The 144,179-nt window shown below is 41.6% G+C and overlaps 1 protein-coding gene and 1 long non-coding RNA gene across 2 annotated transcripts; both read right to left on the reverse strand.

Annotated features, from left to right (window-relative positions):
* Positions 1 to 2,006: 2,006 nt before the first annotated feature.
* Positions 2,007 to 108,332, reverse strand: ZPLD1 (zona pellucida like domain containing 1). The gene is made up of 12 exons (XM_032098370.1): positions 107,801 to 108,332; positions 32,988 to 33,101; positions 23,763 to 23,876; positions 18,350 to 18,570; positions 15,879 to 16,060; positions 15,167 to 15,239; positions 12,012 to 12,109; positions 11,331 to 11,411; positions 10,334 to 10,505; positions 8,887 to 8,995; positions 5,864 to 5,893; positions 2,007 to 3,605 (listed from the first exon to the last, which is right to left on the reverse strand). Exons 3-12 carry the CDS (start codon positions 23,866 to 23,868, stop codon positions 3,430 to 3,432), a joined length of 1,248 nt encoding a protein of 415 aa, XP_031954261.1. The 5' UTR covers positions 23,869 to 23,876; positions 32,988 to 33,101; positions 107,801 to 108,332; the 3' UTR covers positions 2,007 to 3,429.
* Positions 108,333 to 116,175: 7,843 nt separating this feature from the next.
* On the reverse strand, positions 116,176 to 124,876 carry LOC116439178. Its single transcript, XR_004238093.1, has 3 exons — positions 124,545 to 124,876; positions 120,120 to 120,227; positions 116,176 to 118,804 (listed from the first exon to the last, which is right to left on the reverse strand). It is a non-coding gene; the product is annotated as an uncharacterized LOC116439178 (long non-coding RNA).
* Positions 124,877 to 144,179: the final 19,303 nt, after the last annotated feature.

Below are 144,179 nucleotides of genomic sequence, written 5' to 3' on the forward strand. Positions count from 1 at the left end.
ATGGCATTGAAATAAAACCTGGGAGTAAACTGAGGAAGGAAAAGTCTGCAACACTTGGAGCATTTCCTAGTTTTCCACAATACTCCTACCTATGTCTCCTTCAGATGAAGAAACCAGTAGCTTAACCAGGGTAAGTCTGCTTCTTCTGGGACATTTGTGGAGCCTAAGAGATATCAAGAGTAAGAAATACTGTCTGCTGAATAAAGCAGGAAATAGATTTACTTCCACATACCTGGGCCAAGGCCTGTTTCTCAAATATCAACTGAATTTATCCCAAGCACTGGTATACACAGCTCCAGTTGGATATGCCATTTATCGCTTCCAAGGATGCACCCAGGAAGTGTTTTCAGCCTTTTATAGGTTTATTAAATTCTACTGGATTTAGAACTGAACTTAAAACTTCACTTTCTTTTCAGTCTGATCCCCAATATGGGTCACGGACCTGTACACTGTGCTTGTCTGCAGAAACCTGACCTCTGTGCAAAAAAAAGCATTAAAGCACACATAACAGTCACCCCTAACAGAAGTGCTTGCATTATCAGAGCCACTATTCTTTTAGCAATTCTGTTCCACTTCACCTACAAGACCCCCATTTTGTATCTGGCCAGAGCTCCTTCATACAAAGTGTCTTCTTATTTTCAGTGCTTCATTTAAAACTTGATCTTTTGAGTGCCCACTACATGTAATTTACATTTTCAATCCATTCCCCATTCCCTCTCACTTGACATTCTGCTCTTCAAAAAGTAGGGTATAACCATCATGCACATGTTACTTGAAATTTGTGAGGTCACAAGTTATGGGTTCCACGTGTTCCTTAATACCTGTATGTTTCTTTCAAACAAACCAGGATGGGGATGTTTTTATAAATTCAGTCAGTCCTCACCTTCCTAAAAATATTTTGCCAGCCTAGCTCAAGTTTTCAGCTCTCCTACAATTCATAAATCATTCCCATGTCAGATCTGTAAATGGATAAGCCTTGGTGTAGGCATCATCTTCCACCTGCAACTCTCCATGTTTCTTTACCAATGAGGAACACATATTTATCTCTTTTAATGAAGGATGGAGACAAACACATTCACAGTCCATAGCAAGCGCAGCAATGACTCCTACAGATGACTGTTGGAACTCTGTCCACTAATTTAGCTAGAGGGAGATCGCCCTTTGGTACCTACGAATTTCCACATGAGGAAAAGTTACACAAATATCTTACCTGGTTCTTCACAAAAACAAACCACTCCAGAAATTTTAACAAACTTAAGAATCACATTTTGCATATAACATTATTGAGTAGCAACTCCATTCTTGTAATAGGTTTCCCAAGCCCCAAAAAATTTGGTCAACAAGACTTTGTTAATTACTATGAAATACATTTCTTTACAGAAAAACAACAAACTGTCTTCCAGAAACACTGAGAAATCAAATAGGACAAGTATGATATTATATAAGCAACTTTTTTATTTCCAACACCATTCACTTTCTTTTTCTGTGGTCTTAGTCAAACCATATGGGACTTGTGTCAAAAAAAGGGTCTCCCTCTCTCTCTAGCAGATATTAGCCTGACAGTTTTTAATGGCTGGTAAGTTAAAATGGCATATTCACATTAGTAAGTCTTTTAAAAAGTACTGAAGATAGCAATTAACTGCTGAAACAACTTTCTAAGCATGGTAATGGCTATCTCCATCACTGGAAACTTTCAGATAAAGCTGCTCCTTACTAAGTAGTAATTACATTAATGGAATTTTTGTGGTTGTCTTTATTAGTAAATTAAAATAGATTATCTGAATTTATTTATCCCCAGGCTGGAATATAAATCTCCAGAGTTTACCACACTCCTTTAAAGGTCAGTAAATCTATAATTATATTAATTTATCCTGTATATTGAAAGCTTTTGCCAAACCAACTTAAAAAAGCAGGTCCAGTTTTCATCTTTGTAGAATGAAGTCCCTGGAAGCACGTACAAAACTAGCAATTGGACAGGGGGAGGAAAACAGTTCAGACAAAGCATCCATTCTGAAATGTTTAAAATAATTTTATTAAACAATCGTGTTTTACATGTCATCAGACCTAACCCCTGAAGTGCAAAAATGTTTCTGAGGTATTAAGACTGGAGGAAAACAGGCACAGTATTGGTTGTTAGGGATACCGCCCTACAGCACAGTGGAATTTGCAAACAACAGGCCTTTATACAGCATTTACAGGATCAGAGAAAACTGAGAACAAGATTGTATTTGTCTTTAGCCTTGAGAGCCAAAAAGCCCTGATCACTAGCCAGTTCTGTCACATCAGTGAAGACACAGACACAGTTAACACAGGATGATGATAAATATCAATGAGGTGTTTCTAGGCCAATATGTACAGTACTTGAAAAATGAAATTTAACTGCTGTACGCGTGACCAAAATCCCAACTGTCTATCCAGTCCAGCTTAATATGTTGTGCTTATGGTGGCCTCTCTAGTACCAGCATTTTTGTCTACTCTACACAGCTAAGCCACTGCCTCGTGCTCCTGTTTGAGGGCACCTGCCACTCACACTCACTTCAGGTAAGTCTGATGTTTATCAGATTAACTACAGTCAACAGTACAGTATGCTTGTAGCCTGGTATCCTTCTAGCTGCCCTCTTCCCCTCATCCATGCAGTGAACAAGTCTAACTCATGCAGAAAATCTGCTAAAGAAACAAGAACTGATTTTGATGACTCTTCATGTGGAAATGAAAGCTTTATCACAGAACTGAAAAACTCATGGGGCAAAACTTGCCCTTACCAATTAGTATATTGGTGAGAGTTTTACTCAGTTGAAAAATTGTGCTCCAAAAATAATTTTCTGTGAGGAAAGTTTGGGCAATACTCAATACATGATATCTCCACAAGTCAATGGAAAATAAATTTAAGAAAATGTTTCCAAATTATTAATAAGTAAAAGTCACTTGTTCTAAGTTTCTCTTGGGTTATTTTTAGCCAATACAGCTGAAAACAAATTCCTCCTGAGACACATTTGTTTTCGTGAAAAATGTAATGACAAAAAAGAAGTTATCCTTATCTTACCAGGTGTTTATGAACTTATGAATTTTTCTGAATGTGTCAGGCTTTGTGTAAAAATGGCATGCTTGGAAAGGTTCTCATCTGCAGCATCTTCAGCTTTTAGACCTTACTGAGAAGATGAAGACATGAGCTCTATCGTCAGCACATTCATGGGCAAATGTCATGCAGTCTGATCGCAAACACAATTGAGATTCTCAACATTTTCTAGGCTTGTTACCAACATCACTGCTGCTTACCTACACAACAACATCTAGCAAATCTACAAATACAGAATAGCTGGGATAGAAGCTGGATACCACTGGAGTGTTGCCTTAATATTACTTTTTAATGGAATCATATTTCACAGACGAGAAAGGCAACCCCAAACAAAAAGTGCAAACATATCACTTTCAGTTGAAAACTGGGTTCCGGATGCCACTCAGGGCTGAACTGTTGGGCCAGTTTCTGTGCAGAAGGGTTAGAAAACATACAAAAAAGAAAATGCTTGAAATTCCTAGGATGACAATGCCTGAAATCAGCGCACTGGTGACTGTGTTCATCTGGAAAGGAGGTCCGTTTGGGTGAGCTGTAAGGAGAAGAAAAATGCTCAGGCAAGATCTGGTTATAATCTCTCAGGAGTGCCAAACACTTCTGCCTACCCCTTCCAACACCCAATACACAGTATAATTGCAGTGAAGGAACTAAAACTGTACCTCAGACTGAGCACCCATCTACTTGGATAAAGCTTATCCAAGTACATTTTGATAAGTTATTGATTCTTTCAATACCAGTCATGCTGGGGGATAAAGACATATGCCATCTAAGGCATTATCCCTCATCTGCTAGTGACCAACCTTGACCTGTGCTATTCAAGGCAAGAATATCATTATCCAAGGGCTAACAAGGTAGACATATAAGGATTTGTGGCCTAATCAAGTTAATGAAAGAATTTCTCCCCCAGTATCATTATCTACATCTCAATTCAAAGTTTATATAAATGGGCAGACATATCTGGCACCAGATACCAGACATTCTTGAAGCTTGTTGTACACCTTCAGAGAGGGCTTCTTCATATGCTTATCAATTGTCAGATAAAAAGGTGACATATTTAATGCTTATTGCAGTTCAACAAGCTGTTCATGGACCTGTTCTGAGATAATAGGCCACGTACATCCACAGGCAGTACTGTCTTTTCCAGCAGGAGAGGAAAAAACCATTTGAGTACCAACAAGCATTTGCCATTACCAGTGGTGGAGAGTGAGGTGAAATGACAGTACAGTCTCTATGTGAGAAACCAGACTTCTCCTCCCAGAAGCAGCCACCTGCCCTCAACACCATTAATCCTACCCTCCTCATCCAAGCTGAAAGGAAATCATCACTGTTGATCTGGTTACCCTCCCCTTCTCAACACTGTGCTGCTTTCTGACCACTACAGCAGTAATCTCACCTCACTCTACCTCTGTGCTCTCCACTGGGACAGCAACAGGCAAAGGAAGGGCTGTTGCTCTGGGATGGAGAGACTGCTACTTTTGTTGGATGGGAAGGAAAGGTAGCAGCCATTAACACAGCAAACTGTACACAGCAAATAAAGAATTTGCTTTTTATTATTTTAATTATATCCATGGGTAGTAACACACCAGGGAGCAATTAATTACAGGAAGAACTTTGTTTCCATGACAGGCAAGAAGAGTAGCTGCTTTTATATGTTCTAAGTTGAGAAAAGAAAGGAACAAATAGTGTTAGAGTTCAGAGGACAGGATAGATTCCTTGTCCCACTCAGTCCTCTTATGAAGAAATTCAAGGTGGAATGACCCAATGATAACCTTGATCACCCTTTGTGGATACAAAAATGCTGTTAGCAAGGAATTTTCCTGCTGCTTTCTAAGCCCATGGGATACTTTTCTCTCACAAAGAGATTAGCAAAAGTTCTATAAACTATGAACACCTGCAACCTTGTAGGACTTTGTTTATGGTACAGTAGAAAAATATTTTGACAATGGATGTTTAGGATTTCTAGCCAATCAACTGAGGAGGTGGCTGATCCTTTGTCCGATTAGACTACGAAGAAAAAAATCTATAAAAGAGTTTATAAAATAATTAAATAAATCAATCTTGCTGCACAATTCCTGCCTGCTGGATCTTCTCTCCTCTCCTCCCTACGGCTGCAGGATAATGTAATATTTACTGAGCTAATAATCCTTTCTTATCCATCAGCCACTCCTTGTTACCAGGAGAGAACAGTAAGAGATAGGCTGAAACAAGTGTTCCAAGTGCCCAAAGGAGCAGCAGCCTAAAACTTAAGGAGCTGATCTCCACCACAGCCTATTTCCTTCACTGCCCTAGCAGGGCACAAGTTCTATCCAAGTTTCTCCACAGCCTCTTTGTGTGGTTAAATGCCAGGAGAACAAGAGGTGAAGCTCTGACCTTCTGGCTTTGAAATGTGAACTGAGCTGGACTGCTCCATAATAACCATTTTCCTGCGCTGCTCCTGTGTGGCATGAGCAAATTTTACTGCTTAAGTCTGGTTTTGTATCTGGTGGCTATAACGTACCCTTCACCCTCGTATGCTGTAGCATCAGATCTTCATTTCTATTTCATCATAGGAATTAAAAGATGCAATGTAGATGGTGCTGGGTACACAAATTAAAGTGAGAATTCCAATTGCTCACCAATTGCTTTTTTTTCAGCATGTTGGTATCGACTCATTTAAGCAAAAAAAAAAAAAGAAGGCAAAAAAATAAAAAAAAACCCAGTGCATAGATATTAATCAAAATGGTTCATCTCCTCAGTTCTGCTTCCCTCATAAACCCTCTTTTATGTTTCTTGGAATTCTGATTAACTTACCAAGCTGTGAATTGTTGGTTGGCGTCTCATCTATATAAAAAAAAATGGCATGTGTTATATTTTTAAAATACCTCTGCCTACCGCCTCCCCTCTTGCAACACAAAAGCCAATAGTCATAGTTTTATTTTAAAAATACATCAGCTTTACTTGCCACATTAACTAGCAGCTTTTAGCATCTCTGTTAGAATATGGACAATAACATTAATTGCATGTTATTGCTTCATTTTTAATATTAAATGGATATTAAAATATTAACTAATATTTTTAATGTCTCGTGGAAAAACAAACCAACACCATTATTAAATCAGGAACCAGTTCTGTTGTCTCTCTCAGTAAAAATACAACCATAAGCACCATGTTATATGCAAGTCCCTTCACTGTTAATCATATTATAAAAACAGCTCTATAGGAAAAAACTTGAGTTTTACAAGAAAAAACATGTCAGCGACTATAAATTATTACCAAAAAGCTCTTTTCGCCATGCTCATTTTCCTCTTGGCAGTTCCATAGTGGCTTTATATTCAGGGTAACACTTGTATTTTGTCTTCAGTTTTTGCTTACTTACCAGTGTCCATTTCAGAATTACATTTCTTGTCACTATTTTGGAGTTTTTTGTGCAATTTGTAAGCACAGCTCACATATACATTTGTTTTGAGCTGCTGTCTCCTAAGCTTAAGTGAGACATCCATCAAAAGCTACATAACTTCAACTTCCCAAGTAGGTAGCTGCTTTGTTTCCATACAGAGACTAAAACATTTTCTTTTGTGTACGGCTCCCGTAATGACTCATTTTAGATTAACAAAAAACGTATAACATTTCTCTGGAAAGAGCCAAACGTTGGAAATATGAGTCCAGAACTACACAGGAGAAGGACCACCGCTCTTTTGCAGCAGCACTATTCAGTTCCTACCAAGGCAGCTGCATCAGCAGCTCCATTGCCAGGACAGCTGGTGACAGGATTTGTGGGGAGGCCTGGCTACCTTGAGGAGCCTCTGCAGGCACTGATGTGCACAGGCCAGCCCCAGGACAGCTGCAGCTCCACCCTAAATGAGGGAAGTGAGGGGCTGCACATCTGTGCATCTGCAGTCCTGCTACTGGCATATGGACTGTAGCGAGCCAGCTGCAACAGGTTTGATGGGCTCAGGACAAATGTATGTCTGCTAAAGCAAGACCTGAGCTGGCTTTGAAAATAGTGTAAGCACTTCCATGCATCACCACTACAAACCAGGGCTACACCCTGGCATTCCTCATTGAAAATTTAACTAAATTTTTAAAAAAATTATCCAAAATTATCCAAATTTATCCTAATTTATTCATCATCTAGATAGTTTTAGTCAAGTTCTCTCACGATCTTCCCCCTTTTATTTTGTTAATTATAGTATTCATAAGCCTCCTGGGTTTTATGAGCTTATTTTCACAATGGGAAGTGACAGCAGGACTAATTCCCTCTTTCTGCTCCCAAAGAAAAAGAGAAATGCAAATCATATTGCAGGACTTGCCCAATGTCACTCATGAAATTCGTGGCAGAGTTTAGAATTGAATTCCATTTTTGTTCAAGTACTTCTCATTAAACCATCCTTCTGTCATCATGAGTGGAATGCTCCAAAAGCATACTATGAAGATAGAGAAATCAAAAAACCTTTACCCACCCACTTTTAGAATACACCTAAAAAAATAGTTTCCTTTTTCAGTCTTATTCATGATTTCATTTAAACAACCTCAACTGTTGCCATGAAATTACAAAATTGTTTATCCTTTCTTTGGGACCATTAAACATCCATGGGCAGATTTCTTTGCTTGAAGCTATGCAGTATTTAAAGGTAATTGATAAGTATCCTTTTTGTTTTGAATTGTAAAAATAGCATTCACAGCATTTGAATCATGAGCTATATTACCTACCAGGGGTTGCTCATATAACAAGCTGTATCTAGTTTCCATTCCTTGCCTAAGGCAGCACTACTGCAGCATGTGTGTTTGGCTGAGCCAATCCGTCACTCATTTCCCATATGTACTCATGTGTGCAACTTTGAAGTTAGTTCTACTTTTTCTTGACTAATCTGATAGCAGCAGCTCAAATGGACCATGTATAATGCAAAAAAATTACGCATTTTCATTGCAGAAATGCTGCTCTTAATGGAACCTATTTGTTCTAAAAGGTGGTTCCCCATTCTGGAGGGTCAGTTGCTCTCTTTGTGGATGGAGACAACTACTCGTCATTTAAAGAAGAATTTTATTCTCAAGTGTTTAAATTCGTTTTCCTAGACCAGCTTCAGTCCTACTCTCAGTATCCTAAATCTAAGAGGGCTGAAATCAGTTGCTTAACTGCAACTACTTATAAATACCTGCAATTTCTAAAATTTAAACTGCAGTCACATAAATTATTTTCAGAGACTGCAGGTTGCATTTAGAGCTGCCTCTTTCTTTTTCCTAAAAGCTTCAGCAATAAAAATGAAAATCATAGAATTTTACCCTCAATTTAAAGCAGTGGATTTTAGCCCACTGTTTAAAATTTACAATGGTTTTGTCCCATTCCTTTCTTATAGCTGAAGGCTAAGAATATTGTGCATTAATTTTAGACCACATGTAGATAAAAACCCAGAGGGAAGCTGGAAGAAATGGTGAATAGAAAGTGACAGTGAATATTCATTATCCATCCAAATTAAATTGCAACATTGAACACAGTACCTTAAATTCTATTATCTTCAGTGAAATCTGACAAAAAAAGAAGTCAATCCATTGAATTTAGGCTTTTATAATGGCCTTATATGTATAACAGTATCCCACCATGATTTTATTGGAGGAGGAAGCATGTGAGAGCCAAGCATAAATACTAGCTCAAAATTCCTACCAAACAAAGTAGTAAAAAATATAGTAAAAAAATACTCAACACTTGTAAAAAAATACACAGCAAACTAACAGAGAATTCACCCTTTAAGTCACTGCAAATTTACATTAAACTACAAAACATTTCCTCAGGTTTCTGAAATTCCTGCATTCCATAGAGAAAGATTGTTTATTCCTACCACTCCTTGTAATGATGGGGCCAGCAGAGATTACAGCATTGCCAGATGTGCTCTGAGGGCTCCAAGTTGTCCTTCCACCAGTGTCTCTTCTTTCTCTGTTACTGCAGATCTGAGTGGTCAATCAAAACAACCACAGATTCAGAATGGAACATAATTGTGGCCTTTTGTGCTTCCTTCTTTAATATAAACTCTTTGATAAGTAATACTACGACTTTGATTTTATTTCTTAGTATGCATTAAATTACTTTGCAATAAAAACATCTACAATATTGCCTAGAAGTGTATTTTATAAATGCCTGGCTTCCCATTGTATTTTGCCTCACTTTGTTTACCAAACTACATTGCTCTTGCATACAAGATCCATCTTATAGTATATTAAATTTTCAGTAGTTAATTTCCCAAAGCTATGTTTACAGACAGTTTTCCCCAACAAATCTGTTTTGCTTGACAATCCCTATTCTAGCAAGCTTCTCGAGCGAGGGTTTGCACATCTTCCATGGAGTTCTAAATAGCAATGACTCACACTAAATCCCCAGCACTCTCATCTGGAATCCGCCTTTGACATCTGTAACCTATCATCTACCTTAATCTAGGGTACTCAAGCACGCTTCAAATAAGAGCATTTATTTAGTTTCAGCTTCTTGTGAAAGAACTTCAAAAACCTCAGAACACAAATTGAATACAAAACGAAATGTGTTACGTAAATGGGTAACATCATATGAAATAATGTACAAAATTTCAGAAGTATACTGGACTGACAGCACTTTAAAATTCTAAATGGGGAGTCATTCGATAGGAAACAATGCTGTGTTCTGAAGACATCACAGAAGTTTGTGTTTACATGTTTATTTAAATGTTTCAATTTTCAAAATATATTTGTTGTCCCTGATACTCCTAAAACTAGTTCATTTTGGAGACATAACCTCATGAACTTCAACAAAAGAATAGTTTCCAAATGGTAAGGGAGATGATAATAAACTATAAGGGGCATAGTATCTTTTTCATTATGAGAAACTTTCACAGATTTTTCTTGTCAGTATAACAGCATTTCCTATAGCTTTAAGTTTTCCATAAATTCTATTTTAAGATATTTGTCCTCATCCACTGTGATGCTGGATACCTTACTACTAAGAATATCAACCTGAAAGCCATCTCAGAATTCTTACTTTTAAAAACTAAAGACCACAAGGCAAAGCAGTCATTTCTCATATATTCAGTAACCTGTGTTTTGCAGGTCTAGTATTATTTTATCTCCAGATAAATGTTCACTCCAGACAGTGTTCATTTCCATATTCTTCGTTAGTTGTTCCACATTACTTCAGACACAAAAAACATTCTTACTTCAGTCCCTACCAGTCGCTTTCATTCTGTGCCATCCAAACTTCCATAAAACTTGTACGCAGAACCCCAGTGTGCCTATTTTATATCCAGATAACTAAGAACTTACTGGCACAAGAAAGGGACAGTCATCTGCTCTGCACAGCTTTGTCACGCAGTGAAGGAAGACTGTCGACATCTTCTGGTTCTTGTGCTTCACAAAGCGAAACACCTCAAAGGAAAACCGGCCCATTTGACTCTTGCCGTTTTCAATTATGGTTGTCTGCGGATCCTTGTCACAGCTAGTTTTTGCAGAGAAGAGTAAAACTGGGATGAGCAGCTCTGTTAGTATTTTGAAGCTGTTAGCTGAGAATAAGATGACTTAAGCAGCAAGTTCAATGCTTTAGTTCCTTGGAAAAGAACACAGTGCAAATATCTGCAGACACAATCTGCCTGTTAGGCTGCAGCTCCCTGTGCTGAAGCGCATTCCTAAGAAAACACTATGCTTTGTTTTGCAGCACTGCAGCTGTAACCAAGGTACCATTTAATTCCAGTGCCCAAAGAAACTTGAGACCTGAAGCAAAAAGCAATCAGGTATGCTAACCAGTATAGACAGGTAACTCCAAATGAAGACAGTATCGCTCCAGTAGGTGCCACAGATAAAATTTAATCTGAGATACTGCCAAGATGTTTTTCAACGCTCCAATTCAAATAAATGTTATAACAGGAAGTAGAAGCAGGAGCATCTATTTATATTTAATCATTTGCTTAACTACTTTCCTGGATTGGAGTCTCTGATGTTTTATATCACTGTCATTCACCACATTTACCTTTGGTAAAATAAAGGCCAGTTTAGCCATTCACTTTGAGAATTTATTTTATCTCTATCAGAACTATTTTGGTCATATACTTTTCTACCTTCATAATTCTTATGACTTTGCACTTGCTTCTATGTTTACGTTCACACACAAATAAGTTCTGACATGTTAGCTATAAACCTAGCCCTTGGCCTGCCTGCTAAAAATGTTTAAACTTTCCAGGCAGCTTAAGACACCACTATTGAAGAGACTTATAATTATTCTTTTTAAAGAAGGACCAACAAAATATTGGATTTGCACAGGGCCTACCTGAAGAAAAGATCATATCGAAGATCATCACTAGGATTGCCAGATGGTGTGGTGTAACAGTAGTCCATCAAAACATTCCACCTGCACAGGGAGTAAAGTGATAGATCAGGGAGGCAGCAATGCACGACTGGGGGTGTGAGTGAGGTGAGATGAAAGGACAGTACAGGAAAGCATACAAACAGTAATGCAGGCTGTTATAGAGAAACTGTATTAAACACATCACATACAAGTCATCCTGTTTCTCCAATTACTTAGAAAATTAAAGAGCACAACACAGCAGCAGAATTGTATAAACCAAATCATTTGGTTTCATGCAAGTCAACCACCATACCAACACACATTGTACACCTCCTCTCAGAAATCATGGCCACATAGGACTAGAAATCAAAACCAACCCACTAAATTAAAAGCCCTGGATTTTCTCATACAGAGGCCTTTTCTAAAATAAAAAAACAATATAGGATTTAAAGTATCATTCAGGAAAACTTTCATGTGAGAACTGAAGCAAAATATGCATTCACTGTCAAGGACCTGACACCCTCCATCTGAGAGCAGTGGTTATTGAACACCCACCATTACTTTGAAACACAAAAGCTATGAGGAAAGACAGATGCTTCTAAATCAGATAAGTAACAAGAGCTGAAAAGCTGACAAGACAAGAAATAACACCCTTTATGGTACCTGCCATCAAGGTTGGTTGCTCTTACAGCTGCATATATTTTGGTTTTCAAAGGCAAGCCGGTACTTGGAATAATGAGTTGCTGGCTGTAGGTTGAATCCTGTAAAACAAACATTGCCTCAATTGTAACAGAATTTCCACTGTAACAACCCATCTGCATCCACAGACTGAGCTCTCATCAATTTTTCTGACCCTTCTGTGTAGAAAGATCATTTACTATGTCCTCTGTAAGGGAACAAGCAAAAAAGCAGTGCTGGAGCACTTGCCTACAAGTTTGTCTGTAAAGACTGGCTTTGCCCCATGTAATAATTTGGGAGAGTCTATGATTTAACAAGGTAGTTGGATCAGTGAGTAAAGAAAATGTATCATTCATTGACGCTGACAATGACATTCATAGACACAAGTCTAGCAGAACTTACAGTCAAAAATAGGAGCTACTCTGGTTTTCTAAAGAAGGAGCTTTACTGGGTTGTCACACTGTACTCTTTCCCAGGAATGTTTGCTAAGTTTATTTGAATTAGGGGAGACAGCAGTGCCGTGAGGTGTTATATATTTTAAGATACAGTATGGGAGAACAGAGACATTCTGTTATGCAAAAATGTAGTTTCTATGGAAGCTGGCTTCTTGACAACTATCACTAACAAACATTTCCATTTAAATTCTAGTATTTCAAAAGAGCTGTTTCAAGAAAGTTGTATTCAATGTAAAATTTGGGAATTCCACATATACTACTATTTCAATATAGCTGTTTTACTGGGGGGTTTTTGTTCGAAGTCTGAGCCATTAATATCACTTTAGCAACAAAGACATGAAACAGATCTGTGTGAGAGATATTAATTCAGAATATCAAAATGCACTATCTGGCAAAATCACTTATGTCAAACACGTTGCTAATGCAGATAGCACAGCAACTCTGTTGAGACCTCTTGTGAAAGGTCAAAACACTTAATACATATGAAAAAAATCTGGTAAATAGGATTTCGACCGGGTTCATTGTGGCAGTCAAGACCATGGCAAGCAGCAGCTGACAGCCACAAGAAGTTTTACACCAGAGATCAAGTGATTTTTTTAAATTAACAGCATGCCCAATATCCAATCGGTGCAGTATCAGAGGCCTTCCGGTAGGTTTGCCTTCTTTCAAATTAATTATACATTTCTATAACACATAGCTCTGCCACATTTTGTAAATGATCAAGAAGTGCAAAATCTTCACTACTACATTCCATAGTTGCTCTTTTATTCTTTAATAGTAGTTTTTATTCATTTAGACAGACGTTTGCAAAAAGGCATGAAAGCACAGGGACACTTAGGCTTTGTGAAAGCCTATTAAAGCCCATTTTGCTACTAAACTCTGAGTCTACCAGAACAGCTCTTCTTATCTTTCCAAACAATGACATGTACCAGCATCACAAAGTAAATGTAAACACTTTGTGAGGGAGCACAGAGGTGAGCTGAGAAGATGACGAGTCAATGTTAAGAAATAACACTACAGCTAAATTTGGAAAAGACAGCTGCTTGCAGTCAAGAGACACATCTGTACACACCCCCTCATCACTAGGAAGGCTGGACATGAGCCTTGAGGCCTCTCCCAAAACCAGGACTGCTAACAGGGATGAAGGGAGCCCATAAGACAACAGGTGCCCGAAGAAGCACTCCCCACAGGAAACAATGCAGGCAATGCACAATCCCCCCAAGCATTTATCCAGCCCTAGGAAGTGAAGCACGAGGGCATATCCACCACTGCAATCTGCCAGCCTTGGCAGTATTATTCATGACAGTGCTACTCACTAGGGCGAGTAATATGACTGCTATCAGAACAAAAACCAGCACTGTTCATGGTCAGTTTGCAACCTTACAGGAGCAGGGAGGATGACAGCATATTTTGGCATGGGATACTTAAGGAAAAGAGGTGTTCACTATGAGCATCAACAGCGTTTATTCCTGACTCTTTTGCTGAATTGGGCCCTGAAGGGCAGTCAACATTTGGCAGTCAATGCTTGGCTTGACTGAGAAATTTGCCCACCCTCATTCTACCCCATCTTTTTGATCCAGGTTTATTTAAAAATGAGAGAACCATAATCATCATTTTAACAGATTATAGGTTGTTATTTGGAGCTGTGCTCTTTCAAACAAACATGATTTTTTAGAGCATGCCATTGAAAAATGCCCTGTTGCAATATTTATAGCTCATTATGTTCAAAGCATAAAGCATTGACTTTTAAATCAGTTGCATGAATTATAACTCAGCAGCATGATGGCATGAATAATAATGCAAAAAAAAATCGGATTCATAATTTACAAAAATGATGCTTGATAGATTGAAAAATTGATATTTAAATCAGGTATTTAAAATGTATGAGTAAAAATTTTAATCAACACAAAAATACAATTTTAGGGATTAATGTTAAGTAGAGGTCCTTGCATTTTTCATGTTTTAGTGTCACCAACCCATTTTACATGGTAAAAGCTTTTACAATAACGCATATTTGAGTTAAATTATCTAAAACATAAGGAAGAAGCATTGGATGAAAACTGTAATAATTATTAACCCTTAAAATCTTTAAAGTCCACACTGTAAGGCAACATATGCATCAGGCTATAGATTTGAAACAGATACATCCTTCACTACAATCACAGATGATTGAAACACTCTGATGAGGCTTGAACATAAAAATACCCCAGCCAAAGGGCTACAGTTTATTGCTAAGGGAATAGGCCTGGAATAATTTTACAGAATACTACAGAGTACTCTCTGTTTAGGCACAAAGCACCTATACACACTCAGAAACATAATAAATGCAAACAAAAGTATGCACTCTGGAGTATGATTGCTATTGTTACAATTGATTAGTCACATGGCACTACAAACTGAAAGCCAGAGCAGTAAATTGAGGAACTGTATAAATACGGGCCAAAAAGAATGTATCTGTCCTCAAAGACCAGCCATATAAATACAAGACAGCAGGTACATGCAAATAGAAAGGGAAAAGGGATTCAGAGATGAAAGACGCCTCGAAGAAGGGCTTGGTTCATGGGAGGAGCGGGAAGGAAATAGCAAATTATGCAGAGGAATCTATACTTTAGTCTGCTAAACCAGTTTGAACCCACATCGTGCAGAGATTAATTTAGTCCAGGTCATACTGTGTTTTATACTCACATTGTAAAGCAACAAATTCAAAGTGCTAATAAATGTACCATTGTTCTCTCTTACAGAAATAGCAGCTGATGACCTACAACAAAACCAGAAACCAAAAACCATCATGAAGAAAGATATCTTATTTTTGGTTTTGCATACTGCGCTGGGTTTCATTATTAAAAAACTCAATGAGTCATATCGCAAGGAGTTAATTTATGCATTTGGGTTATAAACTTCAGAAACAGGAATTTATAGTGGAAATACTGACAGTCTTAACTATGCAGAAAATAATGGAAACACGAATCAGAAAAATAATTAGCAGAGAGGCAAAGTGACAAAAAGGAACCCACCTTACATGATGTACAAGGTTTACTCACAGAAATATTTTCTCTTGCATTCTATATTTACAAGCTTATGAACTATTTCTTGAAGAACTATCTCCTTTTTTTGCTGCTATAATTTTTCAGAAGAACATCTGAATTTTAAAGGAAGTTTTACATTATCTAAGGGTCTCTTCATAATAGCAGCTCTTCATAAACTACGTTATCTCATATAATGATGCTACAGAACTTTCTTTTTCATTGCAACCCCTCTTCTTTTGGTGTTTTTTTCCTTTCCCCTTACTCTTACACAGCTAAAAATTGCTACATGGTCAATGCTGTTATGGTATGCACATATACATGCTTACACAAACATGGGGAGGAAGCACACAGAAGTGAAAAATCACACTTACGAAGCGAGCTGGGTGTTGTTAACCAAGTACTCCAGTGGGTAGCTACAGCTAAATTTGTACAGAAGCCCAGGCAAATAGCTGATAATCGTTGGTGGGTCTGGTGTGTCAATGTAGCCTGAAACATTACCTATCTGTACCACTGAGGTATTTCCATAAGCATTGATACCTCGAGCTGAGGATACCTATTGAGGAAGACAGAAAATTAATATTAGCTGGAATTTAACTGTGGAACAAAAGATCTTAAGGACACTGATGGTTTAGCCCATAATTTATCCTGAAATATCGTCACTAAAACCTTCAAAAATTAATTTCGTTTAATAACAGCTTCCCTGTGTTCTATTTGCACCTCCCTGGAATCATGCATATACAATTCACAAGCTGTATCCTTGTTCTTAGAACAGACTTGAGCAACATTTGAAAAAAATTATGGATCTTGGAAGCATATATTTGGTAGATAATTTTTTTTTTCTACATTCCCAATGAATTCATGCGACTTATTGGGAAAAACTAAAGGAACTTTTCTATTACAGTTAAAAAGTATTATCTTACAATGAGCTTCCATATGCAAGAAAAAGGTAAATACACAATCAATTTCATTCACAGAAGCAATATTCTCTCACTGTTGAGCTTTGGTTTGGACTCATCAAAAACAAGGTGCTTTATAAGCAGACACAAGCGGAATAGCTGAACTTTGAGTCTGTGTTTTGTTTATATTATTCATTTCTAAATCTTAATTTTAAACTATAAACTGCCAGAAATTACACAGCTGAAAAGTAATACAAGCTTAACCACAATGCAACCTAAATTCCATCCATGGGCATGTGCTATTCTGTGTTGCTCAGCTCACAGAGTGTGCAGAGCCTGCAAGAACACACAGCTCTCAAGAAAACTGAGGGACACTTTCCTCCTGGTAGCAGCCCAGCTCCACTCCATCTGTAGCTACTGATCTGGGTAAGGGGGTGGTCTGAAAGTAGCTGAGAAGCATCACAAATTCCTTTGTCAGTAGGCATATACACAATGAGGTAAATTAACATGGCACTGGACTTCTACGGTAGCATTTCTGCTGTATAACTGTATTAGCAAAACAGATGTTCTCAGTAGCATTAGAACACATGGTTTCTTAAAAAAAAATTTCATTATTGAAGAATCATCCTGAGGTGCACATGAGTTGCAACATTTTGCAGTAAGTAGCACAGGACACACAGCAGGAACTTGTCCACAGAAAACACACCTAAAAGACAGAAACAGGCGAGCATTTTGCCAATAGCATACTTCGTAATTTGCTGAATGGCGCAAAAATGTTGAAAATAGAATTTTCCAGGATCTGAGTTTTGCCTAAGTGCTATAGGCTAAGGTAGTACAGTCAACTACAACTCTTAACTTCCTCGCCACCCTACTCCCATAAAGTAAAAAGTTGAGTCTGTTGTATTACAGAAAGACCTGGGTTTTACACAAGTTCTGCCTGAACTGTTGTCTTCCCTTTACTTTTGTTGAAAATTAGCTTGAAGGTCTTCACTGTGAAACACTGCCAAGAAATGCAGGGGAACATACTACTCCACTGTGGGAGCAGTGCTCCCTGCTCCTGTTTTGTCTTCATTTTGGGGCACAGCATGAATAAACAGAAAGGATGGGGGGAATATTTTTGGTTATATTTTTCGCAGCTGCTACTTTGTCTGTATTCAGTGCAGCCTGTTGGGGGACTTCATGAGGAGCTACAATTATTTGGACTTGTCAGACTGGGGGCTCTTGCTTTGTTTTTTAGACATCAAGCTCTCATGATCATAACCAAGAGCAAGTCCAGGGAGTTTACAAGGTGACCAGCTACACAAGAACAGGAAGAAGTGGCTTCCTGGAATGGTCTTCTACTGCAAGTCATGGAGTTGCTACAGTTGGAAAAGAGAGCCTTGAATTGGCTGAACTGGTTTTTTGTTGAAATTTTAAAAGAAAACTCAGTCTAAGGCAAAGAGGTCACAGAGCATATCAAACATTTCAGCCCAGTTTCAGCAAAATTATTAACAACAAAACAGGGGGCTTGTTATAAAAGCTGACAGGGATCAAGTACAAGAATTCCAGAGAGAATAAAAGCCTTCAAAATAATACATTTTTCCACTTGTTTTCTTAAGTTATTCATAGGTACTTTGATACAAGTCATCACTGCTTACTCAATGTGATACACACAAACTGTGAAAATCTCCACTTCTGCAAGATCCAAGGCATGGTCAGCAACAGTTTTAGAAATGCCTTGAGAAAAAAATTTAAATTATACTTTCTAATCAGAGGACAAATGTGTGTCCCACCATATTTTCTCAGTAGTAATCAAGATTATAAGTTACCAGCTTTCTCTGGTTTTCTTTGATATATGCAATATGTTTCTAGCTGGGTAAGACAAAGTAAATATCTATAAAAGATACAATGCTGTGAAGAACATTCACTTGATCCTAAATAGCTATGCTACTTTGATTTAGTCTTACCACTAAAGTGTTTCCACAAGATTCCAAAGTACTTAGATTGATGATGAAAATGACCACTGCTGGAAAGGTGTTGTTATTGATGAAGCCCCTGCAGTGGGCATCCCCATGTTTCCCATTCAGTGCCAGATCTGTCTCAGAATAACCAGAGAAAAGAACGGTGCAAAAATTTATCTTCATAGTAATTGTCTGTACTCCACAGAAAACATTGATGTCTCGCTCAGCTGCAAGAAGAATACAGGGGAAGACACTGTAAAAAGATTTGAAGTAATCATCATATAACCATTGTAGCAGTTAGTCTAGCATTGTGACTTCCAATCAAATAAATTTTTACACTTCAGTCACAGCAAAATATTAGAATATAAGGGTAGGAATTGCAAATCTGAAGAACAGATTTGACTCTACCACCTCACTAAAGAAAAAACCAAGAATTAATATAGTAACATAGTGTAACCAAGCAAGAAACACATTAATCTAAAATCCCCCAGCAAACCTTCTAGTGGCACATTAATGAAATGAAACACTGCAACAGAGTAGAAAACAGCAACTGGTTAAATACTTGGAGTCTGATTAAGCAGCCTCCTCCGGAACAGAAATTTCTGGCAATTTTGAGGAATTGAGGAGGCCAAGCTCTGCCTCCCAGCCCACTCTGGCATGGAACCTGGCATGAAAACATTTTTCTGATTTATCTGGCGTCCACTTTGCATGAGATCACAGCCTCAGGCTGTGCAGACTTTGAAGTACAATCAACAGCATATCAGAGCAATTTATTATGATGTCTCTAAAGCTGGTTTTTCCTGGGCTTTGAGGGTTTTTGTTAAGAACCATCAGCTTGAGCTTTAATTAAAAAATCAGTTGGCTCTTGAAAGACAATGATCAATACTACAAAGCATCTTGCAATCTTTCATTCTGTGCGTTATGACAACACAAAAGACCTAGAAAGCAGCAGCTGTTAAAACTGATCAATTTTTGAACAGCAAAAGCCATCTTTGGACAATTTGACCTTCTATTCAAAAGTTCTGAAGATTTTTATGTACTGAATGGAAAGCATCAGGTTCAGATACAGGCACAAGCAACAGACTGTTTTGCTTTACAGCTCTGATATTGCTCTTCTTCAAGGTCTTCTTTGCCTGTAGATGACTGGGGTGTTGTTCTGGTGTTTCCCCCTAGTGCTTTACAAAAATACATACTGCATTGTGTTAAACACAGACATTACTCCTTTACATAACAACTAATTTATTACATCTGCTTAAAGATTAAGTGCTATTTAAAATTGTAGAACAACTTCAGTCAATACTATACCATTAAGCCTGCTGAAATGAATTGTTTCACTGCGTTGTCACAGCAGAGAGGAAATGAAATCTCCATTCTAATGAACTAGTTCTTCCCCCATGGTACAGGAGCACAAGCAGTTTAATTTAGACAGCTTTAATGGTGGCTTTCAAGCCAAAACAATCAAGTGCAGGAAATAACAGGCCAAACTCAGTCCTGCGCTAATGCCGTGATAAATGTTACTCACTGGGTGTAAATTTGGGCAGAAAGGTACTGGAGGAAAGACAGGAGTTGAAGTGATTTGGCATGAAATTCTCCTGGTTTGTACACAATCATAATCCCACTAATGTAATGCACAAAGATGAGGAAGCAGCATGCCTTGGTTTTCACTACAGGAAGACTATTATGATCCATTTAACGAGTGTACTAAGGTAGAGGGACCAGTACAGAAAGGCAAATGGTAAAGTGAATTCACGCTTCCTTGGACTGATGCACAAAACAAATTGTAACAAATTGCAGGATGTAACACAAAGCAGTTCAGTTAATTTTATAACTCACTTCAAGCCTTTTCAACAAGCAGGATATTAACTTCACCAATTAAGTTACCATTACTGCTTGCAAAATTATCATTTGACACTATGGGAAATGAGACCATACCATACAAAAGCAACTTTTGTGTGATACAGGAGGATAAACAATCTTTCCAAACTGAACCTTTTCTGCCCACTACTTCATGAGGAAGTATTGCTGCCAAATTAATCCATTCTGGAAATAAAACATTTTTTGTTCAGAGATTAATCTTAAGCCAGTCCCAAACAGATCTAATGCCCCCTTAGATGTTAAATATCTAGCTCATTTCTTGACAAATCAAGAAGTTAAATATTATTCCTATATAAGTTAAAGGAAACAAATTAACAAAAAAAGTATTTGCATTCCTGCATTAAAAGCTTCTGGTTTTCTCAGTAAGAGGAGCGATGATTTGGAAGTTACTGTACCCAACTGATGAAGCCTTAAATGTAATGACCTCTCTGTCACAGAGTTTCCATACAGGCAAACCACTTGGTTTCTTTCTGACTCAAATCACACAAGCTATCTCTGCAGCCAGCAGTGCTCATTAATGTGTCTCAAGCAAGAGAGTAAAGCTCAAGAGGTACACAGATCCTACAGTAACAGAGACCATCTTGAACTATGGGCAGACTCATGGTGACAAATGCTGGGAGCTCCACTGACCACTTCTAGGCTGCACACATTGCCAACTCACCCCAGGACAGGCAGCAAAAAACCTTCAGATAACAAGAGTTTTCCACAGAACACCATTGATAAAAGTCGTTCCACCAGAACAGGCGTGAAAAGACTTGTGTCGTTCAAAACCATTTTCTCTGCATGAACCTCCTCTTTGATCAAATCACTCCCTTGATATTGAATTAAAATGCATAGTGTAAGTGAAAAAGATGCCACATTTCCTCAGTCCCTACTAAGTTCTCAACACGTACTTAAAACAAGAACCCCCTGAATCAGAACTGCACTTCCCAACCGGAGACAGACTGCTATGGCTCTATGCCCCAAAAGCCTTCTAAAAGCTATGCTTTACTGCAATGCAGAACTAAAGTTCTTTCCCTAGGTAAGCTCTCTGAAGGACAGCAAGATCTAACTTAATTATATATTCTGTAGAACACATCTAGCTTTTAGTATAAAAAAATCACTGCATTTTCAGTCTACCAAAAACTGGGCTATTTTTCCTTCCTTCCTGATGACTGCTGCATATCTGCACTCTAAAATAAACCTGCAAACTGCAGAAACAAAAGTTCTGTCTGATTGTCATCCTATTTATGCAGAACCATTCCTATTCAAGAAGTCACCTAAGCAATGAATGATAAAAGCACAAACAAATGAAAAATGGATGAGCTCCATGGTTCCTCTAGGAAGGCTTCATTTCTCCTCTTTGTTGAAGACAACTTCTGTTTCTTAACAACATTTAAAGAAAAAGAGAAGACAACTTCAAGACCCAATGGCTTCTTCAGTATCTGCACACCCTGCCTGGAACTCCAGCTGACAGCAAGAAAGACTCCTTGTGTGGAACAAATGAGGAACAGGAAGAAATCCATAACCAAGACTGCGAGTAGTATCTCAGTCTGGGAGATACAGGTTTTAAAATGTTCTCCTTTTTGACGTCTCTCTCACCTCTCCCCTCACAGTTGAGCCCCAAGGGCCCTGATGCAGCACCCCCAAAACCACAGCCTCAGCCAAGTGCTGGGGAAGCCAGCACATGAAGAGTGAGCCCCTTCTCCCTGCAGAGGCTCTCTCACCCATCCTCAACAGCCTCTCAGCTGCACGAGCCCCAAACCCTTAGCAGACCCTTCTGCATACTGAAAATAGCACCTGTCAAATTTGGGGACAAAAGGGGTTTCTGGCTTTTACCTCCATTTCAGATGCACAACTAACAAACAATTGTTTTTCTTTCCTAGGTCTCAAAACCAACAGTAAGACTGTTGATTAAATTCCAGCCTTTGAATTTTTGCTGTCTTAGATGTAAAACAAGAAAAAGCAGGACTCTGCTCTCAGCTCCTATGGCCAGTGAGGGGTGATTAGAATTTACTTCAAAAAAGTCTGTTTACTTGTAACCTAAACAGATTTTCTCCCAAGTAATGAGATTTGGCAGACATGGAATCTGACATGACTCATTTTTATGAGGCAGAACTGCAAGAGGCCCCTAAATACCCGCAAAAAGAGATGAATTGAATTCACAGGTATCACATTGCAAATAAACATTGGCACAGAGCAGGTGCAAAAAATGACCGCAGAATAATTTTAAAATACAGAAAGAGGAATATAAACTTCCCTCTATCTATTGCAAATCTCTCAAGAGGGCTGACAGGGGCCAAAAAAGCCACAATTACATAAAAACTCGAAAGGTAGATCTGAAGCAGGTGGGCAAAATTCACTCACACTTCGGAGGCAAGCCTGTAAAATTTGGTGCTAAGAAGAGGAATATATAAGTAGTTTGTGAAATACTCAGCTAAACTGTGATTTTTCTCAGGAATGGAGACAAAATATTTGATCATCTTTGCTTGTCTTATTTCTCTGTTCTTCACGTTCATATCGATTAAGTAAAAAAGAGTCAAACCCACTGTTGGTCTTTATGTCAACAAAGCACCTAGCAGTGTGACAGTAACACAAGAATCAATAAACAGACTTTCTGACGACTTAAATTTAATAAAAGAACTGATCCTTCCTGGAAAAAAAAAAAAATCAAAACTTTTATCATTCAGAAAGCAACAACAGGAAAGGTATTACAGTGTAATTCTACACTGAGTGTTCACCACTAAACTATTCAATTCAATTGCTGTCTCAGAAAAACAAGATATGAGAGAGACAGTATTCACAGCCTTCTTTTTATTATTATTATTCTGCCCAAGATACAGCTGAAGCAGGAAGGATAAGCAATGTAATAGAAACTAAAAGGATCCTTTGCCTGAGTAAACCCTGATACCTGCCACTAAGACTGACATTTCATTTCTATTTGTCATTGCATTAACAGTTCTGAACATCCAATGTCCCCAAAATTATTTCATTCCCATTTTCTTATAGGAGGGACAATACATCATAAATAGACACATCCTATTGCTTCACCTGTCCCTAACCAAGGACTTAGTGTGAAGTGAGGCACTAAATTTTTCCATCAAGTCAATTTTGCTTAAAATAGACACACATTTCTTTATTTTAGTAAAAGGATATAATTATATTCTCTGACCCAGAGAAAGAAAATTATAAAACCCAAACATGAAAGAAAACCCAGTTAGAAGTGTGAGGGTGTTAAATCCAGAGGGAACATTTACCACAATATCAGCTCTGGTGAATGTCTTGGACAGTTTAGAGCTCTGGCAAAAGCAGGTCAAGCCCCACTGATGTGAGGGGGATTGTGTGCATTGCTACCAGGCTGAATTTGACTCATTGTGCAATTAAGAAGAAAGTAAAGTGCAACATTAGACAAGTTCATTGTCACAAAGATAGTTAACACTCACTTAATGTGGACTCCTACCCCCAGGCTTTAGACAGATTTAAAGCTCTGTATTTAAAAATAAGCACGGCCTTGCACCAAGACAATAAAGAAGCCATTAGAAAAAAAAGTCTATTAAATACTTACCAGGAAACCTGCTATGGAGGTTAGCATCACAGTTGTATCCATTGAACTGAGCAGTCACTGGAAGCACTTTAATCGTCAGCAGGAGCAGCAACCATACCTGTTCCATTGCAAAGCCTAGCAAAACATTAAGTGGTTATTACACACATCTGTTCAGTGCACTAAAGATGCTTACTGCAAACATTCTATCACTCGGGAGGAGATGGTCTCCAGCAAAGGAACTGGGGATAAAGCTCACAAGCTTGTGGGAAACAGGTCACAGACAGCAGGGCCCATTTCTCTGTTCCTGAATAATGTGTAATTTCTCTTAACTTCTACAACTTTTAATCATAAATTTTATTTCAAAATAAAAGTTACTCAAGGCAATAGAAAATGTAAAAAAAAAAAATCAAAACTAAAATATATTAATAGATTAGAATTGCTTGAATATTTAAATTCCAACAGTTTTTTGACATTCCAGTGTAAAAATTCCTTGAGAAAGACATCTTGGCTAAAATAAAACTATTGTTCCAAGTTGTGGAAAACCACAGAGATAAATGGCTAGCTCAGCAATTCTCAGGGTCAAGATCCCAGAATAAAAGTCAGTTCATATCTATTTGCCAAACATTTGTTCTTTGCAGCACACATGCAATTAAATTGTGCTCACACAAAGAGCTGGTACAGACACTTGCATGTGCTTGAATTGTATCTGATAACTAGAACACGTGAATTCTAGTGTTCTCAGTAATTATTCCTTTTGCTAGGAAAGCTGCAAGGTGTAATACTTGTGGTATTTATTACAACCAAAAAAAAAAAAAAACTTCTTATACATGTCTGTCAAAAGCATCCCAAAAAATTGAGATTTTTGTCCGTGAATCCAAGTGCACTGATTTGTTTAATACATATATATAAATAAGATTTTGTCATTCTAGAGAATATAGCTGCTGATGTAGACCCAAATGTGGCAATGCTCTCCATTTACCTAGACAGGAACTCAGCAATTCTAAGATTTAGGAAATTGCTTTCTCTGAGACTACAGATCACCTTTCTCCAAGTGGATAAGGAAACTTCAGTGCAAACTTCAGTGATGTAGCACACCTAAAAGCAGCCGTACCTGGCATGGCAAGGGGCAGTCATGCATTGGTGAGAAGAGATGGCCACAGCACATGGAGAGAACATTTGAGACAAATCCTCACTCTTAACTGTATCTTTCATGGCTACCCAGCAGTCTGAGCTACTTCTCCTCAATAATGCAAAGACTTCCACTAATTTTCAAACCATGCTCATCTAATGCTCTGCACTGAAAGAAAGACCCTTAGAGGACACTCCCAAGTGCTTTGTCAATAAACAGATCAACTCCAACACAACACTGACCCAAATTCTTCTAAAAAGTCAAATGCATGTCCAAGTGTACATGGAATAAAATGCAGAATTGGAAACACCAGCTTCCAGCTAAGCATGAATGTTTGGGAAGTCAGATATCACTTTTGCTGTTATCACATCCAAAAGCAGCTCTGCCACCTAGTTCACAACTTCCTGAACGTGTGAGTTACAGCAAAAATGCAACCTTCTTTTTGTTTCAGGTGGATACTAAATTCTAAACAAAAGCACTCTTTGTCCCTTTACTCTTTTTCCATTAGGTTCCTTGGGAGGTTGACAGCACTTGCAGCTAATGTTGATGAAGAATTGTGGAAACAAAAGAAAGAAAATAAAATTTCCTACTGGTTGCTATGAAACCTCTGTATTCTCATGATCTCTTCACCCTGTCCATTACTCTCAGATGGAGAAGTAAGGCAGTGTTTTGTTTGTTTACTATGAAAATTCACACTTTATTTTGAAATAAACACTTTTACCTTCAGAAAATTGACATTTCTCCGGTGTCCTGGAGCCTTAACTCTGCTTGTACAGCAGTTACATCAATAAAGTGGCTCCTACTGTTCTCTTGTATATGGGCAGGTTTCTGATGTCCATTACAATGGGATATATCAAGGGCAATTTACCAAGATCTAAACCCAAGTTTAATTTTCTAACATCTGCAGTGGTTTTTTGCTACCGAAAAAAAAAACCTGTTTGAAAAGAATTTAATGAAAGATGCCACTGACAAAGCTGTAACTATTATTTTAGATGAAAAGCAGAACTTCACAAATTCTAAAATTTTAATTATTAAACATAATTTATACTGCTGCATTTTGGAGGAAGGATAGATGATTGCTAAGGAACAAATGTGAATTAAGACATTAAGTATTTATAGCTTTATTTCTCTAGCTGTATTCAGAACAATTCAGATTTTAACATAACCAATAACATCCTACTTGGTTTTTGGCTATTAAATTATTTGCATATGGATCAACATGCAGATCCACATCACCAGTTGAGCTGACTCCTGCTGCTTTTGGTTAAATAAGTTAGGAACATGCATTATTTTTCATTTCTCAACAGAACTGCAGGGCTAGAAAGCACCCTGAAAGGCCAGCATCGCTGATCTGCCCACCCCAGACACAATTAAGGCAGCCATTCCTACTTTTCCAGCCTGGCCTAAAAGGCCCCTGGCAAGTTATTTCTCAACAGAAATTTCTAAACATCAGTCCCCCAAGTGCATAAGGCATCCTAACTAAAAGCTTTGTACCGTACTGATATGGCTGATCATTTAATGCAATTATAGAAGCACAAAATTCTTCCCAAAATAACAGGAATATAATATTATTGCTGGCATATGAATATGAAATTAAATTCATATGAATATGAAATTAAAAATCCATGTACAAAAATGTAAAATAGAATGCAAGTGTCAGGAATGGGATGATTTATAATCCAGGCGTGAAAATCATGAGGAAGATATTTGCCTTTTTTTCTTTATTTAGTAAGCAATTCCAGTATGCCTTTTTTGAGGAATGTAACCCTTGCTGGTTTCAAAAAAAAAGTGATTCTTTGATCTAGCAGCAAATATATTTGGTTGTTAGGAAGACTTCCAGGATTAAAAATAGGCCAACACATACTGCAAGGGAAATCTGACCCTTTCTATTCATTAAACTCTTAAACGACAAACCCATATCGTGTTTCACTGATGAACCGAGACTCAGGTCCTTCTGTTCTGTGCTGCATATCACTGAAGAGCAGAGAGGTCAGAATTGCAACATGCAGTCCTCACTTTAATTGTTATCACTTTACAAAGCCCTCATCCCTGCTTTGATAAACTTCACCATGTCAGAAAACCTGCAGAGAATTCCCAAGTAAAGATGTTTGTGATTTAAACAAGACAAGCTTTTGCAGTCAATTTAGGAATTTAATTCCACTGAGAAGCTGTAGTTTGATTTAAATTCCCTCTTCTTTCCTCTGTCATACCTGGTATCCATTTCTCTTCTTTCTCATCCTCTCTAAAAAGATCTTCAAAAATTTTCCATTGTCAACAGCATTCACTGATTCAGCCCTACATTTTTATTGAAATGCATTTGAGAGCCAGTTGTGACTTCTGAGCACATTATTATTTCAAATATTCTTCCTGTATTTTACAAGAACTTCCTATAATCCACTCCTTATTCTCTATTTTTAATTCACAGGGTGTGGCAGTTCAGCAGAATAATATGGTGATCTTTATGCCTTCTGACTGGATAAGTCTTTCAAAAAGAACAGTTAATAGCAATAATGAAACCTTCTGAAACAAAATTATAGATGTGATGAGCACATAATAAGCTGGTGGCACATTTATAAGTGTTTTCATATATATCTAGTAACTGCCTAAAGGTTGTCTAGCAGTGTACATCAGGTGTCTACAAGTAATGGAATAGGAACACTACTTCTGCTCATTAAAATACTTTCAAATTATCATTACATAGTTCAACAAGTCCATCTCAGTCATCTCATGACAAAATAGTTCCTCGTCCTTCTGGCTGGCATTCATTTTGCTGCCACACTTTCTTCTGCATGTGCACCCAAGCTGTGAATAGTTGTGAAGTGCATTAACTGTGCCATTGTCAGGTCCTCCAGAACCACTTTGCTTCTAAACACACACGGGATCATTTGCAGTCACTTAAAAGCAACCCGGTGAACAAAAACAGAAGAATGCCTCTCTACGTCAATGTCTCTCTTCAGTGGAACTTTCTCTTTTAACTTGTACATCCTATTGAGATTAATTATCCTGATCGTTTTCATTGTCACCTTCCACCTTATATGCTTGGGTCTTATGATGAAGATAAAACAGGACTTGGATCTCTACAACAACTGTTTTAAAGATAAGCCTATCAAAAGGTGATAATTGCCTTTTTTCAAATGGTTTGTTACAGAAACAGGGCGCCTGAAATGCAAAGAACTTTAAGAGACATTTCTGCTATAAAATTTCTCTATATTTGTGGATAATCTTTGGTTCTGAGACTTTGAAACAGGCATATCTTTTTTTAGAGCATTCTGTGATTTTATATTCCATAGTAGCATCACATTTCTGACATCTAGCAAAACCTGCAAAGCAGAAAAAATAAATATATGCAGGCACGCACCTGTATGATAAATGCATACACACAGAGGGACACACATGGACCTTGAATTTCAACAGTTTTCTAGACAGAGGACTAAAGCTGATGATGGAGCTAAATCTGTGAACAGCCTGCATGTTCCCAAAATCACAGTATTTGAGGGCTCACAGCAAATGCAATAATTTCTCGTATATGAGGAAATAACAAAACCGAGATCAGAAATCAGTGCACCTTGAAATGTACAAAACCAGATGGTTTTTCCCACACAGACAAAATGTGAAAATATTTTTGTTTTAAATAAGTAAACTAATCTCTCTTGGAGCTATTCAGAACACAGCAGTTGTGGACTGAATGAGAAAGACCATGCTTTAAAAACACACATTAGTCAGGCAGCAACTTGCCTTCAGCATCAATTATTTGGCCCCAGAATCACCTGTACTTATTTTCTAGTCCTATTTTTTCCCTCAATTCTTGAGATTTATAAACCAGAATCCTGGATTAGCTCCATAACATATCAGATTTGTAATTAAATAATGGGTCTAAGGTTGGAGCACCTCCTTAATCAAAATCCTGCCAGAACCAAACAGGAGCTTTCTCATACCAAGTCTAAATCATAGCTAAAGGCTCAAATGCCAAGTTGCTTTGTGAATCAAGCAAATGCCCATACTGTCCAAGGAAAATGAGACTGAGGAAGAAATTTTTGCAGTTTTTGCAAAACAAAGCTTTTGCTTTGGTTCAAATTTTAAAAAATTCTAGAGTAAGTTAAAAGAATTTTGCATTATTTTCAAGTCTTTTTACAATAATCTCTTTCACAGAATATAAAAGCAAAACAGTCTGAGAAAGACAAGTTAAGTTTCCACAAAAGGAAGCCACATCAAAATCATTAGACTTTAATCTGAAAGACTTCAAATTTTGACCAGCACGCTAAAACGGGCAGCTGATGTTCAAGATCATAAAATATTTATATGGAAGCAATCTATAATGTGCTTATGAATTGAGATTAAATAATAGTTCTAAACCCTGCTGAACTCCAAAAGGCTGAAAACCTACATCTGCTTCCAAAATTCACAGCTCAGTATTTTTTGCAAACCTTATTACTGTAGTGAGAAATAAATGTATATGCTGGGTAAATAATAGAAGCCTTATAGCCATGCAGAGCTCTTGAATCAATAAAACCAGGTGTGTTTAGAGAGAGAGGCACTAGCACAGGTCCATCTGGAGCTTCATCTCAGAGCCTCAGATAGGCAAAACTCCAGCTGAGATGGTTTTTCCCCCTGCCTAATGACTAGGGAAATTTAATTGGTGTACCATACTGCCACTAAGCTGTTAAAAAAAAAAAAAATCTACATTTTAACACTTCAAAACATTCCTAATAAACTTTTAAACTTTGTACCTTAGTATACATATATGCCTTCATTTTTACAACCAATCCTTGGATGCACTGAGGTATTTTTTAATCTAGTCTGAAATGAAACTAAGTTAACTGCATATTTTCAGTGTGAGAAGGGAACGAGTGATCAAGTGAAGACTACACCTTTATGAAATATTTCCAAGAGATTTATACAAGGATGCACAATATCTTCTTCCAAGGAGACAGACTACTGGAAAAATACAATTATTAAAGTATAAATAAATCTAAACAACTATCTGTTGAACAAGCCAGAGATCTTGACTTACTAGGTCTATTTAAATTTATTCACTTGTGAGTGTTGAGGTCATGGAGTGGATTGTTTAGCTGCTATTCTGTGCTAAATAACAGATTTATTCTAGTGTTTCCTAGCTCCACTAGGGAAATAATATTCTTCAAACGTGGTATCTTCCCCCTACACTGTTCCATATTATTTTCATTATAGCTCTGCTTAGTGATGGAAAAGTTGAATTTTAGTCTAAGTATTGCCAGAACACTTGCTTTGCAGTCCCACAAAAGCAGCTTCAACACTATATTTATCTCTCTTCCAGACATTTATTTTAACAACCTAAGAAAATGCTAGCATTTTTCAAATCATGCTAATCATATCATACAATAAAACTACATAACTATGTATCTGAGAGATAAGCTAAAAAATTTAAGTCTCTGTTTGAAATTATGTTTCCAAATGCATGGTTCACAGATACCTCAATAAAATGTGAAACCACAAATCAGCTTTAAGTTCCACATATAGAAATGCACAAAATGACATCTCCTGAGCCTCACAGAAAAGACTCATTTCTATTCTATTCTTCCAACCTGCATGAACTAACCAGTGTTTCCCACAGGACAGTCGTGCAGATACAAAGCACAGAGTTCTGCCAGTGAAAGCAGATTTGCCAGAAAAACGGGTCTTAAGGAAGTGATTTATGGTCAAGGCCTTGGACCTGAATTAAACAACTTTGAACACATTATCCTCTCACTTTCACACTCTTCATATTGTCTACTGCATCAGAAAAACTTTGACATCAGCAAGATACCTGAGAAAAAAAGAAAAGAAATTCAGTATAAAATTTGGAGACTATTGCAGTGAGTGACCTGAAAAGATCCTTTTAGCTCAAATGTGGATGTTCTTGACAAATCAAGATCTCCTTTTAAACACTAAAATTCACATCATTTGACTTGTTGCACTCTGCTTTGCTTTAATCTTGTGGTTTAGAGTTAAATTCTTTAGTGCAATTTCAGTGGATTCAACTGAAATGCCAAGAATATAAACTAGCTGAAAACATTGATAAATTCTCTATTGAGGTCCCTGCATTTCTGACTCACATCATAAAACTAAAAAAAAAGTCACGTTGGCTTTTCTACTTCTTACTTCAGCTACAAAATGTTATAAACAAACTGATTAGAAAGCAAGAGCCGTCAGATAACCACCAGCTGTGCTACATTCACTTACAGACTGGCAAATACGTCTAGAAGTATCTATAATGAACACAACTACAGTGTTTAAGATACTGTCTAATTAATCCAACAGTGAGGAAAAAATGGCACGATTTAGCTCTATTGCAGCTGGTTTGCATCGTGTTTCTCTTTCGCTTTTAGTGGAGACACTGCAATTTGACAATCACTGAGACTAAAGCAAGTCCGGGATCATCTTGGACTGAAACACAAAAGTAACAGCTGTGCCATGTCCCCTGCACAGGGAGTGTACAAAGACTGTCCCTAAAACCTGGAACTAAGGGACCGTTCCCAAGCTTAAATACATGCTCCACACATGCACATTCAGTCTACAGATTTCCTTCTCAGACCACTGATCATTATGGGTGTTCCATCAGCTTGCAAATTTACAGAAACTATCAAATCATCTGCTATAGGCCCCTGAAGTGTTATCATATTCTACTGGCCTTCAGTCGCCTCTAACCATGGTCTGGATTCAAACACGCTGATCTAGTGATGAGGTGCTCTTAATCCTATTGCCTGACCCCAGAGCCCTGCAATCACATGGGCAGATAAAGATCTAAATGAGTATCATTCTACTTAATTACTCTTTTTATGCTTTTGAAGAGAGCAATATAAATATAAATCTTCAGTAAAATAATGCTTGATGTCACTAACAAGTAGATTATACAGCAGCCATCTGTTTGCAGCTTGAAAAGGTACCAGTAAAATACGACTTCCCTGACAAAAAGCAGCAAGAGTTTATGCCATCGTGATTGTTTCAATTTCCTCACTTTCAGAAACAACAATTAAGCAGTAAGGTTGTAGAATAATGCTGCAGTGGAGTACAACCTTATCCAACCCTTGAAAGTTAAACAAATTTGCAGTAAATAATGCTGCTAATATCTTGGTCAAATAAAGTGTGCAATACCAGAGATTTCATAAACTGTGAAATCAAAGAGATTCTGTTCTCACACCTATATTTAAAAAGAAAAACTAATTCTATTGTGAAATAGAAGAGACTCACTTATGGCTATTTCTTTCATCATATTTCAAGTCTGTGTTGTAGCCATTTGGGAGTTGAAAAAAGGTTTGAAGTAATATTTGAGCCAGCCTGTAAAACAAGCCTGAGGGGTACTGCTTAAGATCTAGGCGAAAGAAAACAAAGCATCGTGCACTGGTAAAACCATTCTTTGAGAATATGCAAGCAGGGCCAGCATTACTATCTTCTGCATCTCTTAAGGTTTTCCCCCACAGTCCACAAGGCAATTACAGTAACTGTGTCAATTTGGACAGTATCAGTTCATCGGCTTAACCAGAAACTCGATTTCAAATCCCCACGATCTTCATTGAGGAATATATTGCCGTTATTATTACTTTAAAAATCAACAAAGGTGGTGCAATTTCCATGTTCAGTCAGCTTTGTGACTGGAAACAATGTAATTTCCAATCAACAAACTCCTGTCATTCAGTGGCAGTGGAGCCAGATAAGAAGTCCTGCTTATCAAAATTTTCCTCCATCAATGCAACGATTGTGGGAACAGGCTGACTGACAACACAAGTTGGATAACATTGTCTCCTTCAAGCAATTGATTGTTTCCCTCCTTAAAGCAACATGAGTGGGTTTGACATGCATTGATAGCCTCCACATTGCACAGGGTTTATAACCTTCCTCCCCTAGCATTAATAGTGCAAGTCTGGCCTTTAGGTAAAGGCTAAGTTGCAAAAGTCAATCACAGCTGGATGCTAGCACCTTCATGTTTTCATCAGCCATTCCCTGCATACTCCTTCCCCAACAAACTACCATTGAGATTTCCTCGTGAGGTTACATTTGTCTGACAGGTGATAAAGTAAGAATTTTCTTTTAAAAGTAATGAATACTGTGATATTAACCAATATTTTAGTAAGTTCTAGTTGGCTGACATGGTGGGCACTTACCCAAATCCCCTGTAGCTGTTGAGTCAGCTGTACTCCATCTATCCCGTGCTCCTGCATGTGATCAACTGTTCAACTCCTCTGCCCTGCAGAACTTTTTCACAAAATACTCTGAGCCTGTGGATGGAGGAAAAGAGATACTCATTACGAAAATTCTTTTTAAAATGGGCCTGGATTTCAGATGGGAAAATTTGACGGGTCTCAGAATACTTTACAAGCCTGTTCATCATCAGAATGAAACCTGAGTAGGTTCTTTATGGTTCTTTCAATCCTCTGCCTGTTTTTTTCTTGCAGGCTTTTGATCTGCTTCTCTTCACTTGTATGAAGATCTCCAGAGGACCATGTGGGGCAAACAATCAACCTGGAGAAATTATTCTGTCATCAGCTTGTTGAGGGAAAACCTTGTCTGCTTAAAAAGAGGGGTGGGAGGAAGGAGAGAGATGGAAGCATTGACATAGGATCAGTAACTAAACTGCAAGGTTATCAATGTACCGTTGTGTGTTGTAAGAAGTGTCTATTTTTTTTTTTTTTCAACTCTGGGCTAAACTCATAGTACTAAACAAAACAAAAGCAAAAAGAGTGACATCTCACACTGTGATGAAAATGTGATATAGGGGTGTCATCATGAATACAGGTGTCAACAGAATGATAATTACCAAGAGGACATGAATGCACACAAAGCCAAGTGCACACAAAAGCAAAGATCAAACTGCTAGAAACTAAGCCTGCTTCATAATATCTACTCCTCTATTTCTGGGATTTGGAAGGGGGTGTTTAACTCCTGTTTCTGGCATTAGACTTTTTTCCGCCTTCTGCCCCCTCCCTTCAGTTTATATTGTAGCCATCTACGGCTGGAAGCTTTTGTTACACCTTTGGCAGGGAAAACAGTAGTTTGTAGGCTTTTGCATCATAGAGATAGCTTTGAGGTGCCTGGATTTGTTGGAATGTAGGACAGTTTTTAGAAGAGAAGAGCCCTGCCTCTGCTGTGCCTTCACTTTGGGCAGCTCCTCTTAAACATCAAACTGCTGCAGAGCACACTATTGTACATTGATGGCAACCCAGGCAGGCCCCACAGAGCAGACACGGCAGAAACAGCACTGACATGATGCACTGACTCTCCCCATCCTCCTGTGTCAGGGCAATGTCTGAGGAAAGCAGATTTTCCTTTTAACACTGAAGCCTCTCACAAGTCCAAACTGAAATTTCTCAATGTAATATCAGTTTCACAGACAAGTGCATTTAAAGAACAGTCTAACCTTGAGTAGGTTTCCAAAATTAGAATCTCTGTTTATGTTGGTTTATTATTTAAGACATGTCTAATACCAAAAGTCATCCCTTGCTGTTTGGTCTTCAGATGAGATTACTGAAAACATCAAATCATCATAAGTCACGGTGCAATTTCTGTTTCCACTGACAGCAACCACAGCTTCTGCAACATCTGGGTTTCCTCCCTCTGCAGGAGTATGTACACAATGAAATCCTGACAGCTGTCATCCCACCTTTCCATTGCTGCAGACTGTTTTTCAACAAATAAAGGAGACAAAGCACAGTACTGTAGGACAGGTCCTTATAATGTGAGACTTACTCAAGAAGCTGGTCACCAGCAGCTGTGCATGAAGGAGTGGTGGCTGTGCACTTCTGGGACACACAGCTCTCCCCAAAAGCTGCAGAAGCAGCTTGGCTGAGAAGAGCACACTTCTACCTGCCCACAAGTGTGAGCAGAAGTGGGTTAAAAGCTGGCTGGGCAGCACAGCCCCCAGCAGCTGCATTATCTTCATCCCGGGAGGTCACAACACGCACCCCCATGAAAATCATTGCGGACAAGCACCTCTCACCTTATCCTTCTCAGGGAAACAGTGATTACTCTACATGTTCCCAACCCCAAGCAACTTTCACCATCCGGAAGGGCAGCAGTTTTCCCCTCAATCTATTAAAACCCCATAGACAAGGTGAAAAACAGTCCAACATGTTCCATCAGTAATTAACTGCTCTTATTTATAGGAAGCAATCAATCGACATATCTCTGTTCTTAGTAAAAGCAGGCCCTTCACTGCTATAACACTGTACCTATAAGTGACCTGAAGGATATAGCACAGGCCCTCAAAAATCCAAGCTTCTTTTTCAAGTCCTTTGTCGAGAATTCAGTAATTCCACTGTTATATAATGAGTTATCTCTCTATTCTTTGCATTTAAAATAAAAAGAAATTCCTGAATTCTTTGACAGGAAAAACAAAAACAAACCTGACTATTTCACCACTAACCCTTGAGAGAATGTGCCACCAAATATTTGATTCTCTAATCTAAGAGTATATTCATCAGGAAAACTATTTTCACCCTGTATAACATTCAATAGTTTTGTAAGTTTTTGGTATGATTTCAAACAGCTATTCTGGCCAGAACAAATGTAAGACCACAGTTCTGTGAATAGATCACAATAAGCCTTCTAAATGTACCCATTATGAGTAAGAGACATCTTGCACATTTCTGAATTAAAAATCTGTCTCCATCCCACAAATCCCTCTGCCCATCTCAATCATAATTTATGTATAATTTGAAATCAGACAAGCTGATTCTTCTAAACCATAATTTTAGAGGAGAATTGGATGCAGTTTGATTACTAATTTTATCAATTAACTTCTAAGGAAATTTCTCTTTTCATATAAAAAGATATAACACATAAGCAAAAACATTTGGTTTTTCCCTCTTCTCCAGGACTTAGAAAGCCCCCACACCTTGCTACCCATATCTAAATACCTGTGAGGAAACAGAGAAACTGCAAGAGAATAGAAAAACTCAATAGAAGAGAACAAATTTCAAATAAAAGGTCATGTCCAAAGATTATTAACCAGTCCACATGCAAGCCAAATTCTACTGCCGATTGGCCCACAATATAACTACATATTTTGCCAGATTTGCATTTCTCTTCATAAAAATAAGATAGATAATATAATCCTTTATTATTAACCAGAAAAAAAAAAATCCTGGGTTTTATCACAAGTATCTTCCTACAGAGAGCTCTGGAATGATCTTAAACTTATTTCTACCAGAGACCACATCAGAACTTCACTGTTAATGTGAAATTCTACAAACCTCAGCTAGATTGCCAGCTTTAAGCACAGAGGCTATTTCAAAACAAAATATTCATCAATTTCTTAAGTCATATGAAATGCTCATGCTCATTTTAAAAGTGAAATGCTTTACTCTATGAAGAAGGATTTGGGTTTTTTAGAAATGAACTCTGAAGGAACACAGTGATTGCCAGAGTGTTCATGAAATGAGTTCTGAAGCCTAAATGACTTCTAATGGAACAATTCAGCCAAAGCACATCTCCATTGTTTAGGAACAATGGAGGAAGTTTTTCACACAATTAGATAAGTAATTTTTCAAGTCATATGCTTTTTGTAGAATATCAAATGTTTAAAATATGTCATTAAAAAAAAAAAAAAAAGGATAGTTAAAAGAACAAACTCAGCTGTCAAAACACAAACAAGCAAATCTTTCTTACAAAAAAACCTGTCAAAATTTGGCATATTTTTGGGACATATATCAGTCTATATAGGCTTATATTTGAGAGTATTCTCATGGATTTCTTCCCTAGACATCATCATCATCCACATACAGCTATTATGTCCCCTGTTACATACCTCTTTTGCAATCAGGCCTACATTAGTACATTCAGTTCTTCTGACAATTAAATTTTGGAAGCCTCCAAACAGCCCCCCACTCGTTCTCCAGTTGCTTTGTGTTTCTCATAGCTATATTCATGTACATTTAAACCCCACAGACCCTTGCTTTTCTAGGCATATCTCAGTATTAAGTCCACATTAAGCCCCTTGATATAAGCAATTCACATTACTACCCAGGTTTCTTTTCTAAAAGATCAGATTTAATTCAGAACCCAGCTAAACTAGATTAACAACTTGTTTAATTCTTACTATACCTAATCAATGTGTGCTGTAGCCACAAGGAAAAAAAAAATTTAAATCAATACTGCATGAGAGATTCCTCCCTTGCTGTAATCAAATATACTCACACAAACACATGGCTTAAACATTGTCATGGCTGTTTACATTATCGGCATCTAGAGAAAGTGCACACCAGTTTTAACTGAACGGTATTCAACCTCAAAATCATCTAGTTCACTATCTTGCCAAAGCAATTGTAATTTAAATCTCTCTAATGCAAACTATTAGCAGAACAGGGAGTACAAGTGAGAAAAATGATCATGAAATTATACTTGCACTGAAACATCACAGAACCCAAATCCAGTTTAGGCAAAGTTTTACCGACGGCAAAAACGTGGCCTTAACAGATTGTAAATAACCCTGGCACCAGTTTCATTTGGGTACAGACTACAGAACTGGGATAGACAAATCTCTGTTAGTTTTACTAGCACACAACAACATACATCAAAAGACCAACATGGTTCAGTATTAGCAGAGGTAAATGTGAATTAGAAATGGCTGTGGTTACAAATTGGGGATTGGAATAAAAAAAATATACTCTTCTCTGGATTTATGAAAACCTGCCTGCTCAGTGGTAACAAATACATATTCCCTATGCTCTAGAACAGCATTAAAACCAGCTCATTTCTTTATTGAGAATTCCTCTTTATTTCACAACTCTGCTTTTTAATTTTAGATTTTTAAGCCCCTACTGGCAGAATCTACATCTGATGTACATCAACACCACAGATGACCTCAGTTCACCTGTGGGTCTTTTGAAAATGAGTTTTCATGTTGACAATTACAGACTTGACAGCCCGGTGTGAAAATAAATCTGGAATTCAACTTCCTCTTGGATTATACAGAAAATGTTTATTTTGACCCAAATCTAAAAAACAAACAAAAAAATCACCATGTTACCACTTGCTCTCTTATCTCCAGTCATAGAGAGTTACACCTTTCACACACAAGATGCAAGTTTGTTTTTAAGGCTACAATTTCCAAATATGCACACTCCTTGGTAGCATTAAATGAATCCTACATACTGCACAATTGTATGTAATAATTGCACCCTCCTTTATGAACACATTTCCACCTCCCAGCCAAACCCACAGTCTCTATTCCTGTCCTAGATTATACTTAATTTCTCAGTAGTTAAAGCATTTTTCTCTTCTGCAGAGGCCCTCTCATCCCTCAGATGAGAAAGAGAGGGTGTTTTTGACCTGAAAGGAACATTCACCTTGTTCTCTTGCTTTACAGCATAGCCTTTTTCCTTGTCTCACTCTGCCATTAGCTTCTTCAACTAAATGCAGATGTCACCAGCCTTTCTTTAGCAACGGGAAATAAGTGTCCCATTAAGTACTTAGAGGAGTGGACAGATTCTCCCATTCAGCTGGTTCCCTACACACTTGCTGGTGCTGAACAGCAAATCTTCTATTTCTGAGAAAGGGCTATCACAGAGAGGTCATTTTCCTCTAAGTGGTTTCCTTATTTCATCTGTTCTCAAGTTTAGTGTTAAGTTGCTGAAAGATCGCCTCATTCATATGATTGGGAGCCTGTTTGCCTCCAGAGTGTAGGGTGAATGAGGCAATAATTATTTGTCAGAAAAATACAGGTAGTTTAGAGCTTGCATTGCAAAGAAATATGCCTGAATTTGTCATTATTCCAGGGACGAATCCTGAGACCTTTATTTCCTTTTCAGAGAGTCAGGCTCTGCTCACAATGGTGAAAAATTACATGAGGATAGTCCTAGCTGCTGCTCCTGCTCAGGGAGAGCCCAAAGTGAGCTGGGGCAAAGGGGCTGCCTGACTAAGCACTGCTGCAGACCATGTGTGCACCCACAGCCCGGGGCTTCTCCAAGCAGGAAAGCAATCACCAAGTAAGGTAGGATGAGAGTTTAATGTACTTTATTACACCAGTGAAGTTCCCCAAGCCAAATGGTTTCCCCCACCTCCTTTGGTGTAAGTGGGGCTTTCAGCTTTAGAGCCTGGTTTACATTACACAAGAAGCTTCTTTGGGGAGTCTCGTACTTTTGGGGGCAGGGGGGGTTAGGCTACTTTTTTTTCAAGAAAAAAAAAAGCAAGTGCAGCATTAGTGGAATAATTGCAGTTTCCCATGTTTAGTCAATTCATGGACAGATTTCTAAGACCACTTTCCATGAGATTTTTCCCAGTCAAATACAATCACTGTTACAGTTGTTAGGACAATTTTCTATAATTTAATGCAAGATTAAAACTTCAAAACAATAAGACCATTAAATGTCAGGAAACACTAATAAAGAACTGAAAAGAGCGACAGAGATCAGAAAGACTTTTTCCACAGAAGAGTCTTGACCCATTCCTCCTAGGCTGCACCTGCTCTCAGAATACAAAAGCAGTAAACTGCCCCTAGGAAGAAAAAAAAGCTTACTACACAGCCCCTATGAACTGCATTTAAGGTGCACGTTCATTATTTTGCAGAAGGAATGTTGAGCAGGATCAATATGCCATCAAGATAAAAGAAGAGCATAAATTGTCCTGAGAGCTGGTCAGAATTTTCTTTACTGTCAGACAGGGAATTAAAAACAGGGCAGGAGGCACATTAAAACTGTGCTTTTATAAGCTTAATCAGTAGGCTGGAAAATTAGTTTCACAAAGAGATAATGAGCTCCCAAATCATAAATTTGCCAAGGGTGCATCGATTTTCACTCATCTTCAGATCATTTACGAGCACCCAGCACAAGAACACCTTTCTGCCCCAGGCTCCCACCAAGCAGAGGCATGTGCAAGAACAGCTATCCCAGTGCAAGGAGGAGTTACCAGTTTAGTGGTCCTAAAAAGGACAGGAATTTGGATCGACTCAAGACGCATATTTCACGGTCATTATCAAAGCTGAGAATGAAAGCATTGCTGTGCCCTGTTGAATACATATTTACTTCCCCTCTTGGGCATCCTCACAGATATAGCAAAGAGCTAATCCTAACAAGTTGATGACAAAATCAGTTGTGCTGTCATCACTGTGGCTTTACCAACCCCACAATCTGTGTTCTCATCCCACTCCATCCCCAGAACTATTAGGGCATTTACCCAGTACACAGGAGAATAGACTGAATGTCCCTCAGCTCCACCTTGGGGAACACTCCATTAGGTCAAAGGATAAATTTACACCTGGGTTAGTGGCAACAGGTTTTGTCCCCACTAAGTCATACTGAACTGCTTATTTGAAGACTCTAATGTCAATTACAGCAAATGAGAGAATAATCCACTTTAGCATATGCTCTAGATCAGTGCCTAAAGCACTGTCCTGAGAAACAAAGTTGAAATAAAGCACTCAGACTAGAGAGACATTAAACCTAGGTCTTGTACATCTTAGTCAAGCAGCCAGAAGACTTGATTAACTGAGAGAACTTACTGCAGAGGCAGCTTTCTACCATGGCAACCAAAATTTTTTACAAATAACATCACAAGAGTGATAACATGGTGTTTTCATTCAAGTTGACATTTAATTTCTTCTTTTAAGGCAACACACAAGAGCCATATACATATCTACATTCTTGCTACCATGAGTCAGGCTTGTTTTCCTCTCCCACCCACCCACATCCTCTCCACCAATCCACAATTATCCTATGCTAAAAGAGCTCACTGGATTTTTTCAGGAGAAAGGTTGGAATCTGAGGGAAAAGTCTTGTCATCTGACTCCTCAATGCATTATGTTCTTTTAATTCCTCTATAATTTGTATTTAGAGTTAACACTTATCTGTACAAAATTCAATGTTAACTCCTCACTTTTTTCACCCTCTAGTGCTTCCATTTTATTTGGTTGCACCCTGCTCTTGTCAGGGATTTAGACTGACTGGGTATTAACTGTCTGTTACATCACTTCTTTGCTGTGTAGCAGGCAAAATTTTCTCTTGTAAAGAGTTATCTTCATCCCTTGGTTGGATTCCAAGGGAGCTATTTGTTTGTCAGGGGAAAGATCAATAAAAAAATGTTTATCTTCAGGAGCTATTTATCTTCTGCTAGAGAGTAGAGTAATTAAAAAATGGTATAGTTTGGGGGAAGAGAATAGGTTGCTGAGTTGTTTTTTTCTGTTTAAATCTGGTGTTGCACTCCAAAGTTCACTAGCACTTCAAAATCCATTTTGCTCTAGCAAAAGGCACAGAACTACAAGGGGGAGGAGCACTCCAATCGTCTGACATATCCTTTCTCTTTTCCATTCTGTCACATCTCTGAACAAGTTAGACGTTCCCTAAGTTGTCATTTCAGTGGATAATGAGGATTAAGGTCCCTTACCTTAGCAGTCAGGCAAATTAGATCGGGGTGCGGGGGTGCAGGGAAGGAACCTCTTACTCTCTCTCTTTGATTGTTGGAACACGCGTCTTTAATAGCACAGTTTAATCTCACACTGCAGAAACAACCTACCCCACATTCTTCATTGAGAGAACACAAAGCTGATGCTTCCTTCCCTTGTTCATTAGCTGAACATGCCCCATCACCAGACCTTAGCAGATGTGTCTGAACTGGTAAGACTAATCCCCACTTTGAACTGCCCTTCTCTGCAATACTCTGAACTTCTTTACTGTGCAGTGGCCGAGCACTGAGCAGGTTACCCAGTGAGGCTGTGGAGTCTCCCTCACTGGAGATATTCCAGACCTCTCTGGATACAATCCTGTGCCCTGTGCTCTGGGATGACCCTGCCTGAGCAGGGAGGTTGGACCAGGTAACCCATTGCAGTCCCTTCCAACCTTGCCCAGTCTGATTTTTTCCTATCTTTGCTGTTACATTACAAGGCTCTGCAAGGCAACATCTCAGAACTGAAAATGAAAACATACTGGTAGTTCAGCATTACACACCTTAATTTTTTTCTTCCTCCATGCAAAACCCGTGCAAAGAGCTACAAAGTTTAAGCTCTAAACTTCATACTCATTTTCTAGGGAAAACATAGAAGAAATCAATGCTTGCAGATCTTCATTAGTTTGTACACTATGGAAAGATACTGTAGGCTAAATATCAGAATTGCCTATTAAGTTCCATAGCAACAGATCAAAGTATATGTTAGCACACCAAATGAAAACACTGCAAAAAAATCCAAAAAACATCATGATTAAATATATGTTAAAATAATCCATAAAATCAAAAAGTGAGGAAAATATATCCTCAAGAATTACAGCTCCACTTGATCTATTTCTTTCCTTACTATTAAGTCCACTGCATTATTTATTCATTCAAGTGCTTTAATCAAGATAACCACTCACAAGTCATTTGATTTAAAAGTACTGTTACTGCTAAACACAGCAGTTACAGATCACAGCAATTTGCAGCCCACGGTTATGTGTGGCAGCACAAAAAGCTTGCTCTACTGAGGGCACACTGCATGGCTACAGCCAAGAAAGACATTCTGGAGTGTAAAAGGAGATTTTTATTTTTCTTTGATAGAGAAATACTGTTGTGAGAGACAGCCCTCCCCCATTTGCTCAGCCCACAGACCCACACTTACCACACCAAGCATGATTTGAAGGTTTTTCCCACAAGATGAGAGAGTGTCTAACTTCAGCACGTTTCAAGCATAGAGCTCTACCCATGGGAGGCAGGCTACAGCAGCAGGGGACCTCAAGCATTTTTAAAAATCTATCCAAGAATCAGGTAAATACCCAGCACATTTACATGGACAAAACACACTCTGTTGTGCCTACACAACTTGCACAAGTGCTGTCAGGCTTTTGAGTGCAGAGCAGCAGTGGCTGAAACAATGCAGGGATAGCCACAGACTCTCATATTTGTTACCAGCTACACAAGGACAATAATTCTTCCCAAAACATGGTCTTTTAGATAAAGCCATGTTCAACAGGTGTTTTATTTCTTTTTCTATGTATTCTCACACTGTGGCTGGAGAGTCTCCTGTACTTTATTGTATATAAAGCTACTTACTCTTTTCTCTACACTTTTTTGAGCAGTGAAAAAAAAATCGGATTAAAAGGACCAAAACATTAGCATGTTGGTCGTTGAAAACATCTCAAGTAAAATGTTAAATAAATCATTAAAAGAGCATCAGAGTTTGGGGTTTTTTTAGCTTGATACATCTGAAAGATTTTTTTCAGAAGCTGAATTTCATAGAACATTTGGAACTGCATTTCCATTTCAAATCAGGGTGCTGGAGAAATAAAGAGATCGTTTTCCTAAAATAAGGGTTGGGAAGTTCTCCTGTGAAATGGAGAAATCCATTTCTCAGCCAGCTGGCTCCATCAGATCTCCTTCTGAAATCAAACCACTAGGAGATACAAAAACTTTTAAGTAACATAAAAAGGAATACATTGAACGCTCCAGCTAAATTGGAACGCAGACTGTTTTAAAATTAGAACAGAGAAAAGAACACATGAATAACAATGGGTCACAAAACAGAGAAGAAACAAGAACTTTAGCAAAACTATTCCTGAATAAAATACAAATCACAGCTTCAAGAGCATCCTTGGAGCAATGGAGAGTTGCAGATCTACAATTAACTTAAAAGAAATACTGGAGAAAACTAGCAAGCTCATATCAGGTTGCAGACCTGCAGAAAATGAAGATCATGTTTTAAAAGTCTGCCTAACACACACACCCCACGTATGTAATAAATCTTTTTACACATAAAAAAACTATTCTTCCCTCAATAGGACCCATGTACCACCTCAGAGACAATCACATCTGAGGGAGAGAATCAATTTTTTGATGTCAAAGTAAATGTAAGATTGTGACAACAATACCAATAGTAAAAAAATGGAACCTGAGTAAAGTAGATGAAAACTCTTACAAAAATAATCTGCAACTGTAACCACTAACAATTATAATAATCTTTAAAAAGATGCATCAGGATGTTATCTTGTATCTGTTTTAAAGCAGTATATCCACAGACCACAACTGTACTTGTAGCTTATAGCTTAAGCTAGCACATAGGAAGGGAGATCATAAACAAAGCCTACTGTTTTCACACTTTTTCTACAGAGCCCACATCGTTTTCAGCTTTACTTCCAAACAAAAGTAACTACTATTGCTTTTTGTAACTACTATTGCTTTTTATTATTCTGTGCAAGAAGCTGCTCTCTTGAGATGAAGGCATGCTACTTGCAAGACAAATACATTTGGGAAAACAATTGTGCTTTGGAGAGTTTACTGTCTAGTTTAATGCCAAACACTATAAGTGGGAATAAAAATAATATATGGAAAGAATATACAACATAATGCACAAGTTAAAAAAAGCCCACACTTAAATTCATTTTTCTTAAATAAATAACATTTTCAATTCTCTTTCAGCTTTGTATTTCTATTTTCTTTCGGCTAAAGCGCTGCTTAAACAACTTTAACTAGATAAAGCACTCTCTATAAAATCCATTGATTATTATATATTGTTTCTATTGTAATAATCCTACATTTGTGCCAGAGACTGCATAAACACCAAGATGATAGCATCTGTCCCAAAAGCTTAGTAATTATATTTGCAGTAGACAAGAACACATGGATACAGACAGGACAGCCAGTAAAGCAATGAGACCCCACCCAGCAGCATGAGGAGTTGAGGGCCTTGGGCCCTTCTCTTGGAGCAGCAGGGGAAATAAACCAGATAAATTCCTTCCCAGCCATAACCCCAGCCCCTCCCTCCCAGCCTTTCCATGCTCTTTCCTGTCACGTTGAAGCATCTCTTCTGGGAATGGAAGAGAAATTACTTAGACCATGAGGATTCCAGCCAAGATGTGTTCAGGCCTTAACAGGGAGTGGAACAGGTAGATTTAGAGAAATCTGCTAGGATTTCTTACCTGGCAGGAGAGGAAGCAAAATGATGAAGATACTCTTTTAAGTTTTAAGCAGGACATATCACTGATTACAGGGAGAAGGCAACATTACCAGTACTGGATGAGGAAGGAGCTGTAACATCTGAGGCCACTAAGCACCTTACAGAGAGCACAGACAGAGGTCAATGCAGAAGAAGGCAGCACCAAGTCAACAAAGAAACAGGCAACACTGACACAGCCAGCTCAAACCATACTTTCACATCCTCGAGGAGTACAAGCAGAGCATGGATACACCCAGCAAGCCGACAGACAATGATGCAGAGCCCCCATCTCTGGAACAAGACACAGATTGTAATGACAAGAGCAGTCTCATCTGCTTGCACAACACAGAAAAGAGCAGCAGTACTTAGGCACTGCCTAGAGATAATCACATTAACACAGATCAATACACTGGGTATGCATACCAATGTTGGAAAGTAATTACTTCCAGAATTCACTTACTTCTACTTATACCCACATTGTTTCTATGCACACAGTAAACTGTAGCATTTCACTAATTTATTTCAAAAATCTACATTAACATTACCAGACAAGGATCTCAGCTTGTAAATAACTCAAATGCTCATATTGGCCTAAAATAAGGTTCCATAATGCCATTATTTAAAAAATACTATGAACTGTGAGCAAGAGAAGAACAAAACTGACTGAGCAAAAATACCTGGGCCAGATTTATAATCCATACTTTTGCAAGGACAGACGACCTTGAGGGCAGGTTCTTTTACAGTAGAGATGCTTGTTCTAGGGATAGAAAACATCATTCAATTAATGATGTGGACAGACTTAGCTTTTAATAAGTTTCATCTGAGTTCATTTATTGCCTTAAGTTAGCATGGTAAATTTATGAAGAAGTATGGGACCTATAGGAGTAACAATTAGGTCACACAATTTTCCCATGCCCTAAAGAAAAAGGTTATCAACCAACATAATTCAGGTCACTTAAGTTTTCTATCAAAATATTTATATTAGGAAAAATTTAGGCAGAGACCTAGTTGAGACTTCAGCCTATTTTTATGCATGTGTGTAATATCCTAGTAAATAGTTGATGAAGAAGATTTAGTGGCTCTACTAAATTAGGGTGTCTTATATTTACATGATTATTTTATCACCTGTACCTTTAAGTTATTTATCTGGGAGAAAAATTACCTCAGCTTAGATCCAGACTAAGGCCTCTTTAAGTAGGAATACAGTAGGTTGGAAGTGCCTGTAAGTCTTGTGTACATCAGGACAGAAGGATAAGCATTTGGCAGCAAGCATAGAGGGCAAAAAAATGTATATAATCTACAAGCAGCACTGGTACAGAGAAGCTAGCAACATAACCAAGTACTTTGAAAAGAAGGAAGGAGGGAGGTAATGGGGTATAGGCTGTTAAACCAGATTGTAACTACTTTCCTCAAAATTCACATTTCCCCACACTTTCCATATTTAGCACCTTAGCTTTGGTCACTGCCACAAGCATCTCCCTTCTTCCACAAGAGAACACAAAACAAAGGATCCAGATAGGAATCAAGCTGAGTTGTTTGCAGAACTCACGTGGTTTGTATGCTTCCCTGATACACAAAAGCTTGTTGTACCACTGACTTCCATCAATTTAGTTTCCCATTTTACTGCAATACATTATGTAGCTATTCTTCTCTTCTCCATTCAGGAGATGCATACAGGAGACTTCACTGAAGGGTGAGATGTTGCCTTAATGTGGGTAACATGAATAAAATTTGCACAATTCCTCCCTAATTTTAAAGTTGTCACAGAAAAAAAAAAAGGTTCCACTGATGCCTTAAGTTTTAACTTTCATATTTTTCAAATCCTGTACTGCCTAGTGTGTATCTCTGAAGTTCTTTGTAGCCTGTTAACTTCTGCTCTCTAATGCTAGGTAGACATTACAAAGCTTCTGTAGGCCTGCTCTCCAAGGACACCCAGACCATCCTAGGCCCAAAATGTGTAAACCAAAGCCTCTAAAGGGGGCTGAGCTTGGGGAAACCACATCATTAACTGAAGCTTTAATTGGAGAATTAACCCTGATATGCAAATGAACCAAACCTATAAAAGCATGAAGAACCCATGACCTGTTTTCCACCTTGGGGTCTGTCTTGAGAGTAGCCTCTGGCTCCCCAGGGTGTACCTTTGAGGGCCCTTCAAATAAATACCTACCTTTATTCCCTTATTCTTATCTAGTCTCTGTTTTTAGGTGGCCTCTCGAGGCATCACCACCAGCCGAAACATTTTGCAAGATCATAGCTTCTCTACACTTTCAAATGGCATGGAACTCCAAACCATTCCCAGCCTTATTCCAGCACCTCTGAAACAGTCCTGCAGCATGATGACCCCAAACCAAACCACTGGTTCCACTGTCTCTACAGCCAAGCTTTCACACACCCACCTTCTTTCCTCCTGTCACAAAGGAAAACATTGCATATGTTTCATGGTTTTTTACACATAGAACTGTTGCAAATACCTTTCTGGATGGCCTGGCTGGTACCCACACTCACTATATTACACTAACATCTCACTACAAATCTTTCATACCAGCAGCATGTTTCAGGTTTGTAAAGTAGCATTCAGTAGTTGAAATCCCAGATTTTTCAAGTGCTGCATGTCTGTCAAAAGAAATGGCACATGTACCACGTTCCAGACCCTGCTGTGCAGAAAACCACAGTTATTATACTACTAAAGGTCTTGGGCCATCATGGCATTGTTGCATTATGCTCTGCAAGCAAGACATCAAAGAGATATTTTCTGTCACAAGCTACCAGAAATACCAACATTAATTCCCCCATAGAGCTAACACCTTAGATAAACAACCAGACAAATCAAACCCTGGGGTTTCCAGGACCTGACTCCTCAAGAAAGCACTGACAAAGACACACAGTGTCTTCAGGAACCTGAGTGTGGGGCAGCAGCAAAGAGCCAGCTGCTCACCAGGGCAAGGCAAGCCAGTAGCCCTGGTGGCCCTCAGCACCAGGTCCCAGGGTCTGGGGACAAGAGGCAGACCTTGGTCATAGGGTTCATCAATGCCCCCTGACAAGACAAAAAGGAACCAGATCCAAGGTCCCTCTGGGAGCCACAGGCAGGACCACACATAGCTCTCTCCCAGACTCTGCTGTGAGCCAGGCAGCAATGCCACCCTGCTCACCCAGCCAAGCAGAGGTGGGGCAGGGTGATTTTCCTCCCATCAACCACAGATCTGGACCTTCCTTTTCAGCAACATCCAAGGAAATGAGATTGGCTTCCCACTGCCTTTCACTGCAGCTGCTACCCATGCCTCCCTGAAAGGCAGCATGCCTCACATGCCCTTGATGCATGGCTGGCTGCTCATGCATGGGAGACGCAGGAGCCCACCATCCCATGGACTGAGCACAGCACAGCAGCTGGTCTGCTCCCAAATTTAAGATGCTTATTTCTTTCATCAAGAAGATACATAAAGATGTACCTCTGAGACAGTGACTAATGTTTGGTTTTATCAATCATCCAAAAGTCCATCTTAAGAATTAGCTACTCTTAATTTATTTTGATTTCTTAAGCCAGATTATTGAATAATCAGAAATATTCTTGTCATGTATACACCAGAAGGATATAAACACATCAATGTCATGGACTCCTTGTTATGCTGACCAATTATCCTAGTTACCAGCCTCCAGATGAATATTCTACTCCATCATCCATTCATTTTCAGCTGCAAAATACCTGTGCCAGGGCCCTGGAAATGTACTCACAGGAACATTGTACCATGTCTGTGTGAAGTGTTCTTGCTGAGGCATCTCCTTGATGGAGTTGTCACTAAACACCTCCAGGAAAAACAAGTACCAGTGAAGCAAAGGCACAGTAGAGGGAAAACACCACCAGCAAAAATATCTCATATGAAAACTGGTATTGTTCCAAACCCTGCAAAGTACCAAAGTGTAGAACCATCTAGGCAGTGGTAGAGAGAAAAAACGACCAGCATCAGATTTTACAAGTGCCGAAAGCAAAGTTCTGAGTTCTCTGTATCATGGTCCATAGCATGAACTCAGTTACTGGTATCTCCACCACAATTTGAAATGTTTGTATGTTCCCTCTCTAGGCTGCAATTCAGTCTCAGAACAGCATAAATCTGACTTCTAACTTCAAATCAGTATGGAAAGCCAGAGGAACCCCTGTAAAGTTCTAGTCTGAGCTTTTGCACAACAGAACAGAAAGCCTCCTCTGCTCTTTCTATTGCAGGTTCTAACTCCTGCTTGAACAACTGTTGGGTTTCTTTTATTTTGTAATCTTAGTGCTGGCAGAGAAAAATTAAACAGTAATCAGAGCTTTGGATCAAAGGCCAAGAGTGGGTTTGATCTATACATTCCCTATAGCATTCAGGAATTTATTCACCTTATATAAATGGCACAAGTACAGAAACAAATGCCCTTACTTTCATACAATCTTTCACAATCAGCTTTGAGAACTAGAGTCCCCTTAAATTGCTATCCCAAACAGTACAATATTCAAACAAAATCTCCAGTGATCAAAATCAAATTTGTAATTAGATGAACACTAACGAACACACAATGCTTAGTCGTACATTATTAGTGGGGCAAGGCACACAACACTTAGTCATACCTCATTAGTGCTTAATTATTTCTCTGGTTTAAGTTCCAAATCAGCAGAGAAGCTGAGTGTGGCCAAAGATAGAAATGGTAGAACACAGCACATTTGACCAGAAAAAATAACTCTGTTTTGAAGGGACTGAACATGACACTGGCCCCCAGAAAAAAAACAAAATAAATAAAATCAGTTGGCATCAATTAAGATGGAGACAGGAGCATACTATGTAAAGCAGTGGGAGAAAATTTTTTATTTCAAGGCGAAAGTTAGTCTAACAAAGCTCAGACTAGCAATAAGTACGAATTCTGTTTGGAACAGCTTTCCTTTGTGAAAGGGAGAGGCTTAAGCAGGAATGTCTCCCTACAGTTTTTGCTTCTGCCCCTAGAATCTGACACTAATTCAGAAGCATTATAGGAGAATTTAATGCATAGCCTTATTTAAATTTACTCTGTAAACCACAGAATTACATTTTCAACAGCTGAGAATCTGATTATAAAATTGATTGGTCTTTACTGCAAGAGAACATTGTCTGCTGTATCTAGCAGCACTCACTTATTCAAAATCTTTTTCAGGCACCAGCTCTATAGAAGAGATAAGTGTTCAGACACACACAAAAAAAGGAAATAATTACAAAAGGAAAGCAAAATTCATGTTCTTAGAGATCAAAAAGACAAGACGAAAAAAACTGATTAAAAAAAATTGTAGTCCATTATAAAATACCAAGACATTTGTGGCTCAGATAACCTAAATAGATTATGAACAAATACCCTGAATTTTGATACACTTGATCTAGAAATAGAATTGGGAAAATTAACAAGAAAAATCTTACTGCATTTGTTCTTGTTTAAATTCCATTAACTTCTAGGAACAACTGTGCTTGCAAGCAGGCAGAATACATGAAAAAGATAAGCTTACAAAATACAAAGAAAAGCCCTGCCAAGCCCCAAAATTAATTCTGTAAGCCCAAAGGCAGTTGTCAAAACATGCCTAATTTACAATGCTATACTATTTTTTCATTTGTAAAATTGTACTTAAAAGACTTCCATATGATAGAAATACTGCAATTTGCACTAGTAGCCTCACAAGAGAGGGCAGATATTTAATTCAATTTTCCTAAAACAGGATCTTCCAAACATCATTAGAGTCGTACACAAAATACCACATGTGCAATGAACAGCAGCAACTCCAGACACAATTCTGACAGCTGCATTAGCTAGAAGGATACTATTATCTTCAATTTAAATTTCTTGGATAAGAATCACCGCATTTTCAAGCAGCTATTTTGAAGGCCAAGTTCTTCATACTCAGGTTCCTTTTACGATACCATCTATTGGAAAAAACCTAAACTGTGCTTGGTAAAGAGCATGTATTTCTTTACATACAAATATATGGTTGAAAATAGCCAATTACACAAATGGATTAGCTATAAAATGTAAATACATATCAAGTACAAGCTTATACAAATAAATTTACACGTGTTCCTTATGCATGGCAGCCACTGCTCACACACCCTTGCCATTTCGTAAGGGTATTTGCTTTTTCTTCTTTCAAAGAATAAGAAAGCACAGAATATCCAGAGAAGCACCAGCCCACCCATAGCAGCTGACATAGGACTCTAAATACCAGAGGAAATCCATTCAAGTAGTGAAATAAGCACAGAAACATACCCCCAAGTGTTAAACTTCTGCTGAGTAGCAGATGAGTGTGGTTCAGTAGCCTGATATTCCTTTAAACCCCACATCACTGGGTTGGAGATTCACTCCTCATCTCTTCCTCTCCACTCTTATTTCACAGCCTTAACACCCTTTTAATGTAGTTGTTTGTTGGTGCTGTGAAAAAAAACCATGTGTGCATTCAGCTGCACTGAGCAGAAGATTCATACCCCAGGTGAGAGACAACTTGAAATTCCATTCCCACTTCATAATTACAGCACACATAAATGGAACAAAACATGAAGCAACTGCCCACCCCACACAAGACATGGTAATCCTATAACATCAAAATGTATTCAGGGAAACAGCGCTAAATGGGCTGAAGTACATTTCCATTTGTCAATATGTTTACAATGCATTCTCAACAGGAGGGCCCATCGTGCTCTTCCAGCAGCTCTTTTATTTTGATTGCTACTATTATTGTCATTATTACAATATGTGTTTCCCAGCCTGGACAAGCAGCACAAGCACTGATTGATGAGACAGCCCTATCCAAGCAGAGAAATGATAGCTGTGCCACATGCTAGCAAGAAATGACACAGACTATATGTCTATAGTCGTAACTACTTGCTGCTGCGAAGGCTGTATTACAGTGTTTGCACCTTTACAGGTCTTTTTCCCCCTTTTTCCTTAGGAGTAAAACAAAAAATCCACAATGCTGTTTGCCTGCAAGATAGGCAGATAAGGGTGTTTATGTCACACCTCACCGAAGTGCTCAGTGTTTCATTATTCATAAGCTGCATTCCCCCTCCAAAAGTCAAAGGACAGCTTCCTTCCCCTCCTGTTTCCTACTCCTAAACACAGGGGACAATGCCCAACATTTCCAAGGTCTTTCTCAAGGCTTTTCAAGATGCTTGCAAAGAGAGGACAATATTTCCTTCCCAAAGCTTCTCTCTAAGTAGGTTTTCACAGCTCTCCCACTCTCTCTGCTGGTCTCCTGCAATTCAGTGCAAGTTGAGTGCAAGCCAAAGCAGATGCAGACAGTGCATTGCTTCCATGGGGAGATCCTAGTCCCAGAGACTCAGAACTGGGAGGGTAACTACTGGGTTCAGGCAGGAACTCAGAACCTGAATCAACCTGAGAGCCACAGACTGCAGTGTCTTCTTTCCCATTAGCTAATGGGAACTGGGCCAGATGCATATCTTCAATCCACAGAGGCACCAGGCAAAAGCCCTGTCAAGAAATTGGCAAGATGGGCCCCTCTGCAAGCTCTCACATGGAAAACAAAAAGCAAATAAATGAGAAACACTATCTCTAATGCAGCAGGGACCCTGCAAGGCAAACCCCCAACTATGTTTTCTCTCCACTGCTGATTTTCAAGCCATACTCATACTTCACACTTGGCTTGGATGTGATGGTCAAGTTTTGGCCTGAAGCACAATGCTCACGTCCATTGATTTCATCAAACATTTGGAAAGTAAATATATGCTTTCATGTCTATCAACAGGGGCTTATACAAGCAACATTTCAAATCAAATCTGAACAAATTCAAGTTACAGAATGTCTACTATATACTCATTCTGTATTAAAAGTATTGTTCCATAAAACCTAGCAGCAAGGTGAAACAAGAATGCCATTAAATGTAACAATCAACTGCAGGAATTCAGGCCTTCTGATCAATGAACCAATATGATTATGCAGAAGCATCTTATTGTTTAAAATACACTCTACTCACACATCTCACAACTTTGACATAATACCTTACTTATACACTTTGCTTACTTATACATTTCACTTGCTTATCTTATACTACTTGTACATATCACTCTACTTACACATTTTCTTACTTACACTTTTTACAACTTCTACATAACACAGTATTTACGCATTTTACTTACTTACACATCTTACAATCTTTACATAATACACTACTTACACATTTTACAACTTATCCATAATACAATACACGTACATTTTGCAACTGCTGTGCATGAGATCACACATTGCTTGATTGGTTTCTCTATTTTGTCCCTGAGCTGCGCACGCACTTTTCTAATATGATTGGTTTTAATCCAGTGGAGCACAGTCCTTTTTAGCTATTCCTTGCTGTCTTGGTATTTAGTTTTTCAGCTTTTTCTTTCCCAATTCAGCACAGTTTACCTTTCAATCCTTGATGAATTCCTGAGGGGTCTAACAGGTGGAGCTCCTGAGCCAGGCAAGCAGCATCAAGATGATGACAGCAACAAAACCCATCCAGTGATCAGCAATCAAGTTAGTCCAGAAAATCCAAACAAGACAGCAAAGAGCAGACATATATACCTACCCCACCTCCCTCCCAAACCTTCAGACTGGAGCTTAAAAACCCTTTTGGGGCAGATGTGCTGCAGCTGAAGATGGAAAGGCCAGGTGAAGCCAGTGAGGGTAATTCCAGCCTGGTCCCACTCTGAGGGCTCTGGTAAAAATAACTAAAAATGGTTTGGCTGGGGCACACTATCAAGGTTCAAATACTTTGCAACAGTCAGCCACTTTGAATTTGAAAGAATACAGCACATAATTTGTCCCATTTGTTCCCTGAACCAGTGGTGATGATTGTAGGCTATTTTTTGTTTATTTATTTCAACATCTCTCATGATTAACCTCCATATGTTCAGGAAGTTCCAATCTCTGCACACAAAAAAAAAATACATTAATCACTAATTAGATTCTGCCTACAGACAACATCATCTCCCCTAGCAAGCTAAACATTGACACCCATCATTTGGCTACTTTTGGCTACTGAGAGCAGTGCTTTAGAATTTCAAGATGCTTCATTTGCTCTGAATATTTTTTTTTTTTTTTTTTTGCTGGGTGAAGAGTTGAAAATCTTCAAGATTCAACTTTCAAAATCTGGGTGTTAATCAGATGCATGGAAGGTGTTATGTTGCACACTATGAAGATGGAAGAACATGAGAGAGAAATGAATGCTGGCCATGGGGCCTTCATTTCTTTCTTTGTGTTAGGATCTAGGCTTCACATGTTATGCATGGCTCTAATTCCTGTGAAAGCAAATAAAACGTGAAGAGGAGGAGAATTCCCTTCATGAATGAATGCTACTCAAGCCAACATATGATGCTAAAGGAGTGTGGCAAGTTTTCACTGACTTCCTTTAAGTGGTTCCTAATTAATTGCTTAGAGAGCCCCAGATAAGAGCCAAGATATGAAATAGGTGACAGTATCTTAGGACATAAGTGGTCTACTGGGAATCAGAATGAACCCCAGATATTTCCATTTTAGCCAAGTCATTGTATAGCAAGAAAGTTAAAACTAGGAGCTTGCAAATGGCTGGTATTCAACTTAAATATCACTAAAACTCCAGTTTTAGTAACTCCAGTAAAGTATAAAGTAGTTTAGAAACAGCATCATCTTAATTTTGAAGTAATCCAAGAAAAGACAGAACTAACTGAGCAGGAAGACATTGAGTTACTTCAATAATCCTAATCTTTTTTACTTCTTTTTTTAAATACAGCAGAGGACACCAAGACTTCCTTAGTTAGAAACATCAATCTATTTGGAAAGCAAAAAGAAGAATAAGACTAGTTTTAAAGATAAATCTGACTTGAATTATCATACAGAACAACTCTTATGGTGGTCTTGGATTAATACAGTGAAATATTTGGACAGCATTCTATCATTTTCCTGTGACCAGTGAGGGGAACTGCTGTTGTGTCAAGCTGCTGTCATGTAACCTACGCAACCACAAAGAGTGCTCATGGCACAGTGCTGCAGTCCAACTTCTTCCACAGCTGCAAGGGCACTTAAAGACAACAGGATTTTGGTACCAAGGAATTGGGAAGACAGGTAAACACAGGGCTTTTCTCCTCAGTTCCCCCCCCTCCTATGACCTTCAGTCACCACTACACACATGCATGACACACACCCACACTCCAACCCTTTACATTGCCCATACTCATTTAGGCACATCTGCATCAGCTGGAACCCTGGAACGGCAGCACTGCTGAAGTATCCATCTTTGTCAGTGTCACGACAAAAATAACACTGGACAACGTAACACAACTGCACCCTGCTGCTAGACTGACAATTGACATTGCAAGTATTCTTGTTCCTGTGCTTGCGCTCCCCTGGTAGCATTTATGGGACTGACAGCAGTGCTGAAGAAAAACAGAGGTTCAGAGCAGCACATTCACTGGAGGAACTGGATAAGATCAATAAAATTTGTATGTCCTTTGCAGTACATGAGCTGGTTTTGCTGCTACCTATGGCAGTCCATCCACTTGGCACAAAAAAAGGTAACTAAAATAAATAAGTATTCCTAGAAACCCTGCATTATTGATTAGGAGCATTCGTTTAACAACTGTTTCTTTGGGATTGTCAAAACTGATGACCTAAAGTGCTCACTTCCAAGGCACTATTGATAAAAGCATAAACCAATAATGCTATTTATATTTCTATTTTCTCTACAGTGCTATTTAATGACCCATGGTAATCCTTAAAAAGGTTATTCTAATTATTCAGATCTTATTCCTTTAAGAAGAAATGTCCCTTGTTGGCAGCTCTTCTAGGTTGGAAAGGTGGAGAAGGAAGATAAGAAGGAAAAAAAGACAGAAATACACCCAGTCCATTTGTGGAACTCCATGGGAAAAACCTGTCAGTACAGTATATGATTAAGTATGCCATTACATTGCCTATATGGAAAGTAATTTTGCATACAGAACATTCCAGGGAGTCAGGACTGTTCTTAAACAACTTTAAGCAAACAATGATCAGAAGTAGAAAAGAGCCTCTAAATCCTGTACCTGTGTGGTACACAGAAAACCTCCTTGGGCAGCTTGTGCCAGTGCTTCATGACCATCTGATTAAAGAACTTCTTCCTAAATTTCTCCTCTTTTGGTTTCAAATTATTTCCCCTTGACCTATCACTATCTGCACATGTAAAAAGTTGTTCTCCCTATTTTTTATAATGCACTCTCTAGGTACTGGAAGGTCACAATGATAGCTTCTTGAAGCCACCTCTTCTCCAGACTGAGCAATCCCAACTCTGTCTCACTTCATAGGAGAGGTGCTCCACCCCTCTAATGATCCAACCCTCCTTTGGACTCACTCCAACAGGTACACATCTTTCTTGTGCTGAGGACCCCAGAGCTGGGTACAGTTCTCCAGGTGAGGTCTCACAATGACAGAGTAGAGGGGGAGCGTCACCTTCCTACATCTGCTGGCCACACTGCTTTTGATGCTGCCCAGGATGTGGTTCACTTTCTAGGCTGTGAGCACAGTGTTGGCTCATGTCCCGCATTTTGTCCATGAAAACACCCTAGTCCTTCTCCACAGGGCTGCTCTCAATTCTTTTCCCGGTCTGTGCTCATGTCAGACATTGCCCCAATCCAGATGCAGCACCTGGCACTTCGTCTTGATGAACCTCATGAGGCTCTTGTGGGCCCACTTCTCAGGTTTGCCCAGGTCTGTCTGGAAGGCACCCCTACCACCCAGAAGCAACAAGAGGCAATAAGGGGCATAGAAAATAAAACTGAATGTGTATTCTAAGTATAGTAAGGAGTCTGTTTAACTTATTTGGTTAAAAACCCCACATACCTGGTATTTTTGATCTCAAAAGAAACCAAACAGCAAGACATATCCTGATCACCACATTTATCCCAAACAAATACGCTTTGTTGCCTCAGCCAGTGGCTAATTGCCAATTTGTTTCATGAACAAAACCTGACATAGAAAACAGAACCCAGCTACTAAGTATAGAGGGCTGCAAAAGAATGCAGGTAGCTTTAAGCTTAAGGCAGAACTGCTCTGCCAGCCAGCATCAATGTGCAAAGCACAATCCCACCTTCTCTATCTCCCTGTCTGACTCTAACTTTTTTGCAGTAGGTTATCTCCCTCAAGGGCAAATGTATTCCAAACATTTAAGGGCTCTTACAAAAGGCCAGCACTGATCTCTGTGCTTGAATAATATCCCAAATGGACCCTCATTGGTAACATGATAACAAAATCAGTGTTTCAGTCAAAAGAGAAGAGTCTTTCTGCTCCTCTGTTCTTCTCTTTTTGTGCATTGATATAAAGATCAGAGTCATCAGCATGAATAAGATTTAGAATTCTGATGAAAACTATAAGAGATACTAAACACTTTCTGGCCCTCCCAAATTTGTATTCAACCTCTCCCTTTGTTAAAGCTGTAATCACACTCCCATCGGTATTCAAGGGATTTATGCAAACAAGGTCTCTTCTGTCAAAAATCACAGCAATTTGATGCAGTCACAGCCTGTTGAGTTGTGTAGATTACTGGCACCAAAGACACAACTTAGTATTCTGATGTGTGTCAGCTCTCTATAATACAGATCAGATGGTCATAGCAGACTCCTCTCAGCCATTCTAGCATAAGACACTGTATCTATATGCAACAGAACCAAGGGAAAGTAACAGAAGGTGACTTGAAGCCACATAGGAAATAAGGAAATTTAACAATTAAGCTAAAATTCAGCCTGTTGCTTAATTGCAAAGACAGTATGTCGCGGGTTCGGTTTGTAACCAGGCAGAAACACCAATTTAGTGTAGTGGTTTGGTCCAAAATACTCATTACTGTTTATCTGCTGTGAGATAAGAATTAGGAGAAATGCAAAACAGGCACCAAACTTGAAAGAATATAAAGAAGTTTATTAACAGACCTAAAAGAAGAAAAAAAATTATACCACCTTCAGAACTCTCCTCCTCCCCCCCACCTTCCTCCCTTCTCCCACTGACAATGTAAAAAGACAACCCTTAAGATGTTCAGTCTGTTTACCACTTCCATAATAACCTTGTTCAGTCCATTTAGAAAGAGAAGTCTCTTCTTGCTCGTGCTATGAAAACATTATCACAACGAGACAGCCGCCCACTTCCAAATATTGTTCAGTCCATTCAGGAAGAGGAGTCTCTCTGCCTGCGTGTGAGTCCTTTCCCCCGACTTGCAGCTTTTCCCACAACTGCTTTCGAGGGTCCACTCTTGAAGTTTTTTGTAGTACAATTTTAAGGTTGAGCCGTTCAGAAACAAACACAGAGGCCCTTCTCCTTCCCTGGGAGCAAAGGGTCTTCATCATCTTCATCGTTAGGACTATCTCTGGGAGCATCTCTAGGGACTGAGGTTTTCTCCTTTCCCGTTTGGAGCAAAAGTCCTCATCTGGTTCATCTCTCCCTGTCCAAACTTCTCATGAAATTACAGCTGCGTCAGCATCTGCCTATCTCAGCGCAGGTGCTTTTGCTTACGAGTTGAACACTCCACCCCCCATATCTTCATGAAATTACAACAGGATACTCGGATATATCATAGCTTCACAACAGACTTTCAGCTTTAAGCATCTCCTCTCTCTCTTCCCTCAGGTTTTCAGCTCTTCACAGCAATAAAAGGGTTACTCTCACCTCGGCCTTGCAGCTTTGCAGCTGGAATGTTGAATTTTTCTTATCACAGTGGAGAGGGGAGAGAGCCGAGCCGCTCCGGCTGCCCACGGCAAGGCAGTGGGGGGGGGTTCCACGGCTGGAACAGGTCCATCGGCTCCAGGATGGCCATGGCCCGGCCCGGCCTGGCCCAAGCAGGGCCTGGCCAGGCCCGCTGGCCCCCACTCGGGGCCTGCAGCCACCTGTGCCAGCACCAGAAACGAGAGAGAGCTTGGAGGGGGAGTTTGTCTATTCTTAAACGTGGATCACAGAGGTGATCACAACTTTAAGTGGCTTAGAGAATTGTCCATATTCAAACTGGCCAGCTGATAGGTTCTATCAGTTCCCAGAGGAAACTGTAAGCACCCCTTAGCAAGGACGTCCCTTCCGGGACTGTGCTTGCTAACCTATGACACAGTATTTGTTGAATATCTTCATTTTGCTCTCCATGCTTATGGATGCTTTCACCCATTGCTTAAGGATGGACTTAAATAAATAAAAGCCTGCTGTCTTTACCTCTGTGTGAGTGCTGTTTGTACCTATTACACATCTACCTTATACACCCAACACCCAAAGGAGGAAAATGAGTCCATTATACAGGTCTTAGACACAGGACATAACTCATTAAATCCAGCTGAAAAAAACCCAATACTTAAAGCTCCAGTGGCTTTCTGCCTGACAGTCTTATATGCAATACCAGCTCCTCCATCACTCAGGGCCATATCCTGCCTCGTCTGGGCAAGCCGTGCACTTTGTTTCCGTGGGCACAGTTTAATCCTTTGAAGTGAAATGGACACAATTTAGCCATGACCTATCCCCATCATATGAGCTATAGACAAATCTGGCCGTGTTAGAGAAATTCTACCTGCACTTGCACAGGGGCTCGTGTCTGTGCTCACTGTCACCCTTTCAAGAACAAAGAATGGATTTCTCTTCCTGGCTTAACACTTTTTTTCCAAAATCAGTTTGATGGTCTGAGAGAAAAAGAGGGGAGCGAGAGTTGATTAAAAGCCGTGATGAAATGCAGGCAACAGAGTGGAGTACCTGCAGTTCTCTGTCACCTCCACCCACTTTCTCCCCAGGCAACCAATGGTCATTACATCATCACAGCAATCTCTAATTGGCTGCATTCTGGATACACTTTCTGACCCAAAATATACAGGTTAGATAAAAATATGCCATTCCCAAACTATTTTTTAAGGAGGCATATTACTAAACACCTCGCAGACATGCAATAACTTCAGCAACTCCCCTGAGTAAAAGAACAGTGAGTAAAGGTCTGAGTGAATACTACATACAAAATTTTAACACATATATATATATTTAAGTTTCAAAATATGCAGAAGACATCCTTTGACCACATGGACCTCTTTTGCATTCACTTTCCAATATGTTTATGCCACTGAGTCCCACTAGAAGATATGGTTGAAAAAAAGAATTTAAGGTGCTTATTTGCAAAAAGCAAGTGTTACACTTAAACAGTTTTTGGTGCCAAGATGACTGCACTGCTCACAGATTTTCCAAAGCAGAAAAACAAGATTCTATTTGCAGGATAAATCACGGATTCTGTGTTATTTACTCAACTGTAATACATTAACAGCTAGTTGCAAATAAGGACATTGAGGTATATATAGCACAGAGCCTTAGTATATAGGGCTCATTCTGCCAAGTGAATTGGGGCCAAATACTTGACTTAATAAGTATCATTCAAATCTAATGGGACCACAAGTAAATCAGGTTTTATTCCTTACTTCATTCCAGTCCTTATCTCCTCTCCCCAAACATGACATGCATAATCCAAACACAGCATTCTGCAAAAATGAGCCTCGTTATGTATAAAAAGAGCCACATTAGAGAAATCCACAGAAGTGGATAAAAAAAGGTGATGCTCATCCTTTTTTCAGGTTGACTTACAGCTCCTTAGAGCAAAATTCTCATCTGAGTTCAGTATCCACAGGCTGCATATTAGTGGCCCTCTCACTGTCAGCTCAATGCACCAATGTAATCTAAATAAACCAGCTAGTAAAACACAAAATATAACAGCTGGTCTCTGTCAAGAGATGCTATTTGGCCTAACAATATAGAAACACCTTCTTTAAGGAGAAATAAAAAGTTTAGCTGATTTTTCCCTATTTAAGTGCCTTGTCTAGAATTATAAAACATGAGTCAAATCCTGCAAACTTGCATTCTCTTCGCGAGTGTAGAGAGAAGGCAGGAGCTCTGCCTTACAAGTGCCCTCATCACACTGTATTTATACTGCCTTCAGAGGACCCTGACACCTCAATATTCATCTGCTTGGCCTCAGTTTAGCTGCAGCGTTCCAGCTGCTTTTTAACATTCTGTCTAATTAGGAAGACAAAAGAAGTTTCCTTAGATGTGTGAGTTAGCTTTAGTGGTGAATAAGATGTTAGAGTAGGTGATGGACTCTTTAAACAGCTTCTCTGATCTCCCTCACTCTACCAGTATTCCTTTCAAGATCTTAGCTGGTCTGCCCCACTATTAACCTCCCTTCACACTGAGAATTAGCTATTTATTCTCAGCCTTTGTTCCTTCTCTCAAAGGGCCCCCTCCTCTCACACTTCACCCAAGAATTCTCAGCCATCTTCTATGAATCTGTATAACAAAAGCCTTTTGAAAGTCAAAATAAATTATATCCACTGGTTGGGATACAGAGAAGTCCCTATTTTGAGCATTTACAGCTCACTTTGAAAGACTTGATGCTGATGCAATGCTGTTTTTACTGCAGTCTTATGACTTAACAGTGGTGTTAGGAGCATATCCAAATGACCTCTCCAATCTCAAATCTCTCTCTCTAGCAAAGAGCAAGGTCTGTGTCCTTGTGGTGTCCCAGCAAAGCAGTATTGTATAGCTTCGACCTTTAGCACAGAGCATTCCAGTAATTCATCTTTTAATTGAGAAATAGTTCCTCCTGTCCCAGGATCTCTGTCAAGGAGGTATGAAAAGGAAAACAAAATCAAAAAACATAATTTGAAACCATTTAACTCTATACCTCCTTAAAATATGTGTAAATGTAGGAATCAAAAAAAAAAAAAACCAACCTTACCAAAACATCCAAAAATTGAATCCAGCAAATTGCGAACAAACCCAACAAAATAACCACATGTAACACAATCTTTGTTAAAATTGGCAATCTCCAAGAAAACAGCAAACTACCTGAAGCGCAGACCCTTCCACACCCACAGGGTGTGCCTGTGAGGAATTAAACAAACTGGACACATAGGTCTTGGGTGTTCAGTAAACCAGGACCGAACTTTATTGAGTGCAAAACAAATGTACCAGTTAACTAATTCAGTGCCTAAGGACAAAATCTCATCCCCAGCTCCTGCACATCACAAAATGTCACAACATCTGGCTGCCTCCTATAAAGAAAAAGCAAAATACCATGACTTCTCTCAGGGCAGGATTAAAGTACAGTGTCAGTGCTTTGTTAGAAAGCTGGCAAATGTCTTCTTGTCTTGCTCAAAGTCATCCTGCCAAAGTAGCACAGTGGTAAGAGGCTGAATGGAAAAAATGGGCACAAGAGAAGGAAGAAACATATTCCATCTGCCTATCAGTGTCTGAGAAATAATTTTTTCATAATTGTGACTTTCTAACAGAAAGATATATTGTGTTTAATACAGCAAAGCACTTTGCCATCTTTCTACTCCACTAGAAAATATTTCACTGATCATTAAAATGAAGCCAAGGGACAGTGTGAGAATACCTGATAAAAACCTTCATTTAATTAAAAAAATTTTGAGAAAAGAAAGAAAAGAAAGAAGTGAAACCACACAAGCTATTTTAATGGCTCAATATTTGGCGTGAGTCTGAGCAGTACATCACACCTGAAAATGGAAACTGCATCAAACCTTAACATCCTTAGCCCTATCTCAGAGACTTTGGTCCAGTTTAGACTGAGCAGGGATGATGGGTTTGGGTCACCAGGACTTCTCCCTATCACACAGAAATCTTCTCCAGAGGTTCCACCCAAGCACTGCTGCAGCATAGTCTGCCAGCTTTGATGAGACAGGAGGCCACAGAATTAGAACTGCTCAATGGGATCTGAGGGCAATCAGACTTCCTACAGCATGACACAGCATTACAGTAAAGCAGTGCCGTGGAACATTGCACTCAGGCTTGGTAATCAAGACTTACTACACTCCTGTGCATAGTTATCCATTATCTGTAACAAAACCTGAACTTATTAAATTACTTCATATTTTCAGTATTATGCTGTTGTTTATTACAGAGCAATATGAAGGAATGCAGAAAGAGTCATTTTCCACTAATACTGAACAAGGAACATTATTAGATTAAGGACAGAACATTACCCTTGAAGCTTTTCTCTCAGCTTTGTGCCATTGCAGAACATGCAGTTATATACTTCTCCCTGATGCCTCCTGCCACAGATTTAAGAACCAAGGCAAATCACTCCTATCACTCTCCTAATGCTGAGGAAGAGGCAGAGAAGGAAATATGTTAATTTTGGTAACATACCAGAAAAGTACATTAGTGTCATATTCCTTCCATCTGCAGAAAACAAAAGGCTGGTTGGTTCCCACCACACACCTATAAGGTGAGACAGGCAGAAATGCCCAATGATAAAAGGGGGTTTACAGAAAGAGAAAGAAAGATGAAAATTGATACACATATAATAGCAGTACCTGGGGAACAGACAGGAGGGAAATCATGTTTCACACAAGGCCCCAGAAATCCCTTTTCACTGTTTCAGAGACAATGCGTAAGTTGGGGGTGGGGGATGCACAAGAGCCCAGAGTCTCTGCTATTATTTCTCCAGTTCCAATCTTGTATGAGCAGAAGCCCCAGGGTAGGAGTTTAGTTACCAGCCTTTGCCCACTTCTGGTTGTTCATCAGTCTGTCACAACTAGTTAGTGCTTGCAAGGGCCAGGTTCAGAGGCACACAGAGAATGGACAGCAGTGCCCAGGCATTGCAGAAGGAGCTTTGCACGGGATCTTATCTCTGCTACCTCCTACAGTCACACTGAGAAAGCAACAAGTTGTGATACACCGATTCTCTGGTCCTCTCAGCTTAACCCTCTGAGGCAAATGGGAACACAGTAGAAGAAGGGCAGAGAAGCCCAGCCACATCCACCCTCCCAACTGGAAACCAGCAAGGTCATCTCAAACCCTGACAAACTCTATTCTACTCTCCTCTGGGAACTCTGTCCATATGTTTATTATGAGGAAACAGCTCTGCATGCAGCTGCCAGTTATTTTCATTTAACCCCATCATTTGGCAATGCCCACACGTGAGACTGTGCAAATAATCTTTTTACTCAGTGTTTCCATGTGTTTAGAGGGTCATTATTCAGAAGCTTTCTGATCAGACAGCATTGGAAGTTACATCATTTGCCAACAGTATTTGGAGTGCTCAGTATCTGTGAAGAACAGATACGAGGTATAATCAAAACTCCACAGAAACAAGGATTACTTTTCAACTTTAAATAAGCTTTTTTTGACTTCTGGCCACTTTGATTGAACAATGAGAGAGTTCTGCAGTGAAAACCTCCTCCAACTTCCAAGTCCTAATGAGGACTTGTCCTATTCCAAGATCTTGGATCAGGAGAAGAGAGGCATACCCAGGTGAATGTTGCCTTCAGATGAACACAAATTTACACTGCTTTTCTCAATGTGAAGGGCACAGGAGGAAGCCACAAAGACAGGCTAGCAAGGGCAAAAGTCTGATCAGCCTCTGATGTGGATAACCTAAAAAAAATAAAGACTTGGATAACATTTTAGCCTGCAGGCAGAACAGGAGGTTTATACGGCTAAAGGATCCAGAATTAGATTTAACACACTATAAACACAGCCTGCAATGTGGGCAATACATCTTACCCTTTTTGGTACTGACTGCTGCCACCAAAGTACAACAAAGCTGAATTCAGACAACAGGGCTCTTACAAGACTTACAATACCCTCAGCCTGCCCTCAGTCCCTTAAGCAAACTCAGAAGTGAGGAAAGTCCATCCTTCCAAGAGACCTTAACAGAAAAAAACCATTTCTGGCTTTCATGCAGGGAAAAAAAAAAAAAAGATTTTACATTGTTTCAAAAGCTAAAACAAGGGACTGGAGACAGGCAGGGAGATACCTACAGCTGCTGAATTAGTATCACAAAGAACACAAGAAGATAAAAACTGAAAAGAACAGTGTTTCTGGCAAATGGAAGTAAGGTGAAACTGTTACCAACTTCTAACCGTAATTGGCAAGAAAAGAGATGGGGCATTCCAAAGCAGCAGACAGAAAAGTTGAGAGAGTTGCTCTATGTGCTATCAGTGTGCTGCAAACCCTAATAAAATATGGGCAATGTGTACTCTACTGTCTTCTGGACTTTTCTGATTTCATCATATGTTGGAAGTGCACATCTGCTCTTTACATAAAATGGATAGTACGTACTTTAAAAACAAATGTGAGAATCCACAGGGTAGAAGCTGATTAACATTGAGCTGGGCACATGAATTTTTTAGTCCAGTGTCACGTGCCTGACTCACAGAGTCATGCTGGTGCAACATTCTTTAACTCCGTTGCTGTGAGCCTGGAAATGGAACATCCATTTAGTGCTAACAGCAACAACATCTCCAGCAGGTAGTTCCTGGGATGAATGAACACTTTGCACTGAAATATTGGGCTCTTAGAAAAAGCATTTCTTCCCTTTTACCAGGTTATACATATCTCAGTCTCATTTGTATTTAATAAAAAAAGAAATTTGGATTGTGCAAGAATCTTTCAAACAAAACTGTGTTACCATTCCACAGTGAAAAGCAGATGCATGAATCTGTGATGGGCTGATGATCAATTTTTGACAAATTGATATTCTCAAGACAGATTAAGAGGGCATACATTTCACAATTTATAGCACTCACAGTATGCACACATAACAATAAGCACTTGGGGCACAGTTTCCTGCCTAGGAAGTTTTTTACATAAGGCTTTTTAAATATTTTCTATCAAATTCTTTTAAATATTTTCTAGTTAAGTATTTTCTTGTCAGTAATATATCTACCTCCTTAATGTTGAAATTCTCTAAAAGTGGGTGTTTCAGCAGATCACCATTATGCTCAAAGTTTTCCTTGCCTCAAATACAATTAATTCTACCTCAGGGAAGAGGAACTGCCCCATTTCTGGAGAAATTGTAACAGAGGTTATCATTATTACTATTAAATAGAGATGTCAGACAATAGAAATCCGAACATGATAGCAGACACAATGTGTCAGGGCTTTGGGGTTTTTTCCTTCATTCTGGGATATAATCCCATGACTACAGTGTGTCAGGAAACTACTTCAAAGATCTACATGAAAAAAAGTAATCCCCTCTCTTTAAAAAAACCCAAAAACAACAACAAAAACCTCAATATTTTGCAGAAGTATCATTCCTTCCCTTCCTCTTTTCAACAAAACTGTTTGGAACCCAAGGTTAAATAAAGTTAGTCACAATTATGCAGCTCCTGTTTTTCAGCTCTATTAATTCTGTACAGAAAATGTTCAATTGTTTCATGTTTTCTATCTATCTACGGTTGTTTCTAACACACACCTAGATTAATAGCAGCACCCTCTTTCTTTGCACTTCTCAATATTGGATGCAACATTTCATTTTAGGAAAAGCTCTGGGTCGGGACAGCACTGAAGAGACAAAACAGTCTGGCTTTCTGAGCTCTAACTAACTTCTGAGAAGAAGGCTGGGTTGAATATAATCTCCCATGCAGGAAAACTACCTTGAAGTCTGGAGCTGAACATTCAGAGAAGGAAATTAATTTGTAGACAATAAAGGAAAACTACCTCTCAGTAGTCTGACTCACATTTTGTGGAATATAACACAGAGGATTTGCAAGGTATTGCACAAAAATATTGCTTTAACATTTAAAGAGCCAACAAAACAAGATTTTCTAGATAGAAGTTCTCTCTTGAAGAGAAACAGGTAGCTAGAGACATGATGGGGTGGGATAAAAAGGACAGCAGGAGCTGCCAAAGATTAAAATGGCTAGAACCACAGCACCACCATATTAAACTAGTTTTATTGATCTAATTCCATCCTGTACCATGACAAATGTGAAATAATACCAAATAAGATCCAAACTTAAAGCTAATTTGACTTTTCAAAACATTCTTTCCAGAATGTTATACCTACAGAAAATCTAGTAGAAGATGAACTGCCAGGATGATTAACAGTGGAAAAGATAGTATTTCCTTTCTTATTATTGACATTTTTAAAATGCATTTTATAGAATTACCTCAATATTTTTTTGTTGTATATGTACATATATCTGAATACAGCACATGTAAAGCATTTATATCTACATCATTTAAGTTATATTCCTATTTAAGTGTTATTTCCTATTTAAGAGTTGAATTAAATTTTTTTTATGCAAAACACAATCACAGAGCCTGTGTTTGTAGGCTGATGGGTAGATAAGTAGATGCTACCAACTGCAAAAAGAGGAGTTTTATGCATTTCTAAAAACATGTGAATTTTGAAAGTTACAGGCTATCCTAAGAGAGAAAAGAGTCAGTCCAGTTACTTTTTGTGAGTAAATGATCCAGTGTTTCCAAATATATTTTTACTTTGTTGAGTCATTCATGAACCAAATCCATTCTCTACAAACATCCTTGCTGTTTGCAAATTACTCACTGAATAATTTATATGAAGGAAATTCACCTTAAGGGTTTGCCTGCAAGCTTGTTTGCTTTTACTGTTTCCTGCCTATTATCCAACGTGTTTGAGCAGGTTCCCAAGCCACACAACTTTATTTCTACTCCGTGAGTGAATGAGTGAAACTTCAAGCTGCTATATCCATACAGGAGGAATAACAAATCACGAATCAGGAACAGCCAATTTTGTTTTCTAGTGAAAAGCCATCTTTACCTAGCTGTTTAGGAGCTGACAATATTCCCTCAGAAAGCACATCAAGAAGTGTGACTCATGAACCACAGCAGCAGGGCTGGCAGGGTGCTTCATCAGAAGGCAAATCCCATTTCAGACACATACAGCAGGGAAAATGCTACAGGAGGCTCTCAGAATGGCTTTGCTTTTGTTTCTGAAGCCCAGAAGGACCCTTCAGACCACTGACCTCCCTAAGACAATGGCAAGACCACATGTTTTGCACATGTTCCTAAAGCAGTTATTTGGCATCGCTGTGACCCCGTGGTTCTTTTGTGCCATGTTACTGCTGTACTGTACAAACCATGACTTGCAAGAGCCCATCCAAAATAAGTCGTCTTGGCGTAACTTTACGATGCTGTATCCCCTATCGCCGCTCTATGCCCAGACATGAGTCCTGTGCCCTTCTGTGTCTTTAAACCTGGGTGTGAGACAACGAAAAAAGCCAGATGAACTTTTCAAAGCAGTTGACACAGAGGACACAGAGACAGCTCCTGCTGCTGCTGCTGCAGAGCAGAGGCAAGCACCTTCTGGCTTTTCCAAGCTCTTGGCTCCTTGTCTCAGAAGAGAGAAATGGAGAGTTAAACTCCTTTGTTTTCCTGGGACTTCGGTTTCTTCTTCTTCTCTTCTGGAACTGTTCAACAATACCAGAACACACCAGGAGACCTTACACCTTGGCCCGGAGGGGCCCAAGTTGTCTCTGCTCCGAAGAGGAGAAAGCCACACCCACAAAGGACTCCGGAAATTTTCCAGGTTCTCTCCACAGTGAGAGGTTTTATTAGTTAGCATTATTCTTTTCCCATTGTGCATTGTGTCTGTCAAATAAATAGGGGGTTTTGTCCTTCACTTTCCTCCAAGGAATTTTTTCCCGAACCTGGTGGGGAGGGACGGCTGAAACCTGCCTTCTATCAGAGGATGTTCATTTTGGATGTTCCGCCAAATTTGTCTCAAACCGGGACATAAGTTCTCCAAAAGCTCACCACTGTTTTCAAATGGCATGGCATTCAAAACTATGGAATATTCATCAAGTTAGCTAGTTTCTAAGATTTTTACCCAAGCTGAGATAGAGATGGATCAGAGAAGAAGAACTGAATAGAGACCATGGGAGGGACAAGCAGGGATCAAGATGACACAAAAAAACATGCATTGTTCAAAACCATGGTTCAGTTAAAATTCAGGTAATTTTTTAGGAAGACTGACCAGAAGACCTGGTCTGCACAGACCAGTTTACCAGCCAGCTTTAAGATAGATCCTGCCTTGCTGTAAGAACTGTGGCTCTTGAGAAGCAGCATCACTTAGTTATTCTGATGTGAGCAATGGCAGCAATTCCAACAGTCTGCTGCATTAAGAGGACAATATTTAGCACTTGTCAGGGTTGTGGTCACCAGGTAGAAAAAACACTTGGGCAGTGTCATTTCCTTCTCACCCTATCTCACAGCTTTCCTTTGCTTTTGATCCAAATTCAGACTGCATCACAAGCAAAAATTACATGTAGAATATTATTATTAAAATAATCAACTTTTATGACCTGAGTGCTACACACAGGGTCCATTGAAATAGCTACATTACATTTTTGGATTATCCTTCCTCTTTTCCTTTGTGTATGCATATAAAAGAAATTTTTACACTGGAATCAGGTAATACCACCAATACTGACTTCCTTTTCAGTCTACAGAGATTAACAGTCCCTTGAGGATTGTATTGACCCTAGCTTTGCTCTCACCACTATTTACCTCTCAGGTCAATGAATCTTGATGATGATTACAACAAAGTCAATACCTGCTTATTACAGTTAGAATAAGAATCACTGAGAAGGCTTATGAACACTAGTTTGGTGTCTGCCAAAACTACCCTAGTTAAGGAGTCTGTCAAGGTTTCATTGTGTCTGTCTTTTTTCTAGTGCAACTTGTCTCAAGTAACAATGAAAAAATGCCACTTGAAGACTCAATAATCCAGTCTGTTCTTATAAAAGGAGCCCTGATGAGCATATTTTAATATTTAAGACATATGCATGTATTCATTAGTATACAAATTCAAACACATAAGCCCAGACTTTGTACCAGATAATTATTATTTGAAGGTTGTGTGTAGCTGTTGTGGGTTTTTCAATAGTTACTGCAACTTTCAGGATTTAATTCAAGTCTTCTTTGTATTTAATGTCAAGAGCTGGTCCCCAGGGTAGGTAGTACATTTAGTTCTCTGTTACTCTTTAATTTTATTTTTATGATAGATTTAAAATGAACTCCAGAGCTCAGTTGTTGGTCACAACTTTCCAAAGAGAGAGTTCAGTAACATCTTTACAATCCTAACACCAGAATCCACAAAATCCACACATACATCCAAATCCTGAGGTAGGAGGAAGCAAAATGATAGGAGTTTATTTTGGAGGGAAAACATCGGGGAAGAAGTACAGCTCCGTAAACCTTGAGAAGAAAGGTGTGATGACCATGCAGCTTTGACCAAATTTGTGGCAAACATGCAGACATCCTCAGTTATGCAAACCTGGGATGTCCACCCTTCCTGCTCCTGCTAGCAAGATCTGTCCTTATTGTGCAGTTAAATTTACTGACAAATTTATACTTGCTCATGTTTTATTCCATTAAGGTATCATAAGTGTCTCAGAGCCATAGACAACAGCTAAACCTGCATTAGACACACTACTTCTATGCATTCACTGAATGCAAATTCAGACAAGCACTATCAAAATTCTGAAGACCTTCCCCTTTTACTCATCCCACAGGCATGTTCCCCTCCATTGCATTCAGCAACTCATCCCTGCCCACTCAGCCAAGTGACTGAGAAATCCTCTGCTTCACAGCTGAGCTTTAGTGAGCAGTAAGATGTATAAGACATTGAAGCTTCAAGCAAAGGTCACCAGCCCACCTTTAAGAGAAACATTTCAAATATTTTCTGATTTCCCACTTCCTAACTGCCTTAAAAATTTGAGAATCCAAAGGGAAAGTGAGGTTTACACTTAGTCTTAAGGTCCTTGGATAGGCAAGGACACTGAGTGTGGTTGGACTGCATTTTTCATGAGGTCCAACACCTTTCCAGAGGTTGCAATGTTTCTGCAAGGACTGGTGTTTGTCTTTTGCTTAATCATCTGCCCAGTCTTCAGTTTTTCCTAGAGGAAGAAAAGGGTGTTCCTAACCTGTTTGTTATGGTTAAACATAAAAATTCAGAATAGATTTTTCTAGTCAGTTAACCATATTCTTGAGGGAAAACATAAGGTAGTATAATTATTAAAGAGCACTCTCAGTAATAGCCACATCTTTATTGTGTCAACCCTTTGCCAAAAAAAAAAATAAGATTTATAGTAAAAGCCACTTACATTTCTTCTTTGCAGAACCAAGCCATCTGCCTCCAATATACCATCAGCCCCTGCTAGATGAATTCACACATATTTTAAAGCCCCTGAGTAACCATTAAAATGGAAATTGGACACTACTTGTCATTTGCAAAGCTTTCTTAACTGGAGAGGCTTCCCATTTGTTCAATTAAACATTTGCATGTGCAATCCACTTTATGAAATTTATCCCAAAACAGTGAGGACTGAAATAATATTGGAGGCAGATGGCACAGCTGTTCCATTTAGAGCTATCCTCAGCAATATATGAAGTGATGGACAGGACGGGGAAGTGGGAGTGAAAACTTGGGATGATGAAGACTATTTTCCATGGATATCAGCAATAAACAAACCATTCCAGTGCCAATCTTCCCTCCCCTATCGTATGTAGCTGCGTGACTCACTTGAATTTATCCAATTAGAAAATACTCATTTAATTCAAGAAGTCAACCACTGAAGCCATGTAAGGGTTTCCCCTAAGAGAATCCATCCCTCTGCCTTGAAAGCTAAGGAAGTCTGAAAATGTGTCCTTCACACTGACACAAGGAGGCAGATATTTGTATGGGCTGATGAGGCAGCATGCATGCGGAAGAGACATAGATACCAGTAAGAATAGGGAGCAAGTTTAAGCTCCTACTTATTTGCATGCCTCTCACAGAGCAAAAATCATTGCACCGTGCTCCAGATGCTGCAAATCTCAAGATGCACATCCAGGGCTCATAATTAAAACTGGCAAACATTTTCACTGAGGAGAGGGAGGAAAAAACCCAGAGCTATCCCAGCTACTCTACATCTATTTAGAGATTTCTGGGGTGCTGTTCTGTTCTACCACCTCAATATTAGGAAGTTTCAAAGGAAAGGGCATGCAAAAACACTCCCTCACAGATAGAAGACTTGAAAGAACCTGATGAGAGCGTACCCCTTTCTGTACAGCACCTAGACTGGGGCCAGAGGTTCAGTAAACTAAATGAGCAAAGTAATCAAAAATTTCTTCAAAAAGATTTTTTAACCCTCATGAAAGAAACCTGGATAATATGTAGAAATAGTATTAAACCAAAATAGGTTGGCAGGAAAGGTTTTTATCTCAGAATGCACTGCTTTACTAGAAAACAAGGAATGAGGATCACATTGTCCATTGCAAGCCAGCACATACTCCACAGAAGATTTTCCTTAGATGCAGAACAAAAACCACTTGGGACAAGAAGACAGATCCCAATCCTTATATCCACAAGCAGGAAATGACACTAGCTCTGTGGGACCCCAGTCCCCTTTTCTGTAGATTTATTATAACACCAACAGTCAAAAGAAGACCAAACTCAGTTAAGAAAGAATCCTAGAAACCAAAGGACAGGTCTCACCACCTCCTTTCCTCCCCACAGCCTACTCTTTCCCTGCTTTCCTCTTCAATCCTACAGCCTATTAGAGACTTTCACAGCTGGAGTGCTGCTGAAAACAGATAAAATCTGTTTTGTATGGACTGTCAGAGAGATGAAGAAAATTCTCCATGGGTGCCATGTGACACTAAACGGCCAGGGGAGAGAATGCTGAAAAGCCAAAAAGTACATCCCAGTGCACCAGAACACCCATGTTTGAATAGGTTCAGCTGGAGACTCTTATGCCTAATGCCTTAAGAATAATTGGAGGGAAGAAAATACTGCCAGTGCACAAGTAAGGGAGGTGAGAGGGCACTTAGGAAATGAATGGCACTCTGCCTAGCAAAGGATTTCTTTGTGACAGTGAAGGGACACTGGATTGTACATTCAGTAGCGTATTACTTCACAAAATATTTCCTGACCTTGCTGTTTCAGTATAAATGCTTCCCTCCCAACCACCTCTTTCCCAGTGCTAATACTATAAAAGGATGTGCCCCAAGGGACAAGTTTCTAATAATGTTCTAATCTTGCTTTCCAAGCACTTACAACAACTGCAGGAGCAATTTTAAAATAAAAGTAGTAAATTCATAAGACTCAACCTCTTCTTTATTTGCAGGAAAATTTGGCTGTGCTGAAATTATTGCAAACGGTACCATCACAGAGAAATAGATTTAGTTTCTAATTCTCACACTGCTGTAAACAGCACAATACATGGAAACAACTGATGAAAAGTAAGTGTCCTGATTTACTGGGTTTGTACTCTGTTTCAGCTGCATCTTAAAAGGCCAATATCCACATATGATTCTAACAACTCTAGTGACATAAAACAGCTATTCATAATTAGCTATTTTCCACCAAAGTTGTAAATATGGAAGTCACCACAAGGGCTTGAAGGCACAGCTAATCCAGAAGTAATCCAGTCTCTGCAGAATACCTCTACAAAGCATCAGTGAGAAGCACAGGGGATTGGTGTGCATTCTAAAAAGCCTGCTCTCTTCGAATCACCATTTCCATACGAGCAGTTGTTCCACTCTTTCCTGCCACGCCTGCAGCCTTCTCATCCTCAGAGGGGCAACCATGGAACAAGTTACCCTCAAACACAGCACTATGATAATGGCAACTGCCCACTTTCAACTGTTTGTCTTGCTCTACCTTGACCAGGTGCCCCTCTCAAAGGGCTTCTGACAAGCTCCAGGTCCCTCAGTATATGCTAACTACTACTCACCAGCTTCTGCTCCTGGTTTTTGGAGAAGGAGTGGAATTCAGCCCACATCCACACAACTGCCACCCAGTAACACTCCACAGTTCCCTTCTTTAGAACAGCCAAGTAACGATGAGGGGCAGAAACTTGGCAGCTACAGTAGACATTACACTGATGGCCTGGGAACTGAAGGACAGTAGGAGAAGGTTCTCAGCTAAAATCTTGAATTATTGCAAGAGGTAGGAACCAGGCCACTGATACATCCAGGAGACATGCAGTGGAGCATTGACTTTTGCTTACCGCCCCTATATCACGTGGGGGAAACTTTTCACTTTCTCCTACTAGAAAATGAATGAATTGCAAGTAGCTAGAAGCTCTGCAGGTGGTGGGGTTTTTTTCCCCTCTGCACTCCAATGATCTTCAACCTGCGAGTTACCACAGTGGCAAAATGCATTTCCCTTTTTAGGGTTTTGGTTGTTGGGGAGGCTGCGGGGGGACAATAGGGAGATGCAACAGCTTGGTTGGGGTTTTTTCATTGGTTCATTGATTGGGTTTTTTTAAGTGACAACTAAGACAAAGGTTTGGCTCTTCAAACAGAACAGAAATGAGCTTTTTACCATAAAAATTGTAGATATCAGAAACAAAGAAAGATAGCGGTTACATTTTTTAACTCCCCTAGGGGTTCATGAGCCCTCTCTTGGAACCCCCTACTCTCTTCAGGATGAAGCCTCAGTACCTCAGGAGATGGATGTCCTATTTCTAAAAATAACCAAAGAAACCTCAGCAAACAGCCAAATTCCAGCTGTACTCCTGAGGTCTTCAGAGGAACAAGGCCATGCTTTTACAACAAACCCCTTTCTGCACTTCTGGGATACCTAACACAAAGGGAAACAGTAAAAAGAAAAACTGAAGATGGCTCTTCAATTTACTGATCTCCTTCTACCAGAGAAGTCACTGGTGGCATGTGGATGCTGTAATTATACAGAATTCAAAGAATATCAATTTGGTCAAGGTCCCAAAGCCATGTACCTAAGCCAGCCGTAAAGGCTGAAGCCTGTGTCAGTAGGACTCCTCTCCCTCTATTTTACCTTCTGGGAAATTTTGCAGCCTGGCTTTACTTTTGTGATCACTGCCTCTGTTAAAAGGCTACTTCCAGGTTATGTTATCGTTGTTCCAGCAGCTGAGAGTGATACATTAGGTTCAGTTTCAGCAGCTCTAAGAAGCTGTGTCACCCGAAGCACAAGGTAGAATTTCTTCTAGGCTCTGATGACTAGTCCAAACCCCCTAGATTAAACTACAGGAGAGTCTCCCACACCAGACTTCACTTCTGCATGATACTAAATAATTCCCATTGAAACACTTACAAGTTGCATAGTTTCTGACTTAACAAAAAAATATCCATAAGAAGGATCAGGTCTATTAAAAATTTTACAACCTTTAGGCTGGCAGTAGCATTATAATGGTGCATTAAAAAGGGATAGACTTGCATGAAGGGTGCTCCACCAGCAGTGAGAAATAAAGTTCTTTATTGCTCAAATCAGAAGTGTGCAAACTTACATTTTCCAGCATTTACTCTTAACTATATCATAGAAAGGTCTCAAGCTGGGGACCACTGAAATCAGCCAGAGGTCGAAACAACTTCTATATCCTGCACTTCTCATAAATGATTATCTCATTCCTTGAACAACGAAGCCGCATGAATTTTGCATGTTACCTCGAGCACTTTACTTTATTCCAAGAATAACAGCTCCACTTCAAAGCACGTTAAGCTGAATCCCCATTTTATCACCCATACAAAATGGCTGCCAAAAGATAAGATAGGCAGTGAACAAAAGAAACAGACATTAATACTTAAAGCACTGTCCATAGGAAATCCCAAATTAATTTCAAAGAATATATCCCCCACTAAAAAAAAAAAAAAAAAATTAAAAAATTCTAACCTAAAATGAACTTCTTGCACCTATTTTAGGTGTCGGTGGAGCATTTTCATAAAGTTAGGAGGACACTCAGTATATATTTGAACCTTTTAGTCTGCAACTTTTGTTAAGTGAGAGAATTTACCACGGTTGCTGAGATAAGGCCATGCTTAGAAATGAGTAGCTCAGTGCACCAAACTATTAGAAACTTGTCTAACCAGCAGAATCAAAAACCTTTTTTTGAACAGCACAAAAATGCAAGAACAAAACTGACAGTGCCTGACCCTTGATGGTGTGCATCTGACCCCCATTTTTCACCTCTTCTCTCACTAGTCCTGATTTTAATTATCTACAAAGTTGTACTTACTCAATGCTAGCACCTAATTTATCTATGGAAATTCAAATCATCCCATGTTAAAATAAAGTTTCTAAAATAGACGGGTTTGTCAGTCCTTAATGAGATTGTTATTATTCATATTAAGTATAGTTGAAAGTGAATTAATAGCAAAATGCTTCCTTTCATTCACAGGGAACAAGAGGGAAGACACCATTTGCAGATAGCTTTGCAGTGTGGGATCAGTTTGCAGTCAAACCAAAAGGTCTTTCAGCCACGCAGAATCCTGCTCTTAGAAACATGGAGTACATCCCAAATGTTCTTCCTAAGATAAAACCACTTAAGAAAGCAAAACGACATAAATCTTGAGGATTTGCTCTCAGCCCCTGAGAAGGTGATAGGACTTGAAAGGAGTCACACAAAATTACATCTTCTCATAATACTGAGCAATAAGAGTTAACCGTGTCACATTGCATTTGAGGTTGTCACATGCTACTCAAGTGCTCAGCATTAAGAATTCAGAGCCGAGGTTGCCAGTAAATAGGGCAGGTTTACTCTGTCAATGAGTAAGTTCTCAAATTCACCTAAGGGATGCTTCAAATTTCGCTCCAAAGAGGACAGAAAAACTCTGCAACAAAGGTGTGAAAAGGTGCTCAAGTGCCTAGAGTGACAGCTATGTAATACTCAGAGGCCTGGACAGCTAATTGGAAAAATGGGACTAGCATTCATAATGAACTTTGAATCTTCAAGAAAAAGAAAAAAAAAAATAAAAATAGTAGGGCTGGGAAGGACCACCAGGAGATCATGCTCCTGCTTTCCAAGGCTTGGAAAGTGAACAATAACTGCACACATGCTGACAGAAATCAGCAAACCTTCTCTTACTGATTGAATACGCCTGTCAACACAGAGCGCACCACATCCCTGCCTCGGGAAACTTCTTCCAGCGGTTCCCTGTCGGGCACCAGCACGGGTTTCCCACCCGTGACCTTCACACCAGCCCCCGCTGCGACTCAAGCCCCGGAGGCCGCTTCTGTCCTCCCCCGGCACCGCCCGGCACCGCCCCCGGGGGCTCCGGCGGCACCGCCGCTCCCGCCCCGCTCCCGCTCCCGCTCCGCGTTCCTGGTCCGGCAGCGGCCCCTGGCGCCCGCCCCGACTCGGGAGGCTCAGGAGGGCGGGGAGCGGGGCAGGAAGCGCAGCCAAGCCCCCCAGGGACCGACAGCAAGCAAGGAGCCCCCCGACAGCGGCACTCGCAAGCTCGGCGGCTGAGGAAGGTCAGCGAGCAGCAGAAGGCAACTGTGCGGGAAAGGGATGGATTGCACAGTGTGAAAGTGTATTTCCAAATGGAGAGAGGGAAAAAATATCCAACAAGTTTTAAAAAATGATGAAAGATGAAGACAGCACTCAAATAAAAAATTATAGAGGCAGCCCAAATAACAGGGGGATCATGGGTTTCTGGTGTCACTCTTGACAGGGGCTTACTCTGTTCTTGAAGGCCTCGAGTTGCTGAGTGTGCTCTCTGAGCAATAACACTGGTCCCTCTTCCCATCCTTTCCATCTTAACCACTGCAGATTTCCCCTAACACTTAACTACTGCTGCAGCAATTCAGGTCCATCAGGTCTTATCGTACTCACCACAGAGACAGGGAACAGATCACTGCCCTCCTCTACAACACTCTTGGCAGGTCTAAAAACATGACTCTACTCTACAGAGTTTTCTGAGCCAAACACCATCAGTTTGCTCCAAGCTGTCACAGGTTGTGTTTGCCAGATGGCTGAGCTCTCTGATGATGCTCTCTGCTGGGGTCTCCCCAGGAGATAACATCTTTCCTGAACACTCCATACAGAACAGCTCACAGAACTCCAGCAGTGCCAGGGGAGCAATGGGAAGCAGTATGTCTGCTCAGCACATCTGACTGACTGTAATCCTGTCTACGATGTCTACGATACACTTTAGTAACATATTTGCCTGTTTTCTTAATGTCATAACACTACTGATGCATATGCTACTTGTGATAAATTACCATTCCCTACCTCTCCTTTTGTAGGAGAGACTAGATTTACTCCCCTCCCTGAGTTATACCCACTGAGTTACTCCCCCATCCTGCTTCTGTGCAATTCATTGTTCCTGCTTAAGCGGAGTATCTCATACTTGTTTTGCTGAGTTATATTTTTCTTCTTTCCTGCTATTCTATGGTATTTCTCTCTACTGCACGTGATTTTCCTGGTTTCTCAAGCTATTTGTCATTTCCAAGCTACCTGCAGATCTTTCGAGCCCAGGAAATTTAACATCCAGCATCAGTACACTCAATGACCATCTTCTGTAATTTCTCAGCAGTATAGGCTCCAGAACACACTTTCCAGGTTTACTTAGTTCTCCCATCTTGGTGGCAAACCACTGAAAATAGCATGAATTCCATTTCCATTCATCTCTGCACCCGTTGTATTACTCTCTTCATCTAAAACACACTTTTCTGGCTCAGAGAGCTCATTCTCTCTTCACCCAGACGGCCCACATGATCTCAAGGTCCTTCTCCACCCTTTGTAACCTCCACTCCTACAATGGTCCTGCACAAAGATGCTGTGCAGGGAGAGGTAGAAGAAAGGAGGTTCAAGAGGAGACCCTGAGGTCTTCTGGAAGCAGTGAATACTCAGGGAAGTCCCATTGTCTGAAAAACTTTATTCACAGTAACTCCAATGCTCCTTGCCTCAGTGCCAACCTCTCCTAGCAGTCTGTGCTTTGCTAGAAATTGTCAGTATTGTTTTTTCCAGTCAACAGTGCCTGAACTGACAGACACACATCACAAACAAAATCCCACCTAAGACAGAGTTCTTGCATTGTATGCCAGGCTACAGGGACAGATACCATCGTTGTTATGCACTATGGCACATCCACATCTCTGCAAGGTGCCATATCAGCTTGTTGTCTCAAGCCAAGCTAACACGGAAAATGGATTTTGGATGAGAAGCAGCTCAAGTCAAGCTGCTGCAGCATGTGAGCAGCACACAAACACAGCTGACCACATGGGCAGAGCCCAGTTTCCATGAGCTTCAACATGAAAACTAGCTAAGCATCTGAGAGCATTCAAGGAACGTATTTCAAGGCCAGGGTCTAAAATGAGGGGAAGGAAGATGGGAATATTATTTCAGAAATATTTCCAAAAACAATCTTGCAAAGGTCACTCACTTAACACTCCATGCAATCCATGGCAAGTCAACCACTCCCCCCTCCTCCCCAGCTGATGGTCACTTTTAACAGAGGCAAAAAGCTGAGCTTAAAAAATTAAAATATTAAGATTTTTTGTGACAAAGCAATGGTTCAGTGTGATTTCACTTGCATGGCCTAGGGTGGTCCAGTGCTTGGAACAGTTACAGAATGCAAAACAGCCAAGCATCTCTGGGTGTATGGATCGTCGTGACTAGATCAACTTCCAAGAGAAGTGCCTGACTTCCAGCTAATGTACAGTGGGACCTGCCTTCTGTCCTTTCTGCTGATCTTCTACCTTAAGCACAGAATTTTGGAATCCTTTATCAGAATTAAAATACAAATCCAAATATTTCTCATGCCAAGAAGTGCTGTCACCACTGCAGATGTCATTCTCTCAAAATCATAAATATTTTAAGCAAAACAGATCAAGATCAACCATAAAAGACTGCAGGTGACATCTGGTGACATCCTTTAAGCAACAGGTATTGTTCTGAGATGGTTCTTTTTTCCAGGCTCTACCCAAGTCAAACCTACATGTTTAAACTCTACATGTCTCATATTACAGCTGAATTTTTGTATTGGGATCCACTCTGTTTGCCCCTACACACTGGTACTGTGACAGCCTTAAGTATCACACCAACTTGGATCAGGAAACCAATAACTCGATGGCACTGAGACTCACCATCCTTCATTTGGCTAAAAGTACTTGACTATTTTGACTTGACAGTGCTGCAGAATATCGGGAGCCAGATGATTTTTGTTATTTAAAACAAATATATGGGGGGAAATATATCCTCCTAGCTGCCTGTCTAGTGCTCTAGAGGTCAACAGGGCAGGTGGTAAACACAGAGCAAAGCACCCATCCTGCTGACCCTTACGCTAAAAGCAAACTCCCTTTTTGAGCTCATTTTCAAGCCAGCAAGTTCTATATCCATAACTTATTTGGCTACACACAAGTTCACTGAGCTGTGTATTACTGCTCAACATGCCTAATAAACCCCATTATATAGAACACTGCCCTTTTTTTCAATTATTATGGAGATTGTGAGAAACCACTACCAGAAACATGACTGCAGACAAAAATGGTATATTGGCACGATTTCTGAAAAGAGTGCAAGTACACTGTTTAATTGCACATATTCCAGAGGTTATGTACTACCACCTGCATGTGTATAAAAATAAATAATAAAAATGCTGCTGAAGAAGAGCTGTGTTGCATGGGCAATAGCCTTTTCTCATAGCAGTCTTATTTTGATTGATATCAGAACACTAGATCCATTGCTGGGAGGGCTTTTAATAACAGTAAAACATACCAACAAATAAAATCAGCCATTATTATACACAGTAAATGGCCTCTTCAGCCTGCTACAATGATTACATTCACCCACAATAATAAATAATCATAACAGACACCCAGAGCTAGATCCTGGCACATAAGCTAACCATGCAAAACAGGCTCATGACTAGCTTCAGCAACTGGCTGAAGATTTTCCCAGAATAAACTTCACCCTGGGAGTGATGGAAATTCAGAGCTGAAGCCTGCCTCCCACCTTGTAACATGTGTGGGAGAACAGCTATGAGGACAAGGTATATTGAGAGTCCTACAGCTTTTGCAATTCACCCTTTAGCCCCAGCAGCAACAGCCCCTGCTACTCAACAGTCAAAGAACCAATCATGATATTACTTCACCTCTTTTTCTGTCTGAGGGCTTCTGATCTCATGTATCAAGGGAGAAATTGTTAAATGTGAAGTTAGAGCTACTCTGGAAGTAGGTTTCTCCCAGTCTATATTGGTACCCTGTTTCCCTTTGCCAAAAGCATCCCTGAGAGCTCAGCCTGGGAACAAAAGCATTCATCAAAACCACAGTTAAGAACCCCATCATGGGAAACAGCACCTTTGAGTTCCTTTGTCAGTATTTACTCAGGACAATAACAGGACACACTGACAAGATATGACCTTATAATACATTATTAGTATGTACTTTGTGTTTAAGGATTTCTGTCTCTTTACAGTGCACTTTCTTCCAAAGTGTTATTTTTTGTCAGCAAAGCATTGAACTCCAACACCTTTGCACACGGTTTGAATATCTGAATTCACCGCCCTCACTCTTCAGCCTCGCAGTGAGGGATTCAGTGGAGAATGTCTGAGGTTTTCCATCCGAGGCAGAGACGGGGATGCTGCTGCACCGGGCGGACAGGGCTCTGCCTTCGGTGCTCTTCTGCTGCCATCTGCAGGGCCTGGCTCTGCTGCAGCTCTGATTTCACTTGTTTCCCCTGGCACTCAGCAAGAGCCATCCCAGGGTACAGACCAACCTGGACTTGAAGCATCTGCCAAAACACGCTGACAGTCACACCATGTGTTCCTGATCTACCACGGTAGTAGGGGTGCTTCGGACCAGGCACGCAAGGGATTTTGTTTTTAAAGAGACCAGCACACAACAAAAAAACTGTATTTGAAAGCATTCAGTTCTACATTGCGCTGGATCAGAACACAAAGACCTTCTGTGGGTCCCTTATCCCGCAGCTACTGTGAAAGCAAGTTGTGGGGTAAAAACAATTGCCAGCTTGGATGCACAGAACCAGATGCACAGAATCTGCAGGACTCTCTGCCTCTGGAAATTAAAGAGTACTATGTTACCTAGGAAAGGCTGAATCATTTTATTTACATTAATAATGCTTTCAGCTCCACAAGCTACAATAAAGGTTGGAATAAGATGATAACCAAATTTCGTGCTTCACTGCACAGGCAGATCACCCTTGCAGACAAGGAAGCATTTCTCACACATAGCTCTCCACACTTTATACACTTGTGTTACATTTTAAGATGTTCATTTTATTTCTTTGCTTTTCCCTGAAGCATCGACTCATATAGAGATTAGAATACCAGATGAGAAAAAACAAGATCTGAGCTAGCAGAGAAAAGGCAAATGTAACAAAACTTTCTTCAGTTAAAGGACTTCAAAGGTACTACAGCTTCTTGCTATAAAATAAGTTGTTTATCAAGTTTAGGCCTGTGAGGAAAAGATATGCTAGAAAACACTGCTCAAAGGTCAACTTTCCTGTCCTGTATCCTATTTCCCTATCCTTTCCCTTGCAGAGATCCTTTTCCTAGCCCCAGACTGATGGTGTTATCCTGCACATGCACCCATAAAGGTGACTCCATCCTGCCTCTCCTGAGCATGCATTTGCACACAGAAGGTGGTGAGAGCACAGTCTATTCACCAAGAAAAGCAGCTCCATCAGGAAGGCTAGACAGAGGGACAGTTTTTCCAGTTTGCCAGTTACTGACACTTTTTAGTCAGCCATTTAAATACTTTTTTTTATTCCAAGTGTTGTTGCTTTTTCCACATATGAAGAAAACATGATTCTTTACAGTCAACCTCCTAAGCTCTGTAGGAATCAGGTGGAGAAGACTTTTGTGGCTAAAATACAGTTTACCAGTTTTACCCAAGGCAGATTTTGCCAGCCATATCTTTTCAGGGTTATCTGAGACATCATCATTTCCCAGTCTCATTACAAAGAAAAATAACACTCTGCAGATGTTAACACTAAGATGGTTTCTACTGTATTTTTCATGCAAACCCTAGAAATTTCTTATTTTTTTGGCACAGCTTTAAAAAGCAGAGATGAGGGAGATTCTGTCTAAGGAGAAAGCAGCTGTTGAAGCCTTTGCTCTGCCCCAAACAGGAAGGAAAAAAAAAAAAGTCCAAGGGTGACTAACCTCACCAGTGAGAGCATCCATGTCCCTATTAGACAAGTACAAAAAATTGATTTTCAAATAAATCAAACCCTTTTTATATTAAGAAAAAAAGTCAACTGGCCTGGTAGAAAGCCTTGGTAGACAGATACTCAAGAGCCAATTTTTAGAAACACTGTTATGGGTTCTGTGTTACACACTTCTGAAAACTCAAAAGTACCCTAATGATGCTTGCAATGCTCTAGCAGGCATGTGTTGTTCAGCACAAATCACACAGCAGAGACCACTGCAAGCAGGTTAAGTTGCAGCAGACAGAAGGGGAGTTAAGCTCTCTTTTATTTCCCAGGTTTCTCTCTCTTGCAGGGTAAAAGAGGGCTCTCCCCAGCTGCTGAAGTACTGAGATGACACAGGGCTCTGGATGGAGAAAGGAGGAGCATGAGTTGCAGTATGCCTGATTCCCAATTACCTCAAGACTTTTCTGGCCAGCTGCAGGCATGACTCAGCTTCTGACAAAGTAGCTGCCTAGCTGCAGCATATTAATATATAATCAGTGCCAGTTTCAGCTTTCCTCAGTATGCCAGGCTGTTATTTGTGCCGTACAGTGCCACAAACAGTTGAGTCACTGCTGAAGCAGGGCCAGGTACCTCAGAGGGAAATAACATCTGAGTCAGGGGCATGATGGATGTCCAGGGAAGGCTCACTTCTCACAAGCACAATTTTACAGTTTACTCATGTTTGTGAGTCAGCACCACAGATCAGAAGTACAGAATTGTGAAAGTTTCTTACTGCAAGGAATGTTTTGTACTTAACAAGTGCTAGTAAAAACTTTCTTCAATGTCAAGACATCTAAGCACCTCAAAGGGCAAGCACAGATGTGAACACATATGTGGCAGAATGCTATGAAGGATGGGAAGAATATTCCGCAAGCACAAAGCCCCCAGAAACTAAAAGCAAAACAGAAATGCCACTTGATTTACCTTATCTGCTAGATGCTTATACTCCTTGGGATTAAAATGAAAGATAGCAGATAAACAAATAAGCTGTTTGGTAGCATAGTTATTGCTTATCATTTAAATCTGTCCTTTAGGGAATGGATCTTGTTGAGCTAGAGCTTGCTGCCATTTCTAATACACTCAGAGTGAGCAGTTTTGCTTCTGCAGTTCTCTTGTGGAGGACAGTAGAACCTGCTATACACCAAGTGAGATGGGCTGGAGATGTTGAAACTACATCCTCTGACACTCAATCCAGATGTCTGCTGCTAAGAAACTACTGCACAGCTTACAGGAAAACATATCTGATATACAGTGGGCCAAAGATCCTACAACAGAGCTTTGCAAATTAGAGAAGTAAACATTAATAAATTACAAATACTGGGACCTAATATTTACTTTGTCCTTGTCTAAACAGTCTCATCCATTACAGTGACCTACAGCTTTTAGGTTACTGAAAGCTTCTCCTGTGTATTTAACAGAAGTACCGATGCTCTGGCAGTGAGATCCGGTTGCGGTGCCAGTTAAAGTTTGCACATGGATTATAGTGGCAGCTCTTTTAGTGCAGTACTGATGCCCACAGTGCTGTTTCAGCTCACCTGAACAGGTGCTTGAGAGCAAGCAGTCTCCTTATCCCAGCTCTCTGGTGGTCGTTTTTTTTTGTCTTTCACAGATTTGCAGATCTTAATTAACACGAAGCACCAATGGCCCAGTACATGAGCAGCCCAGAATGCCCTGACGCTCAGTATCTGATATTAACAGACCGCTAGAGGCCACACTCAGCTCGCCTGGTACCTTTGCACCAACTGAGACAAGACCTTTCCCATTAAAAGCAGGGCTTAATAACTAGTAGAAGATACAAAGCAGAGGCAGTTCTGGATATTGCAAGATAACATTGATATGCACCTGGGTCAGGTGGCTGAGATCTGAGCAAGAGGAAAACCTTTGCTTGCCCTCCCTGTTATCATCCCACTCCATGTCATAGCCTACCCTGGATCCTGAGGGCACTTCACTTCCCCTAGCCCAGCAAACCCCACAGGCATCCTGTGATCCCCCACGGCAGCCCACTGCCTGTAGCAGGGATTCTGGGACAGCCCTGACCTGAGTCCCGTAGGTGAGTCCTGTAGGACACTCCTTTTAGAGAGGAGGGCTGCTAGGATGAAGCAGCAGGGAAGTGGTCCTCAACATCTCCTTCAGATATCAAATGGTACTTGAACAGGAGCAAGATTATTGCTCACCATCTTCCCTTGCTTTTTGGGGGGTATCATAGAATAGTTTGAGTTGAAAAGGACCTTTACAGGCTGTCTAATCCAATCCACCTGAAGTAAGCAGGAACTTTTTCAACTAGATCAGGGTGCTCAGAGCCCTGTCCAGCCTGACCTTTGATGTTTCCAGGAATGAGGCATCTACCACTTCTCTGAGCAATCTGTTCCAGTGTTTTACAACCCTCACTTTAAAAACTTCTTCCTTACATCTGTTCTAAATCAACCCTCCTTTGTTTAAAACTGTTACCCCTTGTCCTATGCTGAAGCAGCACATGCTCTGAGGTGACCTTACTGTAGCCTTTCAGTACCTGAGGGGACCCACAAGACACCTGGAGAGGGACTTTCTACAAGGGCATGTAGTAATAGGACAATGGCTTTAAACTGAAACACAGTAGATTTAGATTAGATATGAGGAAGAAATTATTTACTGTGAGGGTGGAGAGGCAATGGAACAGGTTACTCAGAGAGGTTGTAGACCGCCCCTGATGCCTTGAGGTGGCCACCTGAGAACAGAGACTAGACAAGAATAAGAGACTAAAAGTAGGTATTTATTTGAAGGGCCTTCAAAGGTACACCCTGGGCAAAAGGCTACACCCAAGATGGACCCTGGGTCACAGGTTCTTCACACTTTTATAAGTTTGGTTCATTTGCACATCAGGGTTGATTCTCCAATTATAACCTCAGTTCATTATGTAATTACCCCAAGTTTGCCCCCCCCCTCAAGGCTTTAGTTTACACATTTTGGGGCCTGGTGTTCTTGAAGAGCAAACCTAGAGAGGTTTGTTATATCTAACCAGCATGAGAGAACAGCAGCTAACAGGCCACAAGGAACTTCAGAGTTACACACTAGGCAGTACAGGATTTGAAAAATAGAAAAGTTAAAACCTGAGGCATCACCCCATCCCTGGAAAATTCAATGGCAGGTTGGACGAGGGTTTGAGCAAAAAAAGTCTAGTAGAAGGTGTCCCTGCCCATGGCTGGGGGGTTGGAATGAGATGAACTTTCAGGTCCCTTCTAAGCCAGGCCGTGCTCATTCTATATTACCTGGGTAACAAGAGAGGTGTACTACTGTACTACAATCCATTCCACACAACCTGCTGTAAAGTTAAAAAAGAGGGAAGAGTCTTTTGTGAGGTGCAGAGAAATTACTCATAGTTGATTTAGCCTGTGGCCCTACCACACTAGACAGCCAGGAGCTTCACCAGCCGGTGCTAAAGTGGTGAGGACATGACCAAAACAGCAGTGTCACGGCAGACCTGGGCCTCTGCAGAGTTGGAGCTGCTGTGATGGTAGAATGGAAGAGCACATCTGCTAACCCAAGAGGACAGTGGGCATAGGTGAGAAAGCCCTGAGGGCCCAAGCTCTGACCAGTTATGGAAGAAGCTTTTGGTAGCATGGAGATCCACAGCTAGAACAAAGTCATGGCAATGTGATTCAGACAGAGCATAACCGGAATGCATCATCATAGGTTTTCCTGTCCTTGTATTCCTCCCCAGTCATCCACTATCCATCACTGCTGCAAGTCCACGAGCTGGACCTTTTCATGAACTCCAGATGTCCTCCTTTAGCTTTTTTGAAAAGGACCCAGAGCAAAACCACAAAGTGGACAAGGCCATTCTGGTGCCTACCTCCAGGGAGGTCTTTCTTTAAATCTCCTGCATCCTTTTCGCAGTCACAGAAGGCTAAAACATAGCCTGGATTTAGATAAGAGAATCCAAGAAAAAAATCAGCTACATGACAGGTGCTGAGAGAAAAATCATTGTTAAAACCTGGTTTCTTTGTGTGACAGATAACACTCGTAAGGAAGAGCAAGTGCTGAAGTTAATGGCAGACAATGACTGGAAATGGCCCTTAGCATCAGCCATTTCAGCAGGCAACAAGGTAAGACTGTTTAATTAAGAAGGTGCTTATTAATCTAAGTTGAAATTTATAATTGGACAACACATCATGGACTTATGTCGCCAACACCCTCTTACATCCTATAGTTGCATTTTGATCCATCTAACAAGCTTCTGAACATACATTGTAAAGTTAATTAAACACCAAGTACACAGTTTCTCATTCTGTTATTTTCTGTAGCATTTCAATTAAAGACTGTCTTGGGCATTTTCAAATCACTACGAGAAGAATTCTGTGTTTTGGTTTGATTAATAATACAATTTGTTTTCATGGAGTATCTTCCAGCATTCAACCTTTATGTTCATTTAAAAAAATACCCAAGAGTATTCCACAATACCCAATTAAAATACTGTAGAATGTTTTTATTACCTGGGTAAGATACACTATATTGAAGCTATTGCTATAGATTAGGGGTATTTTTCTCATTAAAAACACTGAAAGGGTTGAGTTGATTATAAATTACAGACAGCTCAAGCATACCAAGGAAAAATGTTAGAGAGGAAAAATACCCAGATTTCTTTCAGGGATGTTAAAAGAGTTCCGTGGCTCACATGTTCAATTATCCACTCCACCTCGTAAGTTTAAAAATCCCATGACAGCTTTGATATATCTTATGATATATATTTGGGAAAGGGAATATCATCAGCAAACTCAAATTTAGTTTCACAAACCACACTGCAGCAGAGCAATTGTGTGGGGAACAAGCAACAGTGCCTACAAAACTCACAGTGACTTGCTCAAAAGAGCACATGCCATGGCAAGGACACAAAAGAAAAGTTTAAATATATTAAATATATTGTAAGGTGGGAATGAGATAGAAACACAGCTAAGGCCGGGAAAAGAAAAGAAAAGAAAGGATGCGTTAAGCAGACAAAATCCTGTGTGCCTCTAACAGACAACCAGGGTGGGTTTCTTTTATACTAAACTCTGCTTCCAATTACTTTCCAAGAGCACTGAGTCAGTCCACAGCCAGGATCCATAAGACACCTGCTACCCTTTATGGTATTGCCTGTTTTCACTTACTCTCAAGCCTTACCACTGAGGCATAGTTCCCACACTCTTTCTCTCAGGTTGGTACATATTTTGCATTTTACAGAGCAGCCCTGCAAGCTTTTCCATCAGCCTCCAGTCCCACAGACCAGATCCACCTGTTGAGGCTGTGTAAGGCCTCACTGGTAGCCAGGTAACCAGAAGGGCTACCAAAAAGTACCTGGCCCAAGCCCTAACACCTGCTTGCTCTTCTGCTCTGGAACAGTGCAACAAATGCACAGGCATCGTGTCCCTGCCAGTCTCTATCTAACACATGAGATCTAAAACCTAGAGCCTCTATAAATGACTGGTTAAGGTCACACAATTCCCTTGATACTCCTTTCCTACCCACATTCCAAAGCTGAGGGAGTATCTCACTATACATTGTCTCCTTCTGAGCAGGCAGCGTTCTGCAGCATAGTGCCAACCTGAGTCAAGTGCAATCCTCCCTCCTGCTGATTCTCACATATATTGAATCAGGGCTGTTATATTCTCCTGGCATTTAACTAAGCACTAGCTTCCTCCCTGTCTGTCCTCGAACTGGGTAGCAACTGGTACAACCCAGGAAAGTAGGGGCATTCAGCCTGAATTTAGTAGCCACAAAGTTATCTTTAAAGAAAGCTTTGATCTTGAATTTCTAACACTTTATCCACTCTTCCCCAAAACGTAAAACCCACAATTCCTGCAGCAATGCAGTCTTACAAATCCTGATTTCTTTGGGTTTAGAGTTTTGTTGTTGTTGTTGTTGGTGGGGGCTTTTTGTTTGGTTTTGGGTTTTTTTTGCAAGAGCAACTTCACTCTCCTACCATTACCAGGGTGATGACCTCTCTAGAAGTTTAAGGAAAGAGTAGTTTAGTTTGTGGGGGAATCTGACATCATTTCCAGTTCAGTCAAATTTTCCATGGGGCATTTGAGCTGATTGCTCAATCTGTACTCTATTTCTTGTGATGTTTCTCATTCACAAATTAGGGCTGAAACTTCCCTATGTGAGGTTCTGTCACCAAAGATATTTGGAGTCACACCCTCAGAGGCCTTAAAACTTTAACAAAAGAGGTAGGAAACCGTGATCTGAATTAGCTAAGAAGGTCTCCTCCCTCCTCACCCTGAAAAGAAAAAAAAAAAAAAATTTAGCATGTTTTCTTCTTTCCCTGAAAATAGATTTAGATTTGAAACCAGCTACAACAAACATGTTAATGCTGTTTTTTCTGGCACATCCTTTTATATTGCATGCGATATCCCAGTCCTTCCTGCAAGGCATACTCATAGAAAATATTCTGAAGAACATAAGTATGCCTTGCTAGCAAGTTTAATGGTATCTTTAGCTGTTACTTGCTCTGACTCCACTGAGAAACCAGACTGAAATGGGGAAGTAACAGTTTAGAAAAAACCCTCAACCAGCTCATTATTTTTCTTTCACAACCAAAGTTTCTTTCTGTGGCAGAAAGAGGTGTAAGCCTCTTTGCCTTGTAAAGATGCACTTCACTTCCACATGCCAGTGGTTGTTCTCTATGGCTCTGGTAAAGCTACACAGATGTCAGCAATACAGTGGCCCAAAATTATTAAGGTCATTGTTAATGACACATCCCACCCTTCACCCACAGATCTAGGCAAAAGCCTCTAAAACATTAAGGAATTAATTTCTTATTCTTCAAACCAGGAGAACTGAGAAGGCCGAGCTACAATTAAAGAAAGCATAATCTACCAAAAAGCTCACCTTTTCCCTAGCGCCACATTAAAGCAGAAGAACCTGTTCTATCCTCCCCAGCCACATTTACTTGCTCATTTTCCTTTTTCAGCCATTTATATCCCTTCAAAACACTCAGAAAAATTTATTTAATAGCTTCCAGCAAGTCATACTCCCAACAGTAAAACCTCTACATACTGGTGAGTTCATTGTGCATCCAGCCCAACAACTTTTAACAATGCAGTCTCCTGCTTAAACGGCACTGACAGAGCATATAAAACAGCACACACAGTACCTTAACTGCCTTTTTATCAACACATCTAAGAACAGGAGCTGAAAAAGCAGTCTTTATGAACAAATGGTCAAGCAAGCCTCACATAGAGTAGGTATGTGCATTTGTTACTTTTGTATTTAGCCATGTATAGCCAAAAAAGTAAAAATATCTTCCCTTTTGGATAGAAGCTGCAGAAAAGAATCTACCATAGAAAGGCAAAGAGCTTGCATTCATGGATTTGCAGTACTAAGTTCAATTATTCTGATTCTCCTGGACCTACTCTAGATAGAGAAAACTTTCCCAGGAAACTGCACTTATATTCCAAGTGATAAAGGAGAAGGAATTTAGAGATCTGCTTTGAATTTTCACCTAGATGCAAAAGCATTTAACTATCTATTTTACGCTATGTAAGGCAGATGCCCAAGTAACTCTATTATCATGGATTATGGAATTTTGTATCCTACTCCCTGCTAGTTTTGACAGAATCCAAGCTAGATATTTTAACAAAGAGCAACCAATCTGAACAGGATTGAACATTAAAACTCAACCAAGTCAGATTAAAGATTTCCTGTCACCTAAACGCATAGTAAAAAGTTCATAAAAGCCATAAAGACAGAGCCATAATTATAGTCAATATTTATTTAAACAAATGCCTGCATTTATAGAGCAAGTACTGCATACTTTAGAATGAGGCATGTGTTTCCTAGTAACTGACTTTCCACTTGCTGCTATCAGGCATCCAGACACCTGACACTTATTTCCGACTGAGACTTCTTTGGTTTTATCAGCTTTAACAACTCTATAATTCATTTTACATTTATACTTTCATTTCTTTTTTACCTGTATGAGGTTTTTTAAAAAAAGCTTCACAAAAAGGAATGTGCCTGTGCATATATAGATATACACAAGTGTTTATAAATACAGAAACATATACAAGCATGCACCACTCCCCTGTACATATTACTTGTGTGCAATTATACCTGTGCTCTGTCTTATAATAAATGCAATATTGCTGCATCATCTCTTATACAATCTGAAACTTGGTTGGGAGAAATACTTTTGTGCCTGTTCATGTTTTTTGCCAAGTTGTCCATTTTATCTGGATGTACAGAACTTTCAAAGAGGAAATCCTCCAATCAGATTCTGTTCCTGCCAGGCTGAGATGCATGTTAATCATCTGTAAGTATCATTGATTAAAGCTACTCTACCCAAGCATTATTTACCTGAGCTTCAGGAGCATTTCTGCAAAGTTCTTTGAATCTGGTCTAAGAGAATTCTACTTCAGGTAGTATTAAATGCTGTCTCTACTCAGATTTCCATTCTTCAAAAATACCAGTAGAATTGCTGTAAAAACACTCCCATATAGCCTGATTTATTAAAGTAATCAGCTCAACTCAGGATTATATGCACAGTTTTCTTCTCCATAGCCCAGCAGTCACAGAAGGCTCCTGTAAGATCTTTAAACAGGATACTGCTCCTTTACAGAGAACACATGAAAAGCATCGCTGCAGCTCTCTTTCCTCCTTGTTCTCACTCCTTTTTTCCATGTGTGGGTATGTCCTGGCCCCTGCAACATCTGCCCTCCTCCTGGTCTTTCCAAAACGAGCTTCACCTCTCCTCTTGCACCCCACATTCTTCCTGTTTAGGAAGAATTGCTGCTTCAGTTTCCTTCCCTCCTTGCAAACCTACTGTCCTCTAACACTGCTCCCCCTCCTTACAAACATCCCTGCAGTGGGAAAACACTCCCACCACAGCCTGCCATGCACTTGGCAATTTCTTCCTCTCATTTAGATTCAAAAGCCAAGCACAGCTAAAAATATGTTCTGTGTGTTAGAAGAGGCTGACTGATCACTGTAAAAACATGATCAATGGTCAGAAAGTAAAAGACCCCAAATGACCAATTTAAGAGTCCTTGTGTCTTCTAGAAAATGGAGAGAGTGTCGCAGGACATCCAGGCAAGGCAAGCAGCTGAGTTTAGTAGTGACAGAGTCACAGGATATTCTGAGTTGGGGGATCATTGAGCCCAACTCTTAGCCCTGCACAGGACATCCCCAAGAGTTACACCATGAGCATTGAATTGAGTGTTCATGAGGTTGTTTGGTTTGGTTTTTTTTTTAATTGGAATCCCAATCAGAAAGATACTGACAAAGAGCAAAGATTTTTCAGAAATATTTTAGTACAAGGCAAGCTAAATAAAGTGGCCACATGATGCCAGCATTGTCTGGGAAACGGGAGAAAATTCCATTCCCAAATATATGGATTAGTTTCTTTTTCATTCTAACCACATTTCTTACGTTTTCTTTAGTGTGCACGCATCCACCCTTTCATTTCTCATTTTGCTGCAACCTTTTCATCAAGAATTTTAGTCAAGACTTTTTACAGCCTGCTTGCATCACCCCATGAAGAGCATGAAGCCCCCCGCTTTATATTCTTCCAGTATTACCGAGTTTCAGCAAATCTATGCTTAGCCATCTCATGATTCTCACCCCCTCCACAGCTTGTTTCTCCTTTCTGCTTTACATACCAAGCATCAGACTTTCTGCTGTTACATACAAGGAAATCCCATGGAATGATGCATTGCCACCTCACTGCTTGGATTTGCTTTTAGCATAAGTCTTAGTGAACATTCAGGTCATTACAAATTTTGATCTGGATTGCAGGAAAGAAGAGAATAAGGATGGTTTTTTTGCTCCAAAACAGAGTCCTCCTGCCCACCACTGTTTCTCAGTTCAAAATTGTCTTGCAAGAACATCCAAGGTATATTCTTGCTCCTTTCCATGAGATCTTGCTTTCAGCTTTGAGATGTACACACACTTCCACAATTTTTCCTTAAATGTTGAAAACATTCAGAAAGAGCATAAAACTAGAATCATAGAATCATTTAGGTTGGAAAAGACTGCTAAACATCATCAAGTCCAGCCATTATCCCAGCAGTGCCAAGTCCACCACTAAACCATACCCCTAAGTGCCACATCTACACATCTTTTAAATACCTCCAGGAATGGTGACTCAACAACTTCCCTGGGAAGCCTGTTCAAGTGGATTACAATCCTCTTCATCATGAAATGTTTCCTAATATCCAATCTAAACATTCCCTGGTGCAAATTTAGGCCATTCTCTTTCATTCTTTCATTTGTTACTTGGTAGAAGAGGCCAACCTCCACCTCACTACAGTCTCAGGTAGTTTTAGAGAGTGGTAAGGTCTCCAGTAGCCCACTGGCTGAGCCACACTCTCTGCTTCTAGCAGAGCTAAATCTTTCAGTAATTAGGTCCCTCTGCTCTGAGACCATAACCTAAAGAATTCTGAAGGCATTGTGACACTGTTAAACAGAGGTCTTTTTCTGTTATTTTTAATAGAAATGAAAGACACTAAGCTCTTCTGTTTTTTACAGTGATATCCAGCAGATACACACTTTTCCCCCAAAGCTTTTTATTTCTCTGTGTACATGTCCACACTTCTATAACAATTTCTAGTTGGAAGACTTCTATCTTACATTTTTTAATGCATTTGAGATGCATTGATTGGCAGGCCAGTTGCACACCTTGACCTACCCAAATAAAGTCACTCTAGGGTCTGAAGCTGTAATTTGAACTCCAGGCAAACCCACACTTGTCTCCCCTCTTTCACCCCTCAATAGGGTCTTGCTTTGCTTGCCTTCACTTCCCACGGTGGTGCACTGAAACAGAGCAGAAGTACACACACACCCACCTACTCTTCTCAGGAAAAAAAACCTAGCAAAGCAGATCAGCAGCATTTCAAATCTCACATGTTTTAAAGGAGAAATACACAACACCCAAGGTCAGACATATCAGGTACAGATATTTTGCACAAGGATAAAAGCTTCCCTTTGAAAATCTTCAGCAGAGATTAACTGGAGCCTTTATTCAGCTCAACCTGCCATACAACTCTGGTATTCATCTCTCCTCATATCAAGTAAAATATTTCCAATGGCTCACAGCCATGCTGATCTCAAGACTCACATCCTGGCACAACAGAAGTTGATCCCTATTACCTCAGACTCAGGGGAATTGTGTCAATGCAGATTTCAAAAGTGCATTCAAATTCCCTTCACAGCAGCAGAAGGATGAGTAAAGATATATTTACCTGGTTTGTTTCCTCATTATGTCCCCCCAGTGCCTTAAAAAAACTGGTTATTTCAAGGAGGAAGGTGCAAAAGAGAGTTGGCCAACAGCAGCCTCCAACACTCCCAGCCTGTTAGCCCACCATGTGAGGGCAAAAGGCATCTGCTTTGGTGGAAAAGCCAGAGCTTTAACCCAGCTGAATCTCATTCAGTGTTACTACCACTTCCAACACTCTTTTTCCTAGTGCCACAATACTTGCCATACCTTTGAAAATGCAACCACCACATTATGTTCTATTCCTTCAATTAAAAACATCTATTCTTTCTACAAAGTGGGATAAACCCATATTAGAAGACGATCAACATGAATTCAGGTAGAGCTCTTTGTGCAGAGTCTACTCCACAAGCTGAGCATTTGATGAGGTGGAAGAGCTGGATTAAGCGACATGAGGCAGGAGATGGCCAAGCCTGAGTACTGCTCATTATCAGGACCTTTCCCTACATATCCCACCAGGATGAGTGAGACATAACAGCACAGCTGCTCCTGCTCTTTCAGGCAGACTAATGAGAACAAGAGAGATGCCCATGTCCTGCCCACCACCTCACAGGTGACAGCTTGCATCTGGGACTGAACCACAATCCTTGGAGGCTCTGGGTGCCGCAGTGTCAGACTACCCATTGATCTCAACTTTACACAGGGTTTTGGAAAGCTGCATCCTTTCCCTGCAGCCCCACCATTTCTCAAAAAAACAAGCTAGCATGCCTAATTTCTGCAGTTCTGCAACAACAGGCAGGTGTACTTTCCAATAGATGAATGGCATCTGCCCTGAAGGCAGATCCCACATCTCCTGGAGAGCCCCAGTACACAATTATGCCCTAGACAGGCAATAAAGCCAAAGGACCTTCATGTTTCTTGGCCACTGCTCATCATTCCTTCGTATCAGAGGACGCCCAACAGCTCTTCCACAAACATTTTTTTAAAAGGTAGAAACACATCTGACATTCAGCTTTCACATGCTGAGTTCCTTCTGCCCCAAGAGGTACACGCTGTGAAACTGGGGCACTTCCAGGGTGATGGGAAAATGACCAGTTTGTTCATGATACAAGAATCCATCACAGTTTTATTCACTTCATGATAAATAAGGCATCTCTGCTATTTGATTTACCCAGACATCCTTGGTTCAACATTCAGAGCACTTGAAACAACTTCACCTTTTAAGAAAAATTTTTAAATGTTGTGAAAGGGAGGAGGATGGCTGTTCAAGCAGACTGGATGATCCTGTTCCACATCAGGAATCTGAAAAAGTGACATAATTGAAGCGTCTGGAGAGTATTACAATCACTTGAGGTTCATTGTCTAGCACCCAGTACCACATAAAGGAAGCTGCCAGTTAAGTAGGGAAAGAAAATGGGTTTGCATCAAAAGGTGCATCAGTATAAAGATCATAATACACAAGTGTCAGCTTCTGCCTTTTATTCAGACAATGAAGGGAGCAGAGAGCCTATCTTAATGTGAAAAGTTATATGCTTCTGTCAGAAAGACAGCAATTTGAAAGTCACAAAATAAAAAAATTGTAATACTGACATTCTTTGCATGAACTGAATTCAGTTACACCTTACAATATGCATATTTGGTTATTCTAAAAATCCCAGAAAAGCATATTAAGTAGTGCGAGAAATTTCAAGTGATTTTTTTGTCCCCACTTACTAACATCAGTTGTTGAAGGAGATATAACTCTGCACCTCTGTTGTTCTTTTAATTTACCAATCTATTCCTTTAAAAAAAGAGCTAACTGCAGAATTTCCAGTCTTCACTGAATGCTATGTAAACTTATATAAGCTGACAAAATGCTGATCTTCAGTACAAAGGGGTTCACTCTTACTTCAAGAAGAGACAGGGGAAATAACAAGAATATCATTTTACAACGGAGATCTTTCTCTTATCTGTAAAGCTAAATCATTTAAAATATTCATATCTTGGCTACAATACGTCTCTCAGCAGCACTGAAATGGAGAGTACTCAGAATGTAGTTGAAGTGTTTTTCTAACAATTATTCTGGTCCAGATAGCTACATATTGTTATATTCTTAAGGTTATGACAAGTATCTCTCATCCGTTACACACAAGCATTTATTTGATGTGTATCTTTTCTTACAGCTCTGTGTCAGCTGGCTATTTGTTCACACTATGTTGACCCTGAAAGGGAGTTGAGCGTCCTTTGCCATATCATGCTATTGCTTCAGTTTCCTGGCAAAGATGCCTACTAAAATATCTGCCAAAGCAGGTTTGCAGAGTCTCTGGAAACTGTTTCACTTCCATAAGTGACTTGGCAAATCTTTGCTAGTAAAGCCAGAGAATGTATAGATGTCTGTTTGGACTCCAGCCTGAGTTCATGGCAGAATTCTTTTAGCTTACAGTGTGCCATGAGCTGGGACATTTGTTTGTGCATCACTTAGCACAGCGAGGTCCCAGATCTATGCTGTGGAGCAGCAGCAACATCTGAGAGCAGAGGTTTTCTCTTTATCTGTCCCAAAGCCCACCTGAAGGCACTGCATCATCTGCAGCAGTGGGCTTGACTGAACCACTTACACAGCCCATGGCCATCCTGCATCAGAGCCAGGAGCTGAGCCTCCTGTCACTGCCAACCTGGCTCTGAGGGCTGGGGACACAAAGTGAGGGAGAAGGGAAGTGCGAAACATTGCACTGTTCATAGCGGTTACCTGCTGCTTTAAACCTTGACTCATGGGGAGTTCCCCAGGCAGGCAGAGAAGACTGTAAAACCACATGATCACATAATATTGTAAAAACCCTGAACACGTGCGTGACAGAAATTCTTGGGTGACTTTCAGGAAGTTACTGTGAACACCCCATCACGAGGGGAGCAGTAACATGCACACCTGCCTAGTTCTGCCTTCTGCCCCAGTGCCCGTTTACATGGCCACTCCTGGAGAGAGGATGGGGTCCAAATAAACTAGTGCAGCTGTTCAGGTGTGCTCACCCTGGCACTGCTGGAGATAGTTGCCCAGAAGAGTTTCCAGTCCTGACATTCAAGTGAGCTCCTTATGACCAACTTGCACACAACACATGGATAAGGCAGGTTTAAGCAGTACAGTTACATGAGGCTCCATATTTAAAGGGGTTCCATCTCTCCCAGATGTACCCAGGCCACAAGGTAGTGGCACAGTTTCTCCCCCTACTGTGTGCTAGGTAACACAAGCACACACACAGCGCATCTGTTCTGCCCAGAGCTACCTGGACTGAATAGTTCATCTGCCACTGAGAAGGGTGTGTTTTCACTCCAGACCTAAAATCAGATAATATTCTCATCATGGTTGAGCTAGCACACAGATTTGTGTATTTAGGTCCCTCAGTATGCTCACCCAGCACTGAAGCATTTCGATTGTCATGCATTAACACAGGGAATGTGTCTCTTAGACATGAATGTGTTGACACTGTTCAAGAGAATTAAGAGGCAATATTGATTATTCCTGCCAGAATCAATTCTTGTGACTGGCAGTAAATCAAATCAGATTCAAATTGTGACTTGGATACTCTGAAGCATGACCCAGTTATTTCAAGCTCAGATAGAATTTGTTTCTATAATTTATTCCTCCACCATTTTTGTGACTGTGATTACTGGTATGACCATGTAGCCAGAGTTGCTGGCCCAGGAGCCCCCAGAAAGAACAAGATACCCTGGGACCACACTACCTTAGCATCATATAGGCACACCACTTGCTCACACACCCTCCTACCCACCAGCCCAGGTAAACTGGCCAGTCTCAGACTGAGGCAGCCAGAGGGACTTTGCTCATAGCCAGCGGCAGTGGAGCTGTCCAGGTGATGTAACAAGGATGACAATGTAACCATTTTATGTGGGTGCAAAGCTTTTCTTGTTTCTAGATACAGCCCTGTCTCTGCCGGGTTAGGAGCAGCCAAAGGAGACCCCTGAGCCAAGAGAGCCCCAGACATCCACATGGCTCATGCCTGGCTGGGATCTGAAAGCCATCCAGAGTGTAGAACCAGCACCCCAGCAGTGCCTTGCTAAAACAACAGTGCCTCCAGGGCCAGCACCCACTCCTGCAAAGCCAGCCAAGGCATCTCTGCACACACGGCCCCATCATGCCTGTAACTAGGCAGGCTTTGTCCTGCATTAGATGTATGACACAACAATTCATGAACCATGACCTCTTTCTGAAGGTTATGGTCAGGGATAGGCCTACAATATTTAATTTGGATGTCTCCAGACCGTCACTGGTGAGCTTTTTGTTAAGGAGGTAGTTGGTCCCTGTTGGAACAGCAAACCCCCCAGAGCCCCACCAGCACACAGCCAGCAGGCAGCTGCACTGCCCTAGGTGGGTGTAAAACCAGGCATGACCTGCCAATGCGGCCTTGCAGCCTAGAAAGTCAATCACATCCTGGGCTTCATCAAAAGTGTGGCCAAGAGGTTGAAGCAGGTGGTTCTGCCCCTCTAATCCACTCTCATCAGACCCCTCCTGCAGAGCTGCATCCAGCTCTGGGGTCCCCAGCATAAGACAGGTCTGGAGGAGGGTCACAGAGATGATGCAAGGGCTGGAACATCTCCTGTATGAGAGAGTTGGGGTAGTTTCGTTTTTAGGGAAGAGAATGTTCCAGGGAGGCCTTACAGCAACTTTCTGGCACCCAAAGGCGGCCTGGAGAGAAGATGGGAAAGGACTCCTTATCAGGTAGTGTAGTGATAGGAGGGAGAGTAAAAATTTTAAATTGAAAGATGGAGTTTCAGATTAGATGTTAGAAAGAAATTCTTTACTGTGAGGATGCCGAGGCACTGGAACTGGTTGCCCAGAAAATTATGGATGCCCCAACCCTGGAAACGTTCAGGACCAGGCTGGACAGGGTTTTGAGCAAGCTAGTGCAGTAGAAGGTATCCCTGCCTATGGCAGAGGGGGTTGGAATGAGATGATCTTTGAGGCTCCTTCCAACCCAAACCATTCTATGATTCTATGACATTTGCTCCTTGTGGAGAGCAAAGGAGGAAGCAGAAGTGCTGACTTGGTCAGGAAAAAAAAACCAACAAAACTGATGTTGGTCACTTCTTGGTCAAAGATAGAATTTTCTTCTATGTCATAGTGAAACCAAAGCGTGCTGTGTGCGTCAGCCATATCAGCCACGCGTGTAGTGAGGCAAACAGCAAATTCTTTCAAAGACCTCCCAGTCTTATTCCCTTCATATCCATAAATACACTTTCTCTAAACCAATACATACACTAGCTTCTATGCATGAGATTAGTAAACCATTAAATATTTTTGATTTTAGTAAGTAATGAAACAAGTCGTTCTGCACTGAACACAGAATTTCCCAGTAGGGTAGTGACATTTTCTTCTGGAGTAGTTGCTCCAATTGATATTTTTTTTAGTTCGGGACTGAGTCATCACAAATAACAGCCTAGAAATTTCCTTACCAGTGAGTGGAGCTCCTTCTAAAAACTACATCGAAAGCAAATTTCAGCTGGTGTTTAGAGTACAAGTCATTCTTATTGTCACAAGTATTTAGCCCTCACATTATCTATTCTGAAAAATATCAAAATCTTAATTACGGCAGATATTTAAGGGTTTTTTAAATTGATTAAGTGAAAATTCTAAAGAACAACAATTTATTCTCGCTGGTTTTATGGGTATGAGTTGGTTGACATCAGCCTGCAAAAACTAAGATTTGTGATACTCTCTACAAGTGCTGTACAGCAACTGTTTGGTGTCTGTAGAAGGCTGGATTCTGGCAAGCTTGCACACCCTTTCACACCAAGGGGGAATGGACAACATCCCTGCTCATGCAGCCCACAAAGGCAAAACAGATGTTTAAAATCATGGTGTCATCTCAGAGACATTCCCCACAAGGTGAAGTATTGCCTCAAATATGGCAGTTAAGCAATGCAAAGCTCCTTTGTGTCAACACAAAAGGCCCAGATTAACCCTTCTCTTCCCCAGTGACACAGCAGTTCAGGTCTGCCCCAGCAGAGGAAGGAGCTCTGGGTCTCACTGAGCACCTCCACCTCTGTCTCCCAGTTTCTTCCAGCCCCACTTCAGATTCTGTGCAAAGGCCCATGCCCCAGCAAAATTTGAGTCAAGAGCACTTCACAAAGAGTTCACCTGCTCTTCACATCACCCCTATGGAAGTAGCCATATTTAATGGCCAAAATGCTGAAAGCCCAAATTTCCTAAAACCAAGGAATAACACGAAAAATGCACAGACTTGCTCAGTGCTAAAGCCTGTGAAAGAATGCCAGTCAGGGGAATCATTTGCAACTCTATCACAGATACAGACCACTACAAATCACAACAGATATGATAATTCAAAAACAAGTCTATACAGACTTAGTTTTGTCCAAAATCTTTCCATGATGATACTTTGGCATTCAGAACCTGATGTCTTTTTTTGGTAGAGGACTTCAAAATATATCTAAACTTCAGTATGTCCATCAAGCTGTTCCTTTGTCACCTTCAGAGCATTAGGCTTTGAGCTGCTTCTCTGACATTGTGACAAGGAGGAGGCATGGATAAGTTCATGAACTGAAGTGGGCAGGAAAAAAAATGCAGAAGTGAGATATCAGGGTTTGCTTTATCAGTCAGTCAAAGAGCTAGACTGCTTAATGAAGCAAATTTAGGATAGCATCCCATTTTAAGCAATTACCAAAAATAAGATAAAGTTTCCAATCCTGTGGACATCATAAAGTGGCATATCCAGCCTGTTCACATGGCTTTAAATCTCCAACCAACACAGAGGATTTTTTTGGGCATTTCAAAATGCCTGTAGCTCCATCTCTGCAGACCATCTCCAAAAGATCTGGAATGAACAAAAGAGGAGGTAGACAAAAAATGTAAGAGGGAATCATACCCTTTACTGAGCAGATATGAGCTGAGTGAGGCAGCGCTTAGCAGGGATCACCAGCATCCTGCCCCTGGGGTCAGGCACTCCTGGGAGCAGCTCCCTTGCATCCCCCCAGAGGTCAGCCTGTGCCCTCCATCCTGCACCCTAATCACACCTCCCTAGCTTCTCACATGTGCTTCATCAGACTCCTGTAGCTCCCAGCCACCTATTACCAAGATAATTAAATATTATTACATTTAATTAATAAGTTCCCTCAGAAAACACACACGTATGTGTAGGGTTCCTCCTGCAGCCCTGTATAGGTCAACAGATTACTGGTCTGGACTGATTAGACTTTCAAAACTTGACGCCTGATGGGCTGTTCCTGGCAGGGCAGGAATAGGCAGCAGTTACGGGAATCCATGTCAGCAAAGCCATTACTTAACCTGGCACCGCTCACACCCTTGGCTGGCTGCCTCGGAGGTCCCTCCCTTGCCTGCCCTCCAACAACACCACCAAAAGGAAAAGAAAACAAAGACAAATCCAAGATGCAGCAGGCAAGAAGGCTTTGTGACCCTGAAGGGTCCACTCATTGACCAAGTAAACACACTGGGAAAGCTCTTTAGAGTAACTGACATCTGGGGAAATATGAAGGGTTGGAGCATAAGAGAAAAGCTTGACTTAGAGGCAGTGTTTCTCACTAAAGAATGTGAACATGGGGGTTGGTGTCTTTTGCGCTTTTTTGAGCTTTTTCCTCTCTTTCCTTCTGTGCAGGGATGCAGACTTAACCAAGCCAAAGCTGGTACAGAGATGTTAAAGCCATGATTCAGAAATACTGGTTTTGAAGTGCTTGGCTCACACAGAGATTTCCTGCGTGACCTTGGGCAAGTCATTTGTCTGTGCTGCACTTCAGCTTCTAATCCATAAAACAAAGACAATGCCTTACAGGCAAGTTATGAGGTTATTAGTGACTGCAAATAGCCATGATGATGGGAGGCAGAGAAGCAATCAGGCAGATAGGGAGATCCACCCCCTGCAGGATCCTGATCCCTTGAGGATTCTGTCTGAGACCAAACCTCCCACAAGTAAAATGGCCGCTGTCTAATTAACACTGATTTCCAGGCATGTTTCAGCCTCTCACACTGAAATTGCATATATTATTGGAATAGGGCTAAATCAAAGTAAGATGGACTGTGGGTTCCTCCATACACAAAAAGTTCTCCAGCTGACAGGGAGGGAAAATATCTCCTCCAGCTCTTTGGTCTTCACCTTCCCAACTCCACACTCACTCTTCAGACTTGCCTCTCTCCCTCTCCATTCCCCCTCCTGCTAGAAGGGACACAAACTTTCATGATGTTCTGGTTATAAAGGGCAGTTAAGTATCAAAATATACAGGCTAGTGGGGAAACAGATAATCTCCCAGTCATTTTCACCTTTAATATTCTGTTCAAACTGCACAGCACTGTTTAAATAAAAGCACAGAAAAATGTCTGTCATCACAAGCCTCTTGAGGGTCTCCCATGAGGGCCCCCACCTTGCCCAGCAATTCCTTGGCCCTCCAGGGTGTGTCTTAGTTGGTTCAGCATAGCTATGGCACCACAGCCCTCACACTCACCTGGAGGGAGCCACATGGAGCATCCCTAATAAGGATGCAGCTGATTTCTGGCCTGATTGTGGGGCTGCCCTTCAGCCCCCAGCACTGCAGCCATGCCCTGCTCCAGGCATGGGGAGCACACCCTGGCAGAGCTGACTCCCCTCCACCACTGAGGGGATTCCTCTATTTTATTAAAACAACCAAGAAGTTGTTCTTTCAACAAAGTGTTTTGCTGAGTAAATTCTGACCAGCTCCAGCCAAAAAAAAGGGCTCTACTAATTTGTAGCTGCTCTGTTCCAAACTTTTTTTGTCAGTTCATACTGTACAATTACTCAATGGGCATGTTTATGATGTTTTACCGAAAGAGTTACAATACATGAAGTCATAAATTAGGAAGAATCCAGTAAGTATTTGTTAATTAATAACTTCAATCCATTGCAGGTCTTTGACCTTTTCCCCCTTGAGCTGGAACCCTGAAAATAATCATATCTGCTTTCTCTATTTTTGTTCATTTTAGAAAACATCCCAACCTGTGCTATTTATGTTTAAAATTTAAAAATAAAGTGAGTGAGTGGACTCCAACCCTGCAATCTAAAACATACAATGTTCTGTGCTGACAAAGCATCCCATTTGGGAACAAAACCTGCTGTAAGTTACTGGATCATGACTAATTTAATATAATTACTTCAATTATGGTGTTGACTGAGGCAAGAAAACATTATGCCAGGTTATAGAAGTATGTGAGTTAGATGGGATGGCTGAAAACACTCCCAGGTGCAAAAAGGTCTTTCAGAGTTTGAACTCCCAGCCTTCACTTGACTTTAAATCGCTGTTCAGCCAGTTGTAAGGCAGAAAGAAAACACACAGTAGCAATTCATGTCTCCACTCTGAAAGCTTAGTAGCTAATCAGGCTAACATTGAAATAATTATGGAAGATCTCACCAGAAACATGAGCACAGCATGTGAATTGTACTTGTTTTTTCAAGAGAGCATCACAGCATAAGTTGTTTGCATTTCTGTGCTGCCTAGAAGACTGCGTTAGAAGCCACAATATAGTTGTCTTTCAGACCTTCATATCCTCTTGGACAGCATATTTTAAATTCATAGGCCAAGCTTTTGGGAACAGCTAATGCTTTTGCTGCTCTTCTTAATGTATCTTTGCAGGACACAGGAGAGCTGAGTACCTGCTCTCTGAGAAGGGAGCTCTCTCTAACTGGAGTAATAGGAAGACCTAAAATTCCATGGCTAATTTTTGAAGACACACCAGCAGAACAGCACTGTCTTATTTAGGAGCCCAGAAAGTCATGCATCTCTTTAGCTTCTTTTATTCAAGGAGTCAAAAAAAAAAAGTGAAAATTCAAACAGAAACCCAACGACTTTGGCTTGGCGCATTCCTGTAGTGTTTGTCAGTGAGGAGGGGAGGAGTGCAAGAACTGGAACCAGCGCAGCACACAGGAGGTGTTGCAACAAGAAGCATTTCAGTGCCCCAGGCTTGCCCTCGCTGCCAAACAGCTCCCATACGCACCACGGTGACTCGAGTATCGGTCAGGGGTGGTGCAACCAGCTCCCAGGCTGGGCTCCATGAAGAGGTAAGGAGGGAGGGAGAATAGGAACAAAAGGGGCTCAGGGGGCTCCCAGACGCCATGCTCATGCTGACAGCACTGTCAGGAGCCTGGCACAGGGGGAACAACCTCCCTTCCAGTGCTGGCACGAGGCACCCTGTCCCCACGGCTGGCTAGCAACATCCATGTGGATCCACGCTCTTCCAACACAGTGGTGTTATTCGCTGGAGTGGTTTTAACAGGAGAACTGTAGTTGGTAAACATCCTCTTTCCCTCTTTCACAGCATTATCTCACCCTGTCAGGTCGTGTGGGGGCTCTGCACTGCTACCCGCCATCTCAGGCTAAGAGCGCACAATTCTTCCTCCTGCCCCCATCTCCAGATCACAGACAGATAAAACGAGCCAAGTATGTGTCAGCAATAAATGGAGGTCATTAGGAACAGCATGCCACAAGCAAGTGCAGGGTAACCCTTCAAAGACATGGGAACACCTCAGCAATTTAAACAAGATGCTAAACACGAGGGTGACTTCTCCAGAAACAGACAGCACAGGCTAAGGGAAAGAAAAAACAAAACAACCCCAAACCAACAGTTCTGCCACTTGCTTTTGTGTTTACATCTTGGTTTGGATTTCAGGCTGAGATCATACTCCTAGGATAATGAAAGCCTTAGGCAAGCAAACAGCAGCAGGAGACATTACACTGGAGAAGGGAAGAAGAGCACTTGGGAAACAGGAAGGAACAGCCACCTTTGTAAGCAGGCACTAAAACAAGTGTTCTCTTAAGCCATGTACAGCAAGTCCCGCATGCCAGGGCTACTACATGCCTTTGATAAGAAACAGAAAGCCAAATTCACTTTTGCTTCAATTCCCTTCTGTTCCCATTTAGAGGGACAGAATTTCCTTGTGACTGCAGCCAAGCAGCACACAAAAAACTTATTTCACACCTGCATTTATGCTATACACACACTGTATTTGGTGTCTAGACCTGAAAGATTTGTTTGCAGATCAGCGGACCTAACAAATCTGTGAAATCAAAGTGGTTTTGAGGGTCAGTCCCATTCATGCTCCTGTCCATAAGTTAACAGGCTGATGAGCTCAGCTCGCTATCCAGAATCACATGATTTGTCTTCCCTAGGCTCCTACCAAGTGCTAACTAAGGCGTATTAAAAGCACCCCTCTTTTATAACAAAACCAAAGCCCAGGCTTTAAACACTTATTAAACTGGGCTGTTTTTGTCAGAAGGAAATAAAACTATAATTGCTCAGGGAGGGCCATTATGTCTGTCCATAGCTACTACCAGTTCAATGGGTACAGGCAAACAACAGAGGTAGCTTGAATTAATTAAATATTCCTTTAGAAGCCACACTGGCATAAATTCATTTACCTTGTCATGGATGGATTAGAAAAAAACAAGGGCATTAAAGAAGATGAAGCTGAGTCAAATGATTCACAAAAATCAGGGAAAAAAATAAATAAAACCTCACTAAAATTTTGCACAGCATCAGCACAAGAAAAGGTACTTGCTTACTGGAGAACACATGCAGAAACTAGGAATAATCACACCTTTTGGGTTAGGTTTTTGTCACCATGTGCTCTCTTAGCCAATAAGAAAATTAACATACAAGCACTCTCTTAGCCACAGCCATAGAGGGCAGGTCCCATCAAATCTTCCTGTCTCTGTTCCACCCCTCTAGACAGGAAAATAAAAACATAGTATTACATTTCCAGGCCTTTTATAGCCCAGAGGCACCTCTGAGCCCACTTAACTCTACTCCACAGGTGATTCTCCCTTTTACAGCACATTGATGTAACTATCCACAGTCTCTCCCAATTTCCTCAGCCCTACTGCTGCCTCTCCCTCCCAATGAAGCCCAGATGGACCACTTGGCATCATTCACCCTACTTCCTTTAAAGAAGTACCGGTGACTTACCAGCAAAGGGGAATTACACTGGAATAATGGGAAAGAGAGCCTGGAAATACTCAGCCCTGCAGAAAAATCTCATGGCATTAAAGATGGGGCCAATTTTGTCTGAGTTGGAGGTGGGTCAGCCTCCACAAGCTGTATCCTGTGTTGCTGGAGTCAACAAAGCCAAGCCCGTTAACTCCAGCAGGCGCTGAATCCAGCTCCAATGGAGTATGACCAAAAATTAGCCCGTTTCTTGACACATGCTATTATAATTCAAACAGCACAAGCTTTCCAGTCCATGATTAAATATCATTTCTGCCTTTCCCCATCTCTCAGACTTTGAACTAATGAATGGAGTAATTAGCGTGGGTTGGGAAGGAGAAATCTGCTAGCAGTGATGCGTACCCACAAACACACGTGCTCACGCACATTAAATGAACTGGTGGGGCTTAGCACCATGATGATAAATACTGAGGCAGTCAGCTATGACAAAGCAGTTTTTCATGTTATCCTTAAAAAATAAACAGAACTTCCGGGTACCATGTGTCATATCAGATGTAGAAAACAAAGTTACACATTACTAAAGTTCAGGTCCACTAACTGGAAAGCAGTAATAGCCAGCCACACCTGAAAACTGGGCTGGAGAATAACACACATAAAAAATTACCCACAGGTTCTGGTACACCTCTGGCAAATATCAAAGGTCTTATGATTGTTACTGTTATTCTTAGCAGTGCCAAGTATCATGCAATTAAGAGGATCTGGACTCTCATTAAAACAAAATTAAGTTCCCTGAGCGCAGAAGTGCTTCAAAGCAGGTATCTTTTAAGAATCAAAACCAAAGGCAAGTGAAACCTGAGTTTGTAAAAACATGTATGTTCAGATCACTTTTAGAAGCTCAACTGCTAATTTGTATATATGTGTGTGTGTGTGTGCGTGTGTGTGTGTGTGTGTTGGTGTTAGAAATACTGGGTCATGGTAGCATTGTGGGATTCACACTGCACTGATAAAGCTCAGAGCTAAATATAGACATGAATGAGAAAGTGTTTATACAATCACAGAAGAATTTGGGTTGGAAGACACCTTGTCATCTCATCCAACCCCCCTGCAATAAGCAGGGACACCTTCCACTAGACCAGGCTGTTCAGAGCCCTTGAATGTTTCCAGGGGTGGGGCATCCACCACTTCTCAGGGCAACCTGTTCCAGTGTCTCACCACCCTCATTGTAAAAAAAACCCTGCCAAACACCGAGGCCTGAATCATTATAGAGTTTGTTTTTCTAGCCCATAAGAACTAGCCAAATGCAAGAAAACTGCTCCAAGAGGCATCATACTGAAAGTCCAGATGTGCTCCCGTACTACTGGTTGGACATCCTCGGCACGGGTAAAGGAACACTGGAAACAATAACAAGCCTACAACATACTGATTGCTTAGGAGCTGTGAGTCAGCCAGCATGAAAATTAGTGTTAAACAGTATATGTGCAGAAGCATAAGCCCTAACACAGGACAGCTAAATCCACTCTAATCCTAGGTTTGGTGCTACAAAGTGCTCATGCTTGCCCGATACTAAAAAGCTCCAATATAAATTGAAGCCAGACATTGTGCGCAAGCGTTTTCCGGTACTCTTTGTCACATACAGACCATTCACTTTTCTAAAACCTCAGCCACGCAGTTTGCAGAAGCAGGACATCTGCCCACACTGTCCCGTTGCTCTCAGCAGTGTGACTCACTGGTGCTGTGGAAGTCAAGGGCTCCCTGGCCACTGCTAGACGGCTGTGTCTTGCCCCATGTGTTGGGTGGGCAGGTCTCTGTCCCCTCATCGGGTCCTCACCACCAGGCTGCTGGCACACCTCCCCTCGCACAGCCTGGCCCTGAAAACCTTAAATTCAGGAAAGTCCTGGGAACAGACAAGCACACAGCCAGACTGTTGGCTGACAAAAAGCCAAGGACTCTTTAGTTTTGTTTCCAGGATGGATTTCTTCAGTTCAGCTCAAACATTGACACAGCCATTAAAAGCACAGAAATAGAAACTCCCTCTTGGGTCATCCTGTCCACTCTCCTGGAAGCCAGCTCAGAGAAGGACAGCGTGGCCCATCTAACAGCTGTTATATTTATTATTTATTTACATTATTTGTTTGTTTATTTATTTATTTTTTAAAAAGGATTCACAGAGAATCAATCAATCAATATGCAATTGGCACTGTTAATACTTCCTCTAGTCATTTGTCCAGTCATCTGTGAAAATGCAGACAAAACAGACCTCTTCCTCCAGGACTTTGCCCTTCGGGCTGTCTTCATTTAACACCTTCCTAAATTAAAACTTTGTTATTTGGGGTACTGAGGATTACCTGTCTTTGTATGTCATCTTCTAGGCTCCTAAACACCTTTCTTTTTCTTGTCAATGCACAGAGCTGCTGCCATCAGCATTTCATTATCGGGACCTGTGGAAATACAGATAGGTCAGAAAAACAGATGACGAAGCACCTAAACCCATTATGTTTAGAATAGTAACCTACCTTGGGGAAAAAAAACCAAACAAACAAACACTAAAATATTTGGGAATACAGAACACAAAGAGTCATATTTCTGCCTGGGAGATCTCAGCTGTGAGAAAGCATCAGCAATAGTTCTGGTCAGCCTGGACATCTCAGTCCAAGGGACTGGGCAGGTAGGGTGCACACATCTGGGATTTTGGGACATCCAGAGGCTCTGGCAGAGCAACTGCAACTCCTGCTCTTTCTGCCCAGTCAGAGATCAGGAAACTCAACAGCAGATGCACAAACATACCGTATTTTGGGGGGTCAACAGCAATATGCCTTGCTCTTGCTCCAGAAGACTGCAGATGAGAAGTGTTTTAGGATGGCAGTTTGGATCTGCCAGCCAGCTCACTCAAAGCAAAGACAGATGTCACTCCTTGGGACGACTGCAGCAAAGACACGCCATGAGAATTACACACTTCTACCTGATAAGACTGTTGGGCCATGTTACCACCATCTTATTACAAAACACCTCTATGCTAGTGACACAGGGGAGGGATGAAGGGAGAGATGGGCCATGCAGGAGCCACAGCACCTGCAGGTAGCACAAAATAGAGGGAGAAGAGGACCCTGCACAGCTGTGCCAGGATCAGAGCAGGATTTCGTGTGGAGCTTCCCCACTCTTCAGAGACAACACGGAGTGCTCAGCCCCACAGGGTGCAGTCAGCACCAGCAGAACCTCGCACAGTGAGGTGGCAGCATGGGAACCCAACCCCAGGGACATCTCCCTTCCTTGTGCCTGTGGCTGGCAGGGACACCAGCAGCAATGCCAGCAGCAACATACCCATCTCCTGCCTGGAAGGGTCAGCAAGGCAGCTTAGCAGGAGTGGGGTTAATTCATCCCTCCCAGCCATGACTGGAGGATGCAGAAAAAAGCCAAGTGGGATCACTATCCCCAGGCCCTGTTTATTTTGGATGGCAGTGGCCAAGGATCAGAGTTTGTGTTGTTTGTGTTCATTTCATTTCACCATAATGCTGAGAAGTCCCAGCATAGGGACAAGTCATGCCAAAATGGGAGGGTGTTTTCCAAGCCTCTAGCCAAGTCTCCTCTGGAATAATGACTTATTTGGTGAGGCAACAGCACTGAGCATTTTCCTTGGCCAGGCACATATGAGAAGTGACATCCAGCACCCACACCTCCTCCTGATGAGCCCAACTACCCCCAGCCCCTGGCCTGACACACAGAAGCAGCTCTTTGTGCAACTGAGGACTGGCAGTTCCTGCAGTCCACAGCCCTGCCCTCAGTGCTGCCAGTGCCTTCTCCATCCACAGGGATGAACAGCTCAGCACTGCCAGTTGGTCTGAGTTGGATTTAGGATGAGACTCCCCAGGAGTGTCCAAGACCATGCTCAGCCAGAGTTTGTCCACTCCATGCCCAGGGAGAGCACCAGCTGTGTTTTATGCAGCACGAGTTGGAAGTGGACTTCAGCAGTGAACAGCAGCCCTAATTACCCAGCCTGGCAAATCCCACACTGGCAAATCCCAGGCCAAGAGAGGTGTGGGGCAATTATTGCCTCCATGGGCCTCAGTAATAAAAGGCACAATGCTCAAAGAGAGGGATTGTGCTAGTAGGATAGGGTTTATGAAAAGTTTTTATCATCTTTCCCTGTGAGAAACTGGGTTCAAAATATTGATGTTTTTCAAGCGTCTGCCCAGAATTAAAAGAGACCATGTTAGTTGTCTCATGTGCAGTCACAGGGATGAAAACTGTGCTTCTGAACACACCCAAATTTTGGGAAAGCTTGGGGTTCTATGACTCAGTCACATTTTCCAGCCCTCACCCCCTCACTCCATAATGAATAAACTTCACTTGCAGTTGCTCTGTGGTGTGGTGTTTCCTTTGCACATCATGGATTAAAATCCACAGGCTGGGAAATGCACAGTTAACGACATCATTCGTCCTTGCTGTACTGGCCATAACTTCACATTGGTTTGGAAAATTTAAAGAAACAATATTTTAAGCCAAATACTGTATAGATTCACAGCAGTTAGTAAATAGTTTCAGACATTTTAATAAGTGCTGAATGAGTGAAAGAAGAGAGTTACAGAGACCAGCACGTCAACAGTTTTTTATAAATATCTCTGTCATGTTACCAAAATGACTTCATTGTGGTCCGGATCACTTTTGTAAAGGAGAAGAAATGGATGGGAATATATTAATTTCCACAGATGGCAACAATAAACAACACTACAAACTCAAATATAAAATGCTATATTGTGATAGAAATGAACAGATGAAGATGAAGATGAAGATGAACAGAAAACAAAGGAAAAAAAAGTCTTCCCCATCTCCTTTATTGTCTGAAGATAGCTACAATAAATAGAGCCTGACCTTTTTTTTTTTTTTTTCCTTTGAGATCAACCAGTCATCCAGACAGATCTTGAGCCTCTGTTTATTTCATGGTAGAGACATTTGTACTGTGGTTTTTACTGCGGGTGGAGCAGTATGCTGACAATCTACCACCACCTTCAAAATTAAAGCCTTACCTAGACTTTGTGAAAGCAAAAGTAAAAGTCTGGGTAAATCATCATGCACATGTGATACTAGCACTGTCATCTAAAGCCAAATGAAATCTGGGTTAAGGTTTAATGGTCTCTATTGCCCTCATTTCCCCCTTTCTGTTTCCTGGTCTCCACCCTCAAATGCAGACAGTGTGGACTATCCTGAGTTTGCCCTGGGTTTGCCAAATTGGATGGTCATGCCACAGACCACCTTCTTATGTTTATTGTATGTGCCAATGCTAAACACTACATGGTAGACTGAGATTTGTTTCTGTGATCCATTATGAGAAAATTCTGCACATTCTTCCATTTTCCTTATCTTGATCTTATGATCTAATGATCATAACTTATGAATTACTTATGATCTAATTCTCATCTCGTATAATGATTGACTTATGATCTAATTCTCATCTTATTCTTACTGCATAATGAGCCGGAAACACAAATTAATATTAATCAATGTGAAAAATATTTACAGCCTTTGGGCTGTTTATACATTTTTGTTAATGGCACAGTGACATTTCACATTGTGACCTGATTATCTTAATTGCCCAGTATTACTCCTGTTTCCTGATGGAATGCCACTCACGTGAATGAGAGGCGTTCATAAACATGCTTCAAGGCACCAGCAGGGTACAGGACACACTCACCCATGCACAAATGAGGAGATATCTTTGCAAGAGGGCAAGGCAGATGATCCTGCAGTATATGAGGATCTCAATGATATTTTCTAGGCCAGTATAACTGTTTGCCTGCAGGCAGCCAGTTTATTTCTTAAAGACTGCAGCTGTGCTGTACTGTACACAATTGCTGCCCATGGAGGTTCTAGTTGAGAGACAAAAAGAGGTATTTTCACACCCACAACCCTTCAAAATTCTTTGCAAAGGGGACAAATTGCACAAAAATCTGAAGTGACCAGGAGAAACAGATGTGCAAGATGTGTATGCACCTACCACAGGACAGATGAGAAGAGTTTAAGGAATAAAGCAACCATTGAGGGGCACTGGGATGAGGACACCACAGTGCTTGCATACCAGGCACCCAAGCAGGTCCAAGGCTGATGGGGTTTGTAAGATTGCAAACAGAGCTGTGCTAGAGAGGTACATTGTCATGCAGCTGTGCTTGAAAGAGGAGGGGCACCTCAGACTCCACCCCACACCCTCCACAAAACCCAGCAGGGAGCCAGCAGAGGGAAAGCAGCAGGTGTTAGCTCCCCTCTTCACCTCCAGCCTCCCAAGAGATGTCCTAACACCAGACATCGGGGCTGTGCAGCTGCCCTTCTTCCTCACCCTGTCCTGCCCCAAATCACCTCCTTGCTCCTGCCACTGTTCCCTGTGGATGGTGAGAGATGGAAGCAGTCATCGTCCTGTGTCTCAGACTGGTTAAAGCTCTATGAAGGAAGGGGGCACAGGACCTCCTTCCTTCCCTCTGGCCCCAGAACTAGGTCATACCACATTGGCAGCTAAAGTAGAAAAGCAAAAAATATGTGAGACCAAAGGCACACTCTGGAACTCAGCAATGTTATCTAGATTCTGGCTGAGACCTTCTGTCTATTTATTTTACCAGATACTTTCATTGTCTTTGGTTTCCCTTGTTTATCAGTCTAACCTATGTCCATAACACTCTAGCTTGCATTATTCAGAGTCATAGGCCTGAACATATCCTGGTTAAGCTCTTCATTATTAAACCTGGGTGCAATAACATTTTTTGGTGGTGGTGGAACCCTAAATGCTATCCACTGAACCGTGACAAAGGGGAAACTACAGCTTTGCAAAAGGTAGCATCACCGAAACCAACAAAGCAACCAACAAAAGGAAGTATCACAGAAACCAACAAACCAACCAAAATGATCCTGCCCATTGTAACAGCCCCTCTAACCCCTGAACTGGAGCAGGAGGTCCCATTTAGGAAACCCTAAGGGAACTGTACTCTGTTGCAATCCCCAGCATCTATCCCAAACTGGGAGTCTGTAGGCAGCCTGCCTGTTCTAAGTCCAAACACATGTTGGTTTCCAGAGCTGGAGCTCAGGCACAGACTTGAGAGATGACCCAGTTTTGCAGAGGCACCAAAACCTGTAGGGCAACGACACAGATCTCTGAGGGCACGTGTGAGTACCTGCCCACAGCTCCTACACCCCATCAGGGTGACAGGCTGAGGAAGAAGAAAGGCGAAGCCATAATCTGGAAAACATGCTCTGCCCCCACTGTGGAAGCCCAAGTTCATGCATTTTAGTCACCACCAGGTGTTGAAGTACACGTCTGCTGCTCCGTTAGGAAATGATACCCCTGCAAGCTGGAAGGCTGGGGGGAAGTGCCTGAAGTTATATATGGCTCTTAGGCAACAGGGTTTCCAAGCTGCTTGCCAGCACGTGGGCATTGTTCACCCTCTCACAGGAGCTGGCGGTGATGTTAACCCCAAATGTGACACGTTTGGAGGGCAAGGCTCACTCAAAGTGGCGTGGGACCACCAGCAGAAGTGCCATGCCAGGAGACAGAGCACACGTGAGTTTGGGAAGGCTGGGTCCAATCCTCCCCAGTGGGAGCATGGTGCTTCGAGGAGCATATGGCACATTGCCAGGTGGGTTTTCCTTAACAAAGCACATTGTCTCATCTCACCACCTTTCACACCACTGGCAGGTTTACTGCTGAACACGCCTGTCACAAAGCATAGCTCTCCCTTTTCCCTCTGAAACATACCCAAGGAGTGTAAAAGTGACTTGTCAGACAACCAGATACAATCAGAGCCTAGCAGAACATTCAAACACTGCTTTGATCCAAGCTGTTCCTATCTCTTACCTCAGCATATGTCATGCAGGGTGGTTCACTGCAGGCCAGCTGTCAGGGCTGACAGAAAAGCAGGAGACACACTGCTCCAGCTGCAGCTCAGCTGGGAGCAGAACGTGTCTCCTTCACCCTGCCAATACATAAATCCATGGAGCCAGCTCCTAACCCCCTGCTACCAATGTGCTCCAGACAAAATTCTGGTAAACTTGGATTTGGGTTTAAAAGCAGATCTTTCTGACTGAACTAGATTGCCATTTACCTGGCATGTAAAGGCAGGGAATTGGGATTGAAAGGCTGAGAGAATTGGGGTAGTTCAGCCTGAAGAAGACTCCAAAGTGACCTTAATGCAGCCTTTCAGTACCTGAGGGGGCCCAGAAGAGAGATGGAGAGGGACTTTTACAGGGGCATATATGGTAGGACGAGGGGGAGTGGCTTCAAACTGAAAGAGGGTAAATTTAAATTGGGTATCAGGAAGAAATTCTTTTCTGTGTTGGTGGTGAGACATCAGAACTGGTTGCCCAGAGGGGTTGTGGATGCCCATGAGACACCAGAACTGGTTGCCCCAGAGGGGTTATGGATGCCCATTCCTGGAAGTGCTCAAGGCCAGGCTGGATGGGGCTTTGAGCAACCTGGCTAGTGGAAGATGTCCCTGTCCATGGCAGGGGGGTTAGAATTAGGTAATCTTTAAGGTCTGTTCCAACCCAAATCATTCTGCCAGATAGCAGAGACAACTGGTACATTGGGCTGAATAATAATACCTCACCCCATGTGTTCTTTAGTCCAAAAGGTGCATTGCACAATGTCTCAGTAGGAAAAAAGGTGAGAAGCCATGGCTAAAGCCACAGCAAAATAAGGGTAACTTTTATACTCACTGTCTGTCTGTGTTTGCCACAAAGGTAGAAAACCCATGGCAAGTCCATGAAAACAGTTATAAATAGAAACTTGCTTCACCTGTTAACAGTGGGAAGCAAAAAAGAAGGCTGAACATTTTACAGGAGTTGGAATTAGCTGAAATTGAGAGCAAGCAGGTCACAACCTGATCAGATCATCCCTGCCAGAACAGTGCTGAGGTCCCCTCTGAGGGCAGCAGAGGATGGTTGCTCTCTCATTTGCCCTTCTCTGGTCACTGGCCCCAAGCCCCTGTGGGCACACAGGCAGGGAGGCTGACTCGGGGTAAATCAGCTCATGGAGGGCTTACAGGGGAGCGCATGATGCAGTCCCATCTCCTGGAGCAGCCCTTGGCCCAGGCCTCAGGAGCAGCCCACACATGGACCAGACCTGCACCTACCCTCACCACACGTGACTGTGACTGGCAGCCACAAAATATCCCAGGTGGGAGCAGACCTTTGGCTTTTATGCCCTCTTGAACCAGTGGGACAGGAGCTAATGGGTCATGAAGTGATGGTGACAATACTTTGCTAAACATTATTTCTTTGAGCTTTCCAGTGCTCACAATGGAGCTCATTGCTCCCTACATGCAGCTCTGCTGGTTAAACCACAGAAGGCTTCACCAAGCTAGTTTCTGATGCCTTCTCTTTTTCTGCTCCCTGCTTCGAGTGCTCAAGGAGTGTTAGTTCACACACACCCAGATTGTTACACAATGGCTGTGTTGTTTCAAAAGCAATCAAAACAGTGAAATCCATTTGATGCGATTATACGTGGACATTGGGAAATTAGATGATCCTGTGATGAGCAGCAGAAATAGGTCTGTGCCAAACTGAAATCCCCAGAGAGTTATTATAACCTTCTCTGCAATGTTTGCTTTGTGATTTGACTTCCAGATCGAAGTGTAAAACTCCAGTAAAGGCATAACGCAACTTAAACCTGATAATTGCATTTTATTATCAGAATGACAATGGTGGAGAACAGGCTGCCTTAGCCAAGCCAATTATGAGAAAGACCAGACAGACCAAGATAACAAAAAGAATAATTTCTTAGAAAAGATCTCTCTGGAGGAAAGGGACATGTTTTCTCATCCTGAATCTTAATTCAAGGAAGAGGGAGGGGGTTTTTGAAGGAGAGCTGACATGAGAAGCTCACTCCAAGCAGAAGAACCTCAACATGGGTGTAGAGGGGCACCAGACAGAGTCATGCTTCAGAATAGCAGCAACATCTCACCTCAGCAGGTGTTCAGGATTTGTTTCTTCAAGCTGCATAACTCTCCAGACACTCTGTTTTAAGCTTAGGTTCCCTCCTTTTTGACAAAGAGCTGAACAGGAGCTCAGACCTCCCTCAGTCACATGGATTTTTGTGTGGAAAATACCCTAGGCAGCATGCCTGGGAGAGGGGTGACACTGCCACTGCTGCCCAGGGTGGCTGAAAGTAAAGCTGCCTCAGGAGAGACCACATCTTCCTGACAGGTGAAAAGCCACACAGTTTAAGAATTGCTGATGTGTGCTCCAGGTGAGATGGCTCAGCCATGCTCAACCAAAGGGCTGCTTCTAGGAGATATGTGTGGTTTTCCACCTTACTTCCACACAAAAATCAGGTGAAGAAATAAATCTGCTTCTAATGTCAAATTGTAGGGGCTGAATGTAACTCTTCTGCTAACAACAAGGGTTGTAACCAGTGGTCAGTGTGGCTATAAATCAAGGCTGATCTTTTGTTTTAATGTACCAGTTGATCTGGGGTGAAAACTGCTTTTCTCCCCCTCCACCCACCCTTCACCAGGCTGAGCCCCCATGATCCAGTAGGGATGCATACAGACACAGTGGATGGAGCTGTCAGCTAGCAAAGTCTAGAGAGTCACTTCTCTGGGGAAATGACTTCCACCTCAACAGCTTCAGGATAGAGTTCATTCACAGATATAGATAGATTATAAAGGCAAGTTATTCCTTCCTACCTCAGCAGGCTGTACTGCACAGAACAGAACATACTCAAATAAGGAAATGCCTTCTGGTAGATGACACATCTACCGCTGGGCAGAAGCACAATCACCCACACTTGACCATATGGGCCCATACAGTGTCACTCAGGAGATTATCCTACATTCACTGCCTTGTCTCCAAACAGAAGTGAGCAAAATGCCAGTCTGTGCCTCTGATTCACAAATTCACATCTAAACTAATGGTTGACTGAGGCCAATTCCTGCCAGCTTCCTCACAATACAGCTTACTGCTATTCCAGAAGAGAAAGGGGACTAAAACAAAGAGGCAATGAAATACTCCTGGAGGCTTCCAGAATGCTTTAATTCATAATTCTGTCTCAGTACTGTAATTGAGATATAAATAATATCCTTGTTTCCACTTCAGTTACTTTCAACCTCACCAATGTGAGAACAGACTCTTCTATCTCTCAGGTATGTCAGAAAGAAAGTTATTGCACCAGAAAGCAAAGATGATTTTTAAAATAGTTTCCACATCAGTTCAAATGATAATGCAGTCATGCAAGTGTTGTATAACTGGTATTATATTCAGAGTAGTTTACTTCTTGAAAGTGAAATATAAACATTTCAACCATACCTACTTACAAGAAATGTGCTTACAAAGCATGATTATTTCCTATGAGAAAGAAAACCCCCAACACTCTCCTCTTTAAATGGGCAAACAATACATTTCCTCTTCCCATACCACAGTAAAGGCTTACACATGCACATCACGTACACACACATAAACGTTCACATGTGTAAGATCCACCACAATCAAAAAAGGAAAGTGCCATGAAAGGACCCTGTAGTAATTGGGTAGCACATCTTGATGTAAATGAGCATATCTCAGAAAAGCTGCAGGCCTTGTAGTCTTGTTTTGCACTGCTAACCACATGCAGGCACACACACACAACAAACTACTTTCATGTTAGCTCAGTTCTCCTTCCACAAAGCTTGGTGGTAAAGCTCTCCCTGACATCCATCAAAGAGAGGGACTGATGAGGTGAGAGCTGATGAAAGTTTTGAATGGCCAAGGAAACTGATGATTTGAAGAACTTAATTCCTTCCATCTTAAACAAATGCTTGTTTCCCTGGGAACTCATCAGAGCAGCTGTTCTGAGAAAAAACTCCTTTTTTCTCTTTGCCATACCCTGTCCTCAGGACAAAAGGATTCCTCTGACGTGTAACTACCCATCTCAATTCCCAGTGTGGGCAACAAGAAGGGATATGCATCTTTGGAGCAGACTTTGTCTCAGCCCAAAGTAAATATGTAATATATTTAGATGAGTTACCCCCCCAAAATGCATGTTTCTCTCTGCTGATGGTAGAAGGAGGCTGCCACAGGGAGCTTCCACATTGACCTTAGAACTGGACCATGCCTTCCCCAAAGCTGAGGGCAGGAGGGAAGCACTGCTCACCTGGTTTGTAGGAAAATTCCTGTTCAGCTCTAAATCCAGAGATTAAACCTAAGGACACAAACGGGGTGCACCATCCCTCCACCAGAGCACTGAACAGCTTCTTACTTCACCATACATCCTGCACTATCTATCTGTTGTGGGGAGAAGAAAGGGCTTCCTCTGTGGCTCCTACATCCCTTTTGCACTAGAGCATGGGTCTAATAATAAGGGAAATGTGAATGGTGACATAATTGCCTTTCCAATCCCTTTGGACATGCTAGTTCAGGGTTATCTGAGGGCATGTCTTGTTTATTATTAAGAATTTTCTTCCTCTGCTGCACAATCTTTTCAATAACTTGGTACATTCCATTTTAAAATTGAGAGACTGATCCAGAACTTTCATCTTCGAATGGTTTTACTAATTTCAAGCCTGAAGTCCCTTGTGACCAATTTCTAGCCAGTAGGGTTGGAGCCAGTAGTGTCACTTAACTCAAATGCTTCTTCTCCCTCTGTGATTTTTCCCTTTCTCCCTGTTCCCAAAAACATATTTATAAGGAGACATCATTAATGTCACCAGTTTCAGAAGCCAGCTTCTTTTCATGTTTCCTGCAAAGGAAGATATGACATTCTTCTCACTGTAACCATTTAATTAGTTAATCCTGCTGGACCATGGGTAATGAAAGCTATACAAATAATTCACTGAAGAATGCCAAAGTATAAATGTACCAATACTTCCCTGTCTCTATTCAGAAAAAAAAACCCTCACCTGGTAATCAAGTTTATCACTGTCACTGAGTTGGAAAAAAAAGACACAGTGGTTGTTAGGGCACCCTCTCACTGATCAACAAACCTAAGCCTCTTTCTACAGCTTGTCCCTTCACAATAGCAGCTGTTGTGAGAGGAGAGCAGGACCCAAAGCAGCGTCAATGCTGAGCACTAATTGCAGAGCAGGGACAAAAAACAACTTCAAAGCTGGCACGGTTGGGCACTGCAGGCAATGCCCCAATTAGCTGCTGGGAGTGGTGCTGCGAGCTCCTTGGTTTTGGAGGCACAGCCCCCTCTGCCAGCTCCACTCTCCTTTCACTCGCCATTTCCCAGCCTGGTTTTCCCCCTCAAAAGAGACGTGGCTGCAGCTGAATCAATCCTCTTCTCTCAGCTCCCCAGGTGGATGCCAAGGAAGTGCAAGGGGCAGCAGCAAGTGCTCCAGCCATGATATCAGGCGGGCAGGACCTCATGCTGATTCTCTCACCCCTTCCCATGCGTTTCCCTAGGACAAAAAAGAAGAAGCTAACACATGTAGGGATAAATTAAATAAACATACGTTTATAATAGACCCTCACTTCCCCCTTGTTTCCTTTTTCTTTGCAAGCCAGTGGGATTCAGCCCACAGCACCTTGTTTACTTAACACATTGAGAAGCCTTTCACTCTGAGATGAACAAGGAAAGTGCAGGGCATGGCTCAGCCTTTCCAGCATGCCTGCTCCTTCTGCCGTGATGGAGGCACTGCAGAGCCCAGAGCAGCGCATCTCCTGCCCTCAGCCCCATGCAGAAACGCTCCAGGCTACCCAGAAGTAGAGTATGGTTATAAGGTCCAAAAGCAGCTGCCCTCTTGGGTCTTATATTTAGCCTGAGAACAAACAGTACTTTTGGCTTATGGCCTGGATTCTCATCAGAAGAAAGGAAAAAGTTGGTCTGAGAGGCTTTTTCAGCTGCTTTCCCTAAAACCATCTGATTTTATTCCTCCTCATGGAAAACATTTTTGGTTTTACGCTAAGGAGTTTGTTCACCAGTTCTCCACAATACAAAAAACCCAGAGTTTTTTTAAAAGGGGACAGAAGTGTGAACAATGAAAATATTTAATTCCAGCTAAAATTGCTGGAGTTTTGCAATGTCATTCATTTTCTTAAGTAATACCCAAATATTTTTTTTGGTGTGCTCCAGCCAATATCCACTTGAGCTTTCATATGAAGAAAATAAAATAGATGTGAATTATTCAAATCTAGAGAAACCAAATCAACCACTATACAATCTTAATGGTGCATACTGGCAATCTCATACCAAAGTATCTAACCTATGTCATTATCCTCTGTTAAAAGGTAGTGGGGTGGGGGAAAAGAACCACAATGAGACTATTCATAGAGCTGGGTATCTCACAGGAGGTTAGAGGAGCCCACAACCTCGGCATCAGCGGTGTTAATTAATGGGGTTGTTGTTCCACTGGGGAAAGACCCTTTGTCTGATCCTTGGCTAGATTAGTGCTACTCTGTGTACATCAAAGGAATCACGTTCAATAGGCAATGCTAGTGATCCCAGCTCCCTCAACCTTTTCTAGTTTATCAGAAAAACAAATGTATTTAGAGAAAGCTACTATCCTTGTTCAATCCTGTTCTATTTCACCCCACATCAGTCCTAGTTCCATTAATTAAGACAGGGACTGCTGGACAAGGTGGTCTTTGATATACAACCCAACAACCAGAACAACCACCTTTCAGAGGGAAAAGGCAAGAAAGATTTGCAATCAGATGGTGCTGTGAAATAACTTGCAAGTCTTGATACATAAAATTTACACATTTCATACCCACCACTGGTGGACCACGACTGGTGACAGCACTCTGAGCCCTGGTGATGCTTTGGTAGCTGGAAAATGGTGGTAGGCAGGACTTCCAGTGGCATCCGTATCAGGGAAAAGCCTGTTAACATAACATAGTGTGCAGCCGTGGTCATTCAGCAAAAGCTTTGAATTAAAGCATGTGAGTTGTCTCCCTCAGCAACATACTCAAAAGGATGAATGAACCTGGGGTACAAGAAGAGGTATTTTTTTATCAAAAACTTAACATTTCTGTCTCCTAACAAGAGAAATGAGAATAGCCCTGTGGATATTATCTGGAAACAAGGAAATGAAGAGGCCAAGCTCCATTTCTTTTCTGAAAGCATTTTGCTGAACTATTTCCCTGCATCCAGCAGCAAAATTCATGCGGTGTTGCAGAGCCTGTGGTGTAGGTAACTGCTGGCTGAGTACTGTAGCTTTACTGATATGGTTAAACTACAGCAGGTGTGGTGGTAAGGCCCCATTGCCTGAGCCCTGGAGACCCAAGCTGAGTGACCAAGCCACATGAAGTAGACATTCTGGTTCTTTTGCTAAATTAACTTGACAGGCTTCCAAACCAATGGCATCCTTAAGAAAATCCTTTGAAAGTTCTAACGGAGTTCAGTTCAGTTTTATAAAGCAATGCACTAGACACTTTTGAAATTAATTATTGGAAAGACTGAAAGGAAGTATTTTGCAAATATTTTGCTGTCTGTAGTTCATTTGTGGGACAGTCCTGATTTCCAAGAATGTGTCAGTCATTCAGTTTTTTCTGCCACAGGAATGTCGAAACAGCTTGGAGCCTTAGAGTTATTTGAAAACACTTTTGTTCAAATGTTTACAAATCATTAAAATTGTTTAGTAATGTCAGCATTATTTCTGCCTCTCTGACTGAGGCATTCTGAAAGGAAAAGTATGAATAATGATCAATAAATAACAGCACAATGACTATGGAAATAAATGCTTGAAACCACACACAGATTCAAGCATTTGTCTGAATGAAGGACAGATTGTTGAACACACAGGCAAGCAAAACCCAAGCTGTCTGGAGCAACAACCTCTCCCTCTAAGCCTGGCCTCTTCTGCATCCCTGCCTCTTCCCAGCAGCACATAGGGACACAGTGACTGACTCCCTGATGACTTTTCAGTGCCATCTTATCGATCCAACAGCAGGTACTTTGCTATGGAAACACTTTCAGGGCTAAACACCACCTCATATATATGCAAAGTGACGTGGTCAAACAAGCACACCGAGGGCTGGGCAGCAAGGAAAGTTCAAAGGCTTGCCTACCTAACAGCTTCTGGGCACTTTTTGAAGTGGTGGAGCAAGGTTTGGGTTTGCCCAAGGCCAGTATCTGTATCCAGCTGGTCACCAGAAGCTCTCCATCCACCTGACACACAGGTAGCCGTGAAGTAGGATGCTGGCACTTTCTGCAGCACAAAGGGGAGCCAACCCATGAGGTTGCCACATCTCGCCCCCCCCGCCCCCCCGAAACCCAGGTGGTGGCCACATCCAGGTTTTCTTTAACACCTTCAAGGATGGTAACTCCACCACCTCCCTAGGCAGCACATTCCAATGCTTGACAACCCTTTCCATGAAGAAATTCTTCCTGGTGTCCAAACCAAACCTCTCCTGGTGCAGCTTGAGGCTGTGTCCTCTCATCCTGCCACTAGTTGCCCAGAAGAGATTGACCCCCACCTGGCTACAACCTCCTTTCAGGTGATTGTAGAGTCTGATAAGGCCTCCCCCAAGCTTCCTTTTTCCCAGGCTAAACAACCCCAGCTCCCTCAGCCGCTCCTCAGAAGACTTACTCTCTAAACCCTTGACCAGCTTCTCTCTGGTACAGGAGCCACCTTGGCTGGCACCTGCTCTGTCCCAGCCCCAGCACAACAAACCGCTAAATACAGAGCTGTAGGAAACCGGGTTTCACCCACTCTGGAAATGGATTAGGGAGAAGCACTGCACGACCCAGCTGCAGGCCCATGGTAGGTGTGTGCTTGTGCAGCAGCGTGGGCCAGCAGAAGGAGGAGGCACCACATGGGTTTCCACTGTGACAGAGGCCAGGTCTGCAGGACACTTGAGTTCCCACTGCTGCTGACCAAACACTAGGGTGAGAGGGATGCCAGAAGGCTTTTGAGAACATAATTGCCCAGCTGTATGAACACTGTGCGGTGCCCCATTTGTTTTAGGGAGAAGAAAAGGCGTGGGGATGGGGGTGGACATGTAGTGCTTAATGAGATACAGCACAGCAAAAGCTGACAAGTGCCTAGCACTTATTGAACAGCCACTTCAGTCTGCTGCTCTTCAGGCCCGTCAGACACAGAGTGAGACCAGAAAGCATGAGGCCAAGGTGAACACTCCTGTCAAGAGACAGCCCTGCACAGAGGAAAATTTGGTAAATGTTTTGGAGGCGGTTCAGTGACTGCCACACACAGTACAACACTGCATTGAGCCGTCTACAAAAAAGCCCTATTTACTGGTTAAGACCTCCTAGGAGATGCTTAGAGTAGCAGAGGGTGCCATTTCCCAGAATTTTTTATAGACTTGAGTGACTTTGGCAGTGGAACACAGATACCATGGACTATGCAATGGATTATAAAGAAGAGCAGGAAAATATTTGTTCTGCAGGAGCTATTTTGGTACTAGGGGTTAAAGGGCTACAGCACAGTGATGGCTGAGCTTCTGCCTCCACCTCTGGGAGCAGAGGCATCTAACAGGGAGGGCCAAAATTATAACCAAGACAGTGGAAGGACCTGAACATGCTTCTGAGCATGTCAAATCTGTGGGCTATCCTCCTACCTTACAGGGAACAAGCAAGTTTTCAGATCACTTTTCTGTGAAGAATACTAATTCTGAACATATCATTGCTACCACCTGGACACTAAGGGGTACCTAAGGGCCATAATCATGGAGTGGATATGGCTGAGTGTCAGAGCGTACCTCAGACTAAAACCATCCCACATCATGCTCAGAAGCTGCAGCACAATGGTCTGTGCAATGCAAAAACCACATGATTCCTCTCCTCCACATCAACTCTCTAGAAAAATAATGGCTGGAAACTTGAGCCAAAGGTGTTTGGACAAATCAGGCAAAAGAAATTGCATCCAGTGTTGAGCTTTAAAAAAAAAAATCACAGAAGCAAATTTTCCTGATAAATTAATATCTGTGGTAAATCCACATCATTTCACACCTCTGCTAAGATTTGCATTGCAATAAAAGACTGTGTTCCATGTTAACACAGGACAGCCCTCAGCTTCTTCCATGTAAAGCTAAAGGAGCTCCATTCCATTTCAGTCAGCCAGTTAATTAAAACAGAAGTAATTAGGAGCAGGGGGGAGAAACAAGATCCAGTAGGTGTCTCAAGTAAGCAGTTTTTGTCAACTCAGTGTGAAGCTGAATGATGTCCTCCATTTTGACTGACAAATGCTTTCCACTCTCAGAAATTTTTCATTTTCCATTTTCAGAGGCTATAGATTTCCATCTCCTACCCTAGCAACTGTTTCGGTGTTTTATGATTTTTCCAGCCCCTTCTGATTTGCTCAGAAAATACAGATAGGCCAGCTATAATAAACTGTCACAGGATGTACAAAATCTTCACAAGAAATATCTAGAAATCTACAGCCTCTTTTTGTACCCACAAATGACAAAAATCACAATGAAACATTAAACAGAAAGCAATCTGCCATGTGTGGGTGAGATCTGATTTCAAATCTAAACACGTCTTAAATTTCTGAGTGTTGTTTAATAGAACATCACTTGGCCTCTTCTACGGATAAAATGTCACTCAGAGATACAGCATTGTTTTGAGATGACTCAAAACAAAGTTACGATGAACCAAGACAATAAATTGTGTACTCTATTTTTAAAGAAGCGTGCATGGGCTTTGCTTTTCAGCACTTACTCATCATCATTTCTATATCCCTGAAAAGACACACTGGAGCCATACTCATCAGCTCATTACATGTACTCCCTGAAACACCCCTAGGCAGCCATCTCCTCTGGCCACTCTCCTGGGAGTTGCCCACTTATTTTTTCAGCAGAACCCACCCTGATCTGTCACTCTGATGTCCAGTAGACTCCTCATTATACAAATTATCTGTCATTACCAAGCAGATACAAAGCTCCAGACAAATGTTAATAAAAGGCTACACAAAAAAAGCAAAACACTCCAAATGGACCAACAGTGCACAGCTCTCCACCTTTTTGCAACCATTCATGCCAATGCAAAATGATCAGATGGTATTTTACGTGCACAACACTTTAAATTACTTTTTGAGGGTTTTTCTTAAAATCAGCAACACAGAAAAGCACCCCTGTGATTTGGATGTAAGGGAAGTCGGGAAACATTACTAGCAGCTTTGATTTGAGAAGTTTTAAACCCATAAGGCTCCACCACCTGAAGGAAAGTGTGAGACTCACCCAAAACTGCCACACACCACGTTTTCCAACAGCACAACCCATAACACATTCAAGCTGAAACGCCTGTAGGAGACTCAGTCAGTTCTGGCTAAAGGAAAAGAAAAAAATCAAATTATCTGTTCTGCTGACCTATTGAAACTGAACCAAACAGATGGGCTGATCCTCAACAGACACTCCTCTGCCAGAAGTCGCCTCAGCATCTTCCAAGGTGTTGCCAGCCTGGCCATGGCAAAAGCAATCACTATGGCATTACAAATGACAATCAGACATGCCTAAAATCCTTCAAGTTTCTGCTTCTTGCCACGTTTTTGTCATGCTAACCCATTTTAGGATTCAACACTTCACCAAGCTTCCAGGAAGCAATGCAATTTTGGTGAACAGGCTGATATTTATAAAAGGAGGGGCAGTCAAGGTTAATGGCCCTCTTCTATAGAGGAAGCTTTGAACAATAAAAAAAAAGCCCATGTACATATAATAAATTCTCCATGTGCTTTCTCACAGACATATAATTCTTGATGCAAAACATTTTCAGGATAGGAGTTGAACATAGAAATAGGAGTGAAAGTCTGGTAAATATTGTTAAGGAAGCTCTCTCTCTCATGTATCTGCCAGAGAGCAAAACAAGTGCAGCCCTTATTTTTCTCTCCATCCATGAGGAGTCTGTAAGCCTCTTAGAAAGAAAGTCAGGCCACAATCATTGCTCAGGTTTGTTCAAAGTAAATCTAAGAAATTACTGGAAAGACACTGGTCAGTAGTTGTGTCCTCACACCATGAAAGATTAAGTGCTCTTTTTAACACAAAAAAAAAAAAGGAGAAAAGGTAAGCCAGTTTGCTAGGGAACTATGTAAACTTTGGTGTTAAATCTCCAAAGAAAGGTGTAGTATATTAACTAACTGCTTGGCCTGGGGAAAACAGTCTCAGGGAATGATGTAGAAAGGCTGAAAAAAACCCCAAAACAAAACACTTCTAAGTAAGTAACTTAACTCAGAATGCCTGGGTTCAATTTCCAGCTCAGTTTCCTCTGTCACCCTGGAAAAGTCACTTATTCCTTGTGTCTATTACCAGCCATAGGAGCTCTGAAGCAGCAAGTCCCAGCAATGCCCTAATGTGGAGAAAGTATGCGTGTGGAAGCCAGGTAAATCTCAGAAACAAAGCCTCTAGTGCAGGAGAAGTTGGTGAGAGAGGATTGAAAGAGAACACAAAAACAAGCTGGTTTCCAAGCATTAGCAAGCCCCTAGTAAATTCCTAGAAGAGATAAGGTGACTGTGTTTTTTACCACAAGATAACTAATGAGGACAACTTGCTCCACTCCACCCATGACTAACCTCACCACCTCATTCTCTTCTCAGTACATGCGGTATTTGCAGTGAGTAACCATATATAAACTGCAGATAGCACATCCCTAATAGGCTGCTGTGATCTGCATGCTCTTTAAATCAATTATATTAATCTTTTAATTTACATAAAAAGTCTTAACTGATGGTTTTGAAAGCTTTGTTTCAAGAGGCTTGATTTTCCTAGGCGTGGATTGGCTCACTTCTCCCATAGGCACAGACACACAGAATCAGAGCCAGCCTTGGAAATGGCAGAGCTTCACTCCCACACACATATTTTCCTTAAAAAAGTGAAAACCAGGGGCCAAGCACAGTCTCATTCACAGCCCCAGCTCCACAGTGGTTTTTCCATGTTCTTTAGTCAGCAAGGTCTCACTCATAATGTGGTGGCAAAAGGTCATACACCACCTTCTGCCTGTATATGGAAGCAGTACAGGCTGTGGGGTTTCCCTGTCAGAGCTTGAGAATAGCTTTACCAATAAGGGTTGTGGGCTTTTTTTAATTAAAAAAAGAAGAAGAAGAAGAAAAAATAAAAGCCCACTACTACCATTTTTTTCATTTAATGGGGCCTACCACGTCATCTTCTTGTGCTTGAAGCCTGAGGGTTCCTGTGCAGAACAGGGTTCCTGTGCAGAACCAAGCCCAGAAGTGAGAACAGCTCCCCAGGCTTGGCTTGCCCTTCCCACAGCTCTGCTTCTGCTCCCACCTGTCCTGCAAGGAGCACTTGTCTTTGTCCTTTCTGGCAGGGAAAGCAGTCTGGGGTACTGAGGCAATGAGAAGGAGAGGTTCATTGCAGTATCATAAATTTTTTCAAGTGCTAAAAATCCTTTTAAAAGCCCACTGTGTTTTGGCATGGGTGGGGAAGGAGTGTTGTGCACTGCAGCACCCAGGGCACAATTTCCTGTCCCGTAGAAGGTTTGACAAAAGGACAGAGAACTTCAGGGTGCCAAGAGCTTCCAGCTCCTCTCATCTGTGGGAGCTTTCTTGGAGAGCCAGTCCCCAGACCTTGATGGGTGTACCAGGCTGACAAGCTGAATTAAGAGGGTGGAGAAAAGTTGCTCTGGTTCAGAGCTGCAGAGAAAAACTCAGAGAAGGAATGCCATAACACCATTTGTAATTTCTAAAATCTTCTGCAATTTTTGGGTCGCAGGACTAGTAACACAGGACATGTGATTTGGATTGCAGATCCTGATCCTGTTTTGATGTCCAGCAAGACCTTGACACCATAGGTCACCAGAGCCCTGTGCAAGCTCCATTTTCCTCCACGACTTGCATCTCATGCAGCTACCCAGCACCATGCTCAGCCACTCAAGCTGGGAAGCAACATATGGTCTTGTCCTCCCAGAAAGACCTGAACACCTTTGGAAACACTGTGTCGGAGAAGGAAGGCACTGGGGGTGATGCTGGAGGTTCTGCTCTTTGTGTAGAGCAGCCAGGTTTGGGCCAGTTCAGGCCAAACTGGCTACTACCATGAGAGCCAGGTCCCCGATTACTTGCTAAAGCTTGACTGGAGCAGACACTGCTCCTTCTCCCATCAGCAGCCCTGCCTTTATCTGAGTACAGGAGTACCTCCTTTTCCTCCTCGTTCCTCTTGTTCCCATGCCCACCCCATGGGGAAATCCCCTCGGGCTTTTGTCCCTTGGGAAGGTGGGCAGCATGAGCAGAGGAGAGGGATGGCACCAATCCATGAGTGCCTTGGTGCATCCGTTTCCTGTCAGCAACATGTGTCCCAGAGCTGGTGTGACCTGATCACTAGGGGGGTTCAGCAGATGGTCAGTGGGATCTGGCCCTGCCCCCTATGGCTGGTTGGCACAGCCACCATGTGCTTGGAAAAAAAAAATAGAAGAGGTGCTGGAGGTGCTCAGACAAAGCAGAAGCAGGACTTCCCCACGGTGATCAGAGTTGGGCTGACTGAGGCAGAGGACACGCTGCAATTTTTCTGGAAATGACAGAGCGAGCGGCGCACTGTGATGAGAAATCCTGCATCACTCCTGTGCCAGAACACCCTGGCAGGGGAAAACACTGCTCAGGTCACACTGAGATAGACAAGGTGCCCTGTTTATTGACTGCCAGTTGGAAGAGGACAAACCATCTGTGATTTACCAGGATCCCTATTTAATATACCTAATACACGTAAATTGGAAACTCAGCCTTGCTGCAGCTCCTAGCTGTGGAACAGTAGTTGCCACTTCTGCAATTAAGAGAAAAACAGAGCAGTTTATTAAGCACAGTTGTGGGAACGCAGTTTCAGTTTTCAGTGGGTTCATCTGAATATTTTTTCCATTTTAGTTCATGTAAGTTCACGCCCTTTGGGTTTCACATAAAGCCGTAGGGTCTGAGAAGCTCAAAAAATCTAGAAATCAAAATGTCAAGTTGAAACGAAACCATAAAAGGTATTTGGATTTGCATGAAAACGGGCCCAGATTTGCTTCAGGAGTTCCTGAAGCCTGGTAAAGCTTTTGAAGAGCCTAATCTGAGTTTTGTGGTTTCAGTGCAGACAGAAAGCAGTGCAAGAGAGCAGATGGGCTCCTTTCAGGAAGCCAAGGCAGAGGAGAATGATTAAGAAGCTATGAGAACACAAACCGGGGAGGGGAATGGGGCTGGGGGGGGGCGTGGGGGGAGAATCTAAAAAAAAAATCTCCAAAACCAGATTTTCAAGTGCCAAATGCTGCATATTAGGAACTAAGAGAACATGGGTCATGTCAAGGCACTACAAGACAGTGGACAGATCCTGTTTCTGAGGATCAGGCTCTGAATGGGAATACAGAGGTTTGGAGATAAGTCCGGCCATAATAGTGCCGTATGCCCTGGTGCCCATACACTGAACATTCCTCTCCCCTTATAAATAATCCTCTTCCTACAGTACTCCAGCCACACATGAGGTAGGGAAACAAAACGAAAAGAATAATCTACCAGGCTTATGCTCTCTGGTTAACACCTATAAGCTTGTCCCAACATCAAATATTTTAAATTCTGGCTTTGATCTATTTTTTAAAAGAGTTATTTCAATATCACATGCTCTAAATTTATTCTTATTGCATTCTTTTACTGACATAGAAATAAACATTTCAGAGTGACAAGTCAATTGAGTTGCTCACCTGAAAAGATGCAGAATAAATTTAATTGAAAAATTAACTTTTCTTTCCACTAGGAGTCTATAGATCTCCTTCAATTACACTCTTTACATTAACATCTTTTACATTGACAGGATGCAGAGGAGGCATTCATTGATTGCCTGAAATTTAGTCTCCTGGCTGAGCAACTGGGTGTCTTAAAAACAGAAGTATCTCATCATGACTGACATAACATGGGTATACATTGTTATGAACAATATAAGCAAAAACTGCGACACTGACACTTACAAGCATCTTCCTTTGAGAGCGTTTTTTCTGTCTAATTGCATAAAAATTGAACATCTAACCTGCAAATTAAACTTTTTGTCCCTTCTTCCTACCTTTTATGGAAAAAAGATCAACAGAAGAAACACAAATTTGGCTGAAACACCGAGTTTTGTTCCCTTCCACCAAAAGGATCTTTACTTTCACATCTGGTCCACAGTTCATCTTGCCAAAGAAAATAAAATGGTTTCACATAGCTTCAGCATTTGCTTGAATTCTCATGAACTTTGAGTGCTACTTGCATTTTATGCTGTCCTCCCAGGAGCATGCACTCCAGAGATATGACACTCCCCACTGACATTGTCATGCAGCACCACAGACTAGCCAGCAGCATTTCCAGCATCTGCACATTTAATAACCATGGTTTGCAGAACAGGATAAATCATTACTTTGGTGTCATCTTGCTTTGGCATTTCACCCTCTCACAGGTTTACTTTTGTGCAGAACACTAAATTTATTTAACCTACTAAGCCATTTACTCTTCTTACCCTTTCAGCACCTTCTTTTGTGATATAAAAGAACTCCCACTGCTTTGGCCTGTCCTCATAGCATGGACTCTCCCCAGCCATGTCTTTTGTTTGAGAGTCCATCACAGATGCTGTCTCATACTGCAGGTGTACCTTGGCTTCAGAGAGGATGTTCTTTGCACTGTTAAGAGCTGTCTACATCCTCTTAGCTGAGACCATACCCTGGCATTCACAGGATGCTTAGTCAGACAATTCCCATTGAAATCAGTTGGGTTTAAGTGTTTAAGCAGGTTTGCAGACTGGGCCAAACAGTCTCTGTGCTTCATCTAGTAGATTTGAAGACAACTACATTCCCACACTGCAAAGATAGCTACTAGCTTTGTTTGGAAAATTGTAGTGGGGCTGCTTTGCCATCTGACAGCTCAGCCTCAATTTCAGCAATACCCTGGATGAGGGTAAGAATCATCCAAAGGCGAAAGTTTCCATGCCCTAGTTACAGCCAACCAAACTACTGAAGAATATTCTTTCCAAATGATGATGTTTCAATACGTTTTCTGTTAATTTCATGTAAACAGAGTATAGTAAAATACACAACCTTAAGATGCAAACCAAAACCCAAACCATAACAATTTACTTCAGCTAAACAAAACTAAAGAGTTTAGTTTTCTCTCTTGGCAGGAAAGGTAACAGGGGGTAATCTGAAGTCCTGTTGTTCAAACAGTTCAGACCTTTGTGCAGCAGTTTCAGAAAGACACTCCAAATGATAACAATCCAAATTCTCACAATTTCCGCAGGCAGGACTTGAAGTGTCCAGCTTGGCCCTGGGCAGGGACTCCAGAGCGTGCAGGAGGCGGGCCCAGGCAGCTCTCCATCCTTCACGTCTGGCATCCCAAACAGCTCATTGCCCCGTAGGGTTACTGACCCTTTTATGGTCACTCCTCCCCCTCCAAAGAAGGAGGTGATTCAAAGGAACAGCTGCTGTGGCAGCCAGACAAACAGGGTTTATTTAAGGAGCTTTTACGTGGACTTCAGCCTTCTCCTCAGAGAAAAGAAATAACAAGTTGCCCAAAAAGTCAAGCTCATCTCCCTACGTCCATGGGCAACTTGCAGGGTGGTAGAGAAACCACAGCAGATGTTTCTCTCCCTGAGGATGTGTACGGTCTATGTTAGGGTTGCTGCTGCATCGGGGGGGAAAGGGGGGCCATGAAGATGGTCTCAATCATAATTCAATTACAGCTTCAGAAATTGGATGACCATTAAACTTGTACCACAGGGTAGTGAGCAGATGGTTCTGGTGACATTCCTGCTGGTCTCACAGATTTTCTAGGAGCCATCGCCTTAAAAGCCACCATCCAGACCCCAGCTTCACTGTAAATCATCTTAGCAGCATTAAGTGAAAGAAGAGATGGTGTGAGGAAATGTTTAAATCATATTTTAAAAAGAAAAAAAGAGGAAAAATCAGAGAAGGAGTCCTTGCATTATGCATCCATCAACAATATTTAAAAGTCACAGCAAAAAAATTGAGGAAATGGGAAATAAAAATATGATACACGGTAAGGGAAAACGCAACAGAACAAAGGTGTGACCCAAACGATAGCTGATCCCCACACACAGCTACATGCATGAAGCAGCCTTGCTCACTAGCTGGTTGTGGGCATGGGAAGGCTGCAAGCAGCACACTGGACTTGCAGTACTTGTTCTGAAACTCGCGACTGAACCTTGTCCATGGCCTAAAGCAAAACCAAAAAATAAATAAACAAAAAGTAAACCAGAAAAACAGTGAAAATATTACACCACAACATTATGTAAAAAGAGAAGCAGAGCTGGAATCATTTTGAGAAGATTTTGGGTTTGTCCTGTGACAGCTTCATCTCTGTGGTTTTTCTCAGTACTGATGAAGTGTGAAAAGTGTATAGCTGTACTTCCCTTCTTAAAAATAAACATACCGTCCTAAGCAGAAATCGCTTGGTACACAAGGGAGCCAATTCTGCCTGATGTCACCTAGCTGTACAGGCAGGAACTTCCCCAGACGTGCCACCACACTGGTCCCTGTGAGACCCACACATCAAAGATGATGTGCTGGGAGTGTGTGATCTCACCCAGAACTGGGCCATCACACCCAGGGACACAGCACAGGGCCAGCCAGGCTCGGCCCAAGCCTTAGCAGAAGGCATGAGCCATGGCATCCAAGGAAATGCAGCTCCTGCAGCAGGGTACCAAAATCTCTCGGGAGCTCAGCAGTCCAGCAGACACCTAAACACAGGGCTCGTTTTTCCCCCAGCTCAGCACCATGCTCTTTGGAAAACCTGACTCACAACGTTACAAGCAACATCAGCAGCTCAAAGCCTGTTATTTATCTGTAGGACAACAATGTCTAGAGGCCCCAGGCGTGGCATAGCAGTGCTCCGTCCAGGCACTGCGCAATCCTGCTGGCTGCGAGCAGTAGCTCCAGGAGAGCTGACCTGGCACTGGCACCTCCAGCTTCCCAGGAAACTCCTGACCAGACATGGCTTCCTGCCAGCCATAAGCCATCCCATTTCTCCTTTCTGATCAATCACATCACTGCAGAGAATATTTAGATTTGAAACCACAGTGCCAAGCTCCAGCAGCTCTATTGCTGTTGGTGAGGCATCCCAAGCACATATCGCTTGGCTTAACTCCAGCCCATGCAGATTTACCCCTGCTAGGTTTGCATCACAGGCAAGACAGGCAACCATCATCTTTTTCTATGGGTCATGTATGTGCTCCCAGTCCTTCACCAGCCCTTGAGGAAGAAGCTGCCACTCCCTTCCTGAGCTCATGTTTTGCTTCAGTCCATCAGGAGTTTTTCCCCAGCTTGTGCTTAGGGATGTAGCATGGGCTTTCATCCCTCTTGCTCTCCAAGACCTCCTGAAAAGATCTGGCTGTGACTTCTCCTATACACAGACATTTAATGGGGACTTTGTAAAACCAAGCTCATGCCAATGGGGACACAGCCAGAATTCATCTGGCATCAGTTTCACCATGAAAGGAACACAGAGCAAAATAGGGAGGCAGCTCAATTTTTTGGCCAACGCAGGCAGGGGGAGATGACGGGCAGCCTCCCCAAGGAGGAGACAGATGTGGCTTAGTGACCTGCAGAAGTGATCCTGCAGTTCCAGAAGCCCTAACCAGAAGGAAGTGCTCTCTGCAAAGGAAGAAGGGGACTTCCTTGAGCACAGAAGGGAGGGAAAGAAGGTGGGTCTGGACCACTGTAGCATATCAAGACCTAGATTTACTTCTCCTTTTTTTCCCCCGACCTTCCCTCTGACCTTAGACAACCTGCCCCAATCTTTGCAGAAGTTTTGAGTGTTTTCTGCATGCACTGAAAGGACCAGTGCGCGGCACCCTGGCAGACAGGCTGCATGCCCACCTGGTTCCCCCTTGGTCGTGCCAGGGACAGCATGGTACCACAAGGACATGGAAAGGAACCCTGACCAGAGCAAAGCCACAGGCAGAGACACCTTTTGTCTGCAATATTTCCAAAACAAAAACAACTCATATTGCCATCAAGAGGGCTGAAGTCAGTTCTGAAAACATATAGGAGCCCTCTTTCAGAAATTTAACAGTCCTCCCCATTCCCCAAACCTAAATATGCAAGAGAGGAGACTGGTACCAGTGTTATCAGACATTATAAGTCTTTTCAGCCCATCTGGACTAGAGTAAAATAGACCAGAAGAGGAAAATCCCTTGCTGAACCATAACTAAGGGCATAGCAAATCCCTCTGATCCAGACCCAGTCTTGCAGCCCTTTCACCAAAATTATGGGACAGCTACTTACCCTACGTGAGTCAGTAGGAGCACATGGGTTTCTGTGATGAAAAGGAACAGTTCCCAAAGGATAAACATGCCTTCATGCTTTTTGATAGGCATACTCATAGTAACCTGCTAGAAACCTGTGCTGGCTAAGAAGATACCTGAAAATTGGCCTGCAATTTAACTTTTGGCAGAAAATGAGCAATAGGATAGGCCCTTGTTTTAAACCTACACCTCTAAGACAGGTCTTGGACATTTGTTACCAAAGTTGAAACTCTTAGTTCAAGCTAAACAACAGAATTAGGGCAGTAATTTGAAGAATTATTTATTGTATAAATACTGAAGTCTCAGAATACACAGTTGAGAACAGACACGTCTCCAAGGGCTACAGCTCATGGGTAGAGATCCCAAATCAATATTAGCTCTGCACTGCCAGCCACCATCAGATTGCTAACATTTGCCATGTGCCCTTCCCAATCTCATATGAGCAGGACTGTAAGGATTGGACTGAGCTATAAGATGAAGATTTTTGGCTTCTGTGTTTGGGGGCAGTGAGATTGCCCACCCAACTTCATCTCACTGCAGTACATGGACATTTGAATTTTGGTTTTGCCCCACAGACAGCAGCAGTTCTCTTCTGATTCACATGGAAAGCGACAGGGGATTTTCAGAATTATAACAACAGAAGACGTCATCTTCCTCTGCTGGCAAGTGGGATTGAAAATGACTGACCTGATTTCATAAAAATATCAGCATGTGTGTGGTGTGCGGTCTGTTACTCTTCTACACTCTTGTGGTTTCTGGGCACACAGCAGCAGCCGGCCTGCTACAGATTGTAAAACAAAATACGGGTTGAGAAACTGAAAAAGTGGAAGAGGAACAAAAGAGAAATGCCTGGACAGATCTGTATCCAGTGTAGGTCAGCTAATATTTGAATCAGGACAAAAGTAGCAACTGAATAGGAAAACATTAATTTCCTCTCCTTTAGAAACAGCAGTAATGTGAGGCACAGGAAGTACACATCCTCTGATGTTTTGATTTTCAAATAAATGTCAGATGAAATGACATCAAGAAGAGATGAAATAAGCCTGGGAAAGTCCTTTGTTTATAATTTTTTGCTTTGCTTTGCTTTGTATAGACAAAATTCTGGCTTATTTCTACATTTGCAGATTCACTGAAATAATGCCAGTGGTACTTGAAATTCAGAATACATCAGTACAAACTATTCAGCAACTGGGCTGGAAAATACTTCTATGAGTTAAAGCCGCAGGTTACTTCAAAATTGAAGTCTATTATCTCTTTAGAAACATTTCAACAAGAGGAAAAAGTGACAGGACCCAGTGCACAGGATTTAACTTCTCCAGTAAAAGCATAAAAATAAACTTTTTAAAAGTTCTTTTTCCTTACATAATCCACACCCTGCCTTCAGATCATTTTCACACTACTGGACCTTGTGCCACCTTTCGAAAGCCCTTCACTGCTTTAAAGTGTGCCAAATTTAACAGGCTTGGTGCAAAGACATCATTTCTACATTGTTCCTTTATTTTTCTTCAGTTTCTGATTCAGTCTTGGGTGGCTTCCATTTCTTTTCACTCCAATTTAATGTATTCCTGAGTATCATTTCAACTCTACACATTCAAAAGCAGCTTGTATGGACCCACTGACCTCTCTCTACTCCACTGATGGGAAGAGGGAAGGAGCAGAGCCCTCTGGCTGGGAAGGAACCAGCCTTGCGGATGGCAGGCAGTGAATCAGAGGTGAACTCATCCCCAGCAGTTCACACTGAGCAGCAGCTGCTGCAAAGTTTCTGTTTCACAGACTTGCTTCTCATGAATGCTCTGATCCCACAGGGTCTTAAGGCTAACACTGACAAATCCCATTTCGGCACCACGAGGCACAATACGTGGATAGCTGAGGTTGTGACATACACCAGAAGCCAAAGATAATCTGATTCACTCCATTCTGCTCAACCTCTCATAGATAGCCAGTGTGCACCAAGCACTCACACCGACAACCATCAGAAAGGATAGGTACAAAAATGCAACGCTGATGATAACGTTCCACAAGTCAGCCTTGCATGTAGAGATCTAGCACTGCTCAGGAGGCACCAGCAGCTTGAAGAAAATACTCAGCAGCATCTTGCTCCCTAGGCGGTCTTCTCCCCAGTGCAGCAGGTTAGGGACTAACCTGTGGAAAAGGACTCATACCCCAAACCAGCTTCTATCCTAAAAACTAAAACCAAACTCTGGCCAGGTTCACGTTTTGAAGATCAGAATAGGAAATGGGACAGAGCCCATGGCCCATGGTCCCACAGACTTGTTCCTGGAGAGTTATTCTCTCCTCCAGTCTGTGTTTGCATCTGTACTGACTGCAGCCAGCCCACACACTGATGGATTTTTCTGTCAAAGGATCCCTCTCCAATGTGTTTGCTCCCTAGTCAGCACTTAAGCTCTATCAGCTTCTTTACCTTCATCAGATGGCAGAGGTATTATTGCCTTTAAAACTGTGGCCACAACCTCTCTGCAAGGTTCCAGCCACAGCAGTTCAACCTGGCCCAGCTGGCGCAAGGACTGAGCAAAGCAAAGAGCCTTACAGAAGCAGCCCTGACAATCAGAGTAACTCATCTCTGGGGAAAGCCTGATTCATAAACCAGCTCTTCTTAAATCACAGAGCAGACACCTCTTGCTTTTAGGAAGCAGCTGAAATGTGCATATGTCTCACCTATTTCAAGGGAGCTTTTGCTGAGTAATTCTTTCCCAAATTAGTTTGCAGCAAGATGGCTCACCAGGGCCTCCTATGTCATGTAGTAGCGTGCAGTGATGCCCTTTGTCAAACAGCACTTTCTGTTTTCAGAGAGAGAAAAACCAAGAAGGTCACTCTCATTTTTCTAAGATACATTTATTGTAAGTGATTTAAGCAGTGTAGGAAGCTAACTTCAGAAAGGCAAGTTGGGTGATTCAACCAAGACAAGCATCTAGATAGTTACTGATTTCCCCTTTGCTCTTGTCACTTCTCCTTTTGGAGGAATTTATTCATTTTTAAAGTGATAGATAATGCCTATTTGAGAAGTTTAAAACCACTCAGATTTGTGGTTTTCTTCCCCTTTCATGCAACTTGAACAGTCTCCATTGGGTACTGGATTTGAAGAAACCAGCTGGAGCTGGGGAAAGAGAAGCATCTTCCAATAACCTGAACATCCCAATATGAGAGGTGGAACCTGCCTGCACACAAAGCATTTCTCCAGCTCATGAGAAACACAAGAGAAAGAGTGAGTTGAAAAGGCAGAGTAAGTGCAATACTGAAAAAATAACCTTGAACCAATCTGCTTCAGGGTTTAATGCCCAGCCTCCACAGCAAGGCAGCTGGTGTGTGGGTAAGAGGCTGCAGGGTCTGAGCTCTGTCCTCATGCCTGAGCTCAACTAAGCCCTTCAATGCAGTGCCTATATTGGCACCTCACACTCAGCCTCATTCTCCTCCTTCTCCCTGCACCTGCTTGTGTGTCATGCCAGTCTCCTGCCCTCAAGCAGAGGCTCACCAGCAGCCAAACACTGCAAGTGGGACTGACACAACAGATCTATGGGAATTGCTCTGCACACCCACAAAGGAGGATGGCAAGTCTCATTCCATAGCCAAATCCTGTCTCTCGCTGTCCTCAGCTCAGTGCCTCACTCCTCTTCACGGCAGGACCAAGGAAGTGGTTCTTGTGAGTCAGCAGGCATCACCTCCAGCACTGGTACAGCAACAAGACCTGTGAGGGAGGATTTGTCACCTCAAGGGTGGAAGCTCCTGCTTGCTGTCCACAATGCACCTTGCCAATCCTTTTTCTGAGAAGGGGTTAAAGAAAAACCCTTTCCATGCAAGGAAGGAGGAAGAGAAAGGCCTCAGGGTGAGCTGGTGGCCTGAAGCAGGAGACAAAGTGACCCCCAGTCCACCAGCAGCTCCCATGCCAAAGAGCCAGATGGTGGAGGGGGACAGAACTGCCTCCTCCCACAACATGCAGGTTTCTAGGGCTCCTGGAGCAACTCCAGGCTGTGTGAGGCTCACTTGACTGCTAGTAAAGCAAAGCAGAGAAAAAAAAATGAATAGGAGCAGCCTGCAATGCAGCTCCTGGAGTTGGGTTGATCTTGCACTTCAAGTTGCAGAGGTCTGGCTCCTCTCCCCTGCACACCTCCCTGGTGCCATCATTCTCACCCCACCAGGAGCTGCTACAGCTGCTGCTCCAAGTTTCTCTTCCCTCTCCAGTTATACAACTGCCAAAGCTCTTGTTAAGAGTGTGAAAGCAGCTATTGTCTGCCAAACTACTCAGATGTATCAGCTGCAATGATTAAATATTTTGCAAGACCTGATCCCTTTTCTGCGTAAATCTGGTTTAGATGAGAGCATTTTTCACCACCTCTGGGAAGTCACCAGAACATTTATGGAAATAATTCCTCAATTCAGGGTGAAGTCCTCTGGCCTTACTTTGACCAACAACTCCTGCAAACCACATTATGCATGTCCAGAGGGAGGTGTGGTGTCCTTCAAGAGCCCCACAAACACCATCCCTGTCAGAAACATTGGAGGGATGAGATTTGTATCCCACTGAGCTTTTTCTTCTTCCCATCCTCTGCTCCTGCCAGAACCCACTCCTCCCTCTCTGTCATGCTGCTGGTATTTCAGTACAGCCTCATCCTTCAGACACATTAGAGGCACTGAAAGAGCTGCCAAGGGGAATCAAGCCCTGAGCTCTGCTTCAAGGCAGATCTGCATCCAGAGCAGCATGCTGAATTTCAGTCTCTCCACCTTCCACATTCACAGGTGTGTTTGCAGATTTGTGTGTTTTAGGAGGAAAGTTCAACATCAAGTCAGAAATTCATTAGGCCAGTGTTGAGCTAGTTCAGATGATACCAGTTTTCTGTGGCCAGCTAATTTTCTCTTTCAGAAGCAGCCAGGCATGAAAAGTTTTGATTTGAATTCAATTAGCAAGCAATATATTTTCCTGTAGTGATAACTGATGACCTTCCATCAAAATGTGCTTCAAAAGTTTGTATTCCAGCACCTGCTGAAAGGGAAACCCCTTGATGCATGACTTCTGAGTAGAAGACAACAGACTCTAACCATGACATGTTCTGCTAGCTGGAAAGGACTCTGGGAATCTCCCACCTGAAGGTTAGTTTCAGGCGTGCAAGAAGACCACTGGCTCCTGATTAGCTACTTGCAGAGGGAAATTCCAGAGTTCTCCCCTTCTTTCTTCCTGCTAAAATTTAATAGTGAAAGCCTCAGCAAGAACACCAGTTAGGGGGGGAAGTGCTAGCTGTAGCTGTGGTAGCTCCCAAGTACTTTAGGGTCAGAGAGCAATCCCAGAAATTATATATTTGATAATGAGAAAATACAGATTCTCTGCTCTCCAGCAACTGAATTGCTGCTTTCATCACAAACAAGACAAGCAACCCTGAGTTGTGAAATATCTTGTTTGACACTGAAACAAGGATAATATGTAAAGATCACAGGCAAGAATTGAAATGACATTCCCCATGGAATTTTCACACAGCCCATAGGAACCCAAACATAGTCACCAGCGTTGCTTCCCATCAGATGCAAAGTCATTCTACAAGTCAAAATATCTGAAAGCTCAGGGTCCACTTAAACTACAATAGGCACTTGAAGATTTCTGCCCTTTTCCTCCTCCACCATTTAGGAATACCATCAGGCACCTTCTCATGGCTATAGATACAAGCAGCCTCTCATGTTTCCAGCCCAAAACTGCTTGGGGTACGTTTCACTGCTACACATCATAGTCCACTCTAGGTCTGGAGTTATGGAAGGACAAGACTTCCACATCTTGCTGTGTCAGCTCAACAGCTTAGCACCATGACATGCCCATAACCTGCTTTCCTCCTTAACATGCTGCAGCCACAGTGGGTTCATTCCAAGAGTTTAAGTAGGTAAACAGGGCTGCTTTCATCTCCAGCAGGTTACAGATAACAAGTGGTTTTGCTGGCAGTTCGAGTCAGGGCTTCACGTTGTCTTCCTGCCCAGTAGCTTGCCCTGCACCTCGTGCTGAGGGCAAACCCTCAAACCACCAGAGCCAGCTGCTTGCTCTAGGCAGGAGGATTGTGCCTGAGAAATGCTCCCAGGGATCCCACCACGACACAGCAGAGAGGCCTGTCGCTCTTGCAGCTTCCTCCCTCTGGCACAGAAGCAGTAACCAGTGGGTAGGCAATGGTAATATCTTCCTTCAGCACAGATGGTTCAAAGTGAACTTGCCTTAAATTACAACTGAGCAAGCAATATTTCTTATCAAGATATTTAAAGGAAAACAAGATGCCTTCTCTGAAGAGGCAATCAATCTATAGTCCAGCTGTTTCTTATACAATTACAGCTTAAAGTTGACATTATTAATTTTGAATTTATTGACTCTTTTGTCCAAGATTGAGATCGAAAGGTCACTTTTAACACAATATTACCATTGAGCTGTGATGTGAATATATTGTCTAAGCTAGATAAGACATTGATAAATATCTAAGAGGACGGGGCTTTTGGCAAGCACAATTTCTCTTTTCCCACTGATGCAACAGAAACTGGTTTTTTAAGTGCTGTCTAATATTGTCCAAACTGAACATGCATCTCAGACCACAGTCCTGAGGCACAGAGAATAGATGATCCCTTGTTCCAGGCTCCACCAGTGATTTGCGGAGCAATGCTCCACATGCCCACAAGCTGATCAGTGACTGTCACCATCAAGTGTGGCATGCAGTCTCTGCCCTTTGATGAACCATGGGTCAGACACCACCAGACTCTGTCAGAGAGGCCATTTAAGAGATGTCAGTGCAAGTGGTCAACTGGCCACCTCCTGAGCCAGACACAGCACCCAATGTCAGTAACCCAAGAATGGGCCACATCATGATACTCACTGCAGGTAAAAAGCCCTTCATCTGGAAAAACCAGACATCAGCCAAATAGAAAGGTGAGTGCAGTTAAAAAACATATTAAAAAACCCTCTAGAAGAGCATCCAGTTAAATCAAGGCTGCAGGGAACAATAGGAAAATGAAGAGCACCCAGACCCAAAGAAGTTACCATGTAAGTAGACCGGTGATTGCAGAACTAAAAGGCATATTGCTGGCAGCACCTTGTAGTGGAGGATCTGAGAGCAGAACCTGCTGAAACCCTGGTCTCTGCTCAGACCCCTCCCTGGCTGTTGCTGGGAGATGTCCTGCTCTGCACCTCCACAACCCTTACTTTGCTGACTGGGGACCTCTCCAGGGATGTGCCAGCAGCCCATATATTCAGGTGATTGTCTGAGTGCTGAGACCCTGCCTTCACAGCAGGAAGCAACTCGAAAGAAGCTCCTGGCTAGTCTTGCCTTCTCTGCCAAAGCACAAGTGCTTTCTGCATGTCAAAATCTGGAACAAAAACTTAAATGTGGGCAGCTTCAGAGGACTACCAGCTACCTGGCTCAACAACTCTTCCAGACACATGAGGTTCTACAGAGAGAACAGTAGCCAAGACAGCATATGCCTCCTCCCAGCTTTGCAGGACCCAGTTTTTAGGAGGTGAGACTGAGATATTCCTTCATCTAACCACCAGTCACAGTTCCCCTCCAGGATTCACACATACATATACCAGTTTAAGAAACAGATATCAGATGTTGGACTGCAGCCAGAAAATCATTCTGAAGAGCCTTCTTTTCAGGAATAAACATTATTCTCTCTAGGCTGGATTTAAGCCACTCAGTTACAAGGGAGAGATTCATTATCAATGCCCAAAGTACCTACTAGCATGTGCAAGTTTCTTTTTCATCTCTGGTGTGTACACAGGCACATGATCACAGTTCCTTTCTGCCACTACCAGCAGCACCTGCAAGCACAGTTCACAGGCAGCAGTCATATATTGATCAGTGACTGTCACCTTCAAGTGTGGAACACAAAAGTGCCACCCCACAGTCTCTGCCCTTCCGTGACCCATGAACCAGATGCTGCCAGACTGTGGCAGGGAGACCATTTTAGAGATGTCAATGGAAGTGATCAACTGGCCACCTCCTGAGGCAGACACAGCACCCAATGCCAATCACCTTCCCATGAGAGACTCTGCATGGATCCGCAGTGTGAAAGAGAGGAAAAGCAGAAGGATGGTTGAACTGCCTATCTGACTCAGAGACTTAACACTGTAAGGCAAGAAAGGCTGTTCTGCCATAGCAGAGCTGGTCAATCCATGGAAATCCATCCTACCACAGGCAAAACCTCAGCAGAGGCGCAATGCAGGGCTTGGCATTTGGTATGACTATGGCTAGCCCCAGAGTCTTATCCTGACTGTCCTGGACCATCTAAACACTAGGTAAATGTGAAGAGTACAGAAATGTCACAGACCTGCCAGCCCCCTCCCGCAGTGACAGAAGGAAAATTGTGGAGGAACAGTGCACTGATTTGCAACAAGTCACCTTAATTACCCAACAAGCTGCTTAAATAGTGAGAGCTTCCCTGGAGCACATGCTGGGCCTCCGAGTGCTTATGAAACAAAAGCCATTGGTGTTTCCTATGTCTTTTGGAGCTATGTTCCTGCTGCTATTGTAAAACAACAAGGGCCAGCAGGAGTCAATGGAGACCTGCCATTTCACATCAGCTGGAAGAGAGCACCTGAGCTACTACAGCACTGTTTTTCTCACATGACTACTCTATATGATAAAACTTCTAATTAACTGTATAGTAAATGCGATGGGAAGACTCTTTTGCTAATTATTTCTCTACCTTCAGGCAACAGAACAAAATCAATATGTAGCAAGAAAATGATAGTTAAATAACCTTGGCAACTTGTACTGCAGTTAAATGAACAGTGTGGCAGCGGATGGGACTGCCTTCACAAATCAGGGTGCTGGTTGAAACCAGGCTTCAGATGTGTGTCACCCACCAAAGCTGCCTCTGACTCCTTCAGTACTGCCTCACAACTCCCTGCAACAGGGTCCTACAGCCCCCTCCTTCACAGCTGCTCCGAGGAACCCACTCAAAGCAGAGTAGTCTTCCTACACTTTCTTGTATTGAAAAGTCTATACTACAGTTACTTCCTTTAATGCTACTGGAACGGCCAAAAGGAGGGGAAATGACCTTAGCAGCCATGCAACTGGCATAACACTTCTTGTTATTCCTCACAAGCAAAAAAGTTTTTGGATTCAGTAATGCTTGTGTAAAACCAAGGTTCAACCTGGTGTAATTCTATGACACCTCACTAAGTTAGTTCTCCCATGTGCAAGGAAAGACGAGATTTTAAGATTTAAACTCAAGGGATTTGTCACTTTGGACCCTCTGTTTTACTGCACCCACTTTCATCATCCTTGAGGGGATCGGTGTTTCCAAGAGCCACTGAAAGTTTTCTTAGAGCTGGGCACCCAACCTAAGATCTGCGCACATCTGAAAGCCGTAGTACGTTAACTTTGTTTGTCGGCCACAGAGTAGTTTCATTGATCTGAGAGCAAGATAAAGATTTACAAAACAAAACCACAACCACTTGTTAGCTGTAAGTGCCTTCATATGCACTGCATTAATTCAGATGTGAATTAGACATGGAAATGCAGCCCAAGCACAGGGTGCTGGCGGAGCTGCGTTCCCTTCCAGACTCCTCGCATCAAGTCCCATCCTGCCGCATTCCCATGCCAAGCTGGCAGGGCCCCGCGCCCCGCCAGGAGATAAAGCCGGCGGTGCGCGAGAAGGCGCATGCACGAGGCATGTCTGGCAAGCCCGCTCTCATGACTAACGCTGCGTTCCTGCGATAACAGGCTCGGCCACCTACACAACTAGCCCTCTGAATGAATACCGTGCTGCATGGGTTCCCATGAACAGCAGACTGATGGGAGAGCAAGATAAGCTTTCCCTGTCGCTCTCACAAGGGGTTTCTAGTGATGCCATGAAGATTTTTTGCCTTTTCTTTTATACCCCTCTTATGCCTTTTTTACAACTTCTAGATTCCTAGTGCCTTTTCCCTACATTTTTGGACTTGTTTGTCAAGCTAGGAGACTAAACATTTTAGAAGCTTCATAGCTAGGGATCAGTGTGCCCCAGACCCCAAGGTCTTCTCCAGAACACATTCTGTAAACTAAGATTGAACCATCCAGGGGAAGGCCCCTTGGGGAGGGGGGCTCACTTGAGCCTCTCTTTGGGGAATCTTTGATAGATCTGCTAATTAGTAACACCTATAATGTTATACCAGATCTTTTGGGGCATATTTGACAGGGTGCATTTCGATGCATATGACCTGGATGTGTGCACCTAAGAATCTTTAAAATAAATACCAAGGTAAACTCCCTTTTCCCCTTCTAACCGTGTATGACTCTTGATTTTAAGACCAGGAAAAGGCATCACTAGATCTGGGCTATCTTCTGGATCTCACACACATCTCTTGTAGCTCTGTTTTCTATCAGTCATTTTGGTCAGGTCCACTGCTCCACTACCAAGGCACCCGACAACTGCATTTGTCCATATGAGTATGTCACACCCAAAAATTCCCCGTGAGCACAAACTGCAGCAGGGCAGACAGGAGAGCACAGTGAAACCCCCTCCCATTAAACCACACAAACACATCCAACAACACACATGGATTTTTCAGACCCAACACTTTGCAACCTCTACCTGGTAAACACATCCTCCCCTTCCATGTTTTCCCTCCCTCCACAATGTCCCAGATTGAGGTACTTT

This window comes from Corvus moneduloides, chromosome 2, assembly GCF_009650955.1.
Source record: "Corvus moneduloides isolate bCorMon1 chromosome 2, bCorMon1.pri, whole genome shotgun sequence".
NCBI lineage: Eukaryota > Metazoa > Chordata > Aves > Passeriformes > Corvidae > Corvus > Corvus moneduloides.

Coding starts and splice junctions, on each gene's coding strand:
- ZPLD1 (XM_032098370.1), bottom strand. CDS start 23,868: ATGGAACAGGTATGGTTGCTGCTCCTGCTGACGATTAAAGTGCTTCCA. Junction 11,412..12,011: donor GCAACCAACCTTGATGGCAG/GTACCATAAAGG, acceptor CTCCCTGTGCAG/GTGGAATGTTTTGATGGACT. Junction 10,506..11,330: donor CGATATGATCTTTTCTTCAG/GTAGGCCCTGTG, acceptor TGCAAAAACTAG/CTGTGACAAGGATCCGCAGA.